The sequence below is a fragment of the Anoplopoma fimbria genome, chromosome 17 (genome assembly GCF_027596085.1).
Source record: "Anoplopoma fimbria isolate UVic2021 breed Golden Eagle Sablefish chromosome 17, Afim_UVic_2022, whole genome shotgun sequence".
NCBI classification, from domain to species: Eukaryota; Metazoa; Chordata; class Actinopteri; order Perciformes; family Anoplopomatidae; genus Anoplopoma; species Anoplopoma fimbria.
The window spans coordinates 22,501,475-22,604,866 of NC_072465.1; the positions used below are offsets into that span (position 1 = coordinate 22,501,475).

A 103,392-nucleotide genomic window follows, 5' to 3' on the forward strand; every position below is an offset into this window, starting at 1 on the left:
CAATAATTGCAACAGACTAATACGAATACAATAAGTGCTACAAACTAATACGAATAGGATAAGTGCTACAAACTACTACGAATACAATAAGTGCAGTAAACGAATACGAATACAATAAGTGCAACAAACTAATACGAATACAATAAGTGCAGTAAACGAATACGAATACAATATGTGCAGTAAACGAATACGAATACAATAAGTGCAGCGAACTGATACGAATACAATAAGTGCAGCGAACTGATACGAATACAATAAGTGCTACGAGGAAGGCTCAGGGTAGTACTTCATGAAGAGGTGAGTTTTCAGACTTCCATTTATCTCGACACTAGAAACACTCAACAACTAACACGTTCGCTTTAACAACTTTAGAAGCTGGTAATTCGTAAGTGATGTGAATTCTGCTGTATCACTGCTGGAAAGTGGCCAAAAAATGAATGCAGCTTTAAGTGTCTGATTATGTTTATAATTTTGTTAATTTATTTAACCCTCTTATTAAGGTAGTTCTTGATTTAAACAAATATATCAGCAGTATTCTATTCAGATAAAGGCTGCTTGTGTCTAAACATAGGCATCTTTGTTACATTCTAGTTTGAAGTCAGTTTGTTAAAGGTCAAACTCCTCAAAGAAAACAATGGAGGTGTATATCTTTTTTACTTGTTCTGATAAAATTTTGCCCAACTCTCTTTATGACATAACATAAGACTTACATGTCACTGTAGATGTATAGAAATGAACATGTGTAACGCACCATAAAGGGGAAAAAGAGATAAGAAGCAGGATGGACATTGACAACTGTAATATGCGTGTCTGCTAGTTTAAAAAGTGTCGACACAGAAGTGTGTGTGTGTGTGAGTGTGTGTGTGTGTGTGTGTGTGTGTGTGTGTGTGTGTGTGTGTGTGTGTGTGTGTGTGTGTGTGTGTGTGTGTGTGTGTGTGTGTGTGTGTGTGTGTGTGTGTGTGTGTGTGTGTGTGTGTGTGTGTGTGTGTGTGTGTGTGTGTGTGTGTGTGTGTGTGTGAGAATGTATGTGTGTGTGTGTGTGTGTGTGTGTGTATGTGTGTGAGAGAGAATGTGTGTGTGTGTGTGTGTGTGTGTGTGTGTGTGTGTGTGTGTGAGAGAGAATGTGTGTGTGTGTGTGTGTGTGAGAGAGAGATGTGTGTGTGTGTGTGTGTGTGTGTGTGTGTGTGTGTGTGTGTGTGTGTGTGTGTGTGTGTGTGTGTGTGTGTGTGTGTGTGTGTGTGTGTGTGTGTGTGTGTGTGTGTGTGTGTGTGTGTGTGTGTGTGAGAGAGAATGTGTGTGAATGTGTGTGTGTGTATATGAATGAGCATGCTCGAGTGCTGCACAGCTGTAGGACGGTCACAGCTGGTACGGTTGAATGCACTCTGCTGTGGGATCCTGGTCGCTAGAAAACGTACCGAGTCAAAACAGACATGAGCACACACACACACACACACACACACACACACACACACACACACACACACACACACACACACACACACACACACACACACACACAGATGGAGGAAACTGCAACCAGTCAGCCCTGCAGCTGATTTTCCATTGCGATGCTGCTGCTGCAGGCAGATAGGAGGAGTCCAGGATCGTGATCAGTTGAGGTGGGGTGGGGGGGGGGGGGGAGAGGAGGACCCCGGGCTTCCCCTCTCCTCTCCTCTCATCCCCTCTCTGTCCTCACCATGCCAGCATTCACCACACTAGAGGAGTGAGCACGCTACCTCTAACGAATACCCAGCGTCTGCCAGGAGAGGTGCCGCTCGTCCTCCTTGAACTCTACCAAAGCGTCTTCGTGACGCATCGGTGGAGAGAAGAAGGGAGGGCGGTGGCTGAGCCCGCTCGAGTTATTCACAGCTCTGCACATTTTCTTTTTTTTTTTCCTACCTCCTGCTCTGAGGGTATTTTTATGTGGTACAGTATTTGCCCTAAAACTGTAACTCAGTGCTGCCAAAAATAGAAACCACGAGACATATTGCCATTATTTATCTGGGTGCCGTTCATCCATCTGCCCTTCAGAGAACATTTAATGGCACTCTTGGGGCTATTCATAAAGTTCAGTCTTCTGCATCAAGACTCAGTGCTCATGGCTTTCAGCTAGAGAACAGAAAGCCTGTCGGACAGATAGCATATACCCGCCCGCACCCAGAGGGGAGATGTAGCAAAGCTAACAATGAAACTAGTTTCATATAAGCAACATATGCTGGAAAACATGTCCCAAGTGTGGAACTGTAGAAGAACGAGGTAGAAAATAATTCTTCTACACACTAATTCATCTTTAACCGATGCAGCTGACTGCAGGGAACTGAAAAGTGCTTTGTCATCGTGCTGCAACTTTACCTGAAATATCCCAGCAGCACCAGAGATGCAGTGGGCGTGATGTCACCGCCCAGCCCCCCCCTCCCACCACTGCCCCTAGAGATGGTCTCCGTAGCAACCGAGCGAGGCTGAGCACAAGATTCACCCAGATACAGTGACAATGCTGACTTTGGGCGATTTCTGTGGTGCTTTCAGGCGTTTCCCAGTAGTCTGTTCACCTTGCTGTTGACGGACAAGATCAATATTGGAAGGAAAAAGTCTGATGTGTGTGTGTGTGTGTGTGTGAAGTTTAGGTGATGCGGCGGTGCGATGCTGGACACAGTGCAGCCCCGGTCGGCTCATCCCTCACAGAGAGCGGATGCCGGGTCCAGCAGCAGCAGCAGAGTTGACTGCAGTCCAGACTGCTACACGATGCTGAGGCAAATATTTTGGTTCCTGGAGTTCACTGGCAAATAAATAAACCTGAGTATTGCATCATCACAGAGACACAGTTGCTGTCACTGTGCATCCCACAAGTCCCATAATGTGCATCTGTGCTGCGGCAAAACAAACAAAGCCTCTTCTCTCTCAAATGTTGATGAGCAGATCTGACTGGTGCTTTTGACGCCACATCGTTTTTTTGGTGCAATTTCTAAAACAAGAAAAAAGGGAGCAAAACGAAGGATTTGCTCAAATATTCGGGGGGTGGAGCAATATGCTGCAATAAGTCACTGCTGCATGCAATGCATAAAGTCAGCTGCTTCCCTTTTTTTGTTGTTGACAGAGCCTCACTGTGCATCTTTAAAGCTCATTGTCAGTTTCAGATTTGTCCTCTCACCTTCATATCAAAGGTATCATGTTTCCAGTGACCTTGGTGTAACATTACCTGAAGTGTTCCTGTAGCAAGCACTTACCTTGACTTGAATTTCACCCGGTCATACAGACACATGGTGTGAGGCAGCAGAAGGGTATCCCTGCAGCAGTGACACTGACTCACTCACTGACTCACTCGCACTCCTTTAACATCAGGGTAGTTCACTAAATTCGAATGATGCCTCATGTGTTTTGTTTTTCTCCCCCCTCCCCTTTGTCATTTTGCAGCTGTTTGGTTAAAATGAAGAACCCGTAGAGTAAGGTGTGTGTGTTTTTCTTTCAGCAAAACGTTCCATTCTGTAGCTTTTGACGTGCAGATTAGCAGCATGTGTTTGCACAGACGCTGTTATTATAAGGAGAATGTCCACAGGTATAACGACTGGTATAACGCAGACCTGTGAGTGTAGATAATTAGCGCTTGCAGTGGGTGGGCGCAGACCTCTGTGAGCTGATCTGGGTAGAAGTGAGATGCAGCTTGGCAGTGTACCGCAGTGGGCCAGTGTCCTTGTGTCTCTCCTGGTGTCTGGCTCTTTTCCAGCATCTGCTCTCATCCTGCTGGGCCTCAATCTGACGAGCACGGCCCTCTCCTTTCCCTCCCTCTTTTTCCCCTCCTTCTCTTCCCTCTCTTTGTACAGTGAATGCTCTCTCTTCCCTATCCCTCCCCTTCTTTATCTCCATCGCTTCCTGTCTCCAGGGGCTCAGAGAAGGACAGAGCGAGCTGCATTTGCTATATATTTGTTTACCTGAGCCACTCTGCGTTATTTATTGCTGGGAGAAATTGTCAGACTATATAGGGATGGAATCAATTGTAGCATAAGACTCTCGTTTAATATGGTGAGGATTTGGATTTGGAAAATTCTCTAGTGAGGAGATATACACAGCTTAAATATTCTCAGTGTGTGCTTTGGAACCTGTGGCTGCTGCAATGCAGTGTCAAGGAGCAAAGAGGTGCAACAGACCTTAAAAAGAGAGTTCATAAAAAAAAAAAGAGCACTGCAGTTCAGAGGACTGAGGCAGAGCAGCGCTGACACAGTGCTTATCAGTTCAGATTTGAGAAGTTAAAGGATCTCAGGAATTCAGAGCATATCTATTGACTCTCAACGCTTTCGACGTGGAGACGGATGAGCCAGGGGGCTAGCAGCTAACAGTGCTAACAGCATAAACGGTGCACACAACAGCAACAGTGCTGACAGAGTCAACGGTGTTAATCAATTGTTTTCATTTCTAATACATTTCTCTCGTGTTGTTCTTTCACATAATGAAGACTATGAAAGTGTATGAAATAACCTACGTCTTATTCCAAGCGGGTCCCTGGTGTGTTCTGTATCTTGTAAGGGGTCCTTGGCTGATCAACCATAGAGAAACTCTGATATATAATGTCTGTATATATAATATTTCAGTTACTGTGGATTCTTTACTGTTCTTTACTGTTTCTTACTGTTTTTTTTATTGCTCATTTGCTTATTTATAATACTTATTTTGATCTTGTTTTTTGTTTTTCTTTCATTTACTATGTCTCTTGTTTGCACTATCCTGCTGCTGTAATCCTGTATAATTTATTAAGGATTATTTTACCTTATCTTATCTTCTATAAACACTAGTAATACTAAAAGTCTCTTGAATGTAAACTCATGTATAGTCTGACTGCACTAAAACTAGAGAGATTATCTACTGGTGGAAAGTTCAGATGGGACTGGTCAAGTAACTTTTTGTGAAATCATTGCATGTGTTTAGTTTTATGTTAAAAATGCCTCTTTTTTTATGTTAAAAATGCCTTTTAATTGTAAAATAATGAAACCGCAGCAGAGTGAAGAGACGACCTGCCGTCCAGCTGGTGGCTCAGTGATAATGACCCTTCAGCTCCTCAGTCCTCAGGTTAATTTTCTCTGCTCTCTGATTCTGCGCCAACACAGCATCTGATGGAGTCCTATAATCAATACCTCTTGGAAACAAATTCACTGTTGACACCCTCATCTGCCAACTTTCCACACTATCACCCATACTCATGTCCCCATATATGATAAAAAACACGCACAGCTTTTTCGAATGCTGGGACCCTTTCGCTTTTAATTAAAGCAGACCAGCTAATGCAAAGTGAACTGGGCTTTAGAGCCTGCATTAACAGTGTTTGTAACGGGGGCCCCCGGCTCATAAATAATGTCTGTGCTGTCATGAGGAGCTTGGGAAAGCCATTAAAAGATAGTGAGAGGCATCCGCTTTGTGTGGCGGCAGGCAGGCAGACGCACATGAAGGGACGCGGTGGGTGCCGTGGTGGTCTCAGGTCTGCCAGGAGTAACCTTGGCAAACGCCAGTCTCTCTCACACAAATCATCCGGGCTGGCCTCCACCCCCACCCCCGTTTCACCTCGTTCACCTCCTCCCCTTCACATCCGAGGGATTCCCGCTGACCTTTGGCTTCTCTGGAGGTCGCTTCGGGCCACGTCCCTTTTAACTCCCAGCCTCCTGTATTGACAGCAGGGCGAGGATTCACCATTGATCCGTTTGATCTTGGTTGTGAATAAAACACAGAGCACAATGATGGAGGTTTTGCTCTATTTTAGTCACCCTTCTATTTATTATTGATGCCTCTTGTTGCCATGGAAGGGAATAAAACCGCTGTAACAAGACAGAAAGTGAATTCATGTTGCGGCTTCTTGATATTCTAATAAGACACCTGAATGAGGGAGACGTCCCACTAAACATGCATTGTTTGTGGGACGATGCCAACGGACATTCTGAAGTATTTTCCAATTGAAACATCAGCAGCTTATGCTACTTGTTAATACAGTTCCTATACCTCAACCTTCTACGAGGTCTAATCCTGCTTAATAAACTACAACACATGCTTATTTGACTTTATTCGGCATTGAAACCAGCTGACCAACAGCAGTGCTGCTGAAGAATGCTGGAGATGTGTACCGCTTTAAACTGCCCACACTGCAGATAAGGTGTAAGGAGTGGTGCTGGAGGCTTCAGTGCGGATGGAGAGCGGCTTGTTGTTGTTTTTTTGCCCTTGCCTTCTCCATCACCGGCACATCTCTTGGTATGCACAGCAGTGCCCGAATGCAGGTTTGACTGTAACCTTTTAAACACCTGCTGACTGCTACAGAGATATATTTAACCCAGGAAAAAAAAAACTCACCTGCAGACCATGCATGACCAATAAAAGGCCCCTTTATATTCATATATGTGTGTGTGTGTGTGTGTGACCGGTGTTTTACGCACAGGGTTTTTTTGGCTCAGTGTTATTGCGTAATCTCGCAGCACCACGTTGGGCGGTTCTGTCATCCATGTCGTTCCCAGTCAGTGTCTGAAGACGTCGCTCTGCTCACCATGTCGGCTATTAGGAGACTCCCAGATCTGTGTCCGAGTCTTGATGATCCATTCATGTGGGCATGCCCAAAATAAGGAACACACATGTAAATTGGCTGGAGTGTTTGCAGATGTTTGTCCAGCCAATACTGACATGAAATAAAGGCACTCATTGTTGATGCACGTGTCCCTGAACGCGTCTAATTATTAAATCTTGGTTATTGTTTTTTAAAGCCCCTCTCCCTCCTCCTCGCCTCGCTTTTTCTCCCCTCTTCCCTCCCTTTGCAGATGTTTTGTCTCCTCGCACCTGATCGGGAGCGTTTACCTTTGCGGCTGTCTGCAGCCACAGCTCGTCACAGTCACGCTGGCGTGGAGGGGAACAGGCGGAGGCAAATATCATTCTGCTGATGCCAGCACCTTTCTTTGGTTACTTAGTAAGGGAAGCACCAGCACCTCCTTGATCGGTTCCCTCCTCCCTTTTTTTTTTTTTTTTTTTTTTTTTTTTTTTTTGTGTGTGTGTGTGTGTGTGTGTGTGTGTTTGCTTGCTTGCCAATCGCCATCCCACGACAGCCTGCCCGGAGGAGAGGAGTCTGGGAGGGGGAAAGCGAGGACACACCCGCACATACTGTATGTCGGTGTACACGGCGAGGATGCTGCAGATAACATGAGGTGAATATCATCGACTGCCCCACATTGGATTTTTTTTTTTACCCGCTCTGAAGACCTGATTTGTCGCAGCTGGTTATTCACCTTTACTGGTACCAGCGTCCAGCAGGAGCATCCACTCACACCAGATATGACAAAGATGCTTGCAGGTATGTTGAAGATTAACATAAAGCAGTTTATCATCTCTGATTTCGAATATATATATATATATATCTATATATATAGATATATATATATACATTGATTTGCACATCACTGGAAAAAGGTGATAATAGGCAGTAAGCATGCAGTTATAGGTTTTGTTGTATGCTTCATAAGGATTTTATTTCGTCAAACTGTGGTGCCACTCTGAGTGGAGATGATGCAGGCAAGAGATACAGTTTTTTTTTTTTTTTTTTTTTTTTTTTTTCTCTTGGAACCTATTTCCTTCTATGGATAAATTATTTATAGATGTTTTTGAATATTTCAGAGACGGGCACCATTTCATGACTAAAATGCTCCGACAAAAGTAAACTGAAGTCTTTTCGCATGAGGTGTGTGTTTGTTTGGTACAGCAGTAAATCTCAAAAGCGTCTCATACATTTGAGTTGGGACTGCAGTGGATTTCTATGATACTCTAGACAGGATGGTGTCTGTATGAACTCGGTGCCTGCTGCTGCATTGCCATATTCATGCATGGCTTCACTGCAAAAAAAAAAGGTAGTCCCATTCATTTAAGTGGATTCTGTCCATTGCAGCAGATCAGTGTAATTTACGAGTGTTGGGATGTTTTTATTTGCCAGTTAGACCCAGAGTTTACCTGCATTGAAGCAATTTATATGCAAGGCGGATGGCTTATTTGCATATTAATTTGCCCGAGTCAGGAGCAGGAGTGTCAGCCTCAAGTTTCCATGAGCTGATTCATTGCTGCATCGATTGCCTTCTCAGGACAGTATAACCTAACACAAGTCATATCAAATCTACTGGCGTTGTTTAAGAGGATGGCTTCATTTTCATCTATTTTCAGTTGTTAAAAGCAAATTCCTGACACACCCGGATTTAATGGCAGAAGTATTGAGTGCTGAATCATGTCTCCGGTTTACCTGACCTTGTTGTCTGTCTTTGCTTTGTCTGTCCTGCATGCAGTCAGATCCTAGGTGACATCCTGTGGCCGTCAGGTCTTTACGGTGTTGAGCCCCCTCCCTCTCCTGGCCCCTGCCTGCAGTTCTCCAGGCTGCAGGACCCCGACTCACTGAAAAGTGCAGGCCTCCCCCCCCCTGCAGAATGACTGTCGCCACCGGCGACCCCTCTGACGAAGCGGCTGCACACCCGGGGCAGGACTACGACCCGGAGGCCGACCATGAGTGTTGCGAGAGGGTGGTCATCAACATCTCAGGGCTGCGCTTTGAGACTCAACTCAAAACCCTCTCCCAGTTCCCAGAGACTCTGCTGGGGGACCCCAAAAAGAGGATGCGCTACTTTGACCCGCTGAGGAACGAGTACTTTTTCGACAGGAACAGACCCAGCTTCGACGCCATATTGTATTATTACCAATCAGGGGGCCGGCTAAGAAGGCCGGTCAACGTCACCCTTGACATTTTCTCAGAGGAGATTCGGTTCTACGAGCTGGGCGACGAGGCCATCGAGATATTCCGAGAAGACGAGGGTTTCATCAAGGAGGAGGAGCGGCCTCTTCCAGATAACGAGTTTCAGAGACAGGTGTGGCTGCTGTTTGAGTACCCAGAGAGCTCAGGTCCTGCTAGGATTATTGCCATAATCTCTGTCATGGTCATCCTGATATCTATTGTCAGTTTCTGCTTGGAGACCCTCCCCATTTTCCGGAACGACGATGACGATAAGCACAAGTTTCACTCGAAAATCTATTATCCTGAGACCAACACCACGGTCATCACCTACACGTCCACCTACTTCACCGACCCCTTCTTCATCCTGGAGACTCTCTGCATCATATGGTTCTCCTTTGAGTTTCTAGTGCGCTTCTTTGCCTGCCCCAGCAAAGCGGGCTTTTTTGGTAATATAATGAACATCATTGATATTGTCGCTATCATCCCTTACTTCATCACTCTTGGCACAGAGCTCGCAGAAAAGCCAGACGATGGTCAGGCGGGTCAACAAGCCATGTCTTTAGCCATTCTCAGGGTCATCCGCTTGGTGCGAGTGTTCAGAATTTTCAAGCTCTCCCGTCACTCTAAGGGGCTTCAGATTTTGGGCCAGACCCTGAAAGCCAGCATGAGAGAGCTGGGCCTGCTCATTTTCTTCCTCTTCATCGGGGTCATCCTTTTCTCGAGCGCCGTCTACTTCGCCGAAGCAGACGAGCCCGAGTCCCAGTTCGAAAGCATCCCGGATGCGTTCTGGTGGGCCGTGGTGTCCATGACAACAGTCGGCTATGGTGATATGGTCCCAACCACGATCGGTGGCAAGATCGTGGGCTCCCTCTGTGCCATCGCAGGTGTGCTGACCATTGCCTTGCCCGTGCCTGTCATTGTGTCCAACTTCAACTACTTCTACCACCGCGAGACCGAAGGCGAAGAGCAGGCGCAGTACCTGCAGGTCAATGTCCCCAAAACCGATTCGGCCGAGGAGCTGAAGAAAAGCCGGAGCGGCTCCACCGTTAGTAAATCAGACTATATGGAGATCCAGGAGGCGGTGAACAACAGCCGCGAGGACTTTCAGGAGGAGAACCTTAAGACGGCCAACTGCACGCTGGCCAACACAAACTATGTAAACATCACCAAAATGCTCACAGACGTGTAGTCTTCTGCTATTTTTCTTCCCCGTCACAGCGGGACATGTAGAGCTGAGCAACTGGACGGGACAGGCGTGTACAGCCTCCCACCCTCACGTGTGCTGGAAAAATCAAGGCAATAGAATTCAGAATGTTGATGATGATAGACAGTGAAAAAAATAATAATGCAAAGACCATCCGCTCACTCCTCGCTCATCCTGTCTTCCCTCCTCACATCTTGCTCTTAAAACTCCTGATAACTGTCAAACAGAGTGAAATTTCAAATTTTGCATTTCTGCATGGAGTTGGCTTTTTTTATGTGTGTGCGTGTGGCTGTTTAAAAAAAAAAAAAAAAAAAAAAAGAGTAACAATGCCTAAAAATTTCCTGCTAACAACAGTAGCTAATATTAGTGCACAAAAAGAAAAGAGAGAGAAACAAGGCAAGAAAAAAAAAAAAAAAAAAAAGTATTGCTTTCCATAAAAAAAAAAAAAAAAAAAAAAGCCACACAAGCCCTGCTTTCGTCCCTCGGCCCATCATTTCCCAAGGTATACTGCTCTGCCATGCGCTTTCTGAAGAGCCCTGCTTGTGCGCTACATATGCTGCTTCCCGGAGCCAATGAAACGAGAACTGTCTTACGCTATACCGTTTTAGAAATAAGAGGATGTGTGAGCATAAAGCCAGCTCCCTCCGGCTCTGATGTGGCCTGTGGGCGGCTTGTGACGAGGTTGGTGGTTTAGCACACCACGTTTATTTCAAGGATGAATGACAGCCGTCAGCTCTCAGCTTATGGTTCGACACCTTTTTTTTCCCAGCAGACATCAGTATCTGATGAATGACTGAGAATGGCCTTGACTTTTCACTGCTTTGGTCTTACTGTATGTATTGCAATGCAAGCTTTCCCCTCCATCCATTCACCCAAAACTGGTCTTACTGCAGAGCTTTGAGGACAACTTGAATGTTTCTTCTCGTTTTGTTTGTTTTTCACAGTTTCACACACACACACACACACACACACACACACACACACACACACACACACACACACACACACACACACACACACACACACACACACACAACACAGTACGTATTCAAATAGTAGGTTAACTGTGACTAAACTGATAGCCGGTAGGTAGATAGGTGCTGTTAATAGTAAACATAGTCAGTAGATAATTGCATGACATTTTTATCTGAATGAGAATTTCCACTTGCTTCTCGACTGCTACTTGCTTCATCACAACACTGTATATTTGTCTGTACACTGCCTTCTATACAAATCCACACTTTTGAAAAGGCTGCCTGCAGGTAGCTGTCACACGAACCTAAAGCTGTATGTTAGAGTATTTCTTAAGTAAAAAGTAAAAACCAGAAGGTTAAATCCCACCCAACAGGATGCGGCATCCTCGTCGATAATAACATTCCATGTAGAAGTCATTGCGTTCAGAAATCGCCAGGTCGCTGTAAACAGCTGGTCTGTGCTCTAGTGTAGGACATCAATCCCAGTTGCAGCTGTGATAGACTTGCAGTGCTGTCTTTTTCACAGGTTTGTCACACGATCACGTCCTCATGATCAAAAATAGCAACTTTTAAGGATTCGTGTATAGATCAATGCTTCCTTCCCCAAACTGCCTTTTTATCTGGGTTTACGCTAAACTCTTAGTGTTGCATGACCTCAAAAACATTCCTAGAAGCATGCATTTAAGATCAAAGAAGAAGCCACACAAAAAAAGTGTAATTAATACAGTAGGTATATTTATTAATAATATAAGACATATGTAAAAAGACGAGACGCATATACAGTACACGTAAACTTTTATCTGAGAATTGAAAAACTTAAAATAGCAATGTTTAAGAGAAAGCAAGAGCCTTTCCACAATGCGCAGATCATTTTGCCATGTTTATATTTCCAATGAAAATAATAATTGTTCCAAGTCCAGTTTCCAAGTTCTCCTGTTTCAGAGCCTGGTGAGAGTGCCGGAGACACTCTCTTACTAGCTAATTCAGAAGCATATTCTTTGCTTGTGGGTTTTCCAGCAAACCTGACACGCGTTTAGATACAAAACGTTTGCTTCACTCAGTATCAAAATGCCTTCTGTGAATTTATTGTTGAAAGGCAGGTCTGTGTCCAAAACGGTATCATCCCGTACCAGAGTAAGAGATTATTATTGGCGTTAAATTGTTCAGAATTGAAAAATGGAGCCTGGCTGTCCTCTAAGAAGTCTCATGATGCCAGAAGCTCAATCTGTCTTTTAAAAGTTGGCATCGAATGTGAACTAGGTTCTGATTCTAGGAATGTGTCCAGCCGAGATTCATCCACCGTTCGCTCAACACTGCCAAGCTAACAGTCAAAGGCAGTAACGTCAATACGGGAAGTGATAATGAGCAGCAGTGTAGCAGATATCGGCTAACCGATGGGGTGCTCTGACTTCTCTCCTGAGACTCTTGCCTTTCTTCATCTCTTCACGGAAGTCTTAGGTAATTAGAAAGGTGATGGATTGGTAGAAGGCCTGTAGCAAGAACTGTCTAAACGAAGTCTGTCATACCAGGATGTACATCTTTTATTCTTAGGGTTTCATTCTGCTCACTACGGTCTTTAACCTTCAGTAGCAAAATGTTTTGACGCCATCGCTGCCAATATGTGCTCAGGATGCCTCGTCCAGCTGCCTGACATGGGGCTTCTGACGTCGTCTCTCTGTCCGGATCTGTGTCTGATCTCATGAATGTTGAAAGGTCTGTGGAGCAGCTTTATTTGTTACTTTCCCGAGGGTAGCATAAAGGTGGATTGAGATGATAAAATGGTCCGTGACTCGAGGTAGGACCAGATGAAATAGTCATTTAGCAATATTCCCATAATCCTTTGGTGGAGGGGTCTGTGTGGAGAACAAAGATGTTTGTTTTTTGAAAAAGAATGAACCTCAATGGACCTCCACAGTCCAACCAAGATCTTGTTGATCATCAGTTGAGTATTGTTGTGGGCGTCTGGATGCACAGCTATGTAGGAGTGGTCTGTGCGTGTGTATGTTGGATTTGCGAGTGTGTGTGTGTGTGTGTGTGTGTGTGTGTGTGTGTGTGTGTGAGTGTGAGTGTGAGTGTGAGTGTGTATGGACGAGAAAGAGAGAGAACCGCTGAATGTCAGTGTCTTAGCCTGGTTGTACAGCTGCATTTATGAAACAGCCATTTGCATATATCTGTTTATGTGAGGGTAAAAAAAAACACTCAGTCTGACCAAAAATATTTGTCTATGCATGCAAATGCATTGTATCTTTTATTGTCTGCATTCCATTTGTTTTTTTATTTACATATATTATTGATAAATGTAACCGATACATGCAACATTTATCTGTTATGTTTGAAATTGGGCACGTCACTGTACCTCAGCCAAATTCATTGTAGCAACTCACGATGTCATTTCTGCTTAAAGCACAAAGACGAGTAGAATCATCCTCATCTGTAGACCTGCAGATTTAATCTGTGAAATGTTTTTATTCAGTGGGAAAAAAAAGTCCATTAAAAAGATGTTGCGGTGCTTTTGAAGGAGCATCACAGCCTCTAAAAAAATATATTTAAAAAATTAAAAAAATCATCTCTCACATGCTGAGGGACCCACCAGCAAATCCACTCCATGAGAAGGGCGCCCAACAGTGAAAACACTGAGAAATCTATGCAGAGTATGAGTACTCGCAGGTAGTTGAGAAGGTTTAAATACAGAATGTTTTATGTTTTATTCCGGCACCGATTACACATCGATCCCGAGAGCTGACGCCGCATTTTAAAACGAACCACAAGAGAGACACTTTGCAATATTCCGCCGCTGGACGTCAAACACTCACACGTTGGCTGAATGTGAATTAGAGCTTTCGGAACTTCTGTTTGTTTGAACTGCGATGTCAGCTCTTTCGAGACAACTCATACTTACAAAAAAGCTTATACATATGGGATACAAGATCAATATGCAATCTGTATGCATGTGTGTGTTTGAGGGAGAACGTTTTTTTTTTTTTTTTTTTTTTCTTCGTCTGACCCCCAGAGCCTGGTAGTGTGGCATCCACTGAAACAATATGTACAGTTGTTCACCCCCCCCCTCCCCTCCCCCATCCTCCCCCATATCATAGAGGCCTGAAAACATCCATCAACGTTGGTACAGTGGATAATGGATTTTCTTTCTATGAAATGAAATGTGAGAGAATAATGTAAATAATAACCAATGGATGATGGAGCAAAAACCATGTACTATATACTGTATGTGAAGTCTGGATTTAAAACGTAGTATTATCTGCACTTTACAAGACAAAAAGGACAATCTATGGACAAGAAAAAACATGTGAAATTAAAGATGCATATACTCCTTCCAAATGATCATAACCCTGAGAAAGTAATATCAATAATGAAGCCAATAACAATTCAACTGAAACGTTGTGGTCAGTGTGTTTATTGTGTGTCACCTTTCATTGCTTAAGTGATTTTCAGTGTGAGAATAACATGCGAGATGGGGTTTAACAAATGTTTCTGCAGCCTGCTTCACATTGTTCACAAAGGTATTTATTCAGCAAATGATTTGAGGATCTAATTTTAGCCGAAGAGCGTCTGCGCTGATGCAAAATGCCATGAATCGATCAGAGGCTCCTTTGTTGTTATTCTTAGGACGCCCATGCAGCGTCTTTGTAGCCACAGGCAGTGCAGAGGACATTTTCAAACGCCTCCTGGTATCTTCAGCTTCTTCCCCCCTTTAAGTGCACGGTGTATGCTCCCTGCAGTTTAAAAAGAGAGAGCAGGGTGTTCTATTAATAGCCTTTTTGTTGGAGAAAGAGAGGAGGAGGAGGAGGAGGAGGAGGAGGAGGATGAACGTGAGCAGAGGAGGAGACGGGGCTGAAAGGAGATGGCAGAGGAGGAGAAATTCTTTAAGAAATCCTTCACGGTTAACTTTTCATGGCAGAACAGGGCCAACATCATGTGTAGCAAGGCACAATAGGGGAAAAAAAGACATATGGGGGAATTTTTTTTATTTCTGTCGGATCTATAAATTCTGCAATAGCAAGATATTACAAGCAGATGTGTCATATGTCTCTGGTGATGTTCTGTTTTCCTCTTATGATTTTTTTTTTTTTTTTTTTCTTCCTCTCCTCACGGTCACATATACACCTGCACAGTTTTGCGAGGTAGCTGCCGTCATGTCATGTCCTGTGCTGCCTGCTATCTTTAGTCCGCTGGTGGTTTAACTACAGCTCTGCATCGCGAGCGGGAACACTTGAGGACTCGGCGCTGTAGCTACATCATCTCCGTTGTAGTCATTAGTCTCGCTTTGATCAGCCGATGCAGTGCAGCACTCTGCAGCTTCGCTCCGTGGAAAACAGGGCGAACTGGGAGAGGCAGGCGGGCCGGAGCAACCCGACCAAGAGCACTGCAGCCAGCGGGAACACAGGCCTGCTGCAGGTGGCCTATGATGCCCGTTGTTGTTGTTGTTAGGGAGGACTGTGGGTGTGTTGTTTGTCAGGAATGGTAGCATGCCCTCAGGAGCACGGTTGAGCAGTCATACAGGCCTAGCACTGAGCCTACCAGCCGGTAATTAGGAGCCGAGCGCTGTGGGACCTGCTGCTAATCCAACGGGGCTGCCCTGGCTCCGGACCACGCCTTGTTATTAGGAGGTGTTCAGATTTTAACACTCATTAACTCCTGCACCGATATCAGACACCAGTCATCACCCGAGGTGCCCTGCAGGCGGTCTGCTTAGTTGATTAGTTGCTTCTTTAGCAGACTGCAGTGACTGGGTCCTAGTTGTTTGGCTAGAAGTGAAGATTAAAATAATGGAGATGGATGTTCAGGTTTATGTGGATCCTTGTTTGTGCAGTGACGAGGAAAAATGAAGAAGAGAGCAACATTACTGCCCTCTAGAGGTGTTGGTGCAGAAAAGCCACAATGTGCATCAGTTTCTCAGACAGCATTGAGGTAGACTAACACAGGTTATATTTGATCAAGGGCACATTTAAATTGGGTCTTTACCAAAAGAAAATCCCAAAAAACTCAACTACCAGTAAAAGTCCTTACTTAAGTAAAAGTAAGTATTGGAGTATTGTCACAGAGTACTCCAAGTAACAATAGTAAAAGTACCCATTATGCAAATGCTCGCCACCTCTGAGTATATATGAATATTACATTACATTACAGTCATTTAGCAGATGCTTTTATCCAAAGCGACTTACAATAATATATTATTGTATACTATTGTATCAGATTGTCAATATGATGCATCACTGTGTAAGTAGCCTTTGTCTGTTGTAGCCGCCCAAGGTGGAGCAGGTTTTAACCACCTTCTATACAGTTCTGTAGTTAAGACGAGTGGTTCCAAACCAAGGGGTGGAGCCCCCTCTAAAGGGTCACTGATGTGTGATCTGATGATTAATGGGGGGATGAAGGAAGTTCTGCTGCACAAATCCATATTCATTTTTTTGTACATTTCTATAATCTTTGCTACTTTTGTGAACTACTTTATGAGTTTATCTCTTTGGGCTTCACACTTTTAAATAAAACAGAGAAGGTTAGAGGGGAAACAACTCATAGATATCTGAAAGGTGACAAGAGGCCCCCAACTAGACTTTTTTTTTTGTGTAAGGGGCCACAAGAAAAAGGTTGGGATTCACTGGATTAACCTGAAAAGTAAGTAAAAGCTGCAGATGTCAAATAAAAAAAGTAGGGTAAAAAAAAAAATCACTTTGTGTGGTAGAATTGCAGTAATGTAGAAGTGCATTGAAACATGCAATGTTTTACACAAGTATAGTACTTGAATTGCCTTCCACTGCCGCTTGAAATCAAAACAATCAGGATTTATTTAGCATAATCACTCACTGCAGGTTTTCATCGGTCTAATCAGTAATTGAATCTCTTCTGGTGGAGAGATAAGTAACAGTAGTGTTGGGTTTCCAGACACATGGGACACATGTGCACTCCTGCTCCCTCCAGAGTCATACGGAGGATCAATACACTCGTATAGTGTGATGGCCCCATTGAGAACACACACACACACACACACACACACACACACACACACACACACACACACACACACACACACACACACACACACACACACACACACACAATCTGTAGGTGATGAATGGGCTGGTTTAAGGTCATAGGGGATGGTGAACTTGTGAGAGCACAAATTGGACAGATGCTCATAAGCACACACAAAACCAGGAGACATGGAGTCATATGAACGACCAGACCAGGATGGAAAGTGGAGAAAATCCTCTTTTACATAATGACAAGGTGGGCTGAAAACAAAGCGGGGGAGAGGTCACAGGAAGCCCGGTGATTATCGGGCTTCAGGACTTCGATAAGCTTCACTACCAGGTGTCAATGTGTGGTGTTTGTGCGGTGAACGACGGCCTTCTGACCTGAGGTGTGGACGGATTGATAAACTCTGTGGGTCATCCCCGGGGTAGAAGATTAATCTCAGTAATGGAAGCGAGGTTTGGCAATCCTGTGTCATCTGAGGCGACGACATATGAAGTACAAATCAGGGGAGTTCATGTTTAGGAGCCCCAGAGCTGTTTGTGTTGCAAGGTTGGAGGGTTGGAGACATTTATGAATGAACGGACAACGACAGAGTGGAACGACAACAAACGCCTGTGGCTGTAAGGGTGGAGCAGGGTATTGATAAAACTCTGTTACTTGCTTTCTAATTTGCCGGGAGTGGCTTTGTTCATGGTGAATGACTCATATTTGGTTTGTGAAAAGCCCTTCTAGCTGGTGTTTATCCTCTTACAGCATTACTAAAATCCATTTTTTTAACAACTTGATACAGGAATAAGTAAAACATTTTTTGGAAATATGTACTTTCCCGTTGAGAGTAAGTTGACAATTATTAAATTAAGATTTAAATACCAAGGCACTCACAAGGACTTCCAATTGTGTCTTAACCAAGAACGCAGTGCCTATAAATGGCATAAAACACGACACACCACAAACAAAAAACATTCATAAATGGAGGCAATTCAGTGAATGTCCATGAAAGCTGAGAGGAGACGTGAAAGCCCCTAAAAGCCTTAAAGAAAACACTTTATGGTCATCAGCTCTCTATTGTATTCAAAATTACACAAATTAATGTGATGGCAAAAAGACACTTATCAAGTGTTAAATTACACTCGTTAATATTTGATCCCGATCAATTCTTGTTTACTTATTACCTTGAGGTGAAATCTGAATCCTTGCTGCTGGCTGCATCTGGTGGAGGCCATTTCAAACATCAGGGAAAGAATGTCAGAGGCTTTAAATATACTGAGAGTTAATATTTTATCAACCTCTCAGTCCCGGGGCCTCCCCCCTCTTACATCCCACTCACGACTCTAAGATTGTGCACAGAGAACAAACGGGAAATCTGTAAAGCCTCAACTGCATTTTGTTAAACTTCCCTTTCCACCTCTTCCTACCTCACATATGCTGGTTGTGTTGACAATAATTTAGCTTTTCTCTGCTTATCAGTTCAGTAATGCATGTTCCCTTTTCTAGAAAAAGTTGTCACGGCCGATATGAAACACTGTCTTATCAGAACAGTTACAACAGAGAGGAATCGTTTAGAGAAAATGAAATCCTGATGAAAGGAGGACATTGAAATGTGCTTGATAAGCAGTCCAATTTAAAATGACAAACAGAAAATTAGCTCAGCAGCAGAAGGAAGGTAGCGTCTCCTCGTGTGTGTGTTTGTGTGTAAGGGGGTGTTATGGTGAATGTGTCCCACTGGGCTCACAAAGCTTATTCATTATGTATGCAGTGATCTCTTGATGAAGAAGAGGGCCTCTTGCCTCAAAACAAAGCAACATCATCACTGTTTGGATGACACTGCTTGTGTTCCTTCGCCCAAATCCACAAAGATAGAAGACCAGCTGTGAGTGAATGAGTGTTTCGAATTCATTGTGGGCTTGTTTTTTGGAGGAAAACTTGCATCAGATGCCCTAGAAAGGCACACGCCTTAAAGGGGACATATCATGCTTATTTTCATGTTCATATATGTTATTTGGGGTTTCTACTAGAATATGTTAACATGCTTTAATGTTCAAAAAACATGTTCTTTTTCTCATACTGTCTGTCTGAATATACACCTGTATTCACCCTCTGTCTGAAACACTCCATTCTAGTGACTGTCTCTTTAAACCCCCCGAACCATTAATTTACTTCCTGGAGTTCAATTTAAAGATTCAAGATGCCGATGGTCATTCCGGTTATACAAGTACAAGCGTGTGAAATGCTTTCGCAGTGAGGCTTAATAAGAGAGAGGAGAAAAAACATAAATTTAAAAAGACATACAAAATATATGAACAACACACAACTTTAACCTATTGTACTTGCTGTAGCTGTACGCACCTACAGTTTTTCTGTGCTTTTAGCGACTATAATCTAAAATGTGGGTGTGTTCACACCTAAACACTACTAAATGATTAGTGATCACCTCACTACTCATTTATTGCATCATTTATTCCCAGAACACAATGAAATAAATAACATAAACATTTACCTTGCCAAAATTGACAAACTATGAAAAGACCATTTTTAGAAGTGAACAGGATTATCCGTCAAATTAATAAACATTTTTTAGTTACTTAGGGCAGCAGAACAAGCTGCATTGTAAAATAAACACTGACATATTATACATTCGTCAGGCTGATATTTTCAGCCTGACGAATGTTAGTCCAATCCTCCAGTTCCCTTTTAGCTCTATTTTTGTCTCCAACAACTCTTGAGGTAAACATCTGGCTCTTTAGCTGCTAAATGCCCCACTGTGTTCACCAGCTGGTTGCTAACTGTTGCCGATGGAAATTATGTTGTTGAGAGCGGAGAGTGAACCAAAACAGTAAAATTTTGAGGCCCTTAAACCTCTCACATTATACACAGTCATTTGACCCATTGTTGATATATGAAAATATTGATTAGTGCAGCTTAAACTGCAATACAGCTAAATAGTATCTGTGCTGCCTGACCCTTAAATAAAATAATAAAAAGGTGAACATCTGGATCATGATGTAAGAAATTGGAGCTGGTTGCCTCCTGACATAATGGGGTTCCTGGTCGGAGCGTTCATGTCAGGTGCAAGCAACAGGGAGGAGAGATAGTGAAGGAGGTTCAGCAGCTTGCCTTCATTTATTATTCATGTTTGATCAAAGAGAGTGACGCAGTAGAAACCCCCTGGAGGTGAACAAAGGACTTAAAGTGGCAATCCTTAACAATTCAGTCCTGGATGATTTAGGTTTTCTATTTGAGTAAAAACAAAGACATTGTGCTCAGAGTTTAGCAGTCTGGAGTCTTTGGGCTGCGTCCACAATATCATTCTAACATGCTATTTATCAGAAGTGTGTGCATATGTTTACAATGGAGGAAAACTGTAATACTGCATTGTTTTTTGCAGGAATGTTACAACAGACACCCAGTTTGTAATACTGCAAATGTATAAGTATTACAATACCTGTCAGTGGGTCATGGGCTAAATCACCATTGTGTTACCTGTTCCGATAGATAGTGACTCAACAGACATTTATTTAAAAGAAAATCTTTGAGATTGCCACTTTTAACAGAATGGATGAAATTATGTCGTGTCATGTATGTTCCTACTATTTCTACAAACCTCAAAGTATTATTTAAAACAACGGAAATAAGATATGTGTTGGGCAGTGATTCATACAGCAACACAGCAGGAATATGTCTGCTTATCAATGAACAACCATTAACCCATTTATTTTTTTACTAGACTGATACTTGAGTGTGTGAAAACCAACTCCATCACCTCTGCAATCTTAAAGATTTATAGCTTTTCTATTCTCCCAACCCATGCGGTCACAGAACCGCAACAATGGCCGACAATGTTCCACTGGATAAGGAGATACCCGGTGTTCAGGGTTGAATACAGAACCTGTCCGTCTGTCCCCAGTGACATGGCAGCAACCAGGGCTTTTTCAGCACCTTTTGAGACGCACATATGCCGGGATATCTGTTTCCTGCACATACCAACACATGGAGGCTACACAAGGCAACCAGAGACCTCACGAGTATTCAGCACAAGAAATATTTTATAAGCCAAGAAGAAATGCTGTTCCAGGAGAGTATACACGCAGCAGGGGATTGCATGATGGTTATTGTGTGGATTTTAGAGCTGCACTGTAGTGATGAGGCATATATTTGCCTCAAATAACAAGGGAATGTAAATTATCTTTATTATTATTATTCAGAATTACAACATTTGCAATTATTAGTTTACTATGTTCAATGTTTATTGAATAGTGGCGCATCAGCGTCGTCAACCACAAATTACACAAATAACACAAAATACTCCCGAGTAATGGTAACAATAGTTCTGCATTGAAATTGATTGCACATTTATTTTTAATCGCTTGTTTGCCCTGTATTGTTTTTGTCGTTAATTCTTCATTTATAGGAAGGTAGTTAGTGAGCACCGCTAACTACATTCATAAAAATAATGCATCTGTGCATAAGAGTGCAATAGACAACCTGTTCTGTTAATATATCTTCCGAAAAGTAACTCATACTTTTTGTTACTGAAGAACGCAAGTTACGTGACAAATAAATCAATGTTGACTTCTCGTTTCACATGGGGAACAAACAGCAGTTCCCTGGATCAAAGATTGTTGTTTGTTGGACCCATCTACCTCAACTCCCTCCTGGTTCATGATTACTCGGATGACTTACAAAATTATTTTGTGGGATATCTAAGAATTGCGTGTATTACTTTTTGTAGGTATAGCTAGAAATGCCGGATGAGACCAGTCTGCAATAGGCTATCACGCTTAGTCAGTGTTCACTTAGACGAAGATTCTAGAGTTGCTGCACTTAGGTGCAACGATGTTTCAAGCTGAATGCTAACATCAGCATGTTCTCATGATCAAAATGACAACGCTAACATTTATTTTTAAGCAGGTATAATGTTTACCATGATAACCATCTTAGTTTGGGGTGATGATGATGGTGCTGGATGAAAAGTCAGGGGAATATCATAATATATTTGCATAAATGTTGTTGGCAGCTACTTTGTCAGAACCTACAGTTTTGGACAAACTAAAATGTTGACCTGATGATGGTGCTGGATGAAAAGTCAGGGGAATATCATAGATATTATTATTTATATGGGGACATAAATGTCTGTACCAAATTTTGATGTTGTATAGTAGATGTTGAGATATTTCACTGGTTAAGTGAAAAGTTTGATCAGCTACTGGCAATACTTTGTTGTAATCCATGTAACATTTTTTGAGATTGCATCTGGATAAAAGTTTTGAAAATGTATATATATATTTTAGAACACATTTAAATCAGTTGACCACCAAATCAGATAAAAGTCACAATGGAGTAAAACACCGTGAAGCTCTGTGATGCCTCAACCCATAAACATGCCATTCTCATTGTTGCTTTTTGTCCATCACAACTGTCAAACCCCACTGACTTTCAACAAAGACTAAATGGACAGGAGAGAGGGCAGAGGGGTGAACACGCACACCTGAAAGCTGGCGTGTGACCAATGAATCCTACGTACCTGTGTGAAATATGATAGAGAGCCACGCGAGAGCACCTGGCAGGCAGACGGACACATTCAGGACTTTACTAGCGATGAGAAAAAGGAGCCGTGTGCTGCACAAACAGAAGTTTACTTCACTTTCTGGCACGTTCCACTGAAGGGGGGGGGGGGGGGGGGCAGAAGGACAAACGGACAAGTCAAGGGAACAGAGTTTCTATTCAGAGATGACAAAGAACTTGGAGGTTTTAAGTGACACCTACTGTCCTCATGTAAAGGTCGAGTGGATTGTGTTGCTGTTGATGCATTAGTACAGTATTTATAACAAAATAAAGGGCTCCAGTGTTTCCTGTGCAAAAAGCTAAAATAACACAATGTCAACAGGAAGGATTTGTTTATTTACATTTTACCCAGGCAGACCAAAACGATTGAGACCATGTTGTTCAAAACATCTGTCCTGTTTATGGAGTATTTAACTGTAACTCGGGTGCCTTCTGTTAAAACCTCTGACTTTAGAGAGATTTACAAATGCTCCTTAAGACTCTGCCGTTGCCTGTTTGGATATTTAATCTAAGAGGATCCACGAGTGAGTTAAGACAAGCTTTTTTCAGCGCCGGATAACAAGGTAAATTCAATTTGATGCTTTTTACAGTGTTAATAATGAATAAACACATTTTAATCAAATTTATTATATACAAATATATATGTCAACCTTGAATTTTAGACCGTTTTTAAATAGATGCCTTTAAATGTAAGCAGTAAAGCTATGCATGTTGTGATTATTTTTGTAGTCCCAGTAATAGTTGTTTAAGTATATAGTTGTTTTCATTATTATATTAGTTGCCAATTTATTGACCTAAACCTCTTGACCACTTTTGTTGTGGATTACATTTCACCGTTCAGCTGAGTCTTCCTTCATTTGGTCATCATAGTTGAATGTTTAAAAAAAGCAGCTGAGTTTATATCTGATGAATCTCACCTATAATTCCTCACTAACGTATTGTTTTGTACCTCACAACAGGCCATATGGGATCATGAGTAGGAGACTCTCTAACTCGGTCGGCTTTGGATGAGCTGGAAACGCCTGCAGCCATGGATCCTCCTTGTCCAACGGTGAGCAATGTTGATGTCAAAATAGTGGGTGGTGCATGGAATTCATCCTCGATGTGTTGTTGCTGAATGGAAGATAGTGCTTGTGATAGTGCTCTGAAGGAATCCACAGTGTGTCATAGCATCTGCTGGTCAACGCTTAAAGATGTTTTTGTGTTCTAACAGCAGAGGAAGTGCAGAAAAAAATGAATGGATGTTCTCAAAAGAAAGTGTTATTTAATCAGTGAGTTTAAACCATTAAGGATTGTGGTGTTAAACGTTGTGTCTGCTCTCTGATTGGTTTTCCTGTGAAATGCGGGTCCAAAGAGTCATCCAAGATTAGCACTTGTCTTTTGATTAGTGAGGCTCTGGAAACAATCCAGACATTTCAATTAAGTCTGTAGTATTTAGTCCACACTGTTCATCTATGAGGGTGATTCTCTCGGCTGATCTCCTGTGTTGCATAATCTCCTTAGTGGAGTAACAGTCCTCAGAGTCAGCTTCGGGGCAAATCCTCCGTCTAAACAATGAAGGGGGGACTGAAAAACTATTTTCAATAATTATTATTGCATCAAGAATGTAATGACAGACCGAATGACGTGCTTGTTACTTCACTTGGATGTCTGATCATCACTGTGCAGAATTACCTTTTATGCAGAATTTTTCTATTTATCTCCTGAAGAGGTAAAGTTCTCTGTGATCACCTTCTTTCTGCATTTTAGACGTGTAGAAATGAGCAGGACTTTGTGACATGACAACAGAGATGGGGACTGGGACTTGTGACTTGTGCTCAAGTCGCACTTAAGTCTCACACACAGAGACTTGACTTGGACTTGCAAAAAAATACTTGTTAATTATACTATACGGTTGTACTAGAACTGATGTTGAAAAACAAGTTACAGTTACTATTTCATGCATTATATATATGTTAGCAATATTTTCATGTTTCCCTGAGTAATGTTAGTCTATAGCCATATTTTTCAATATTGCATTGCACAAGACTGCTAAAAGTGATCATATACCAAACAACAAATCAATGCTAAAACTGTGTGCTCATAGATAAAGTAAAAAGACTTGACTCTAGCTCAAAGACTTGAAAAAAGGACTTGTGAGAATCTCTACTTCACAACTAGACTTGAAGTTGAACCTGGTCCAATAAGTCTTGAAACCTCCAGTGCCCATAGACAAAATGATATTTGAATATTTATTCAATGAGGGTGAAATAGTAGATGCAATTTTAAGAATTTCTAACTAGGTAATGATACTTTTAGTGAAAAAACAAACTATACATAAACAACAGAAACAATTTTTCATAGCAGAGTATTTTTTATTAACGATTTGTTATGTCGTAAACTTTGTTACCATAAGGCTGTAAATAAGGTTATTTACACTCATGTCATTATAGTGAACCATTCACAGTTCTCTACTGTATTAAGTTAAGTAATACATTGTTAAAGGACGTGTGAAACTCAGGAGGGCAGGGAAGGTTTTTAATGACCCTACAGAGTTTTCAGTTTGTCACGTGATTTTAGAGTTTCATTCTTCTTTCCAGGCAATTATTGTCTTTAATGATGGTGAAAGTGAAGAGAGGACAGGAAATGAGGAGAGATAGGAAGAAAGACATGCAACAAAGGTGAATATTAGTCGCAGAAACAGAAAGTGGTTGCTCTCTCTTCTGGCTGCCGGTGTTTAGGTGTTAGAATCTTGATCTGAATAAATCAATGTTTTTAATCCCTCTTAGATATTTTCATGGTTTTGGGATTTTTTTAAGGTGCCATGCAGGTTGTTATTAAGGATTAAATCTCTTACTTGATTATATTAGAAATATTTTCATAATTTAAAAAAAAAATTGTATTTCTGTTTAAGATTTTGTGGCATTTTTTGTGTTATCTTTCCATTCTAATTGAGGCTTTAAATTTTATACAAAACTCAGTGGGGATATTGCAGTTACATGGTCGGGCCACCAGGGGCGGCCCTGCAGTTGTTATTGTTTTTTTAATGTATTCTATTATAAGGACCATAAAGGAATGTCCAAAATAATTCAATAGAAAAGATAATCTATTGCAAACCCTTTTTATTTTAATGACACAATTATCAAAATAATTTCTTACATTAGTCTTTAAAGCTTCTTGTGACCCATCTAGATATCAAGTGAACCCACAAGTGATCCCCAGCCTGTGGTAGAGAAACCCCGATCTCTTGTTGACACTGAATCCAGATGAACTTTTGGCACTCTGAGGTTTCTGGTGAACACATGCTGGTGTTTTAAGCTGATGGGGGTTTTCTATACTGCAGCTCGTATGCCCTTGTGTGCTCTGACCCAACCTTGTATGTTATTTGCAATGAGGAGAACCTCTGCCGCAATATATAGGATTACTAGACTTGAATAACCAGCTGCCTTTACAACTGCTATAAGATTACCAGGCTGGAATATCTAATCCGTGCCACCTGACATGCACTTTGAAATCCTGTCATCCTTAATGGATGAGCATATGGGCTTTTGAGGTGGAATTACTTAGATCATGTGCACAAGATGAGGAGACCACATATTTTGTTACTTTGTCTTTAACAAAGACAAACAGAGAGTGAAGGGAAAACACATGCAGGAAACTGGATCAGAAAGTCAGAAAGTCAGACAAAACATCTGCACGCCGTACTGACAGCTGCCAGCATATTTAATCCAACAGAGCTCTTCATCTTCCATAACCAATCACTCGAACCAATAGCATTCACAGAGCAATATAGAGACACAAAAACTCAGGTGGTCGTGATCTGTATGACTGGACCAATCAGAGCAGAGCTGGATAATACTGTGTGATACTCTCATACAGGGGAATACAGAAATAAACATGAGGAAAATATGATCTATGTATACATCAAATCTAATATATATCAAAAATGATTTCAAGGTAATGTAATCTACTATCTACTAACTTCTATATGGAAAAATACATAGAGTAGATGATGATAAATTACTTGCCACAAAGGGTTTAAACAAAAGCAGGTAAAACATGGCAATGGTCCAAAATTTGAATTTATAACAACAAAATGTTTTCAAAAAACAAAAACGGAGTGATAATGTCCCTTTTAACATTCATGCCAATAAAGCAAATTGAATTGAATTGGAAGGATCACTTATGGAGAGTTCAAGCTCATTATTTAGCTGTCCGACCTTCAACTTTACTGTTTTAGTTTTGGCTTTCATAATGTCGTTTGAAGCTCTCTCACTGTACGTGCTACACAGGTAGCGACTAGCTGTTGAACAACGTGGAGCATTAAGCAGCTAAAGAACCAGATATTTCCTTTAGGAGTAAATGTAGACCAAAAACAGATTTTCTAGGTGGATAAAAAAACACATCTCCAAATGATAATGTTTCTCTGTTACTCCTTGGTGGTACACCTATGATAAAATCTGACGACGTTGTGTTCACAGCTTGTTTCCAAGTGGCCCAAAAAAAAAAAGAAACGTTTTTCAGGTTTAAGTTAAATTCTGATGTACTTTATTGGAGTGTTTCCATTTGATGTTCGTTTATACTACTACTCTGCTCCGTTTCATAAAGTAATTCACTTTTTACTCCACTACATTTATTTGAAAGCTTTAGAAACTAGTCTTACAGATTTACAGATTAGGAGTTACTGGTTCCTTTAAGACGCTGACAACGTAGTCGGAACGTTTCATGACCGGTGATCTTTGTTTCATGTCATCCCTCCTTTTCCTTCCCTCATTTCTTGAATAAATCGCTATTGACTAAAAGTAGATTAAAAACCCTGAAAACTAAAGTTTATTAGAAAACAAATGATACATTTTGATGGATTTTTGTAGATTAAACTAACCAAATAAAAAAGAAATAATGGCTCCAAAGATATTATATGTTTTGTTTAAGGGTTGACTTTAGAACGCTTTCAATTCACTTATGCATTCATTAGTTAGTTGGTTGGTTTAGTGCACATTCATCAACATTGCTGTAAATATGCCAGAACTGGCCAAAGGGCTACTTTTCTCATCTGTTGTCCCTAGACAGATGTTACAAATTCACGCTAAAAAACATATAAAATATCAGGGTTTAATAAGCATGCAGACTAATTCTAAAAAGAGAGGAGGATATTAATGTTATTAAAAAAAACATGCAAGACATTATACTGCATGTTCAGGTACTAAATAAACTATCTTAATACTTAATACTTACTTCGCTTCATTTAAGTCTTCACAGTGTTGAAGTTATAATTAGTTTTTCCTGAGTAAATATTCCTATCAGGCGTCCATGGCTCAAAGTCGAGCTCTGTAAAAGTGTGCAGGAGGTGTTTATACTGATGCAGCATCAGTATAGTTCACGCACAAGCACGCTGGTGGTGAAAATGCTTTGTCGACAAAGTCTGTTAACGAGTAAGGTGACAGTGTCATAGAGGCTGGTGCTGGACGCAGCGAGGGAGGGAGGGAGGGAGAGGAGGGATGGATGGATGGAGGGCTGCGTAGAAGGACAGAAGGAGGGACGTTATCCCTCCGTTACTCTGACAGGAGTCCGGAGACGAGTGACACTGCAGTAGCTGCAGTCCACCTCACCTCGTAGCTCGTATCTCACCCATTTACACACCCCTCTCCCTCTTTTACTGACACAAATCGTTTAGCAGGGGAATGGATCGATTGTTTACCCTCTGACTGCCTCGCAGAGTCCATGATCGCCCCCCTCGCTGTCCGTCTTCCTGTCTCTCTTTGCCTGTAGCAAATTCCATCATGAAGTGACGGGTCGTGTCTCAGCGGACTGCCTTCTCAATGACATGTCCAGGACATTGCAGGATCATAGAAGAAAAGGATCCATATATATATATTTATATGGATCATCTCGAGTCCGCTGAGTGATGTTTGTGTGTGCACATTGTTGAACGTCCCTGCGACCCTGAACTCTCTGTGTGCATGGGGCAAACCTGGATGTTTATCTCAGGTACAAACAAGTGAATTTTACATTCATTTAATGCACATGTGCGTGAGGACACATAATGAGACTGCTGGAGATGACGGTGTGTGTGTGTGTGTGTGATGATGTATGGCGAAGCGTAGACTGCGAAAGTCTTAAAACAGTCTCCTGTGACCTTGAAGCCCTGTGCCTGCAGTGTTGCTGCTCACGCCGCAATGTTACAGCAAACTCCAGGCTGCAGTGGGAGGAGAGTGAGACGAGGGAATGATCTGTGACTTCGGGCCACTGGTTCTCTATCAGGTAACACAATATTCAACCTATGATGCCAAATTGGCCGCCCTTCGGAAAAAGTGCAAGATTAACTTTGATTAAAGTTTGAGCTCCTCGAGAGAATACAGCAGGACTAAAAAAAAACCTTTCTGTAATTTGAATTGAACCTTTTAATTAGGCTCGTCACACTTTCTCAAAACCACAGAGACACTGTATTAATCTGACAAACCTTCAATAGCTGGCAGGCACAGACGTGCTGGAGTTGGCAGGGACAACAGAAATAAATTTAAAAAAAACACTCCTGCAGGGTTTTTCTTGGAAAGGGGCGTTTTTTTACTCTCAGCACTTACAAATCTATACTTTACACTTCTACTGGAAATGTGTGCCCAGAATAAATGACCTCAATGAAAACCTCAAGTATTTATCAATGATAATGATTTCAGTATAGTGCCTGATTCTTGTTTTTCCAAAGATGAACGGAGGCATGTGTTTTATGGATTTTATCCCAGGCATGCAAGGCTGATTTCTAAAAGAAAAGAAAAGCTTGATTGAGATTTCAGGTATGATTTGGAAAACATTTCATATGATATTGATGTGAATAAGACTTCACTTCAGCGTGTACCTCTGAGGATGTAAACAAGAGAAAGCTGAATCCCCTGGGCACATGTGCGCTGCTGCAGGTGCCGAGCGCTGTAACAGGGGAAGAATGCACTATAATCCCCAAGGTGAGGGTGGATTGGATGATCCCGCATGTGGCTGCTTACTCTGCAGGAAAGAGGGGGGAAAGAGTGGGTCCCACTCTCCCTTTCATCAAACAGTGATTGGCTCCTGCAGGGTAAATCTCCTATCAGGGAGCTTCCTATAACTCACTTACCCCACTGGCGGAGGAGGGAGAAGGAAGCCCGGGTGACCCCCACATTCAAAAATACAGTGAGTTTCCTTTCGTGTTTGTCTCTGTTTGTGTGTACGCTCACACGCACAAGTAAGTTTGTGAGTGTGTGTGGGTACCTCTGGCATCTCTGGTTTCGTATCGGGTGTTAAGTTACCCAATGGGAGCTTTAATAGGGCTAGAGGCATTCTCGATTGTGAGTCTGGATGAGGGAGAGATTGAAGGGAGGAAGCGGGGAAACAGAGCGGAGCTGCAAGGCAGAGTAGAGAGGGCACAACAACTCCTGCAGAGCCGGGGACTCTGGTGAGTGGTGCGGACATCTGCACACAGCTGGATTTAAACTTTACACGTACTTAAAGATGGATTTGCATGTAATTGCGGTTGATAAGAGAGGTGATGTGATGCCAGTGGGTGTTGAAATGCTGTGGGAGCTGGGGCTAACTTGTCGGGTGTAAAGATTTTAGTAGCAATTTAGCACCAAGAAGTTGCCTTTTAAAAAATAAAGGTGTTTTAAGATGCAGATCTGTTAGCACTTTTCTGCGTTCTGCGTCTTCAACTGTCCTTTGTCTTGGACTCAGTCACCTCTCTTTGCTGACACGGCACAATCAATAAGTATGTTTTTTGGATCAGCCGCATCACAACGTCCTTGGATAAGAAGATACAGTCCCTCCTACGTTATCAGCTACGATGTAAGTGGAAATAGAACCAGATGAGTCTCTCTGAGTGCGCAGGGCCCTCGGTGTCAAGTGGACACAGAGGTGGCAGCTTGAAAGCATGTGTCGGGATTTGGTTACCCGTCTCAACCACACAAAAGGAATGATAAACCGCTTCTCAAGGTGATGCTGACCGACTGCCCAAACGGGGCATATTTAGGTTTTGTTGAGTTTCTTCTTCCAGTCATAAGTGAAACCACAGATTTTTTTTAAACATGTTCAGTTTTGTAGCACATGATCAGCAATAACCAACACCCTGTGTAAGCGTTTTCACAACCAAACTTGCAGAGCTTGTGTTATCGTTTACCTCATTGGAGAGAATTGGGAGGGGAAAAAATAACTGTAGAAGCAAAGTATCAGATGGCAAGTTCCGTGCTGATGCAAACATGAGCTGTCAGAAAAATCTCTTAACCCACAAAATTGTATCGCACTATATAACAAAATATAACATAACAGCTTTTTCCCCCTCTTCTACAGATCACAAATAGGACTGACTCCAAACGTAGCGTACAGCTGCCTGAATGATAACCAGGAGGGAGACCCTGCCAGGATCTTCAGCTTGGCACTGGTTGAGGTTTCCCCTCTGGCTCCGGCGATCCAACCCGGCTGATAGACGGAGCTAGCGACAAGACAGCTGATGGAGGTACCGCTTGTTAATTTTGAGAACATGGACGATGTTGGCATCCACCTGGGAGACCCGAGTGACTCCGGGTACCCGACGTCACCCCCGTCAGAGGCCCCCGATCAGAACCTGTTAATGCACCGTCTGAGCTCTCCTCAGCAGTCACCACGCAGAGGACGACGTGGGCATCATTCTGCTCAAGAGGGGCTCTCGCCGTCCTCTCCTCCGACTCTTACCACGAAAGCGAACTCCAGCAGCGGCAGTTTGATCTCTAATCTCAAGCTCCTGATCAACAGCGAGTCTCCCACCGACAGCGTCTTCAGTAAGATGGCGAGGGATTGCTACGAGAATGAAGATTTGTTTGAGAAGCACTTTGTTGAAGAAAAAGACGAGAAAGTTGTCATCAATGTTTCAGGCCTGATGTTCGAGACCCAGCTCAGCACACTGAATAAGTTTCCAGAGACGCTGCTCGGTGACCCCATGAAAAGGATAACCTACTTCGACCCGATGAAGAACGAATACTTCTTCGACAGAAACCGCCCATCTTTCGATGGTGTTCTGTACTACTATCAGTCGGGGGGGAGAATCCGCAGACCGGCCAACGTTCCCTTAGATGTTTTTGCTAATGAAATAGTTTTCTACGAGCTGGGTCATGAAGCGATGGAGCAGTTCCGCGAAGACGAAGGGTTCATCAAAGAGCCGGAGGTCCTTTTGCCCACCAACGAACTCCAACGACAATTCTGGCTCCTGTTTGAATACCCAGAAAGCTCCAGTGCAGCCAAATCTGTCGCTCTGGTTTCTGTGTTCGTCATCGTCATTTCCATCGTCATCTTCTGCCTAGAGACTCTGCCAGAGTTCAGGGAGGACACTGACTTTCCCCCGGGTCCAACCCAACTCGTCAACGGGACCCAAGGCGGTTCTGCCCCTCATCCCGCCACTAAAGACGTGTTTGCGTATCTAACAGACCCCTTTTTCATCGTGGAGACTATTTGCATCATTTGGTTCTGCTTTGAAGTAGGTGTCCGCTTTGTGGTGTGCCCCAGCAAAAGGGATTTCTTCAATAACATCATGAACACCATTGACATCGTCTCCATAATTCCCTATTTTGTCACCCTTGGAACTGAGCTGGCTACGACCCCCGATGAGGATTTGAACTCCAGTCAGAACATGTCGCTGGCAATCCTAAGAATCATCCGTCTGGTGAGAGTTTTCAGAATTTTTAAGCTCTCCCGACACTCAAAAGGGCTTCAGATCTTGGGGCAGACCTTGAAAGCCAGTATGAGGGAACTGGGGCTCCTCATCTTCTTCCTTTTTATAGGAGTCATCCTTTTCTCAAGTGCCATCTACTTTGCAGAAGTGGATGAGCCCCAGACGCAGTTTGTCAGCATCCCTGACGGCTTCTGGTGGGCCGTGGTGACAATGACCACTGTGGGATACGGAGACATGTGCCCCATCACAATGGGAGGCAAAATGGTCGGCACCCTCTGTGCCATTGCTGGTGTCCTGACCATCGCCTTGCCCGTCCCCGTCATCGTCTCCAACTTTAACTACTTCTACCACCGTGAGACTGAGCAGGAGGAGAAACAGGTGATGGATGCAGCGGCGGAGGCTGCCCAGAAAATGTCAGCTGCAAACAAGTATGGGAGCACACCCTCTCTAAACAAAAGTAACGGCACATGGCAGAATGAGAAAAATGGCACACACTAGTGGAGAAAATAATTTATATGTATCAAAGGCATGAAAAACATATCCAGTAATGAGTTCATCTTTCTCACTGTTTTGTACTCCGAACAGGGCAGCATGTGTGTGTTTTATGACAGTATTAAAAGGCCCTGTGTGGTGAGACAGCTTTAACACAAGTTGTCTGTCTGCTTGTGGATGTGTCAAAGTGCAATTAACACAACTCAGCAACTACTCTTTCAGTTAACGCCGATGAGAAGAACTGTATAATTCTCATCTTTCATTCGGTGCAAGTTGGAGAAAAATATGATGGCTCATTTATGCTATAGACATTTCAAATGTAGACGTTTAGAGTAAACAAGTTGTAAGTTTTGACCAGAATTATCCTAGAGGGGTCTGTATAACAGAGAGGTTATCCCACAAAAGAAAAGAAAAGCTTACAGTTCGTCTTCCCTTCTTCATATTCAGCAAAACCTAGATAGAACTTGGCGTGATGTTCAAGGGCAGGCGAATGCGTCCTGTATAAGCCAAGAGGACATGAGCGCACACATTGTCTTATCAGCAAATCTATAATTGTGACTGATCAGCCAGAAGCACACTTCTCCATATGACACAGCGTAACAATATCTGTGCAAAAAGTAATTGGCAAGTTAGCACGTCTACTATGACTCTTGTAGCTGCAAATAAGATCCATTGTATTAGAGGTATGCAGTAGTTGCATGCAGCTTTTGAAATTACAAGTTATTTTTTTTATCTAATCTATTATTTGGCATTTTGCACCAGTATCACTTTTTGATATTAGCACAATGTGAATTTACCCTTTAAAAACCATATCATTGCACTGGAAGTTTATTTTCAAAATATCTCTTGAGCACTTTTGGAGCTTTACACCATCATCTGTTGGCAGGGAAAGATTGTTTCTCAAAGTGCATAGAAATTTGAGATGATATATATATATATATATATATATATATATACAGTACCAGTCAAAAGTGTGGACACACCTTCTCATTCAACTACTTTGAAGAATCTAAAATATAAAACATATTCTGGTTGGTTGAGCATTTGTTTGATTACCACATAATTCCATATGTGTTCCTTCATAGTTTGGATGTCTTCAATATTAATCTACAATGTAGAAAAAAATAAAAATAAAGAAAAAACATTGAATGAGAAGGTGTGTCCAAACTTTTGACTGGTACTATATATATATATGACAAAAAAAACACAACTTTGCACTGTATTGCATGGCATTGTGTGCCGAAAAAAGGTCTAACTCTTATTATAAGTAACTGAAGGTTTGACATAATCATCGTACCTAAATATATTCTAGTCTTTCATTCCTATAGAGATGATAAATATATTCCATGTGATAGGGAAAGCCAATACTTCAACTGGATTTGTGAAATGATGATAACAAGTGATGACTTTGTGTCTCTTAAGGAAATTGGTTCTATATATGCATGCCACATTTCGATCTTAAAAATGTACTGTATGTGAGTTTATTATAAATATAAATACTGCTTGTACAGAAATGGCAGTGGATGTAGTTGTAACACAATCAATGCCTTTCTAATAATCCTACAATATGCAATAATGATAACGTGTGGGTGGAAAAACAAATGTGTTTTTCACCTATGGAAAGTATAGTATAGCAATAACTGTTATTAATTAAAATGAAATGCAATAAGGTGACATCAGTTAGTTGGTAATCAGCACTTTACTCTGTTATGAAGCACTTAATATTTGAGGACTGTTACTGTACGTGTCAACATTGTACAGTATACAGTGTCATAATGTTTTATTTATCCTGTAAAGAGTGCCTTCCATTAAACATGTATCCTAACTGTGTGAAGTTCCCCTCTGATGATTGCTGTGATAAATTGGACTTGTGACATCAAGTGAATTTAAAGTCACTGTTTCTCTGTTCAACAATAACAGTGATGTATGGAGGTGTCAGTGTGCATGGCTGCAGGGTTGAATACTCATTATCACCTTGTGTTAGCTGTTAAAACGCCCTCTCACTGCTGGTTCTCAAGAATAATGATGGCATCTCACTCTAACTCTAACTCTGTTTTTTTGTCACTTTATACAAAAATTCTTCCCAAGTTAGTCCAACGTGTCACATCGCAAGAGTGAAAAAGAGCCCAGTTGGTGTTTGTGTGTGTATATATATTTCAACCATATATATATATATATATATATATATATATATATATATAATCTGGTGTCATGTTGTAGATGGCAGAATTGAGGAGCAGACGTTTTCTCGCTGTGTGTTTCTGTAACAAGCCCGTCATCTAATTAAGAAATGAGGAAAATACAACCCGGCCAGAAATACATGGGGAAGATAAAAAGGGATCACCAATCATGCAGAAAAGCAGGAGATGGAAAGTTTACATGTTGATTTTTTTGGTTTTGTTTTGTTGTTGTTGTTGGGGATATCGATCCAATTAGCATTTTCTTTCCGTTAGATGAGGAAATTCTTGTGTCGTGAGCTTGACAATGCCTTTGACTGGGATAGCTTCTAAAGCAAAAGCACTAAATTAAATATGCAGACCAAATGAATCATTTATAGGATTATCTATCTTGGCCTCCAAGGCTGGGGGATGGCGGTTTCATTTGATGCTTTACTGTCCCAAACAGTCCCATCGAGGACATATTACCGGAGAATATGCCGAGACATTGTCGTATTTTGATCTGGGCTCATTTTGTGGTTTTAGGATCTCTGAACTGATTCCTTCCTCAATGAGACGAAGCTGTAAAAGTGATTTCCTGGCTGTGTTTTTGCAATCTGCCCATAGGCCTGCTCGTCTTGTCGCTGGTTAACGCTCAGGTCAGCGGGCGGCCCTTTTCTGTAGCCCGAAGACGAGGCCTGATGGCATTTATCAGACAGGTAGCTGTGGCAAGGTCAAAGCTAATGCCAGGCTTGTCATTTATAATTCATCGGGTGTTCCACAAAGAGATCATATCCGTCCTTCCTTTGATAAAGACTCATTCCAAGAAATCCATTCAAAGACCGATGTGGGTGTCCAATCGCTGTGACCCAGGAGGCTGTACAATGCCACCCTTAATGGATCTAAAAATATCACCGATGCATGACTCCGTTCTTCGCTTTACTCTCCGAGTCACTGTTGCAAAAACAATGTATGGGTCTCACACGGAAGCTCAGGCAGCCAGAATCATATCACTAGATTGGGTTACTGTTTTGTCAGCAGACACGTTATGAGCCAATTTCAGACCTGCACAGACAGCAGGCCTGTTTACTGTCGTTCACGCCCTCCAGAGGGCAAAGTCAAAGTTGGAACTTGCAACTTGCGTTTGAATTAAATCCCTCTGAGGTCTCCTGTTTCCTCCAGTGTCGGTAACTCCTCCTGGATGCGGGACAGAGCGCACGGTGGCATCAGGCTCCATCACCGCCGCCGTGACCTTGCCATTACATTCTTGATGAAAGAGCGAACGCAGTGCTGCTTCGGAGCACAGAGGTGTAACGTTGAGTGCCAAAGCAATCCTCACGGGTTCAGTATTGATCAAAGTTCAGCAGAGCTCACCTACAGTATTACGTGAGCCATTGATTCTGTGCCCTGACTTTGCTGACCAAGAACATTCAGACATGGGTTTTGCATTACTGTTACAGCTTCTTTATTGACTGCAGGGCTAATTTGATGATATCGAAAAGCAAAAAGGATCTTCACCAAATTGGAAAGACTGCTTTATAAGAGGAGAGACTTGTATCTTTTGGCAGGAGATAAACTAAGCTTGTGAGTCACTCCATCTGCTCTCTGATCACTGGAAAGGGTGAAGCTCAGACAAGTCGACACACCTTGCTGGGGTTGATAAAAAAGAAAACGCTTCATGTTCGGGAAGTCATTCTGTTTTTTTACTTTTGGTTTCATTTGCTCCACCCATTGCTGGAAATCTCTGACATCACTGAGGCATCCAGCACGTCCTCCCATTTATTGCTGTTTTATAGTTCAAGATAACACATTAGTTTACAACTTGCAGGACACTTGATTTGTATATTACCATTTTATTTTATTTTATTTTATTGTTGGTCATTTGTGCTATTTATATACATTTATATAACACATATTTTGTTCCGCACTACTTGGATACATAACAGTTGCCTCTACCCTTTATCTTTATACGTCAATGTTTGTGGTCCTTGTTCCTAGCTGTTATTCTGTTTCTGTAGGTCAGATCTGTTGTATTGGCCCATGTACTTGGCAAATGAATCCGATTACAATTCTGAAAATATCTTGTCATATTATCTGTGTAATAGTTAAACAGTAATTCAGACTTCTTCCCCATTTATTCCTCAAATGGATAAGGCTGGCGACATTCTATATTTCTTGTATCGTCAACAAATCCCATATAAAGGCCCAAACCAACATTGAATGGATCCTACAAAATAACAAATATAATCCAGGCAGTTATTTTTGCCAGCAACATATAATTGGAAATGTAATTTTGAGGGATGTGGGGTTAGTATCTAACACCTTATTCCTCTGTGATACAGATGTTCTTTGTTGTCCAAAAGTACTAAAAGAAAAAAAGACCAGTCGGCCTCAATGTTCCTTCATTACACAGCCGCTGTAGATTATTTTTGATAGCACACACACCATCCACGACTGAAAATATTCAGAGAAATGTTCATTTCTCCCTATAGATCTAACATTTAGATGATGTCAGGGAATATAAAACCATGTGACACATTAACAGATTCTCTTTTATTCTCTCCTTTTAGTGACATAACAAGGAACTCCTGTGATCCTGATTGAGCGTTCCTGGCAGAAAATTTAATTATTCAAAAGACATTTTGGTCAGTTTTAATAATTCTCTATATTACATTTAATGACTCAAAGGAGCATTTGTGATGTCCAGCCATGATAATCAATATCATAACCAATTCAACATTAAGGGTTTACAGGTAACTCTTAATTTAGGGTGTATACATTAATGGAGCCACTGTATTCTCAAGTATCCGTCTGAATATGAATTGTTAGCTCAGTTCTGCTCTGTCTGGATGCACCAGCTCCCATCTATCATTTTAAGATTGGAGAGAGGAGTCATACGACAGAGAGGACGAGTAATGATTCAAGGAGATAATGATGTATGACAGGTAACTGCGCGCTGACTGCTCCGCTGCATTGCGTCAGCCCTGGAGGTCAATTGCCAGACTTTGTGGGACAAAACGTGAGTCCCACATTTGTCCTGCTTAACGCCCATGAAAAATGAACAAGGTGACCTGAGGTATCACCAGGGACCAGACAGGGTTGCCTTCAGGTGACCACAGTCTGCTCTTCACATTTGGGACGGACAAAAATCATTTTGCAGCGACTATTTGAGAGAGGAAAAAGTGAGTGTGAGTGAGGGTCATATAGCTGTAGTGAATTACAAAGATGAATCTGGATAATAATTACCTTAATTATTCTCACAAGGGAAAAGATTGCTGTACATAAACCAAAGCTTCCAGAATAAAGACATATTTATTCATTTAAATGTTAAGTAATAAACATTTTATTGTACTTACATTTCATGTCAACATGTATACAATTTCTGTAAAGGTTGATTTTAAATCTCAAAATCAACAAGCAAGAAAGCAACAAGAGAGCAAGGCGAGTAAATAAAGATTGTTTACTAAAAAAGTGCCAAATTCAATATTCAGAGCAATAATAGAGCTTTAAACAACTATTTGCAATATGTCAAGATAAAGTGGAGTAATGTCTACTAATCGTGTTTAGAGTTTTGAAAATGTATTTTCTTCACCAAGAGTACTATTTCATGTATTATATAGTACTGAATATTTATTGTACATGTCTGGAGTGCCTCACTGGGGGTAGCTAATGGCCGCCACTCCACACTTTGTGGGACAAAGTTTCCGCCTCAGACAGGGAAACGTTGTTAGCAGTTTACAATCCGTTTTATTCTCCAAGGAAAAGAGCACACAGAAAGCCGTCAGCTCAAGTGTCACGCAAATTCAGAGCATGTTGAGATAAAGTGGAGTAATGTCTACCTGTATGCTAGTACATGTTAGCTCACTGGGGGTAGCTAATGGCCGCCACTCCACACTCCGCTCAGACAGCGGAAACGTAATTTCCAGTACACAGAAAGGAGAGAACAGTATATGTGCTGTAAGTGTAATGCTTCACAGTGGATACAAAAAGTAAAAACACTAGACGCTGTTGGGGAAAGGCGAGGAGTGAGGTCTGATAAGAGGGCATTAACATTATTTTATTTCAAGATTAGTCCAAAATATTCAATTCTAGTTCAGAATTGGCCTTGCAGGAAGGATTTGGGCTGAATTAAACCAGTAGATGGCGTTCTTTTGCCATTTTCAACCATGAAAATTGATTTTTATAAGTTTGGTACGAAATGTCATTATTTCCAACGGTATTGATGTTTCATGAAATTATATCCATATCTTTTAGTATCGAGCTTTTAAAACGTGTTTTTTATTTTCTCATATTTTATACTTTCACTATTTGTTTTGTATGACAAATATGAATCTGTAAAGTAAAAAAAAATCAAAGTAGAGTGAAAAGTACAACATATTTAGCAGAGTAACTGAAAATACTCCAGTGAAATGTACTTTACAGAATACAATACACCCCTGCTTACAGAAGTGACATGTTTGATATATATATTGATTTTATGGGGACAGGATTGGATTTGTTGTTCCACAGAGACATCACTGTTTCACAGTGTTGAGCATGACACCTTGTGGCTTTATTGTGCTACTACACATAAGCAAACTGTTGGAAGATGTTCACTAATTTGTTTCTTATGTGTACATTTTTTTGCTTACATACAGGAAAAACATATTCTTTATTTCCTAGGGCAGTTTTATATTACATAAAAAAACAATGAGGACTTGGTCCAACTAAAGCTATCAAAGACCTGATTGAATGATCGTTACAAGTTACTTTATGTCAAAATTTTGCAATAAATGTGATAAAACAGTCATTTGTATCACAGTTATCGTATCATCAAATCTCTTCAAAGCACAACATAATAACGAGTATGTTAATTCATTTGAAAACCTGAGTTTCCCTAATGACAAAAAAAAGAATCAGCAATATGATGAAGAGATATTAAGGCAGACAGGGGTCACAAGAACACACTAATAATGATCACACAACTCTGCTGTTGTCTCTCTAGAAAGCGCAGCACAAACAGAAAGAAGCCGCTTTGTTAACTTTAAACAAAGCTGAGCGACGACCTGGTAATGTTTGCTTCAGGTTACAGAAAACGTCTCATGTTTCCAGTAAACAAGTCAGATAAGAGATCACTCATTGCTAGGAAAATAAAAGCTCAGGTTTTCCTCCTTTGCAAATAGTTTTACTCTGAGTGTTTACAGCCACTTCCTGTAAAGTCTTTGACAGCATTACAAGCCATCAACTGAACTAGGCCAAACCCATTTTATATCTGCAGCCTGTGGAAAAACCGTGCTATGACAACATTTTGGTAAATGAGGTGAAGTCATAAAAGCTTGATATGATAAGTAAGTTCACTGGCAGGTTGCTCTTGGTAAATGATTAATCAATTTATCCCTCTCTCTCTGTCTCTCTCTCTCTCTCTCTCTCTCTCAATCTCTCGCTGCAAATGTGGCGAAATCCATTATTTTTTTGTTGTTATAGTCTTGGCCTTTTTGCTGTTTTTTTGCTGTATTTTCTGACACTTTTTAAACTAAATGAATGTTATTGTTTTGAAATGAATCAATATTGTAGTGTTATTACAGCCTACTTTAACCTGTATATGTATAAACCTGACGATACATACAGGTAAGTCATTGTATCGCGAACTGTATTTTGTCTAAACACATTGATATAAATAGGGTTGAAAAGAATATTAGAAACGCCTCCCAGCATAATGCAACACTATTGAACTGAAGCATCTCAGTTGACCATGAAATTAAAACAGCAAAACAACATCATTCAACAAACAGCCTGAATCCATTCACAAACTAAAGGCCTATTCTAGTTCTTATTCTCCAAAAATACACCAACTCATGTGATAAGAGGTTGAAGTAACTATATTAAACACTGAACATTATGTCCAACATGGTCCCAAGATGTTAAAAGACATAAACAAATCATGAAATGTAAAACCAATACAGCTAATACAAAATATTAAAACACAAGCTCCTACTTCTGAAGGTTTTCTTTTTTTTGTCAACTTCATATTTAATGACAGACTATTCCTTAGTACAACACCAATAAAATAAAAATAAAGCCTCTGGCTACATTATATATATTATACTGAAGGCATTTTAAGTAGTATTCTGCTGTTTACTGTGTGTGTGTCTGCCATGCTCTTTTGTACTGTGTGTGCTTTTGGTGTAGTACTGCAAACCAATATCCCCCTGGGAAGATAATCAATGAATCAATAAATGTTCAATCTATTGACGACTGTTAACTAAACACAGATATTACGGAGCATTGATGATATTATATACAGCTTGTGTTGTTATGGCAAACTTTTAAATGCATTTAGGTACAGCTGCAACATTTAATTGATTAATTGTCAACTTTTAAATGAATTGCCAACTATTTTAGTAATCGATTAATCAGTTTGAATGATTTTTTTTTGTTTTTTTTTTAAATATAAGAATGTCAATATTCTCTGATTCGAGCTTCTTAAATGTGAATCTTTTCTGGTTTTGTTACTCCTCTATGAACTGAACATCTAAAACAAGATATTTGAGGATGACATCTTGCTGTTCACCACCATTTATTTACATTCAGATCAAACAACTTATCGATTAAGTGAAACAATCATTAGTTGCAGCCCTATATCTAGGTCATTCATCATGTCATCATGCTGACCAGCACCCCCCCCCCCCCCCCCCCCCCCCCCCATGTGGATATACTGTACATTTTTTTTTATTTGTATTCTTATTTTTTATTTTATTCTATTTTTATTTTTATTTTATTGTATAATATGTGTATTTATTATCTGTTTCTGTGTAGTTGAGCTGCTGCAACACTTGAATTTCCCCATGGGGATCAATAAAGGAATATAATAATATAATAATAATAATTCAAACAGCCTATACTAGCATTTAAAGACACAAAGCCAGCCACTAATAGGAAATGAGCTGTGCAGCTTTACACTTCCTGAAAAACGGGGAGAGAGGGGTGGGGAAGCTTTTACAGCAGAACTAAAGAGCTCCGGCGAAACCAAAAACAAAGTCAAAGAACATGACGTCCATGGCCACACGTTGGAAGGAGGAGTAGCTTTTATTTCCCATTTCCTACGACGATGACGCGCCGTTCCAGGTGAGGACAGGAGCACACAGACGTGTCGTGACATGGGCGGAGCAGGCAGGTATTCCGGAGAGTCCCCTCCCGAGAGCATAACCTCTGTGGAGCTCATGTGAAGGGATCTCTGCAGGTCGTTAGCCCATTCTACTGTGGATGAATGACATGAGGTGAGTGCATAGATACAAGAGCTTCTTTTCTTCAGTGACATTTAATGATTTCTTCAGTGACATTTGTCTCCTGTACTCTCGCTGTATAGTTCCTCCTATTTCCTCTGGTTTTGAAAGCATTTCTGCAGCTGCATCGTCTCTCTGGTCGATGTAATAAACAAGTTGTAAACAAGTATGTTCGCTGTAGATGTAGTTTTAAAGATGGAAGGATTAACGATCAATCCACGAGATTAGTTAGTCTTTTGTTTTTTTTTTTTTATAATTGCTTAATTATTTAAGTCATTTAAAAAAATAAAAAAAAAGAAGTTGTTCCAGCTCCTGTGATGATAAACTGAATACCTTTGGGGTTTTTTTTTCTTCTGTTGGTCAGACAAATAAGCTATTTGAATAAATCAACATGGGTTTAATGGATTTGTGGTGAGAGCTAGTCACTATTGTTTACGACCAAATGATTAAGAACAACACATTAATTGGCAAGTGAATTGATGATAAAAAAAAATAAGACTTAGATGCAACTACTGAAACTGATATGTTTGATTATCATTTAATCTGCTGATTATTTTAATGATTGTTTTTTATTATTTTATTCTTAACTAACTTATTTAATTATTAACTTGATTCTTTTTATTATTTGATTAGTAACTAATCTTATGGTCTATTTCATGTCAGAAAATAGTGAAAAATGCCCGAATTGGCATCTTTGAATCCCAAAGATATTCACTTTATTATTACATAAGACAGTAAAAGCGACAAAGCTATTTTTCTGCTGATCGACTTATTGAATGATCAACTTATTGTTTATACTTATAAGTATTTTCTGACTGAAAACTGAAAATGATGATGCACAACACCCTTGTTAACCTATTGTTTGTCTGATGTTTTCTCTTTCCTGTAGTCGTCCAACCATGGAAACACATACAAACACACACAGGCACAATAACAGCCAGCTGATTCATGTGCCGCACAAGGATACAATACGTCTCCTGGAGGTATATGTCAAGCGCAGCCTCAGCCTCAATGACGGGTCAATGGCCTACAGGAAGGCAGGGGGGGAACAAAAGTGGGTGACGATGCCAAAAAAGCAAAGACGACATTCCAGCGACCCTTCCCTTCACTTGGCCGATGGACCAAACGACGGGGAGATCACGAAATTTTTGCGTTTGAAACCCCCGCAGATCAGCCCGAGACACGTCCGGAGAAACCGGAGAAACCGGAGAAACCCATGAAAAAATCAAAGAAGAACAAGAAGCCCTCACTTTGGAAAAGCTTCCTGGGTATTTTCTCTCGGAAGGTGAACGAGGAGAAAGATGAAGAGCAGGCGAATCCATCGGAGGTACCAGAGGCCTCCTCAGTGGAAGAGGCCTCTGACACCGGGACCACCTGCCTGCCCACAATCACAGTCAATTCACAGAAAAAAAAGTCAACGAGATCTATTAGAAGAAGGTTCTCCAAAAGGCGGTCATCTCTGTCAAAACAAAAACTTTGTAAAGAGCTCAACCATGCTGACATCACTCGAGTGGAAGGTAAGTTTGATGATTTAACCTGATTGGATAAATGAAACTTATTTCTGTGGTATAACAAATTACATATGATTCACTTTTAAAATATCTGTATACCAGGAATAGTGGAAGTTCCATGCTGTTCCTGCAGAAGTGCATTTACAATAAACTGATTATTTGTTTGCAGCTGTCAGCGTGGAACCGACATACCATTACTACGAGAAGGTGTCAGAGGAACTGGAAAAAATAGTCCACGAGGTCCAAGTAAAAGAGGAAGTTCCACCTCTATCTGATGGTGAGAAACATTTTCACTTTCAATTTCAAGTTCTTTATCAAAGTATCATTTAGAAACACTTTTTAATATGACAGAAAATGTTGTGATAAAACAAAGCCATTCGGTTTAATGCACATCAGACAATAAACAGCATTTCTCTGATAAATGTAGTGTGTAATGTCGTGTGTCATTGTGTAATTTCTCTTGTCTGCGCATTTTAGTTCTGCATTTTATAATAACCAAAAGATGACATGATTTCCCATAACTTTATGAGCTTATTAATTAATATTCTTCTTGTTTTCTCTCAGAGGAAGTAATCGACAGGATCATTGCTTTGACAAAGAAGGAGGGTGATGCCATAGATTGCAAGGTTGGTATTCATTTCTGTTTTGAGTTTTGATGAAACTCTGTGTAGCGTTTAATAATTTGGGTATATTTACATGATAATTTGCCTTAAATGCTTCAGACAGAGTGGGTTCTATGTAATACGTTAATGTATGTATGAGTATTTTGGGGCTTCAGCTGTTTCTACAGAAAGCAAAAGCACTTCACTAAACCATAAACAGTGTCATAAAGTAATGATCATAAAAAGTACAAACTCCATGAAACAAGCACAACAGCAACCTGTGCTACTTAGTGAGTGACTTTGGTGTTTTCTGGTGCAGCAGCTCTTCCTGTTCTGATCTTAACCTCTGCATGAGTTAAAACATTCATCACCCTTTTGACAGAGGGAGGGTGTGAAACAGTGATAGTAGTCCAGAGAGTCACGAGGTCTGCTATCAAAACAAAGTACGTCATGTGACTTGCTTCGAATTTGACTTGATCAGACAAAACAGGCAATATGATGACACCACCTTGGGCTTAAGGAATTTGTGATTCTCAACTTTTTTAAAATGGTCATGAAAATAATCTGCAGATTTATTGATAAATGAAGAATATGTTTGGTCAGTCACCTGCTGGAATAATAGAAATATACAAATATATTACAGGCGATTTCATGGTGTGTTTGTCCTTTTACAGTGCGTGATCATTAGCAGTAAAACCCCCGATAGGTCAAAGTGTTCGGTATTTACTGACGGCCTTCCTTCTCCTCATCCCCTCCAGCTGAAGGACAACCCCGACCTGATCAACTTCTTCCAGGGGATGTCGTACTCGTCCTTCCAGAAGCTGGCCGATGCGTATCTGGAGACAGAAGGGTCGCCGATCCACGATCCTCCCGCCGTCCTGCCGACAGCACCTGAGCTGGTCAAGTTGGCCTTTACTCTCGACTTTACAGCCAGAATAATCGGGCTCTCCAAACAGAACATAGGTCACATCACCTGCCTGGGGAACCGTTATCTACTCGACCGATTTGAATACCAACAGGTGCTCTTTTTTTATATTTAAACCGCATAATGATTCAGCTTTTATAAGAAAAAAATGGTACAGCATAAAAACCTAAACGCTTTTCTTTTTCTTTTTCAGGCGTGTACAGATCATCCAGGGTCTGACGACGCCACATGCCCCTCCATGCCAGAGTGAGAGGGAACCATGTAACAACAACAAAAAAAAAGTAACTTGCTTCAAGTGAAGTGCTCAACTTTTCTCAGCACCACAGATGTGGTTCAGGATGTGTTGCAACCATGCATTTCTCCTTTTAAGAACACAAACACAACCTAACACAAATTTTAAGCTTGTATTCATTCGTATATACATTCGAATTTTTACCATTTTGTGATAGAAAAATTGTGTAATTCTGCTGCAATTTCCTGAAAAACCAGTTGGATGGCTTTGGTAGATTTGAATGTTTACTTTTCAAAGTGTTGACTGGGAGATCAATTTACGAAGAAGCACAGTCCCTTAAAACATGGACATATTTGAGTCTCTCAAAAAGCTGATTCTACAATGAAAATGAAGATGTGATGACTTTTTTTTTTTTTTACAAATCCAACATTGACTTCTATAAGGTTTGTACATTGATTTGTAGTGATACAAACAAGCCATGCAATAACCTTTGATGTATATAAGGTAGACACCTCTGTGCAATATTTGTTTTACATTTTTAGGATTTCAAAATAAGCAAATCTTTGTTTCTAATAGAAGCTACTCTGAAATGTGACACAATTCTGTTTGTTGATATGAATGCTGGCATTCATATTGCATACTCAAATAAAATATATTTAATTTAATGTTGAATTTTGCATTTTTTTGTCATCATGAAACCATATATCAATAACTGGCGTTGTTCTTCTGTAGTTATTGTCTCCACCAGGAGAATCATGTGATTACTCCTTTGTGTCCGTGAGTGAGTGAGTGAGTGAGTGAGTGCGCATCTCTGTGTCTGTCCACGGCTAATCTTGCATTCCGCTGAAGCAAATTGCATTAATATTTTGAGTGGCCAGTTATGGACCTCTCACTGTTGCAGTGACTCACACTTTCTCAAAACACTACTACTACTTTAGCGCCCACAGACACAGTGGGGGAAAACAGTCTGCTCACTTTTAGTGTTTTGTGTTAGTCGGTGTGTTTAGCTAACAGCTAGTAGAGTTCATCGCCACAGCAGAGTGTTGGTGAGTTTTATTTTGGGTTTTTTGGCAAGATCGTATTACATGTCTTATACGTCAACTTCGAGCCGATTGCTTGCAAACGTCACCGCTTGTGTTTGGAGTTTGAAAGACATTCGTTTTATGACGCCTTACAACCTAGGGCTGTATTCATTCAGTCACACAATACAGCAGTGCTCTTTGCAGACATACCTGGCAGAGGTCTGCATGCTACTGAGTGCACCTTTATACCAGAGAATCCACTCTCCCTACTCCACTAGAAGAGAAGATGACGTCTAATGAAATGAGTTATGTTAAACAGCTGGAGGCTAATTTTGCAGTTGCTTTTGGATGGGAGTATGTCTTAATACAGCTGTTGGTGTTGGTTGAGATGTGTATATATATAAACACACACACACACACACACACACACACACACACACACACACACACACACACACCTATACATTTGTATTGTTTTTTAAACACAGGACACACAATATGCAACCAAGTTTCGCTAGCAGCAGCATTTAAAAGGTCCACAAGTCAAAAAGGTTCGGAACTTCTGCCCTGTTCTATAGAGCACGGCTAGTTGTGAAAAGGAACCAACAAGACCTTGACTGCCTTGTAAAAACAAACTACTTCATTCCTGCAAGACTGAAATGAACAGGTCAGGGCAGTAACTGCTGCAACCGTATGCACAGTGTGGGTTGATCAGCTAAACATCAGACGTGTTTGTGCGTATTACATTTGTAGAGATTACTGACTAGATCTATAATTGTGCAGCAATGTACTTATGAGATGTGACAGTCTGTCAGTAACATGGTTGGAGCATGCAGTGATGACTCTCACCTGTGGAACAGGTTTCCCCTGCAGGCAAGAGGAGGCCTTCCAGAGCTAATGGGCTCACAAGGGATTCTTGTGTATTCGGAAGCACGGTGCTACGCAACACATGTTCTTGCATACTTCAGGGAAACAATGGTGGCAGAAGCGAATGGAGAAAAATATTAAAAGACTGCTCATTGGGCGGCTGTGGCACATGAGGTAGAGCGCTTGACCTGCAACCACAAGGTCAGTGGTTCGAACCCCTCTACAGGCAACATGCCGAGGTGTCCTTGAGCAAGACACCCAACCCCAAAATTGCTCCCCGGGCGCTTCATTGCAGCCCACTGCTCCTCCGGGATGGGTCAAATGCAGAGAACTGAATTTCCCCATTGTGGGACTAATAAAGGCTTAATTATTATTAATTATTATTGAACACAGTGGTCCTCCCGTCCTCATTCACTGCCATGTGAAAGGGAGTTTGTGTCAATGTGAAGTGTTCAATACATAATACATTCAAGTGTTTGTTTTTTTTCTTTAAGCTCAGAGTGGTTGCGTAACAGTAAAAGTGACGGCTTGACCTAAATTTAATACCTTGACTGTGACTGTCAGGTAAGACAAAAACAGGTGAACAGGTCGTGGAAAATTTATGGTAGCATTTCAGGATTACTCAACAGTGTTGACGAGTCCAGTGACTAAAACATATCTGCCATGCAATCAAAGTTAAAATGAAATAACAAAAGATCAATTGTGATGTGACTGATGACTCACATTCATACAGCACGTATCCAGAGTCCTGACTCTATCGTATCGGTGCAAATACTTTATCATTGGCCTATTTTTCAAAACAGACTGTTGGATCATAGAAGAGTTGTAATTAATAACATTAATGGTGGCCACCAGTTCTCTGTATCTGGACTTCAGCCATTACGAATTAAAAAGTATATTTTCAACGTGACAAACTCCTAATGGAGATTACATAAGTCCTTGCTTATTGAGGAACTTTACCAGCTCCTTGATGTCTTTAATTAGTCAAGAACCTTTTGACCATTACCTTACTAAAATCATTTAAACTCAAGTCTGTCTGTGTATGACATGGGGGAAAAAACAAAGCTACGAGTTGTTTGACCACACAATCAGTTTTCGTGAAAAAAACATCACTAAATTACACATGAAAAACAGTATTTTGTTTCTCTTATGATTTATGTAAACAGGCTTGTTTTTACTGCTGTTCACTAACAATACTAAATGTTTAAAAAAATTTAAGCCATTATAATACATTGACTGATGAATACATTAAATGACAAAACTGTAAAGTGGCAGCAGGTTTTTGAATTGTGGTTGGACCCTTTCAGTGTTGGATCATCACTGGAGCCATTATGTGGTTTTGACCAACAGCAGGACAGACTGACCACATGCAGGGTCCTGATTGCCTAATGATGACAGGTTGCACTGTCTGGACTATTTTTAACTGATGACAAACAACTTTCAACATCAAACCCTGAAAGCCAGACAATATATTTCTAGAACCGTTAATGTCTTTTGGAATAATAACAGTTGCACAGTCATCATTTGTGAGCGCTATTTCAAACCACTAATAGAGGACACAAAGACAATGTGATTAGTGTAAACCTTTTACGTTTTTATTGCTTTTTAAACACAGAGAACACTGATTAATCAAAGAGCCCGAAGCCCATATCTTCATCTGACTCTTCCGATTCCTCTTTCTTCTCTTCCTTTTTCTCTTCCGCTGGAAACGAGACAGACAAAGACAACAGTCAATACTACAGACAGACTTCAGGAAGAATATTTAGCAGCCCTTATGTCAAATATAGCCACATTTTGTTGTAGGACTGCCATTTGCAGTCAGAGTAATTTGCAAAGGCTATAAACATGCAATAATAAATGTTAATTCTCCTACAGAAACTGAAAACAGCTAAGCTAAGAATGAGGGGCGTGCACATACCAACAGCAGGCGCAGCCCCAGCTGCAGCGACCCCACCAGCAGCAGCTGCAGGAGCCGCAACAGCACCACCTGCTGGTACGGAGGCTAACTTAGAGAGGCCTGTGGACAAAGGAAAGAACATCTAATTATAGCACTCCTCCATGAACAAACATCTTGAAAGCTTCAATGCATGTTCACTAAGAGGTCCTTACCTGAGTTCATGACTTCATTGATGTTTTTCCCATTAAGTTCACTAATGACCTAAAGAGAAATGTAAGAGTCAACTTTAACCATGAGAATCTGTGGCAGTTTTTGTAATTGATTAAGGCGCTGTCAAATGTCATACCTTGTTTAGGCGTTCGTCATCGGCCTCAATTCCTACGCTGCCCAAGATGGCCTTGATGTCCTTGGAAGAGGGGCTGGTGTTTCCACCGAGCACAGCCAGGAGGTAAGCGGCCACGTAACGCATTCTGTAATGACAGACGAGACGCACAAAATGAACAATTTGTGTGTGTGACAGCAAAAGTTATGGAACTCTGACATCAAGTCTGAAAGAGTAAAAATAATAAAGACTACCCGCATCTCTACCTACAGGCTCGCACATGTTAAAACCTGCTGGAACTTTATCATTCATCCCAATAAAGTGAGTTAGAAAACACCACAAATAAAGACAAATGTATTTTACCTTCATCTTAAAAACAGCCAATTCCATAGTTTAGTGCAATGGTTCTCAACCTTTTTTCAGTGATGTACCCCCCCTGTGAAATACTTTTTTAGCCAAGTACCCCCTAACCAGCGCAAAGCATTTTTGGTTGAAAAAAAGATGCAATACACAGCGCTGTGCCATCAGTGTCTGATTTATTAAACTGTCAACACTGAAGATTGCATCGTTGCATTAAATTCAGTTTATGAACTTACAACTTACATACTTATATTTTATTGAATATTTATTAAATAACAATTTTTAAAGGATTTTTGAATGGATGCTAATTTTAAATATATTTTTTAAAAATCTCACGTACCCCCAGGGGTACACATACCCCCATTTGAGAACCACTGGTTTAGTGGATAAATTTTTTTTAAATAATTAAGCTGATGAGGAATCCCATCATCAATTAGGCCGCTGATTATTACCTCAATGGCTAGTTTGGAATATAAAATGCACAAAAATGTCCTAAAGCCCAGGTTGATGTATTCAGATTTAATAAATAATAATTAAGCCTTTATTAGTCCCACAATGGGGAAATTATTATTTATTTGTGTCAACAAAATAAGACACAAATTCTTACATTTGAAGACTAAAGAAAACAGTAATATTCACACTTAATGATTAATTTTTCACTTCAGATCCAACTGTATATAAATATCTTTATTCTAAAAAAAAGAAAACACCTTAATGTAGTATTAGCAGATACTCCTGATACAGTCCACTCTTGCACCACCTCTACTGTGATGAAATGCATGTTTATTTATAACTTAATGTCACAAACACGTGGTGTAATGTTACACATGTGAAGTGTACTCCCTGCATAGACCACCATGTGTTTTAGAGGACCAGAAGCAACATGGCGGCCAGGGCTCCTCTAACAACGCCATCTGTCCTCCATTCGTGACAGCAGCTTCTGGGCCCGCAGCACCACACATTTCACTCAATAAACCCCACCCTCTAGTACATGTTGCACCACAAACAACGTTAACATCAACTCGTTTACACACTGACATTTCAAAACGCTACATTTTTGGACTTACTTTAAGTCTAAACAGACACGAAACGTCGGTCACGCTAAGAAAATATCCGGAGAAGAGGACGAGGAGGGACCGGAAGTTACGTATGACTGTAACGTGATGATTTGATTGGTCCATTTAGACAGACGCTGACGTCAGCGTTTTGATCAACCAATGAACGAGTGTGAATACATGAGCTGCAGAAATGTACCCATTTACCCCTTTATTTAATAACACTGCACTTATTTGGTATTTTAATAACAACGCTCAACACTTTCTATAACAAAATAAATTGCGTTCTTACATTTTTTTTTTAATTATCATTTGTATTATTTTTTTTTGCATTATTGTTGTAAGTAATGCAATAAGATAATCTGCAATAGAGGACAAGCTGTACAACTTTATACCACTAGTGTGTATTTCAAGTGTGCAGTGGTTGATTAATTATTCAGATCCTTTAGTTGGTAACTACTGTGGTGCTGTAAAAATAATTTAAGTTTGGCACTGAACATAAGTCATAGTATGTAAGTATAATGAAGTAAATGTACTTAAAGTATTAATGTTAAAGTACTCAATGTGGATAAACTTAAAAGAAAACGACCAAAATAGTATATTATCATAATTTAATTAATGAATAAATAAAAGGAAAAGCAAATCCTGCACTTGTGAGAAGCTAAAACCATCAAATTTTCTAATTCTTTTCATTAAAAATGACTTCGACAATTGTCAAAATTGTTGCCTATCAATTTACTGTTAGCTTTTTAATTGGTGTAAGATATACCGTATGTCAACAGTTTATCTTGTAATTCTTTTATATTGACAGTACAATCTATGTCTGAAATGTGAGGCACTGTGTACTTCATTACCGTAGTGCCAGAAGTATTGATGTATTTAAAAGTGAAAGTGGCAACAACTCAATGTTGCCAAAATTCTTCATTCATAATATTGTTGAAGTACAAATGTAGTATTTCCGGTAAATTGTACTTTAAGTATCATAATAACTCACTAAGCAGCAGAAATAACCCTTTCAGAATGTTAAATTCTATTATAGGATTATTATTACTGATGCATTTTATAGCTTTTTGATGTAGTAGCTGGTCAAAATAGATGTTATAACAATTGGGTTGGATGATCTTCTCTGCATAATATGAGCTTATTCTTTGCAAATAATAATAAATAATAAGTAACTGGCTACTTGGTGTCAAACTAATGTAATGGAACAAAAACTACAATATGTGCCTCTAAAAAAGCTTTACAGTAGCAAATAATGGAAATACTTAAGTGACGTAGAACTACTACAAAACTGTGTAGAGGAGCCCAAATTAAACCTCTTGAAACATAATAGTTCCCCTGTAATTGTCCCGTAATTAGCTTTGAATGTGTGACTTTTTTGGGGAAACACACATGAAGTTTGAGCAGTTTGCAATGTTGCAATTCTTAAATTTGGTGTGTGCAGTATACTGTATGACAGAACAATGATTTAGTTGATTGCATTATTTATTTCCATTAATTCAACATCAAAACAGTTCAGAAATCATTATCAATACATTGCTGTATCTCTAGTTAAGATTAAGTTCTTATTCTTTATTGGGTATTTGTAATACCACAATGTAGAAAACATAATAACATGATTATACCATGAAGTGGTCACCCTCCATTCACAACCTACAATTCAAAAAGCTCCTCCTGTCTCTCCTGGGCGAAGAGCCAGTCCAACAGAAAGACCATCGAATCTGACACAAACTCTGCAATCTTATTCACGTTTGTCACATACCACATTTTAAAGCCAAATTCTCCCAGTAACATGATGAGAAAAATGACCAAGAACCCAAGGAAGATGCGGTCAATACAAAAGTTTGCCTTTTCTCTGAAGGTCCACTGCTCCCAAGGTAGCGCTTGCTGGGCTTCATAGTATTTACCAAAGTGTATCAGGGCCTTGTGTTCGCTATCCAGATCTTCCTCCGGATCCTCCAGGTCTTGGCCACCACCTGCTGCGTCTGCGTCAGCCATTTGATAGTAGTTCGGTGCTGCAAATTTCCCTCAGTTAATTGAGAATATCAAAAAGATAAAAGTATTGCTTTTGGAGATTAAAATACAGTTATATGAAGCTTCACAAATTCTGAATTTGCAGCTGTTTTTTTGGGATGAAGATGAAGGGTCTTACCTCAAAGTAGATTAGTTTATGATCAGATAAGATGCTCAAACAAAATTGAGTCTCTTTGCTTTTTTTGTTTCCACGGCTACACCATGCTTGTGCCCCTTCAGCATTCGACAGGCCACCAGCCACAGGAGTGTGTGTTGTGAAGTTGGTAGAGTCTGGTTGGTTATTCAGCACCTCCCTCACTAAGACGAGGGCTGGGGATTAGACCACACTCAGCAGTTTCAAATCCCTCATCAAGGATGAAGGCGACAGATGGTGACATACGTTTTGATATGACGCCAGCATGTTCTTGCATGAACGTCTCAGGTTGGCGCAGCATAAATACGAGAAAAATAAATATATCTGTGGGCCTCACTACCATATCCACACAAAACCCACATATCAAATGCTAAAAAAATGTACCCATTCGTATTCTAAACCAGATTCAGTTAAAAGCTTTTTTTTCTTCGTTAAGATCTGTGAGTGGAAGTAGTGTTACATGGACAGAAACCGGGCAAGAGTCAAACTGATGACAAAGCAGATCTGAGGCAGCTTCAGCAGAAGCTTTAGAGTTAAATCACTTCGGCATAAAGCTCTCTGGGTAATGTGCTCAAATGTCTGCCACAGCTATTGAAATATGCCTGAAACTAGATGAATTAGCTGAAGAGATCCTGTGATAAAGACTACTTTTCCAGATTGCTTATAATGTTGCCAGAGTTCTTTTCCATTTGGTTTAGTGACTTTATAGTTAATTTGCATTCCAGGCAGCGCCCTTCTACTTCTCTTTATATTGAATGGGTTTCTGTAAAACATAAAATATCAGAACACACTGTCCTCTCTATTGATTCTACCCAATAAATCTGACCCTTCGCTTTTGTTCGGATGACGACTCGAACATCCAGTGAAAGTTGTGCCAAGTCAAATCTCACATGCTAACACTCTGTCCGTAAATCCACCACTTGATTTGATTAAAACATCTAAACGTCTGTGTATCTGTGTGATGGATTGTCCTGATAAATAGTAGAGACATATATGGCGAATCCCAACGACTTTGGTGATCTCCTGACTTTTCTTCTAGCGCCAATAGCAGGTCAAAGTGTATTACTTATCCAGTGAATTATCTCTCTCTTCATAATAGGTTGATGTGAAATTTGATACAGAATGTCATGTTCCCCTCAGGATGACCTGTTATAATTTTAATTTTAATAAAATACTTTGGCCTATGATCAAATTCTTGCATAACGGATGTTGGTTAGTGCTAATTATCGAATGTCAGCATGCTAATACGCTAAACTAAGATGGTTAACATAATACCATAGACTCTATAAAATATGGATGAAGTCTCTTTTACGTCACATGTAGGTTTCTGAAGAGCCATTGTGTAGCTCAAAGTTGGATGCCGTGGACGTCGCCATCTTGTCATTGATGACACAGCCTAACTCTAAAAATGTGCAAAGTGGTGGATTGTGGGTGGAGTTAAGGCCGGTCCTGGTGACGCAGCAGAGTGGACAGCTAGCAGACAGCTAGCACCTAGCGTCCTTAGACGGCACCCACCTGTCCTTCAAAGCGGCCATGCTATTATTATGCAAATCTTTAAGCCTAATAACATGTTCATTTCTGCTGTTTAGTTTGACATTTTAACATGAGCTCGCTTTTGCAGCCAGCCTCAAGTGGCCTTTTGATAAACTGCAGTTATTGGCACTTCAGCGTTGCAGTATACCTGCTTAGCATCATCATGTTAGCATTTAGCTCAAAGCACCGTTGTACCTAAATACAGCCTCACAGAGATGCTGGCACATCTGTAGACTCTTAGTCTAGTTTAAAATGTGTTTGAATTGTTGTTGATGAAACATTAGCATAATAAATGAAGACGCTATGCATGTTCATTTTTGTGAATTTCCGAAGAGCTCTATGAACATGAAAGTTTGTTGCATCACTTATTATGTTGACATATTTATAATAATTCAATATGAATCAATCAAGGAAACCTTAAGTGAAAACAAATAATGCAAGTTAATTATAGTCTTCTCTTGATTGCAGGCAAATTTTCTTAAAATCAAACTGTGTCAATGAATTAATAATGGGCCAGATATGAACTTGTCCCATGACTCAAGGAAGTGCTTCGCTTTAGTGATCGTTAAAGAGTTGATATTCCCAATATCACATAATCACTTGAGTGTCATTGGTGCACCATCTCTCTGTAAACCACAGTGGCGCTTCAGTCCTTGTTACAGGTCTACGTCCACTTTCTTCGCCAGAGCCGGTGTGCTGATGGGACACGGGGTGGGCTCCGTGGATTTACATAACATGCAGCGTTGATTGATCTTGATCAGCGTGACACGGAACGGCTGTATCCTGAATGCATAAACCATTGGGTTGAGTGCTGAGTTCACGTGGGACATGAAAATGCCGAAGTACATGGCAAACTTTGGTATGGAACACTTTGGGCAGAAGAAGTCAATGCAGTTCATGATGTGTATTGGCAGCCAGCACACAGCAAAGAGAAAGACCACCAAGGCCAGAGATTTGGCCAGCTTCAGCTCCTTCCGATAGTACCTTTCTCCGTCACACGTGGCCTCAGCACGCTTATTGAGCTGCTTGCGGATCACCCTGAAGATCTCGGCGTACAGGCCGATCATTACGGACAGCGGCACCACCACCCAGCCGAAGAAATTGAAGTACACCATGTAGTCCATCCTCATGACAGCGGTGAATTCACAGACAATGACGCTGGAGCTGCTGAAGTTTCCTTGAGCATCGCGGTTATTCCATCCAATCATTGGAACCAATCCAGTGAGGAAGGAGAGGATCCAACACAGACAAACAGCCACATATGCCCTCCTCTGGGTCACTATGGTGCTGTACCTGAGCAGAGTTATGAGAACACAAGTGACTTAAACGGATACATACATACAGTCCTTCTACAGTAGTGTGTGTGTGTATATATATATATATATATATATATTTTTTTTTTTTTTTTTTTTTTAACACCCCAGTCCATAGCGTTAGGGTTTATAGATTATTGTCCGGAAGGATTTTTCTCAAGTGCCAGCTTTTGACATCAGCAAACAAAATGTAGTATGGGCCACTCCCAAAGTCGTTTGACAAACTGTGCCTTTGTCAGTTATTTAGGCAGGCAGGGACTTTTCATTTGCTTAAAAGCTTTTGATGTCTAGCCCATTGATTTGCATTAAACCAGACAAGGATCTATGGTACCAAGTCAGAGCTGTTACACACTTCCGCCAGATTGACTGTCTGATGCTAAAAGCACACATTTAGCTCCCTGATGCCAGAAGCAATTAAAAAAAAGAAACTGTTACGGCAAATTTAGATATAGAAGGATAAATCAATAAATTGAAGGCTTTTGTTGTCTAAAGAAGGAATTCAATTCAGCACTATGTTGATTCTGAGAGACATTTTTGTTATAGTGAGTAAAATAAGTAAATTGTACTTGTATGGCAGTGATATATGCTGTGTAATGAGGTATTAAAATAATTCTTGTGAAAACAGGCTTGTGAATAAATAACATTTGTGTCAGTAAAATATTTCCGAGGCAATTTTTATCATGAAAGCTGCAACATACTGGAAAAGGCAATCACAACCAGCCATGGGTAATACTGACATCCGCTTCCTATTTCTCTCAATTATGAATATTTTATTGTTTTAACCGTAAACAGACTGTCAACAATTACAGCAAATTGATACTGTAATACTTTTCTAACCAATGTCATCACCACAGTCATCATCCAAACACAATGTTAACCAAACTACTCTCTACTTTCTGTTACTGTGTTTAAATCCTGGGAAAATTATACAACTAGTTTTACAACAGTTCCTCACCTGGTGGGAATCTTGAGGCGCAGGTATCGGTCGATGGCGATAGCCAGCAGGGAAAGGATGGAGCTCTGGGTGATTATCAGCAACAGGCAGGACAGGAAGAGGCAGGTGTAGAACTGAGTGTTAAATCCCAGACTGATGATTATAGCCAGAGGGATGACCAAAACCCCCACAGCGATATCAGCCACGGCCAGGGACACAATGAAGCAGAAGGTGGTGTTGCGGAGATCCCGGTTCACACACACAGCCAGCACCACCAGCACATTCCCCACCACAGAGGCCAGGGCAATAGCTGTCTCAATGGAGATGTACAACATGTCCACATGTTCCCGAGGCGTGATACCAGGAGAAGAAGACATTTTTACGATTCACAGTTTACCTTGGCTCAGATTGTAAAGAAAACTCAAGATCGGTTGTTAAAACTTCTTGCCTCCACTTTGGCTTTTGTCATCTTCCATTGTGTTCTCTAGATGAAAGAAGTACTTTTTCTCTTTGCCATATTTGTACGATGCGAGTCCCTTGTGCTCCTGAAAAGATGTTTGACAATTTATCCTTAGCATGTTGTTCAAGCTTTAAGCCAGACGGGATACCAGCACATCATTCCTCCTCTACATCCTTACCGGCTCTCTCTACCTCTCTCTCTCTCTCACTACTCTATAAAACCGGTTCATAAAATCAAGGGGAGGGACTTTGCTTTCTGCAGTATCCTGCTGCAATAGTTCTGCTCACATTAAGCTTTTGTATGTGTGTGTGGTTTCTGAGAGGAGCTGTGGTCTCTACGTAATAACTGACAGGATGCATTTTGATAAGGGTGTTTATAATAAAAAAGCTCTCAGCTGAAGATTGATACGCACTAGAGCTGTTTGTATCTCATTACCTTTATTGCCAATAGCATGCAAGTTAGTCGATGAAAGTTCAGTGCCAGAAAAAAGATGTGCTTGAGAAATAGTCGAAATGTGATTCACAATGCAGTTTGGTTGAATGGGGACTTACTGACTTATTTTGTCACCTTTTGACATAGGCAAGGCTAGCTGTCTCCCCCTTTGCCCAGTCTTTATGCTTAGATAAGATAACCACTTGTTGGGTAGCCTTGTATTTGATGGACAGATATGAGAGCGGTATAAATCCTCTAATTTAACTCTAATCAACAACAAAAAAATTCTCAAAATGTCAAACCACTCATTTTAAATGTAAAGTATCTGTGTGTTTCATCACACTAACTACGGGCATTAATGCATGTGCTTAATAGCCTTTAAACATTTTATTGACTTTATGAAGGTTTATTTGCCCATCATGTGGGTTAATTAATTAGTTAGACTGATGACCTAAAGTACACTCATGTTCTAATGTAATTGTGCAACATCAATAAGAAAGACACATGGGTAAATTGGAGTTAATATGGCGATTAAGGTTCAAATTATTTTTTCAATCTACTAACATCAGCAAATTCATATTTCAATGTAGTAACATCTGCTGCAAAAACCTTAAATTCTTTCAGCATGTACGATCAGTTATGATGTTTGAATCTACACATTGAAGTGGTGTTTCTTTCATAAATGTTTAAGAGGCATTTCATTTCAATTGTGCATTTTTTTCTCTCAAACATTTCTATAACTGCGACACTGCAGAGTAAACTGCAGGTAGGAATTTGATCCAAATGTTCAATTACTTAAAAACGTGTCTGTCAGAGATTGAAAAGAATTTGGCAACAAGTATCACTGAGCAGGCAATCAATGAGATGGGCTTCAGTTGCTTAGGAAAGCAAATTCAATGTCTGCCAGTAAATATACGCAGTCTGATACAGTCCGACATTTTTTCATATAGAAAGCGATGACTCAGGATGCTCTTTTAGGACGTATGATCTCAGGCTCTGGTCTTAGTATTAGAGGGTTCATGGGCTGACACTGAATCAGTTTTATTGCGGCTCTTCATTCATTAGCTCCAGTGGCATGTATTATCACTTCTAATCTGAAGCCGCAATGGCTATAAATGTCAAACATACTGCTGTATCCAACATATTGGTTCAGCACTCAAAAACATTATACTGCATTTGATGCACTTATTGCATCCATTTCTTCATTGCAGTTTGTTTCTTTTCTTCCCCTCTTAGGTCGATCCAGTAATTAATTATCAATAATTTAAAAGTTCCCCTTTGTAGTCCTGTAGTAACATGTTAACAATGAAGGTAACATGACTGAGAAATGATGGTACTTTGTTCCACAAAGTATTGATAAAGTATTGGTAAATTATCGGCATAACCTTTTGATGTTGCTACAGATGAAACATGTAAATAGACACTATGTTTTAAGTAAACACAAAATAAGGGGTTGTTTTGGCCTGTAAAATAATAAGATGACATTAACCTTTTTGATATAAAGTGCCATTTCTTTATTGTTCCTCTTAATCACTTTGCCATTTCATCATTAAAGTTTACATTAAGTCTAATCATGACACCAAGACAAATTGAAATTTCCAACAGATCTGTAATTTTATTCCACCAATATAGGCAACGCGCAATATTTCAAAAAATAAATATATGAAAGCATTTAAAAAGAAGGCTGCCATCCTTATAAAAAAATTCACATCAGAGTTGAAATCATTACATTACATTACATTACAGTCATTTAGCAGATGCTTTTATCCAAAGCGACTTACAGGAAGTGTATTCAACATAGGTATTCAAGAGAACTACTAGTCACCAGAAGTCATAAGTGCATCTCCTTTCTTAAACAAGCACCTAAAAGCATAAACCAGAGCAAAAGTATAGCGCAGCAATGCGTGCCTCCACTTGGGTGTCACCGGGAGGAAATGACAAGACCAGCTGGGTGTCATCGGCATAACAATGGTAAGAGAAGTCATGCGAGCGAATAACAGAACCCAGAGATGTTGTGTAGAGCGAGAAGAGAAGGGGGCTCAGAACTGAACCTTGTGGAACCCCCGTAGTCAGCATGCGTGGTTCCGACACGGCCCCCCTCCATGTCACCTGATAGGATCGGCCTGTCAGGTAGGATGCAAACAGGGAGAGTGCAGAGCCTGAGACGCCCATCCCCTCGAGGGTGGAGAGGAGGATCTGGTGGTTCACCGTGTCAAACGCCGCTGACAGGTCCAGGAGAATCAGGACAGAGGAGAGAGAGTTCGCTCTCGCGGCGTGAAGCGACTCTGTCACTGTAAGGAGGGCCGTCTCTGACGAGTGACCCACCTTGAACCCGGACTGGTGGGGGTCCAAGAGGTTGTTCTGGTGGAGGTAGGAAGACAGTTGTTTAGAGACAGTGCGTTCAAGTGTTTTGGATAGAAAGGGTAGAAGAGAAACCGGTCTGAAGTTCTTGACATCAGAGGGGTCAAGTGATGGTTTTTTCAGAAGTCTTGAAAGCCGAGGGAAAGCATCCCGAGATGAGAGATGTGTTGATGAGGTGGGTGAGGAAAGGAAGGAGTTCAGTCGCAATAGACTGAAGAAGGGGGATCGGGTCAAGGGAGCACGTGGTGGGGCGGTTAGATGTAACAAGGTCGAGGACCTCGTTAGGGGAGAGGGGAGCAAAATAGGGTAAGATGGGGTGTGGAGAGGGAAGGGGGAGCTGAGGGGGAAGAGCTGAGAGGGTAGAGAGGGAGAGGGGGCTGAGAGAAGGAAGATCTGATATCGTTTACCTTCTTGTCAAAGAAGTTGGCGAAATCATCAGGGAGAAGGGAGGAAGTAGGAGGAGGGGGTGGGGGTTGGAGGAGTGAAGAGAAAGTTTCAAAGAGTTTTTTAGGATTGGAAGCAGAGGTTAGGATTTTAGAGCGGAAAAAAGCCGCTTTAGCAGTAGCTAGAGAGGAGGAAAAAGTGGAAAGGAGAGATTGGAAGTTAAGAAGGTCCTCCGGGAGTTTGCCTGTTCTCCATTTACGCTCAGCCGCTCTTAGGCTCCGTCTATCAGTACGCACTGAGTCCCACAGCCATGGGGCAGGAGGAGTTGGGCGTGCAGGCCTGGAGGTGAAGGGACAGAGGTTGTCCAAAGAGGAGGAAAGGGTGCAGAGGAGAAGATCAGTAGCAGTATCGGGGGATAGGAGAGAGAAGGATTCAGGGTCAGGGAGGGCAGAGGTAACGGAAGAGGAAAGATCAGCGGGGGAGAGGGAGCGGAGGTGACTACGGGTAGAAACCATGTGGGTAGGTGGAGGAAGTAAGGGGGGAGAGGAGATGGAGAGGGAGTAGGACATGAAGTAGTGGTCCGAGAGCTGGAGGGGAGTGACAGAGAGGTTAGCAGTAGAACAGTGTCTAGTGAAGATAAGATCCAGCTGGTTGCCGGCCTTGTGGGTAGGAGGAGAAGAGGAGTGGTAGAGGTCAAAGGAGGAGAGGAAGGAAAGCAGTGGTTCTAACTTATCAGTCTGGATGTTGAAGTCGCCAAGCATGATGAGTGCGGAGCCATCGTCATGGAAGTGCGAGACTAGTGTGTCAAGCTCCTCCAGGAACTCACCAAGAGGGCCTGGTGGGCGGTACACAACAGCAATGGTGAGCTTGACTGGATAAGTGACCATTTTGGGGAAATTAGCAGGTCAGTGCCACCACCTCGCCTCGCAGCTCTGGGAGTGTGAGAGAAGGAGTACACATCTGGCAGAGCTGCGGGTGTGGTGGTGTTTTCTGGTGTGATCCAGGTCTCAGTTAGAGCAAGAAAGTTGAGGGAGAGCAAGGATGCGTAGCCTGAGATGAACTCAGCGTTCGGCACTGCCGACTGGCAATTCCAAAGCCCCCCCGACACCACTTGTTCACCATGGGCTGAGAGAGTGGGATAGATGAGATTAGTGGGGTCACGGCACATGGGAGTGACCCACTGTCTACGTGACCACCGGACAGAGGAATGGACAGAAATAGGATGCAAACACATGGTAGTCAATATAAACAAATTACTGACCCGCAAGTACACGCTCGAGAAGTGATGCTTGAAGAAGTCGCCCTGTTGCCTTTGTTTGCCCTAGCCTTCGTTTGCCCGACGCTTCCAGCCACCAGCAGTGGTTAAGGACCTACCTACTGATTGCTCATTGTCTGCCAGGAGTGTAAGCCACTCCCCCTAGCAGTTAAGAGGACAATTGACCTATTGAAACTAGCAAATTATGAAAGCAAGAACAATATACTTAGTCTATCCTAGGAGAATCAAAAGTTCAGTATCCTGAGTTACACTGGAGTAAAGGTTTGTTTGGTCTGAGTATATATATCCTTGAGATGTGTAAGCCACTCCCCCTAGCAGTTAAGAGGACAATTGACCTATTGAAACTAAACCACACCTCTCAAAGCAGTTCCTGATTATAGCAACAGCACAAACAACAGAATCAGCAACAAACACTAACACTTTAAGCAGGCTTGGTACAGTTAAGAGCAAATTATGAAAGCAAGAACAATATACTTAGTCTATCCTAGCAGAATCAAGTAGTTCAGTATCCCTCCAGAAGTCAAATACACATTAACTCCATCAGCCTCCCAACAATCTCGTTCATCAGCAATAAACCTAACAAATTCTGCGAGGAAGGCAATCAGAGGCAGAGTAGGGCGGGTCTTCATAGAACGCGTCTGGGGAAACAAATCAATCAAACTAATGTTAATAACAGACCGCATAACTGCTAATGGCTGTGAAAGAGATAATTTGGCATGTGGATGAGAATACACTTTAACATTTACAAAAGAACTCTTGCAACCTTATTGCTAGGATGCCATTTGTAATACTACCGCGTGCCTACCCCTCCATTAGACAAATGCCATCATAGATTATCATATACATCATCTTTCTGGCACTGATCTTCTTCTAGTTGCACCACACCACAAAACATTATCTCCAAATAGCAGTAATGAATTTGATTATGGTCTTGCAGGGATCCGCTGGCGCATGTGCCAGTAGGATTACATGACAGTAGAGCGTCTATTACCGGTTCCGATAAACAAAATTATTCTCAACATCCTCACAGAGCATCCCAGTTTAATGCAGAATTAATTTCCCTCTGACATAAAGACTCCGCTGCTACGCTGTCACCCTTTGTGTGGATATTAATCGGTCAACCTCCAAAAGGATGTGAGTGTTCAAATTAATAAAATGATTGGAGCGCAATTAAAAATGAATCAGGGTTCAGCTTTGAATATTAAATGTACAGACCAGCTCCTTTTACAGCAGATAATGGCTCTAATGAGATGGGTGAGGGCGTTCTGCATGCGTAAATTTGTTTCGGGTCTCCCCTTTATTCTTTTGTTGGCGGATTTTTAACATTTTACCATTGCAATATTTTTAATCTATTTTCTCACATACATGATGTCAGACAGGAACTGAATTCTTTTTTTTAATTTATGTGTAACAAAGTATTATGTGTTGACCTTGATGTTTTCAGTGTGAATGTGGTCAAATTATCCATCAGGCTCAAGAGTGGTAGTTTCAAAACAAGGAGTTCCTAACACTGTGAGAAACTTCTATCAATAATTACAAAACTTCAAATTTCTTAGCAGCTATAGATGATTTAAAGGTTATTTTGTTAGCTGATGGGAATGCACATTTCACATTTGTTGTCAAGAAATTAGAAAGAAAGGGGGTGAATAAATATGCACACACAACTTTTCAGTTTTTTTATTTCTTGGAATTTCCTATTTCATTTAGACAATTTTTGAATATTTTTTGTAGGTCCATTACATAGATTCGTCCCAAAAACTATTTTGATTCCTGGTTGTCATGCAACAAAATAGGAAAAGCACAAAGGGGTTTAATGCATTTGCAAGACACTTTAACATAAGGGCTCTTATCATTCACATATCTATTGCAACAGTCTATAGTTGGATTTATTTTTTGTCAGACAAAACACAGCAATAAAAGTGAAACGCAGCCATATAATGACAAACAATTATAATTACATAAGCCTGCAACAAATCCAGTTGCATAGCTTACAGGCAAAGTATCTTCGGAGTGTCATCAAAACTTGTTAAAAAAAACAGGGCGACCATTGACTTCCTCAATGGTTTCACAATACTGAGATGAACGATAAATGGCACGGCACAGCACATTCAGACTCAGACACAAATTCAGACTCTGTTCACCATCAAACATCAGCCAGATAGGAAGCACAGATGGCTCAGATGACTATGGAACTAGTGATCTACACCTTGTTGGAAGTGCTCATCGCTGTTAGCTGCTGTCTTGGTAACGTGCTGGTCGTTTTGGCGCTTTGGACCAGTAAATGCCTTCGACAGCCGACCTTCTGCCTGATCGTCTCTCTGGCTGTGGCCGACCTCCTGGTTGGCTGCGTGGCCATACCACTGGCTGTGGTGGTGGACGGACGAATGAAGACTTCATTCCACGGCTGTCTCTTCATCAGCTGCGTGGTCATCCTGTTGACCCTCGTCTCAGTTTTGTGTCTCATGGCTATTGCAGTGGACCGCTTCTTCCGGGTGTATGTTCCTCTCAGGTAAGACTTTTACTGGTTTCTTAATTGTGCAGAGAAACGTGAAATAGTGCAGCTAAGTACGGCTTTATATCATCATCCTTTTTATTTTTTATTCGGTTTTATCTCAACCCTCATTTCTGACCCTTTTGCATGGCCTACACTGTAAAGGCACTGAATATCACAACAATAACTTTTTGATTGTTTTATATAGTTTGTTATTTCACTGTGCATTTTTGTTTTATCAATAATTTAGTGTTTTTTTCTGTTTAGGTACAAAAGGACAGTAACACAGAGGCATTCTTGGCTCGTGGTTGCAGCGTGTTGGGTCATTGCAATACCACTGAGTTTTGCTCCCATGCTTGGATGGTACAACCGTAAAACTTTGTCCAGTTCAGTCAACTCTACTATCGTCTGCCAGTTCATAGCTGTGATCCCCACGTCATACCTGGTTTACTTCAACTTCTTTCTTTGCACCCTCACACCTCTGTTGGTGATGACTGTGTTGTACGGCTACATTTTCTACACAATTCGAGGAAACCTTCGAGAGAAACCAGGCAACGGCTTCCAAAAGCAGTCTCAGAACTACCTGGAGAAAGAGAAACAGCTGGCGGGGTCTCTGGCTCTGGTCTTGGCTCTGTTTGTCCTGTCCTGGCTCCCTCTCCACATTATGAACTGCATTGTTTACTTTGGCGGGCCGAGTGATGTACCAGTAACAGCTTTCCATGTTGGCATCCTGCTTTCTCATGCTAACTCGGCTGTAAACCCAGTCGTGTATGCGTTCAAAATACAAAAGATCAAGACGGCGTACCTGAAGCTCTGGAGACAGTATATCGCATGTGGAGAAGAAAATCAAGGAACTCAGTCAAGCCAGTCGACAGACAACAATGTCAATAACAGTAACATGAACAGCTTGGCCGAAATATGAGTGAAGGAAGATTTCCTTGTTTGTCTGCCCTCTGTTCTGAAGGAGCAGGTTTGCTTGAATAGCATTATTAAACATTTAAACACATTAACACTGTGTAAACGTTTAACAAGGCAGTTACAGCATGCAAAGTGTATTGAAATCTAAGAGCTACCTTTTTAATTGATGAGGATGGCGTTCTGTGTATTAATACAGAAAACAAGTCTTCAGCCGTTTTCACTGAAAGTTCTGTTATGTTCAGGAATGGTTCTGTGTCTTGCATATGTGAGTGAGCGTGTGTGTGTAATCGTTGCGAAAATCTGTCTTGCAGAGAAAAAGTGCAACTTCCACTTACCTAAAAAGCTTTAGTTTAGTTTCAGATCACTGTTTTTTTTTTCTGTTTTTCTGCAAAGGAAGTAGACAAAACATTTCAGAACATTGCAGTCTAACACAACAACACCACAAAATACAGCCTAAAAGCGGACCAAAGAGTATAAAGTATAGCGTTATAATGAGATTTTCACCCGAGAGGAGTTAAATGAAAAAAGACACGAAAACCAGCAGCCTCAAATGCCTAAAATGGTGACACTTGTTCATGATTTTACAAGAACATTTATTTAATTCAAAGATGAATACAACTTTATCCTTGACGCGTAATTTATTTAATTATGCTGCCATTTGTCTGAAGTTCTTTTTTTCAGAAATGATGTTGAAGTTCCCCATTGTTTTTGCAGGTAGCCTACTCTATGTTAATGACATGTATTATTAGATCTTTATAGGTTTGCAGTTAGTTGTGTGATATCTAGCCCTTTTTTCATTTCCTCATTTTAAGGGAGGAATCATGACCAAAAAAACTATTCCTGAATCCAACAAGGACGATACATAGAGAGCTGCAGGGATGACGCAAGTTAGCATCGCCCTGCTTCCCTTGAGAAAAAGTCAATTGGATTTTCCCATTGGATTTTGTATTATTGCAGAAAATAAGCTCTGCTGCAAACACAACTTTATGATACTTACATGTTTTGCTCAGCAAGATGATCTTCATAAATGAAGACTACTTTAATGATTTTTGAAGCGTGAATGTATTGACAGACGTAGAAAAGCGAATGTTTGGCATGAGCGTGAGTATATTAAACAAAGCTGTAGATGCTGACTACTCTGCTTGATGACATATGTGGTTTCATTAAGCAACTTATTAACCACGGTGCACATTTCAAGCATCTACTACAGAAACCACCTCAAAAAGCCCTTTGACTTTGAGATGAGGGAACTGAAAGTGCTAAAAAGGCCAACTCATTTCTGGTTTTAAGATTCCTGCACCACTCTAATGTTTAAAATGTTCCAACTGGACGTGTTTGCGTTCATCGTAGCTTTACTCAAACATTCAGAAAAAAAAGCATTTTTTAACATTTAAATGACACATAATGCTTCCTGTGATTGGTTCAAATGGTTTTCAGACCAGAAATTTACTGCTCCAAAGTTCATTTGATAGTGATCCGAGACCACATTTTTGACGCAGACCAGAGAGCGGTTGTTTGGTTTGTGCTTGAGTCCGAGTCATGCAAACCGCACCAATGGGGAAATGCTTGAGGGATCGGTTCAGCCGGACCAAACAAAGCTGCATGATTGCAGCCTATGAATCTTCTGTATATACAGCTCTTTTTCTTCTGTACATACAGTATGTAATGAATCTGAAGTCATATTAAACTTGTAAATAAAGTTTAATGTTCATGAATACAGTCTTTCAGTGAGCATTTATTTGCCTGCCGTAAATAGTTTATGTATATATACAAGCCACTATTATCAGCCATCATATGTTAAAATGTATTTCTTTAGACTAGAGTACACTGGTGCACTTTCAAACACTCGGTGCAGCATGCAGCTAAATAAAAGTGTATTATTTTGAACATCTTAAACTACAATGTCTCATTTCTTATTTCTGCGGCACGTTTGACCCAACTGTTTAACAGCAATTAAACTGAATTTAATCTAATATCAATTCTTTAATCTGACTTTTTGCTAACTTTTACAAAGCCATACAGCTTGATAACTAACGTTTTAGACACTGAGGTTATAGAGGAATTCATTTTATAACCTTTACTCAAAGAATGTTGAACGCTTATGACATGTCCTTTTTCAGAAATCTATAAGTCACTGAACAACATCGTCATAATTCCCAACTGCCTTGTCAAATCAGCTGGGAATCGAGTTTAGTTTATGTCTTTATTCTTTGTTTATCTGACTTATAAACATCCCTTGCTGTCCAGTTACTAAGAAATTAAAATGTAAAACTTAATATAGTTCTACTCCCACACCTTTGTAGATTTTTTCTCAATAAATACATTTTTATTGATTTTTCATACAATTATATCAAGTACCCCCCCCCCGAACACACACACACACACACAGCATACAAATACAAAATTGCCATCATCAAATGCCATCATCATAATATGCATTAAAACTTAAATATTATTCTGTTTTTTGCAAAACACTTATGAGACAAATTACCAGCAGCACATAAATAACTGTAGGTCTTACTTACACAGGAGTCCTATGGAATACTTAAATCTTCTCTAAGACAAAACTTGGCAGTCCTTAAGTTAAAACTGACCCGCCCTTATATTTAGCAGTTTCTCCTAACTCCGCAAACTAGGAGCTACTTTCATAACAAGGATGTCTTGTAAATACTGTTGCAGATACACACAATAGAGTTCTCAAAGCTTCCTGTGTTTTTATTTTTTAATTTCCAGAGAGATTGTAGTCTTTGGCCACAAGATGGAGTCAGAATGGCTCCGACTCCACTCAGTCAGTGTGAGTGAGCTTCATTCTAAGCACTCATTGTACCTCTCAAGAAAGGTAATAGACTGTATAGTTATCCCCTGAGTAGGATTGACTCCATCCCACAAACTATACAACCTACTACCTCACCTTGCTAGGCTCAACTTCAGGCACCAATAAACAGCCTAAAAAAACTTCTTCAGTACATGTAGTTAGAATACACCAGTTCCATCAATGTGTCTCATAAGAATATATAGTCGTTGCTGAGTTCACAGTCTTCTCCCCAGAGGTGAGGGACAGATTATTGATTTTTTTAATAAGCATGCTTTTCATTGTTTCCTAAGAAAAATGACTACTACAACCTAAACCATAACATTAACAACAGTAACAACATAGTTACCGTAAACTATAAAACAAACTATTCAAAAACAAAATGACAGGTTATCTCTTAAATCTTCTTCACTCGTTTGTGAGTTCCTTTATTCACGGAGCCGCCGTAGTTCATGCAGAGCACATCTTCACAGCAGATCAGCCTGTCTCCTTAGGAAAGACAGTAGACTGTATAGTTATCTCAGAGGGAGGACAGGAACCCCACAACTATTCAATCTACTACCTCAGCCTTAAGGACAGATGCTTTTGCAGGAAGAAGTGGAAACTTGTCGGTCGAACTGTGAGACAAAAACAGAGAGAGATAAAGTGAGGTTTTAGATCGACTTGGGGCAAACAACGGTTGAATTATTATTTTTTTGTCTCTGTAGGGGCCAAGATGTGAAGCATGCCATCATCTCAGATTATGTTTAGTAGCAGCACTTCACAGAAGGAGGAGTTTTCTGTGACTTTTTGTAGTAAGCTACTGCAGCTGCATTCAGAATACTAGCATCCACACGAACATTGTTAAACAACATTATGCAGATGACACCCCCCCGCCATGAAATCATGTTGTCTGGGAACAGTTTTATCAGGAATTACCTTCTAGGAGCAATTTCCTCTCCAGACTCACCACTTTGAAGCCTGAGTTGTACAATCAAGGTTTAGTTAACCTGACTATCACCAGCCTGACAGCGCTACAGTGTTAATGTAAGTGTTATTCAGTATCTGACCACTTACATTGGTCTGTGTTTATATATTTGGCAAGTGTTAAAGAACTACAGGTGACAACTGGATTCTTAATGACCTAAACATTAACCACAAAATACTATTTGTCACCACGGAGTGCTTAGTTTCATGGAAACTGGCTTATAATGAAGGGCAGCTGTGTCAAGAACTAGTACCTATTTCACTCTTAAACTTGGCTTTCCAGATGCGCTTCCCAATAGACTGAAAAAGTAGCTCAGTTTAAGCATGTTTTTTTTTTTTCCCCAGTTCAGTCCCGTCTGTCTCAACAACCAGAGAGCAAAGGGAGAAAGATGGAAAATGGCAGAACCTCAGCCATTTTAGGGAGTCATTTGGCACCGGAACCCAACATCTGTGGTGCAACCTGTTAACTTCTGCGTCCTCCTTCCAATCCCTATCCATAGATTGTTTACCTCAAAATAAAAGGTAAGAGTGGCTGAAGGAATTGCTTGTTCATGAATTATTTTAGAGAGTTGATTGTTGCGGATTCACAGATGTTTGCGGTTGACGATTTTTGTTTTTGCTCGTTGTTTTAATAGAGCAGCAGCAGGTTTGACTACAGATTATTGCGCTTTTCGCTCAGTGTGAAAGCCACTTCAAGTCCATTGAAAAAAAAAAAAACTCTGCTGTGCCAGCTAGAGTCTGGGACACAAGCTGGGCAGAGCTGTCTGGGCCCAGACAGAGCCTCACTTTGGCCCAGACACTGTTATGGTAGACGACGATGGTCAACCCATGCAAAAGGGCTGGGACGCTTTGCATAAATTAGCATGTGAACCACGGTCGCTGAAAAGCGGCCTGGCAGTTCATTAACATTCTGAATTCCTCTTTGGCCTAATTAATGCCGACAGTGATTGAAATGTTTTGGCAGGCTGTGCGGCTGCGCTGCCAGGGCATGCTCATTTGAGCAGAATGAAAAAAGGCACTAGGGCATCAGAGAGGGGAGGCCTTAATTGAGATGTTGAATTAATTAGACGGTAAATGGTATCAAACTCGTCTAACTGGCTGGCCAACGCAGAGGGGAAGGAGTGAAGCGGGGAGTGGATTCAACTGTTTATACCAAAAAAAGTTGTGTGGACTTTTGATGGACCATAACTGTGTGGTTGATAACTTCTAGAATAATGTATTTGTTAAGATTTATACCTGCTTATCCATTTAAAGCAATTCAACCAATGAAAATAAATATTAGACTTATCAACACACACACAAGTTAAGTGTTTGCATTATTTCATTAAATTATAATCAGTCAGTCTGATTGAAGCATTCGTTCTTACCTTGAATGTTTCCATATATCCTGTTCGTGATTGTGCATTTAAATAAAAGCTGTACTAGAGGTAAACTCTAATTATTGTCTCCATTACGATCCACTTGGATGTGTTGATAGAACTATAGCAAACGCTTTTTTTTTTTTTTTTTTTTTACACCCGGAAGTGATGGTTTGACTTTCTCAGTATATCCGCAAGCTGCTGATGATAAGAAAATGGCTGCTCTGTTGCAGAGTAAACGAAGGAGTGATGTTATCAATCCAAGTAAGACTCACTCTGACCTTGTCAGCGATACGTTAACTGTTCTTTCACTGATGCTTCAGTGCAAAGAGCAACTCGTCTTAATGGCAAACGTTCAGCTTATCAAAGACATCCATGTTGTAAAATGCCCAGTTGGTGCAAAAAACTGAGAAATTAGCAGATGAAGGCACAAAAAAATATATACCCATTTCAAGTTGGCGTTGGTCCACGATGATCGGCGGAGTACGGAGGTCGACTGTAAGGGAAAAAAGACTGAGGTCTGATCTCTAGAGCGGCTCTCTCCAATATTTGGTGCCAAGAAAATGGGCATTGTCTGCGTGCCAAGCTGAATCTCAATGAGACAAAACAGGGGGTGATGCTGTGGATGCAGCATTGTAGAACCCACCACCAAAGGGGGGAGGAGAGTGTTGGCAGCCAAGCAATGAGATGATGCCATGTCAGAAAAGGGGGCTATGATACCACACAATAAGGTATGGTGGCATAGCTTGCTGCCAGATGCTCCGTGCAATGTGAGCTAGGTGTTCGCACGTCTAGAGAAAAGACCTTTGTTCTGAAAGCAGACTTTGTCCATATGTTGGGCGACTGGTTGTGTTTTGTACGAACCCGTGGTTTCAGTTGAATGTCATCATCTGTGATGCAGCCTGTTTAATAAACTCAGGTCAGCTGGGGTTTACCGCCATCTAGCAGGCCGACGTTTTTATTTAGAACCTCATTTACAAATTAACTGGACTTTCAATAAGGGGGTGTCGCAATGTACCGATATGACTATAACAGTGATTCATTTCAATATTGATACGCACTTGATAATATTATGTAAATAATCCGGCACCTCTTAATGATTTTGTTTCAGACCACAATGACGACGTTATGGTGGCAGATGTTGGGATTTTTTTTTTTCCTCAGTCGATATGGTTGGCTTTAAACTGTCCATTAGTGTAAATTGTTCTTTTAGCGCTTTTGTACAGTTATGATAACAGACTCTCTCTCCACCTCCTCACACTTGTATTTTGAGTATAATTAATTTGCTAGAAATGGGACAAAATGCCCAACATACAGAGTTAAAGAGGAAAATAACTGATGGTATTGTTTGCTTGTTTTCAAATCTTCTAAAGATATCGCGATAATACTGTTATTGTACATTTTATGTGGCCACACTGATCAATATCATGATAGCTCTAGTTTCAATGGACATAAATACCTGAGCTATAGTACTATATCTTTTCTTAAAAAAGTACACACATATTGAATGAACAGATTTTTTTCCTTTTTTACAAAAAAATTACTTCTTTGTATTTTTGTATCAAAATCAAATCATCTCTTCTTCCTTAGAAACAAAGTAATAAGTGTGCTAACGTAAATAAGCACTATCAAATAATATCATGACATTCATCCATCAGTAAATTTACAGTCCTCTGTAGCTTCTAATCGCATTCCATTTTAAGCTCGTCCACTTTCGAGCGGTCAAATCAAAGGCAAAATATTTGATTTAAATCCCTCTTGTAACCGTACAGCGCTCAAATATTCTGTTCACTGGGGGATACTCACAGTACAGAGGCTAAATACGCTCTAACTTCTGTTTCACTGGTATTTTCATTTGACGACCCTTTTGGGGGTCCAGACCCCAGGCTGGGAGCCACTGTACTATTCATTATCTGGTCCTAATTGGAAGGAAAATAGCCGCTTATATTCTGAGAGGATGTCATTAGATGGACTGGCTTTGGTTTTAGGGCCCCAGGTCAAACCCGTAGAGAATAAAATGTGTCTTTATAAATGGCATCTGGCTAGAAAACAAGTTAATTTTGTTATAAGATAACTTATAAGATAAGATAATCTTAAATAAGACAAAACCACATCTCAGTTAAACTGTCACAATATATACTACTTCCACTTCTACGTAATGCTTTTTAAATGAAGGGCAATGTGCAAACCAAAGGTTGGTGGGCCTTAGAAATACTTTTTTTTTTTATAATGGTGATGAAGGTTGAAAAATTAATAATACCAAAATTATTTTTAAATTAAGCATCTAAAATTGTTGGCGCAGTTTGTGTTATCGGACATAGTAACACAGAAACCATTGAAAACCAGGTATGTTGAAAATGCTTCATGACTGCATATGTTGTCTTCTGAAGTTGTTTATGATAGTATTGTACTGTGTGTACATTTAGCATCATACTATCTAAATTGCTACTAATATATAACTGCTAATTATTTGTTGTGATTATAACTTACTTCATTATATTCTGATCATACAATGTATCAGAAGGGCAATGCCACTATAATTTTTTTTAAGTATGTTCATGTTATGTTTTTAAGTGCTTTGGTGTTTTATTAGTGGTATATATGTTGTTTCGAGCTGGGGAAACACTCCTATCTCTGGGCGTGTGTGTCACATCCATATGCTGCTCAGTGAAGTACGACAGATGGATCTTTACTAGACACACAATGACTTTCGCAAGAGAGTGAAAAAAAAGTATTTGTAAGCACTTTTTATGGTTTGTTGGAGTCAAAGTTTGCAGCTTGATGTCAATACGAGTGCCTGAATGTTTGGACAACCTCAGGAGAGTGAGAGCGAAATTTAGTTGTCATACGTGGCTCCATGTTTTCATGGGGAAACGTGCCAATCCAATATTCCACACCATTAAAACAAATGCAGGGACACTGGTAGAACATCTGGACTTCCAGATGTTAATCTCAAGATGGAAATCTCGTGGCTTTTTGCTCAAAACTAGAGCAGTTTAAAAGTGCTAGTTTATGTAAAATTGCCGTAGTATAAAGAATCAGATCAAATGCTGTTTATGGTCCAATAATCTGTTTGCTAACAAACAGGAAGAGCTGAATGTGTGTATGCAGTATGACCTGATAAAAGCAACAACCCGAAAAAAAAGAAAAGAATGAGACTTTGATCCTGGTAACCACAGAGTCACTCTAAGCAAGCGAAGGAGGGAAACGCAAATAGCGGAGGATATGACTTTTCAAACAACATGTCATCGAGCAAGTTCATCTGAGGAGAACCTCGAGGGGGGGAGGGAATAAGTTAATTTTCTCTCTTGCTGCCAATCATCGTTGCGCCCTGCCCACTTTTTTCTTCTTCATTCACCCTTTGTGTACAACTGTCGTTATCACGACAGATTACAGTATGCAAACAAAACCTCACACAGCTGCACTCCGAGTAGCATGTTGCCAAAATGTTCACACAGTCATGTTCGCAATACGTTTGGTTCATAAAGGAGAGTATTTTTGTAAATGTACCTAGTTATTCAAATGTTCTCACAGATTTCTTGCGTGTTAAACACAAACCGATAAGTTTCGATCTAAAACCGAGACCCTGCAATCTTACAACGCAAGCATGTATAGAACAATGCTTGCCACAAGGGGATCTGGTTCATACTGGTTTGTGAACAGGTCCATCAAACCGCAGCGTTCAAGAACCCATCGGAAAATAATACGATTCGCCTGTATGCTATACGAAAAGCACATACTTTTTTAAGATGCTTATTCCACCTATGTCGGACACTTTTTAAAACATTTTTTGATAAAATAAATCACGGACAACAGCCACAATACAGCTGAAGGTTATTTTGCATTGCCTATGGTGCAGATTTCTCGCACCTTTGCGGCAACCATGCAAGACAGAAACCAGAATGTTTGGTAAAAAGGGTTAATGCCTTTTATCTCTGAGAATTTCCTGTTTGAAACTAAGAGGTAATTATCACTTTCGATGAGGGGGGAAATTTGTTTGTTCGAGCCTGTAGCGTCTTTGGGCTCCGACTTGCAGTAAATTATACTTACATGTTGCTTTTTTACTAGTCTTGTACTTTAAGAGGCAGTTACACAACCACTAAAATGTATTTTTATTCAGGGCATGTGTTTGATCGTTCAGAGCTGTGTGTAAACAGACTGCTCATTACGGTAACTTTATACAAGCTTTGGTCATTATTTCTTAATGCATTCAACCCAAGAAACAACATCGTTTTTAACTAAATCCCGGAATGTCTCGATCGAACAGAAACAGTGGAGATTTAGGCATTGTGTTCGATGCAAGCAAAGCAGACACGTGTACAGTATGGATGGTGACAGTGAAAGAAGTGTAAAAGTGCAAAAAGAAATGCATAAAGGGAGACTTCAGCACAAAGAGGAATATCAAGGCCGAAACAGAAGCAGAATCAAACATTTGAAATACCTGGAGGTGAGTTTTTTTTTGTACAGGTCAGGCTAGTGTTCAGCCGCAGAGATTAGGCCATGGTGGAGGCAGAAAAAAAAAAAAAAAAAAAAGGCGGATTAGAAAAGGAGACAAGAATGCATTTCCACATCCCTCTCTTTCGCCTGCAAGACGAGGGAAAGGCTGGGTAGTGTACCAGCGAGCAACCCCACTTGAACATGGGCTGGGGCTTGAGAGCCGTTTTTCTGGGCCATGCCCTCCTCTCTCCCTGCCCACTTTGGCCCTGCTGCCAAGAGGGAGAGACAGCGAGGAGAGAGGGAGGCAGGAAAAGAAATCATGAAGTCACAAAACTGTGCTTAGAACGGCCCTACTGAGAATAATCTGAAATCTGCAGGGATTGGTGTTTAAAAGTAGACTCGCGTTCTGAAGTTGACACAGTCAGCTCGCCACATAAAGGGGATCAGCCACACACGAGCTGTAGATTATGTGTCATCAAATAGAGATCCCACCTGACAGTAGGATTAGGAGCTGGGAGTGGGGAATGAGACAGGTACAGAAATGAGCCCAGGTAAAGAAATCAGAAGTGAATACTTACATGCTGTTTTGTAACAAAGCCAAATAGGTTTGACAGATTTATCCACAGTTGGCCAAACAACTCAGTGCCAGATATTCCCGAAGTACTTCAGAGCAAATGAGTTAAAGGCTTCTCTCAAAATTGTGCAGTAAAGCCTTTTGTCAGCAGTTGGCATCATTCCCAGGTAGTACATGCCTCATAGTTCCCATTTTCAGTAGTCACACCAAGACGTCTTTAGTTGTTCTGCACCTGCCTGAGTTTTTATTCTTTCCATTGAAAGGAACCACTGATTTAATTCTGACTGTTGCAGTGAAAGGAAACCAGTGTTTACTGTCAACATAGCAGACCAAACGAGTGGTCTAGGATGTTTACTGCAATACATCCTCAAGTAGCAAACTGTGTCATGGAGCTCTGAAGTGAAAATAAGGGCAGGGAATTCTTCTGGGGGTGAAAAGGAAATCCAAAGATAATTTTTCGCATGGACCATCAGCCAGAAATACGAAAAAAAGGCACTAAATGAATCCAATGTGGGAGTCCTGAACATTTACATTTTCAAATGTTTCCACGACCACAGAATGCCACAGACACTCATTAGTATCTTTCCTCAGGCATTATCCAAGACAGCTTCCTGTGTGACGTCACTAACTCCTCTTTTTTTTTTTTTTTAAAGCAATTATGTCCATACATATACTTTAAATCCTTTTCCCTTCCCGTGCAGTCTTCTTTACATGACATGTTCTGTGCATTTTCTTGAAGAACTAGTAGTTTAAAGTGCAACAAAGAAGCAAGCATGAATCGTTGTGCTGACATCTCAGGCAGCTCGAAGAAGAGAAGAGAGCAGAGGAGAGCAGAGGAGAGCAGAGGAGCTGCAAACAAATCTTAACTCTGTCTTTCTCTTCCTGCTCACGAACACCGAGCTTGTAAAAGTTTCAGCTGCAAGGATTTGGGTCAGCCTCTATTGGCACCATTTCAAAAGAGCACTGCCTGTTTCTGAAAAAAACGAAGGGGACAAGTCTGAGAGGGGAGCGTTGGCTCTTTGTACTCCCTCTCCTGCCACCCTCTTTCTCCCTCTCTCTCTCTCTCTCTCTCTCTCTCTCTCTCTCTCTCTGGGACTCAGGGCAGTGACCGCTCCCAGGACTTTTACTCTCTGCTCTCAGGGTAATGCCACCTCGTGCCAGCTCAGCCGTTGAGGCATCTGTTGGTCTGTTAGGTATCCGTGACAGTCTGGGTCGCTCTGGTGAGGCTGGTCTCAGTCACAAACACCCAGAGAATAGGAAATGCAAGCTACAGCACTATTTCCTGGATACTTTGTCCTCCATTTCAGATGTGTGTCGAGCTCTCACGAGGCTCAGCGCTGCTTGTGTTACAGTTCACACAAGGTTCTGGCTGCTTTGCTGTTCATTTCTGGCTCAGGGAATCTCATCTGACCTTCCACGTTGCTTCCTTCTAGACATTTCATAGCACTCAAAATGTGCTTTTTCTTTCTTCCGACATTTTTTTCCTTGCAAAAGTGCACAAAAATAGGTGCACAAAAGTAGGTTTATGTTCACGCAACCAAAGGTTTCACGTTTTATTTTACCCTCCCTAGTGTTATTCTCATGTTGCGGGGGTAAGCTCTGCCTCTTACTTTATTGCAAAGCCTCTCTGTGCAGGTGTCACAGGGAGGACACAGATCTCTGAGCGCTGTGCACCGCCAAGGCAGGCGAGACGCAGATCTGTGTGAAATAAAACTTGCCAACACATATGTTTTTCTCCCCCTAGTGTGCCTGGAAGTTAAATAATGACAGAACTGATGACAGTACAAACAGAAATCATGCTAAATGAAAGAGAGACCGTCTTTCCTCTCTGGTTCCTGCTCGACTAAAACTTTGACAAGGTTTTATACAACTGTTGTCTGTACTTCAGAAACACGCTGACCCTTCACACAGCTATCTACGCAATCGGAAGGGTGTAAAGAACACATGACCTATTGGAGGATGTGAAATGATAAGAAACAACTGCTCATTCTCAGAGGTCTTAGAAACACAGTTCTCAGTAAACATACAGTACAAGGTTACTAGTTACATGCAGGACACTGCCAAAAACACTACAATACTACCTGAAAACATTATCTTCCAGCTGTTTGATACATTATATAGTATCTAATATATAAATAGTCCATAAAGGCCCATTTATCACAAAAGTCTTCAGCTCATCAGTCACACCGTGTACATGCAGATATGTGCATTCACTCACATGTCTGCATGCATTTGAATCCATGTTGGTTTACTTTTGAGGATTGAGTTGCGTTTAATAGTCTCTATGGATAAGCACAAGTGTCTAAGGTCCATCCAGCTGAGAGCCGCCTTTCAATATTGCACCAATGTCAACTGGGGTGAACTGTCTTCAGTACGTCAGGGTTCTGCAGTGAGGTCGGCACCCCAACCAACGGGTCTTGACACACAGACCTCATCTCGTTTTCCATGCTTTGTGAGTGTGAATTATATTGCGATGTCATTTTTTTCTCCAATATTGTGCAACTCTTCTGTGCATTTTGAACATCGTTGTGTATTTCACTGGCCCTCCAATCTTTCTCTCTAATGGGTCAATAAAGGTAAGTAATGCGCTGTGTACAGCCATAATATGATCCCTTATAATGTTGCTGATAAGATTTTATTAACAAGGAACAAAGTGAGTGAAGGGATGTTCTCAATTTGTTCTTTATTAGATCTGGGACGTTGCTGCTCGAGCCTTCATGGGGAACTTTTGTTTCACTGTTGTCTCCTATCTTCTTACCAAGCCAACCGTTCGGTCCAGTTAAGACCACATGTGTACAAGTGAGGAGATAATTTATGGTTGAGAGGAATAGAAACTTGCTATCTTAGCCCCTGAGACAGCAGCCGAAAAATTTGAATACAGTTAACACAGTTGGAAACCAGGGGAGCCTTCAGGGGGACTGTAATCCCAAATATAAGAGGACTCGTTTATTATAAGCCTTTTGTTTATGTGCAGTTTTGATAAGACATTTCACTTGACAAGCTATACGGTGAAAGTATCATTGTTAACTTTTGTTTTTACCAAATTACAACCCAAAACTACACTGTATTAAATGGAGTTCTGAGGCCTTCAATGTTCAAATATATATGATTTTCTCCATGTCAAGTAGCCATGGAAAATGGCTCAGACATGCATGGTCCCCAGAAGACGTTGGTCTTGTCATCAAGAGTCACCAACAGGTTAAAATTCCCACTGGTTTACCAACTCAGTTTATCACAGAGTTCCTCTAAAACAAATGACTAAATCTCATCAGCCTATGTACTTTGAGATTAAGACTTACATTGCAGCATGCTGAAACAGTACGTCAACAAATTGACTTATCCATAAGGCATTCAAATTCATATTAACTCACTATAAAAATGCTATTAGAGCTATAGGAAAAAGGTTGGGTCTGGGGGCAGAGTGAGGTAGACAACATGTTTTAGTTTGAATAAAATGGTATGCAGTAGAAGAATTGGAAAGCTATTCCCGAGCTGCTCAGCGTTTCTGGTCGTCCAGCAGCCATCTTGGCTTTGAGAAATTTGTTTGCACTTACAATGGTTGGCCAGTGGATGGCAGTGTGTGTTATGATGCACTAGGGTCCACTGCGGTTGCTGATGGGCAATTGTGCCACCAAAACCCATGCATATGCAAGAAACAGGTTTTGAATAAATGTCCATTGTAGTGATAACAATACACATGGTTAATTACTAGCAAATAAATATTTACATTATGAACATTTCCATAATCTTAGCTGACGTTGACAAAGTAACGCTAATTAAAATTTAGCCAACTCTGACATGTCAGAGCTGACGAGTCTGAACCACTTTGATTCGGGCCTTTTCATTAACGCCACCTTCAGGCCCAGATGTTTACTGTTTTTGGCATAATCGTTAAAGGTGCAAGATGGAACATTGAAATCATTTCGATTGCCTCCCAATGCTTCTTAACATGTCAACAGGAAGCCAGGCTATAGGCTAACGGTGCTAACATCGCTAACAGTGTAATCTACGGCAAAAGTGCTGACAGAGCTAACAGTGCTACCTGAAGAGGGAACCGGAGGTTAGGTGCTACGCCGTCAGTCGGGACGGCGTAGCTATCAGCTATCAATGTAGCAGCTAACCCTGCTACATTAATATTCAGAATGTTCAATACAGCTCCTTTAAGAATCTCAGAATAGTAAACCCGTCCCTCCATTTTTCAGGATGTGACCTTGTTGAAACAACAGTGTGAGATTAATTTTATCTAGCACCCATGAGACTTTTCTGAATAGCATCTTTCCATTTAATAATGAATGGACGATACCTCCTGCCATTGTCTTCTTTTGTACCCTTCCACCTCCCTCGAACAATCCCTCCACTGGGGATAGACTCATTTAACCCAGACTTTCCGGTTTCGTCCTCATTGTTTGTCCTTCCTGAGATATCGGCCCACTCCGAGTTGATGATTCACTTGGCTCTAAATTGCCACAGGGTTCACGTCCTCAACAGCGTGCTGTTTCAGCACTCAACCCATGGGTGAACTAAAATATCATCATCATACCGGCCCCTTTCTCAAGCACAGGCCACGCAACTGAAAGCTTTACCTTTTATGTATTTTACATAATTCCCCCTGGCTTAGTGTTTGTACAACTGCTTTGAATGGTCCCCGTCCCACCATAACTTTGATAAATTTGTTTTCATTTCATTCAGGCTTGTTGTTACAGTTGTTGGTGCAGTAAGAGCTGGTTTTACGGTCTCTCTGGTGAACTCCTGCTGCTTCTCGTTGCTTCAGCAATGTTTACCATCTTGCTCGCTGTAATAAAACACATCTGACACAAACTGGATCGCAAAGGCAATGTATGGTGAGAAACACACTGCAGTTTCTGTCTCTTTAAGATCTCGATGGCTTCTCCGCTGCTCCCTTGAGGTCGCTGGCCTTCCTTAGGCCGCCTGCCAACTGCCATGTTACTGTCAAGCATTTGCAGAAATGCCAGCAAAGCCATTAGTCTAGACCCTTTTCAACAGTCAGCGGGCTGGACAGTGTGAGCAGCACAGTGATGTGGAGAAACACAAGACCTGGCCTTATAAAACTACAAAACACATTATTTTTCCTTCTTTATTTCCTATCACATGTGTTGTTGTTCACTTCGGCTGTGATTACTCTTCTCCCATCTCCTCTTGTGAGCTCTGAGGCTGCAACAAGCCAGGCTGAGATAGAGTTTGAGGTTTTAGTGAACCACCTTTATGACAGAAAACTATGTTTTCTATACTGTTTTTAAATATTACTGTTGAAGTTTAGCCAGTCATGTACCTCCACGTGCCCCCTGGTGTCTCACAGTGGCTTATTGCATTATATTTTTGTCTCTTGAGGCACAGCAGCATCTGGTGGTTGACTGAGGAAATCACACTTTTACATCATCCTGTCCTACACTCTACTGATGTACACTTGAAATACAAGACAGTGAAGAGAACTTTTGCATTTCACTTTTCTGCCTGAACTTTCCCATTCTCTCTGGAATCCAAACGACCTTTAGCCATTAGCCACATTTAATTTCAAGGAAAATTGTGCATCGTGCACTTTTATCCCTTTAAAGTTAGTTTTAGTTTTATTTACACACCTAAATTAAACCTTTACCGTTTTTATTTAACTAGAATTTGTTTCACTTTCCCCCAGTCTTTCTCTTTCTTGGGAACCCCCACAGAAATGCTCACAGATGGTGAGTACCTGATTACAGTAATCCCAGTTGAAGGGTCGGGCATCCCGGTTGTGTGGTCGCTGGGGGGAACCTGTAGCTTTGTTAAAAAGCCTCTTAAAAGTCAGGTCATGTGACCCCCTCTGTGGGCTACAGGGCGTCCATGGAGCCTTGTGGACATTCTCAAGCTGGATGGAGACAATCACACTGCTGTCAAGAAAAAACAAAACATAATTGGTGAGAGATTGTATTCATGCATGTTTTTTATGTTCATACTAATACATGCAGGTTTAAATGCAGTGGTTTGTACTGTCTGACGTTCTGTTTCTTGTGTTTGCTCATAAAAACATAAATCTGGATGGGCTGTAACATCTATACAGCTATCAGCCATGCCGCTCCATAATCACATCGTGAAAGAGGCCTGGACGCAAGACAGGTATGTCAACATTACCACACAACAACACAGAACTTTGCAAATGTATGTGTAGTCTAAGCATTTTTTATATGAGGCCATCTAAGTGTTGGATATTCTCCTCATATTACTCCTACCTGAAGCCATGCGACTTTCTGAATGGTTATTACTGCTTTACCACACCCACTTTCCGCCAGTACTAGCCAAGAAGTGCTAAACCAATAAGAGTCACGGGAAAGCTTTACTTTGTTGTCAGGCAGACCTGTTTTAGAAAAATAATCAGCATCTTTTTTTTTTTTTGCAATTGACGAATTGTTTTTAAGTAAATAGGCCTAAAGTTCACATATTCCAGCCTCTTTATGAAGAAAATATTTGCTGGTTTCTTTGTCTTTTATAGAATGAAATTAGATATTATTGCTATATATAACAGCTATGTTACTGATATCATTACATTTCATTACTCACATGCACATTTAATATTTTTTTTGCCTCAGGATTCAAGAGCTTGAGGATTCTGCGCCAGCCCCCGAGCAACAAGACCATGTAAATCTTTAGTTTAAAGTAAAAAAATATACAATTCTATCTATTGGAACTTGAAACAGTGAAAAAATATGTTAGACTTTAGCTCCAGATACTGCTGGCAGTCTGACATGAGTATCCCAGATGCACACATGAGTTATTGATCTGTGGATAGTGGACATGCATGATAAACAAGTCTTCTCCCTCCTCCTGAGCCTTTGTTGGTTTGTCCCGTTGACGTGTTTCTACAGAGCAGATGGCTTTACACATAAATCCTATTAACAACTTTCTGCTGATGGAGACTCAGTGAGTACAGGGCTTTCTTACTCTTTCATTATCTCCGCTGAGAAGCCTGCTTTTTTAATTTTCTAACCTACAAAGAGAAGCAGTGGTAGAGCTGAAGTCAGAGGCCTCGCTATGTCTGCAGAGAAGGTAAAAGGAGGAGTTGTGGTTTTATGGATTTTTCTTTTTATTGACTTTCTAATAGGATGTGATTAGATGTATAATGAAATTACATTATGTTTAGAGAAAGAGCCATGGGATAAATGGTACTTTTAATAAGGGACAAATAACACTTTAAATTTTTCCATACAAGAATATTTATCTTTTTTATTTATTTCCATATTTACAGTTGGACTAACCGTGAAAAATTCATCAATTCATCCATGAGTGTGTTTAGTTTGTGATGTACGTAGCATGCCTCAGTCTTTTATATCTGAAACAGAGATATTAAGAGTAATAATTATGTTGACAATATCTGACCCACATCCTGCTGCATGTACAAAGGGCATGGGAAGTATTTCATCAGCGTAAGATCCAACAGAGACAATATTCAGAAATCATCTTTCTAGGCAGCCACAGCATAGACCGCTTTCATATCTGATGTTAAGTTGACCTCTATTGAAGAAGTCCAAGTTTATTAAGCTGAGAAATGCATCCTCAAAAGCATGCATGAGGGATTTGAAGGCGCTCAGTAATCCAGCTACCCCCTATAGTGCTACTGTAGTGACGGCCATGTTGAATGCAACTGCATTTTCTTTTTTATTGCCTGTACTCTCTTTACTTTTACTATAACCACATCTATTGTACAAAGTGTACAGCACTTTTTTAGCTACTAGTCAAGCAAGTCTTGCATCATCAAACTGGGTTAAAATATTGGTCCCTTTTTATTCAATATTCAAGGGGCTTATTGAATCATTATTGTATAAATGTGTTAATTCAATCCTCTCAGTGAATTGAAATAACTAGGGAACCTCATGTATCAGCTTGTCCAGGATTTTACAAAACTCTGCTTTTATTAAAGTAATAACCAATCATTTGAAAGTGCTGTGGCAATTGTTTTCATATGATTTGATTTTTAAGTTTTGAGTACAGCGGACAGAAATGAACAAAAACTTTGTTTTTTTTAAGTTGTCTTTAAAGGATTCTACAAAAAATGATCGATGCTCAATAGCTTCTTTGGGTAGAGTGAAACAATGACATTTGACAACTTTACCACAACAGTTCATTACGATGTGACAAGTACCAAATCTGCTGCCATAACTGTGAGTTGTGGATTGTCTGAGAACACAAATAGACCTTCATGGATGCAGGATCTACGCCTAATAGGATTACCTTTACCGTCTCTGCTGGACGCAATCACACTGACCTCCTTCTCTGTGTCTCTGCTCAGTGACACATTGTTCCTGTCCCTGGTCTTCAGACTTCTCACGCTTAGGAAATGGTTTCTTTATTCTAACATTGATGCATTAGATTATTATATGGTATATAAAAATCCTTATATAAATGTAGATATACCAAGATTCAGGGGTTTGAGCACCCGTTAGACTTTACCTTAAGCTTGTGTCTAGAAGGCCAAGATGAAAGCTTATATTGCATGCGATGAAGAAACGAGAGCAAACTGATTTTAATTGACATTTAGACAGAATGTGCACAAAATACAGTTTATTTTAGAAACAGAATAACAGAAAGATCTCTTTGAAAGATTCAATAGATACATTTTCTGACTCTCCTTATATTTTTCTCAGTGGTTAACTCATTTATTCATTCATTCATATATCTTCCTCTCCGGCTGCACCTCATATATTTATTTCATGAAGTGATTGACCTGCCAATTTGTGTCCTCTAAAATGTGTGATGTAAAGTGTGTTTGTGATTCACTGTGAGCGTGATGGATTTGTTTTCTTAGAACTCAGGAGGAGGCTTAAGTAACTTGTAACTTGTTTTTTGCATGTGTTACGAAACTGTGTTATCTAAGATAGTACTTATTCTAGAAAATGCAGGTTTAGGTGCATCATTGTACCTCCGTACATGTTCCTATTACTACATTCGCTGTGACGGTATGACTGTCTTACTGCCATGATTTGAGTATATTCTTTATCAAATTCAATGTGAACCATTGGACTAAAAAACAAAACACGTTATACTAGAACAACAATATAAATAGCTGTAGAAGTTGTAACAATACAACTCTTCTTCTCTTTCCTTTCTGCCCCTCGCTTCCCTGCACATCTGTCTTTGAAATGGTGAGTTATTATTATTAAGATCTTTAAGTGGCTCTATTTTGAGTGATTATTCCAAGAAATAGATTTTGTTTCCCAGTTTTTATTTTGTCTCCAGTCCTTGTAATCTTTTCTCTGCTCTATTGTCCTTCTTCCATTAGCCTCTAATCTTTTTTTTTTTTTCACAGGAAATCTTTAGAAGGTAAAAAAGAAGAAAGAGGAGACAAATGGCACAACAGAAGTCAAGACGATTGCAAAAGAAGCCAAGCCCAAAAAAACAAAGACTAAGAAAAATGAAGATGTATCTGACGAGGACAGTCCTGCCATCCAAAGTGAGGAACTTTAAAGAGATTATGATAGTTTAAGATAACAGATAACAAAGTCTCTATCTCTACTCTGATACTACCCCATTGGTTAAACTGTTTCCTTATCAACATTATAGATGGAAAGAAGGTGAAGAAAAAGAAACCAGAAAAAGAGAAAGAAGAACCAGAAAAGGACAAAGAAAAAGAGAAAGAACCAAAAAAGAAAACCAAAAGTGCTCCAAAAAAGAAGAAAGGTACGACATGTGAAACTTGTAAGACAATTAATCAAATATATTTTGGGAATGAAAATACTACTGAATATGTTTTCCAGGTTCAGGCTCAGATAACGACAACGACGATGACAATGATGAAGGCACCCCCAAAAAAAAGACGAAGAAAAAGACAACAAAGGACAGCTCTCCATCTGCAACTTCTGCCAAAGAAAAGAAAACTAAATCTAAAGGTATGGCAGGAAGCAGGAAAACTGTTTTGCAAAGGCATTAATAGCGTGATCTAAACAAGAGTTATGGGACCAGACTAATGTTGTTAAGAGGATTAAATGATTTCATGGTGTAATGGTGAGAGAGTGGAAACACTGACTCTGTAGCAGAGGCAACAAAACACGAAAATCAAGTGATTAGTTCGCCCTTAAGCGATCAGCTAGAGAAAATGACGTTAAAACGGTCAAATCCTGACAATCTTTTTAATTTCACTACTCTGCTTTAGTTAACAATGGAAGTCTTTGGCCAGACTCCTGTGGCCTTCTGTAGCATTTTTACTCTGCAGGAGATCTGGAGAAAATGATGATAGACGCTTGAAGGTTTTTCCAAATTGTTGAAAACACTCTCAATTACTAAAACCGTAATTAAAAAAAACCCTGATTAGCCAACAAACTTCGCTTTTGTGAGAAGTAATTGAGGACTGTGAATGTCACAGTGAACCATGAGTCTTCTTTTTTTGTTTGTTTTTTAGGACTAAAATGAAAGAGAGATGTAAAGCTTTTGTTTTCTTACACTTTAGTGTCAGTTGGAGTTGAAGATGAATTAACGTTTTGCTACATACAGAGGCTGTTATGTATGTCACAAAAGCATTTATTAAGCTCTTTAGGATAAATTGAAATTAAATTAATTAAAGACATTCTTGCTCCCCAGAGGATGAGTTCTTCTGACCCTGGTGATCCCTGATCGTTCCTGTAGCTTCACCATGAGGTTCATACTTGTGGTTTAATATCAATGTTTCCCATCAGGGTGAATTGTGATAACGTTGGTGATTGTTCATTTTATCCAATACTTTGGTTTATGACAAAATATCTTCCAAACTGATAACACAGCTGTTCATTGTGTTTAGTGCTAATTAGCAAATGTTAGCATTCTAACACAAACAAACTGAGATGGTGAACATTAGCATTTAGCTCAAAGCACTGCAGTGCCTCAGGCTGTAACTTCTGGGTCAGAAAAGTGGAGCCAATGCGAAGTGCTACAATGAACCGATTATCAGTGCAGAGATACAACTTGTTTATCACTTTAACACTGAATCACTACATGATAGAGCCCAGAGTGTTGCTGCTCTGTTCTTTTACTTTGTTTTGGATGGTCTCCAGAGCTTTTGCCTCTGAGCTGAACTTAACCTTCCTCCACCTCAGCTGCCAGTCATTTCAGGAATACCTGCTCCAACTTGAGCTTGTGGCTCTTTGCTCCTTTTGGAAAGTAAAAGAAAGCCAGGTGCACTTTCTGAACCATGAAAATGGGTTTAACTACATCAGAAGCCTAGCCAGTTTAATATGTTTTTCTTAGTAAGTCTCTTTTACAATAGTATGACTAAGTATGACTAGTTAACATTTAGACTAAACCAGTCAAGGCTATTTTTACCAGTGACTTAACATATTTTGAGAAATTACTACGATGCTCAAGTGCTTAGCTAAGCAGATATTTAACAACATGTCTTTAATTCCTTTAGTCCCTTTATCCCAAAACGACATACAGTCACTACTTTGAGCATTGATCAAGTCAAGATATGAGTTCATGTTTGGGCAGATTCGTCCTTGAGGAACAGGTTTAAAGAGGGTTGACAGCATCGTCAGTGTAATCGAGGTTTTGAGGACATGAGCGAGGAATTTGGCATCCTTTCCCTACATATCTTCCAAGTTAAGTGCTCTCAGTTTTTTTGTCTTGTGCATGTAAATACAGAGTGATAGCAGAGCAAATATCTGCAGGTGATGTCAGTCTACCTTCCTGTGTGCTTCATCTGCTTTCCCCTCGGTTTCAAACAATATGACCCAAACTTAAACCTCGCAGTCCGATGTGGGCAGGTCCTGGTCAAGTTTGAATCCCTCTCACGTTCTCAGAATTTGATAAAAAAGCTGGAAGAAACAGGGAGAGCAAATTTCAACCTGAGCACACACTAAATGCTGCTCTTACAAATCTGTCCCGGTATCAAATCCTTGCTTGCTGGTCGATTACAGTTTTGTTTTTCTACTGTCTGATACACAAAGGAATGAGATTCGCCTTCAAAAAAATATATGTTAAATTCCTCGGTGTGTGCTCACAAAATTCTCCATGTTTGGTATCAGATTCAAGGACAGATAACATTTTTAAAATTCTCACTTTTCAGAGGACAAAGATTCTGATGGAAAAGAAAAAAAGTCCAAGTCGAAGGAGAAAGACAAGAAGAAAGAACCAGCTTCAATGTTCCAGATAAACGGAGACAAAGAGTCAAAAAGCAAGAAGAAAGGTGATTTTTGATAAACGGTCACAGCTCAAAACTATTTTGGTTTTACCCTTCTGTTTGACCTCATTTATTGTAAATGAAACCTCCCATCCTAGCGGACAATAAACTGTGTTGTTATTGCCAACAAGAGTTCTCACAGATTTATGAAAAATGTATTTTTGCACGTCTCCCGAGCAGCTGCCAAATCAGAAAGTGAGGAAAGCGAAGAGGAGACAAAGTCGACCAAATCAAAGAAGAAATCGTCTGGCGGCTCAACATCCATGTTCCAAACATCAGGAGACAAGGACAAAGACAAAGACAAGAAGACAAAGAAGAAAGGCGTGTTTACTAGTACATAAATCCTCCTTTTGAGTCACTGATAAGTATCTAACTATCTTTGTTGTATATTTCAGCAAAGGCAGATGAAAGTGATGATTCTGACTCAGAAAAAGAAGAAAAATCAAAGAAGAAAAAAGGCAAAGGGAAGAAGAAAAAGGTATCGCAAATCTCACAACTCACCTTTAAATTAAAAAGAGACATTCTAGTCATTAAGTGACAACATTATTCTTCAGTGTGACAGAGTGAACTTGAACTTCTTATTGCTTCTTGACCAGGAGAGATCTCCATCTCCTGAGATTGAGTTTGACAACTTGGAGAAGTTCGTGATGGAGCCGGCTCCGCAGGGCGTGACCATTAAATGCAGAGTGACACGAGATCAGAGAGGGATGGACAAGAGCCTCTACCCGACGTATTACCTTCACCTCGACAACACAAAGAAGGTCAGTCCTTGTGTGTACATTCAGTGATTTGTATACTCTACATCCCTTCCTTAACTTACTTGTCTTTTTTTCTTGTCTTTGTAGACATTCCTGTTGGCTGGCAGGAAAAGAAAGAAATGCGCCACTTCAAATTACCTCATCTCCATTGATGCCACAGATTTATCGAGAGGGGGAGAGAATTTTGTTGGAAAGCTGAGGTACAATGCAAAAAATGAATGAACCATACCAAATGTGTAAGGACTCTTTACCTGTGAGTTTCCAATTGTTTATTTTATTGTCTAGGTCCAATTTAATGGGGACCAAGTTCACGGTATTTGACAACGCTCTGAACCCAGAGAGAGCTCTCCCAGATATGTCTAATGCACGGCAAGAGTTAGCAGGCATCATCTATGTAAGTTGCTATACAGATAATCAGAAATGATTCACGTTAAATTAAATGAATACAGTTTAAGTGTATATTTGTTTTGACAAAATAAAAGTGGTAGAATTTTTAAGAAAAGAAAATTCTGATTTTACTTATTTCTGGATTCAGGAAACAAATGTTTTAGGGATGAAAGGACCCAGAAGGATGACGATTGTCATTCCAGGAATGGACAAGGACAACGAGCGAGTCCCCCTACGACCAAGAAATGTAAGAATTTAACTCTATTTTTATTGCTTTGAGTAGAACATAAAAACTGCAAAATGAACAGAATGACATACTGAACAGACCAGATCGCTAATATTTTGGTATTTATTTAAAAATGTGTTCAAGTAGGCATCTCAGACTGTGGATATATGTACTTCTTGTGTGCAAAACCATCAGATGACTCATTAGCAAAGTCAGGCATCCCAGAATCCCTTGCTGCTATGCAACATGTCAACAGATTGTATCCATATTGCTCACAGCTTGTTTTATGAAATGCTGTCTGTTTATTTTGAGAGCAACACAAGGCCAACATGTAAAGTACTAATATGCTTTGTCGTTTTTTTTCTGACTTATGTTTTGCCAATTCCTCGCAGGAATGTGACGGCTTGTTGATCAGGCACCAGAATAGAAGAATGGAAAATCTGATCGAGCTTCATAACAAGACGCCTGTGTGGAATGAAGACTCTGCATCCCATGTGCTCAACTTCAATGGCAGGGTCACCCAGGCCTCCATCAAGAACTTCCAGATCGTCCATAGCAAAGACTGTGAGTATCCACAGTTTATATCTATCTGTCATCACAACTAGATGTGAGTAGACTAAAATATTTAAAAGCAGTTTACTGACAAGTCACAGAACCTCACAAAGATTTAAAACCTTTTAAAATAACAAAGATTGATTAGGTGGATGTACTTCCTCTTTGGTTTTGTTTGGGAATGAGGAGATTTAAATCTATGAGTAACCCACGAAAAAACATTTCAATAACATTTTGATGTCTCTTAGATACAGACATGGGTCAAACATTTTAAGCCTGTTTATCACGGCACTATTTTTTTTTCTTTGTTTGCATAATGCTTTTAGATTTAGAAAGAAAAAAAAGAGAACTGGTTCACTTATGCATACCAAAAATAAGGTATTATGCCAAAAGGTTTTATTTAGAAATAACATCTTGTTTATTAGCAAATATGATCACAAAAAACTCTACATGAAATTTACTAACAACATAACTACACGCATAGAAATAAAGGTGCTAATTAGAACCCGTTAATGGTGCAATGGTTCCGCCCAGAACCCTCTTTGGGGTTCATTTGAAGGGTTAAGGGTTCATTTGAAGCAAATAGTTCTGGATATTATAACATTTCTAAGAATGTACTCACTTGGGTAATTTTAGAAGGAATTCTGGCCTAATTAAAATAATAAGTGACGGACTGAAGGCTTCCAGAAAAAGTAGTTTTTGCCATTAAACTAAATTTATGTAACAAGCATTGGACCTCTATGAGAGCTCACCTCGATATTACAGCACAAAGGATAATAAAAGAAAATGATGTGCTGGTGGATTATTGCATGGCTTTTGGGCTAGCAAGTCAGTTACTCTACCACTTTGGTCCAGACTGTAATTTCCCAACAACAATTGCTAGGATTGCCATGAAATTTAGTGAAGACATTCATGTTCCCCAGACGAGGTGGTTGGTTGGGTCAAACACGAGACTTTCATCCAGGAGACTGGTGTTTGTGTTCTGTGTGAAACCAAAATTAAAGCACTTATTTTAACCCAAGCCATGGTCTTTTACTAAATCTAACCAAATATTTTTTATTGACTTAACCTAAAAGTAATTGAGAGTGCAGTTTTGAAAAGCCAAAATCTCCACAAGCTGTTTAAATTTATGTAGAAATGTTGATGTCATTTTTTTGGGTTTGTTCAGAAAGGTCAGGATTCAACTTATCCATATTATGCAGAAATGGAAAATTATACAGTTTTATTCTTGGGTCTGAGTTTGTTTATATGTAAGCAGTGATGTGGTTAAGTACAGCCTCACAGAGCTGCTATCATGGCTGTGGACTCTTAGTCTTCTTACGTTCACTTGATACAATCGTAATATATTTTAATTTAAACAATTCATATTTAATATCTATTTACCCAACTATTTGAACAATTCCTTGCCTTTTTCAGTGGACTACATTGTGATGCAGTTTGGACGAATAGCTGACGACATTTTCACGCTGGACTTCAACTACCCGATGTGTGCCGTGCAGGCCTTTGCCATCGCACTCTCCAGCTTTGATGGCAAAATCGCCTGCGAATAATAGGAAGATTCCCAGTTGTGTTCTCACACTGAAACCAGTATGCAACACGCCCACATCACAACAACTCTTTGGACTCGCCCTTAACACTCCCTGTGATTGGCGGCGATAACGAATGACGGTTCCTTTAACGTGACAATACCTGCTGCTGCGCTTGGTCCCCTATTATCATCTGATCTTGCACAGCATGACACAGGAGAGTTCTGGTTTTTGGCTTGGTAATTCAGAGGAAACATCAGGATTTCTATGAATAATGAAAGACACACGTCATTTCAAAGGACCCCAGTGACTGGAGAGTAAAGGGTTTTTAAAGGGATGATGGTACACCTGGATTATGAAGTTTACTAACATCACTAAAATATGTTACACTGTGTTATGTTACTACTATACTCATTTTTTATAATCTCTTTTATAACATGTGACTGTGAAATGCAAGAACACCAAATATTAAGTCATGATGAGAATGTCTTGTTACTTTGAGGCGCAAATCTGATTTTATTCAAAGAGTCACACTAAGACATTAACAGTCTAAACAACACATTGCTTCTCTCACAGAATAACTAATAGCTTTAAAAGAATAAGGAAAAGTACTTTTATTTCTTCATGAATCATGTCTCATAACAGCTGCTCACAACAACTGTTCATTGTTCATCTTTTAGAGACATTGAAACATAAATTCCAGGTTTTAGGCATTGTTAGAGTGACATACATAGAAGTGGTATATTTAAGAATAGGAGTGTCTTTAGTTCTTATATCTGGTATAATGTGATATTTTGACAAAATAGAGAAGATGTCTCTGCTAGCTCAGATGATTTCAGCGAATGTAGGATTTTATATTATGTGTTTTTTCTTCCAACATTTTATATAATGTATTTATTTTTCTGAACACTGCCTTTGTTGCATTTCTAGGCTTATTGTAATAATATTATTTAAGAAAGCATGTGAACTTTGGAACTTGTATTTGTATTAAAGGGACAGTGTGTAGCATTTGTGAGGAACTATTGGCAGAGATAGAATATACTATGATTTGAATGAGCCGTTAATATCCTCTTACGGAGCAGGTCCTCCTCAACGAGCTGGTTGAAATGTTTCTACAGTAGCCCAAAACGGACAAACCAATCCCTGGCTCTAGATTACACGCTTGGCTAACGGGAGAAGTTTCATTTTGTTGCAATCTGCAAACCAACCACTAGATGGCACCGAATCTTACACACTGCACCTTTAACTGCGTTAGTTGTTAGTGTTTGTGGCTACCTGACAAGGGACTGCAGATGGAAATGAGCTTGCAGCCTAATCTGGTACATCTCTTCTCCTTGTATGAAATTGTTTTTGTACATGGTCAAATAAATGTATTCATTTAAACTAATTAATTTCCTTGAAGTCAGCATTCATTGTATACATACATGTTCTGTCAACCTTTTCTTATTGCACTTAGTAAGTTTTACAAAATGTTTAAATCTTACAATAATTTAAACTAGAGACCATCTTGCAATGGGATTACACCAGTCACATTGCCAAATCAGGCCAGGGCTCCTTTTCCACTTCCTACCCGCCTACTTTAGGCACCCTTGCTTGGACCACACACACCTTCGAACATGTCCTTCATTTTTATCTCAACTGCACACCTGTTAAGTGTCACAACTGCATCTAGCACGGTGATGCTATTGCTGTGACAATATCTGTCGACAGACGGGCACACAGAAATTAAAACACCTGGCAAAGTACTCAAAAACTCCTCAGCCGGTGTCTCAGTTGTCGTCTCTAGGACCACATTTACTGTATGTCTCATTCAGACTCACAATAAAACAATACCAATGTTGCTGTTGTAGCAGCTAATTGATGGATTTTAGGCTTCCAGCAGCCAAGCGGTTGAGAGGCGTACCATAATGTCCACAGTTTGAATCCAGCTAGAGACATTTGTTGCACTTCATCCCTATCGCTCTCTCGCTCCCCCTTCATGTCCTGTTTGTATCTCTACTGTTCCTTTTAAATAAAGACAAAAAATAATCTTAAACAAAAGAAAAACATGGATTTTGTAGACAGTCAGAGCTAAACGACAGAAAAATCACCCATAATTCCTGGATAAAGCCCTAAACTACACTGTAGGGTGTGTTCGTCTGTGGTAAACAATCTTCAAATTATGTTTTATGACAGTAGTGTGTCATCATTAATGAGCTGGAAGATAATCAGAAGGACTGCTTTTAGTTGCAGGGTTTGAGAGACACCCACGCTCTTCTGCAGTAGTTGTCTTACACGTTGAGAGGAGAGCTTCACTCAGGATGAAAAACCTGTTTGAGCCGAGGGCCCAGAGAGTACATGAGAGGTGTGTTTTCTGCCTGAACCTGCTCAGGCAGTTGTCCAAACTCGCAGATTAAACGAAGCCTGAAGCTGGCGGCTCTTCTGGACAGATGCTGCAAAGTGAGTTCTTCTTCCCTCATTGTCTTTTTATGTAACCAGCATTCCAGCTCAACAACTGCCAAGACTACTATTGTCATTTTGAGGAAGCTAACACATTCAGTGAATTTACTGTACGAGTGAGTCATTTTCACACCATCTGCACATACAGCAGCTCTGCTTTAGTGTCTCAGTGTTGGGTGAACATATAGCCAACTGTTCAAATGCTGCAACCATGCTGTTGACCAACAGAAGGAGCTGTTGCAGGATGGACATGTGTTCAAGGTTCTTAGTTTATATTGTCCACACTGATGAAGGCATTCTCATTCGTTAAAGATCCCCCTCCCCCCAAAAAAAATTGCCCTAAGAGAAGAAAAAGGAGCAGCACTTATCTCACAGTTTTTTATTTTAATTATTCAGTGAATCAGTTGTCTTATTTACATACAATGTATTTAAGTGTGGTACTTAAAAGAGCAGTCTGATAATATCTGTATTTATCCAACTGTATTTTTGATTTGCTATGTTAGGTGCATAATTATAACAGGCTTTACAAATACCAAAGCGAAATGACAATAAATAAAGTATTTTTCAGATTTATTCATATTAATAACCCTAAGGTGTACTCAGTATTGAGTCACACGTGCACAGTGCTGGAAAATATATTCAAGAAATGAGTAAAATACCTGTCATTACAAAGTACTTCATTAGAAAAGGTGAGTCACCTGTGTGACGAGTTATTCCTTTCAGAGTGTTTCATTATTAAAATAGTTCAGCAGTCAATGAAGTGTGTCGGTCTGACTACTACAAAGACTTTTGTTTTGACCAACAGCAAAGCACCAACTATTTATTTTTAACTAAAAATCATATAAATGAAATAGTATCTAACCCCGGATAACCTTAACATCTTGACCCTTTTTTTCCATTTAAGTAGCTTTGGAAAAAGAGTATTATTCCACACTTACTGACAGTGTCCAATTATATATTTTTCATCTATTTGTTCAAGAACTTAATTGTCTTGAACAAAACACATTTATCTGCTATCTTTAGTTACTTCAGATTCAGATAAGTTATACGAAATATAATCAACAAATGAATCATGATGAATTATTATAGATTAAACAGCAGTATATACATTTTAGACAAGCCCCCTCTTTTACCATTCTGCGTTATGACTTATTTAACTTTTGGTAGATTAAGTTTATTTTTATTCTAATATTATAGTCCTGAAGTGAAGTTCTGAATAAATGACGTTTACTTGTAACCGAGTACTTCTACATACATTAACTTCTACTTCAATAAAAGTGTAAAATCCATGATAGTACCAGTATTTAAAAAAAAAAAAACTGCTTATAGTGAGTCATTCTGCATTATGACTTATTTAACTTTTGGTACTTTAATTCTAATATTTTAGCCCTTAAGTGAAGTTCTGAATACATGACGTTTACTTGTAACCGAGTACTTCTACACACATTAACTTCTACTTCAATAAAAGTGTAAAATCCATGATAGTACCAGTATTTAAAAAAAAAAACTGCTTATAGTGAGTCATTCTGCGTTATGACTTATTTAACTTTTGGTAGATTAAGTTTATTTTTATTCTAATATTTTAGCCCTGAAGTGAAGTTCTGAATAAATGACGTTTACTTGTAACCAAGTACTTCTACACACATTAACTTCTACTTCAATAAAAGTGTAAAATCCATGATAGTACCAGTATTTAAAAAAAAAACAAGTCATTCTGCGTTATGACTTATTTAACTTTTGGTACTTTAATTCTAATATTTTAGCCCTTAAGTGAAGTTCTGAATACATGACGTTTACTTGTAACCGAGTACTTCTACACACATTAACTTCTGCTTCAATAAAAGTGTAAAATTCATGATAGTACCAGTATTTAAAAAAAACAGCTTATAGTGAGTCATTCTGCATTATGACTTATTTAACTTTTGGTAGATTAAGTTTATTTTTATTCTAATATTTTAGCCCTGAAGTGAAGTTCTGAATACATGACGTTTACTTGTAACCGAGTACTTCTACTTTAATTAAAGATCTGAGTACTTCAACACACATTAACTTCTGCTTCAATAAAAGTGCAAAATTCATGATAGTACCAGTATTAAAAAAAAAAAAAAAAAAACAGCTCATAGGTACTTCAGTTGATGCATTAAGTTTCAGGGATATAGTGTGTGTATTGAGAGGCCGGTTTCAGGGCAGGAAGCTGCAGCTCGGTCTGCAGGGTTTTGGTGGGCGTGGCCTGGAGGGAAGTCACTGCCCCCCAAGCTTGTTGATTGACGCGCACCAGTGGCTCCTCCTCTCCAGTCTTTTTTTCCTCCTCCTCCCTCCTCCTTCGTTTTCCAGTGTAGTGCGTTGATTTCATACCAAAGTCATACTTAACATTCCACTTATACTGTCAAACCTCTGAGAAATATTACGGAAAACAACAAGGCGCCAAATTACAATAAAACTAACTAAACTGACCATCTGCTGTCACTGAGAAGAAGAAAAGGACTGCCAGATATATATATATATATATATATATATATATATATATATATATATATATATATATATATATATATATATATATATATATATATAGTATAAAAAAAAAAAAAAAAAGGTAAGTTCTTCACTAATGTTCCTTCTCTCTCTGTTTGGAGCCTTTCTGCTGGGTGAGGTTTTTTTCCATGCCGCTCGTCTCGGTGAAGTTTTCAGATCATTGTCATTTTTTACATTTTTCCGCGGAGCTCCCTGCGTTGGGAGGGAAGAAAACATTTGCAGATTGAGAGTCTATTGTGTTTGACTTTCCCCAGTGTGCATGGATATCTTTGACAGGCTCTGTACAATCATATTTCCACCGGTAGCCCCGCTCATTGACACACACACACACACACACACACACACACACACACACACACACACACACACACACACACACACACACACACACACACACACACACACACACACACACACTATTACAAAACGAAACACAAAGCGTCCCTTTCTGACAGCAGAGGGGCCAATATGTTTGTTTTCTGTCTCGCTCAGCTCATATACCTGGATCAGCCGACACTTCCAGCCTTGTTCCTCAAGAGGAAATCCAACAGTTTTTACCTCCAGGATCAGAGAGAGGAGGAGAGAGACAAACAAAACAAACAAAAAAAAGGATTTGGAGGAATACACAACTTCAGTGTGGTTTGGACCTCTGCACCCCAAAAAGGTAAGACCAGTTCTGGATCTGTCAGCTTGGTTAAGTGAAGGGAAGCGCTCCTGTTCTGTCAGCAGCACACATGCATTTAGCAGACACAAAAAGAAAACAAATTTACTAAAAAAAATAAGTAAAAAAAAAAAAAAAAAAGTCTTGTGAAATAATCTGTTTCCAGGAAGATTTAGCTACTTGTACTTTCTTTTGAGTTTTTAATGTGATTTAATTGAATAAATACAACATTTGCATCTCTTTTAAGACAGACAATGTTTATCAAGACTAATTTAATGAATACACTATTTGTTTCTTTTATTATATAGTTTTAGAATAACTTCTTTAAACAGACTTTATTTATGGACACAGAACTCGGTAGTATAAAGTTAAAACCACAGAATATCAGCAGATTTATAAAAAGCACAAACAAATGACAAATATAGAGTGAAGCCAGTGTGTGACTGCACTGCTGCATACCCAAAATCATTTCTGGAACATCATGACTAGCTTGTCAATATTAAGAAATACCAAACCTCCTGTATTAGTTTAGGAGCTGATCACAAAAAAATCCAACGTGACAAAAAGTCAAACTTTAATTTTGAAGAAATTCTGAAGCCATTAGAAATAAGTGACAGACTCAAATATTTAACATTATATAAAAGTATTTGTGAGTGCTCGCCGAGAATTACACCTCCTTTGTATTGATAAATAGTATCTTGAGGTTTTTATAAATTCGTATAGCTTTTGTTGATCTATCTATCTATCTATCTATCTATCTATCTATCTATCTATCTATCTATCTATCTATCTATCTATCTATCTATCTATCTATCTATCTTTTCTTTTAACTTCTGTCTTTCGTGCCAACAAACAGAGCATGCGGTGATACTCTGCAAAGTCCTACTAAGTACATAATTCATAGGTGAGGATTTGAGATGCATGGATATGCGGGCTAATTGTATAATTATATGAGCGCCACCCCCGGCTACACCTGCTCTCAGCCTGTGTTGTTAGTTCAGGCTTGAGTAGACTTTTTTTAATTTTTTTTAACCAAGACAAATGGGGAAAAAAATATAAGAATAAAACGACATGCTGGTTTGTAAAGTCAAATGAGCTGCAGAGAGGTAAATCACTGCCCATCAACAGGTTTGACTAAACAACAGAATGCAGTCTGTCAGGTTCGTCATCGCAAGCAGAATAACCTGTTAACGTTTCTCTGCTGTCGGCCTCTTACTTTCTGCTTTTTTACTACAGCAGCATTCCTAAAAGCTGTGCAATGTAATATTTTCATTCCATATTTTATACATTTTTTAAATATTTATCCAAGTTTATGGGGGAAATAGTTCTCACAGGCTCATGGGTGTGAGTGTAAATACGAGGTCTTTGAACACAGGCAGTGTGCTGGAGATACAATCTCCTGATGCAACACTGATAAGAAAGGGTGATCAGTTGTCGTATTTTGTAAGTTTTCTTTTCCTGTTTGTCATGTTAGTTCACGGTTGAGAGGCAAAATCCACAGTTAGAGCTATACTTTCCATTAACATGTGGAAATGATGTTCTGAGACGAAACGACCAACCAGAACGACCAAACAAATGTGTCCTTGGTAAATGAGACACGCCAAGATACCCTAATAATAGATTTCTATGCTGATGGGTAAATCTGGAAAGGATTAAGCATTCTGCTGCTCCGACAGATTCCCCCTCATTGTTTTCATGCAGCATGAATGCATCAGGCCTCCCAATGTACAATGTGGTCTTTTTTTTTTTTTTTTTTTTTTTTTCTCTCCTTGAACGAACTTTATGTTCCTAAACTGTTGTGGATTTAGCATGAACGGCGTGTGAGAGTTAAATGCGAGGGGAAAGTTTTACAGCTTCACTCATGTCATGGAGGTCAATTAGATTACTCGGGTTAATATCCCCTTAAAGTGGCCGTTTTCTCTCTTATGACGACCCAGCTGTGTTCCTTGGGGCCGTTTGTCGGAAGGAAGAGCTAATGAGCATGTGCTCTCTTCATTGGGGGGGGGGGATATGCCATCCTCTGATGTTTATGCTTTTTAAAAGTTTAATCACAATCCTTAGGGACACTGTCGGTATTTCAAATCGTATGGTGTGCTCTGCCGATTCCCGGCCCTAAAGTGCATCTCTTTCTTTGCTCTGCAGAGTGTTTGCTCGGCTGCAGGCCTGTTGACCGTTTGTCAGCAAGCGGCTTCACCCGTTTGTGTTAAACCCACAGCAGGGCGGCTAATGAGCTTTTGCCCATTTGTGCAGACGTTGGCCGCTTTTTTAGCACCATCCCCAGAAGTGCTCGTCCAAATGGTGGACACTTGCCCCTCTGTCAACCCAGATCCGAACAAACACCACTTATGTCTGCGTGGCGAGCACATAGAGGGCCTCAGAGAAAAGCCTGCAGCTCTCAGCAGAAGGGCATTAATGGCAATCTGGAGGACAATATGCAGCCTGACGCTAACTAGCAGCATTTGGGTTAAAGATGTTGAGGAGCATGTTGTGTTTTGAGCTACTTATTACAGGGATACAACATAAACGCTGCACCAAGCCAAAAATATCTTTAAACATACACCAGTTACTTCACTCTTCACAACTGATCAACATTGTATTCACATTAATGCACTGCACATGTTGACATATCCTCCAAACCATGAGGTTTTTACCGATAAGCTCTCTGGCCTCCTATTCGGACCACTCAGGGGAGGAGCCGGGGAGTGGCCTAGAACAGTGTAGCCTTTGTATCGGTTGTCCCCAAGTTGCTAAACGTTTTAGTTGTTCTTTTTCTCTGGCGACCGACTGCTAGGAGTGATGTTCCGCGCAAATGTTCTCTAAAGAGGAAGAGCTCGGAAAAGAAATGTCTGTGTGGGTGTGTGTGTGTGTGTGTGTGCCAGCGTCTGTGGCTCCTCCAGCCTCCATTATAGATAACATGAGGCTGGCTGAGCACGTCTGGTGTTTCAGAGACGAGTGCGTTGTGGGTGTGTGTGTGTGTGTGTGTATGTGTCTGTGTGAGGCCTGTTTGTCACACTGGAGTTCCAGTGACCCAAGGGCACTCATGTGAAACCCCTTTAATCCCTCTGCTCAGAGTGTTTTGGGTCGGGGGGGATGATCTCCCTCTGCAGCATAGAGCTATTTGTTTTGCTCCTAATATAAAACAACACAGGTGTCCCAGTGATGTGATCCGGCCTTTATGAGCGCATGAAGATACAATTAAATGTGCAACCGAACAAGAAGTTTCCTCTCTCTGGATCCGATTTTTATGTCTAATCATAATTTTCCCTTGTGAAAGTCCCCTCTATACGTCCCTGATCAAAGCCGCGGCTGCTTTTAAAGCCTTGTTCCACCATTTATATGGTTGGATGACTTATTGGCTGGCGCATTCTACTGCAAAAGTTCTGCATGTCTTAAAGGTTTCACAGATTATGGCTTCAAACCGCTCCCCTCACCACAAAATGACCAATTCAGGCTAGAATGGCTTCTCCGCTGCTTTCTCTGGAAAATTTCCGATTAAAATGCTGATTCAGGCTGTTAGAAGAAGTAAAAAAAACAAAAAAAAAAAACAGAGAGAAGCATTCTGGCGCGCTTCACCCGTTTTGTGTCAGTCTTTCCCTCCTCAGCTGGATTTAGGCTTAACTCTCTGAAAGTGTGACAATCCAAAGGTAGACCACATAGGCAGCAGCGCCCGGCGTTCAGACTGAACAATGAATGAATGAATCGGGCCTTGTGTTCGTGCGCTGGCTCGACGTGTGGTACCCGTTCATCAGTGACTCATTTAGGAAACCAGTAACCTCGCTTTACCTCAGAGTGAGTTAGCCGGTTTCCACGCGGTGAGATTTGCTCAACAGAAAACAACAAATAAAAATCAGTTGCGGTAAGTTTCATAGCGTAAAATAAATGTCAAACTCAGATCGCTTACACACATCCTCATTCTTGCGTGCAAGACGGTTGCCTCCGAACATTATTGTTTTTCTTGGGCATGCAGCTGGTATCAAACTGCAAATGTTTGACTTGACAAGGCGGGCAGCATGTGGCGTGTGTTCATGTGTGTGGTAGTGTGTGTGTGTGCATTTGTCTCAACTTTTCCCTCTGCCTCACTTTCTGCCTTCTTGCCGTGTGAGCTGTTGGCCGGCCAGCCCTCATCTCACTCTCAGCTCTGATTGTTTCCTGAGTGCCGTGCCAGATAGGAAGTAGGAGGAAGTTATTGGAGGAGCTGGGGAGAATTTATTAGGGCCAAACACAGACACGGGAGGGAGAGGGGAGGAGTGGGGACTTTTTATTTTTTTTGGGGGGGTGAAGATTAGTCTGAAGAAGACATTGGCGGCAAACTTTGAGCAGACACTAAAGCCAGCTCATCACCTTTTAAATTTCCAAGGAACAGTGAGTTAAAAATTTGCTTTTTTTTGTTGCTGTAAATGCATCTGAGTTTGTATCTGTGAGTAAGTAGGAATAAGGCGGCGTCTCCAGTTCTTGTCGGAGTGCAGCTTTCCTGGCCTGGACCCCAAAATGTTTTCTTTATCTGTAATCTGACCCTAGAGAGCAGCTGCTCTTTCTGCCACCAAGTCCTGTTGTTTCCCCTGTCAAGAGTGTGTTGTGTGGCTGTCGCCATATGTGTGTGTTTGCGTGGGGGATGTCTCTCTGTGACATCTGTGAGCGCCCCTCAACCCTTAGACGTGTGGAGGAGTTTCAGGCTGTGGGTTTGTGGCTGCGTATAAAATGTGAAGTTTGGTGGAGGTGTGTTTAACTCTCAGCTAAGCAGGGGGGGGCTTTCTGCTGCCAGCATGGGTCTGTTCTCTGCCAACAAGTGTCCCGACTCCAGCAGCAGCCTAACAAAGGCTGCATTTCTTAAAGAAAAGGGACAAAACTTGTAGTGCATCGGTTGGCGAACAGACGTAGGTACAAAAAATTATGCCAGTAGGCATGTGATGGAAAGAAACACACAAACAGGCTCTATGGCTCGACAGTGGAAGAGACAGATTTGAAGGGAATCTGTTAACAATCTGCGACATGAGTCAGTAGTACTGAGTCATGGAAACGCGAGTGTTCAGAGATACGGACAAAGGAGGGAGGCTGATTTTGTGTTTGATATGAACAAAATTTCACCATGACACCAAGAAATAGCATAAAAGATTTGTCAAAACGAGTAACGGGAATGTTTTGTTTCTTAAATACTTTTCATTCTTAAAGCTGTCATAATCAGCATTTTTATATGTCAATGACTTTGTGTTACATTAGAGAACAAACAGGAGGATTATCACCGTAGCTTTGCTTTGAGCTCATCGCTTTGGCTCTATGCCCCGCAACTTTACTATTTTGCTTCAGTTTAAATCCTCTCATCAACGTTGTTTTTAGCAAAGACCTCTGATATACTCACTGTACGCGACCTGCTCAGCACCAAATAGCAGAAAGACAGTAAGCAACTCACTGGTAAACATGATGCAGCATTTAGCAGCTAAAGAGACAGATATTTCCCTGGTGAGTTGGTGGGGACCAAAACGGAGCTAAAAGTGGAGGGGAAAAGAATATTAATTGCAGGTTTAAATTGCCCAATTTTATCCTCTGATGAGTCCTCTGATTCTGAGGCTTTACAAAAAGGTAGAAAATTGAAAACTAACACCAGGACTTCAAGATATCTACAAGTCTACATTATCTGATCTCCAGAAAAAACAAATATTAACTATGTTAAATCAAATGTTATGTTAAATCATAACTGAGTAGACGTACAGTAGAACAAAGATAAGCTGCTCGATCACAGGTGACGCACTCAAAAGCCCCTGAGAGAACTTAACATCACTGCCGAGATGAGCAACATTAGCTCCCCAATGACTTTGTATCACTTTTCTGTTCAACACCAAGCACCAAATGGGACTCCATGCGTCTCCAGTCCGATGGACCAGGTGCATAAACACGGCGGCCTCGTTTAGTCGTTGTCATTTGGTGCTTCTGCTCCGTCCCACAATGCAAAAAAACCCCAGAAATTTTTACTGCACCAACTTTTTCTTCCGTTTGTTTGTTGACTTGCCTTTGGTTTTTACAGCATTTTTTAACGAGTAACATCAAAAAGATCATGTTCTTTTTAATGCAGGCTGCCTTGACATCATTAAAATACAAGTTTCTCTGACTGTTGTTTTGCCTAAGAGGAGAGGTCACTCAGTTGCTTTGAGAAATGGTAGTTGGAAGTTAAGAATCGCTTTGACAATTAACAATAATGTGAGAGCGAAATAAACCGCAGAAATAAACTTTTCGTCAAATACTGTGCAGATTCTGTTGTTTCTCGTCCTGCTGTCGTAGCTCAGTGTGCTCGCATGGCTCTCACAGTGGGATGTTTAGTCTCTGAATATATTCCTATGATCCATCCTGTTTGGTCATAAGCGTCGGGAGTTTGGACGAATCTTCCTTTCTCACCAGACGACTGGAGAAGCGATGTTGCCATCGGGCCATAAAAATCATGAGACATGACAGAGTAGTTTTGACTGACTGCTTAAGTAGAAACCCATCTGGTTGGTGCATCTGAGAGCACCAAGATGATCTCATGGTCGGTGGAAGATAAAATTGAGGAATGAAAATGTGGCAATGTGAAAAAAAAACATCTCTCTGAGTGAATAAGTGTTATTGTGTCGACTCCTGGATGTCATGCCGTCCGCTAGCTGTTGCTGAAACACACAGTCTCTGTTTGATTTCCTCCCTGTTTGTAAGGGATTTCCTACACTCTGTGGCACCTTTTAACAAATGCCTGCGATCCTGTTTTAGTAAATACCGACCGCTTTCCTTCATGTGACCCGGCAGCCTCAGAGTGACTCAGTAGAATTACTGGAATTCATTGGGACATTTTAACCGCACACAATCCCGTCTATAGGAAGAAAAAAAAGGGGAAACTGAGTGCGGTGCCTTTAACTCTGGTCGGTTCGTGGATGGAGTCGGAGCGGAGATAAGCCGATTGCTGAAAACAGACTGCAATGTGATCGCCTGGTT

At 40.3% G+C, this 103,392-nt stretch overlaps 7 protein-coding genes and 1 long non-coding RNA gene across 9 annotated transcripts; 6 read left to right on the forward strand and 2 right to left on the reverse strand.

Annotated features, from left to right (window-relative positions):
• Window positions 1-8,423: 8,423 nt before the first annotated feature.
• On the forward strand, window positions 8,424-9,914 carry LOC129105799 (potassium voltage-gated channel subfamily A member 2). Its single transcript, XM_054616997.1, has one exon. The coding sequence runs from the start codon at window positions 8,424-8,426 to the stop codon at window positions 9,912-9,914; it is 1,491 nt and encodes a 496-aa protein (XP_054472972.1).
• A 20,994-nt stretch (window positions 9,915-30,908) lies between these two features.
• Window positions 30,909-32,600, forward strand: LOC129105789 (potassium voltage-gated channel subfamily A member 10). Its single transcript, XM_054616984.1, has one exon. The coding sequence runs from the start codon at window positions 30,909-30,911 to the stop codon at window positions 32,598-32,600; it is 1,692 nt and encodes a 563-aa protein (XP_054472959.1).
• Window positions 32,601-41,725: 9,125 nt separating this feature from the next.
• Window positions 41,726-45,915, forward strand: LOC129106165 (uncharacterized). The gene is made up of 6 exons (XM_054617509.1): window positions 41,726-42,006; window positions 42,902-43,529; window positions 43,693-43,800; window positions 44,088-44,149; window positions 44,884-45,144; window positions 45,244-45,915. Exons 2-6 carry the CDS (start codon window positions 43,229-43,231, stop codon window positions 45,298-45,300), a joined length of 789 nt encoding a protein of 262 aa, XP_054473484.1. The 5' UTR covers window positions 41,726-42,006; window positions 42,902-43,228; the 3' UTR covers window positions 45,301-45,915.
• A 2,829-nt stretch (window positions 45,916-48,744) lies between these two features.
• Window positions 48,745-50,923, reverse strand: rplp2 (ribosomal protein, large P2). The gene is made up of 5 exons (XM_054617024.1): window positions 50,818-50,923; window positions 49,415-49,538; window positions 49,281-49,329; window positions 49,090-49,188; window positions 48,745-48,873 (listed from the first exon to the last, which is right to left on the reverse strand). Exons 2-5 carry the CDS (start codon window positions 49,535-49,537, stop codon window positions 48,797-48,799), a joined length of 348 nt encoding a protein of 115 aa, XP_054472999.1. The 5' UTR covers window position 49,538; window positions 50,818-50,923; the 3' UTR covers window positions 48,745-48,796.
• Window positions 50,924-55,161: 4,238 nt separating this feature from the next.
• On the reverse strand, window positions 55,162-58,721 carry LOC129106212 (adenosine receptor A1). 2 transcript variants are annotated; one of them, XM_054617569.1, is made up of 3 exons: window positions 58,703-58,721; window positions 56,774-57,095; window positions 55,162-55,798 (listed from the first exon to the last, which is right to left on the reverse strand). In XM_054617569.1, exons 1-3 carry the CDS (start codon window positions 58,719-58,721, stop codon window positions 55,162-55,164), a joined length of 978 nt encoding a protein of 325 aa, XP_054473544.1. The 2 variants fall into 2 exon arrangements, with proteins under 2 accessions (XP_054473544.1, XP_054473543.1); XM_054617568.1 differs by lacking the exon at window positions 58,703-58,721 and having other exon boundaries at window positions 56,774-57,129.
• A 4,683-nt stretch (window positions 58,722-63,404) lies between these two features.
• Window positions 63,405-66,473, forward strand: LOC129105644 (adenosine receptor A1-like). Its single transcript, XM_054616787.1, has 2 exons — window positions 63,405-64,174; window positions 64,424-66,473. Exons 1-2 carry the CDS (start codon window positions 63,837-63,839, stop codon window positions 65,076-65,078), a joined length of 993 nt encoding a protein of 330 aa, XP_054472762.1. The 5' UTR covers window positions 63,405-63,836; the 3' UTR covers window positions 65,079-66,473.
• Window positions 66,474-81,045: 14,572 nt separating this feature from the next.
• On the forward strand, window positions 81,046-81,913 carry LOC129106462 (uncharacterized). Its single transcript, XR_008531837.1, has 3 exons — window positions 81,046-81,130; window positions 81,274-81,329; window positions 81,800-81,913. It is a non-coding gene; the product is annotated as an uncharacterized LOC129106462 (long non-coding RNA).
• Window positions 81,914-87,285: 5,372 nt separating this feature from the next.
• Window positions 87,286-90,883, forward strand: LOC129106266 (tubby-related protein 1-like). Its single transcript, XM_054617646.1, has 9 exons — window positions 87,286-87,360; window positions 87,535-87,675; window positions 87,750-87,832; window positions 87,951-88,115; window positions 88,200-88,312; window positions 88,398-88,506; window positions 88,648-88,746; window positions 89,118-89,289; window positions 90,694-90,883. The coding sequence occupies exons 1-9, from the start codon at window positions 87,315-87,317 to the stop codon at window positions 90,825-90,827; spliced, it is 1,062 nt and encodes a 353-aa protein (XP_054473621.1). The 5' UTR covers window positions 87,286-87,314; the 3' UTR covers window positions 90,828-90,883.
• Window positions 90,884-103,392: the final 12,509 nt, after the last annotated feature.

Bases quoted from the DNA above. Each gene is read 5' to 3' on its own strand.
- LOC129105789 (XM_054616984.1), top strand. From the start codon at position 30,909: ATGGAGGTACCGCTTGTTAATTTTGAGAACATGGACGATGTTGGCATC.
- LOC129105644 (XM_054616787.1), top strand. From the start codon at position 63,837: ATGGCTCAGATGACTATGGAACTAGTGATCTACACCTTGTTGGAAGTG. The intron at 64,175-64,423 runs GTAAGACTTTTA...TTTTCTGTTTAG, and splicing joins CGGGTGTATGTTCCTCTCAG to GTACAAAAGGACAGTAACAC.
- LOC129106266 (XM_054617646.1), top strand. From the start codon at position 87,315: ATGTTCCAGATAAACGGAGACAAAGAGTCAAAAAGCAAGAAGAAAG. The intron at 87,676-87,749 runs GCGTGTTTACTA...TGTATATTTCAG, and splicing joins CAAGAAGACAAAGAAGAAAG to CAAAGGCAGATGAAAGTGAT. The intron at 88,313-88,397 runs GTACAATGCAAA...TTTATTGTCTAG, and splicing joins AATTTTGTTGGAAAGCTGAG to GTCCAATTTAATGGGGACCA.
- LOC129106165 (XM_054617509.1), top strand. From the start codon at position 43,229: ATGAAAAAATCAAAGAAGAACAAGAAGCCCTCACTTTGGAAAAGCTTC. The intron at 43,801-44,087 runs GTGAGAAACATT...GTTTTCTCTCAG, and splicing joins AGTTCCACCTCTATCTGATG to AGGAAGTAATCGACAGGATC. The intron at 44,150-44,883 runs GTTGGTATTCAT...CATCCCCTCCAG, and splicing joins GTGATGCCATAGATTGCAAG to CTGAAGGACAACCCCGACCT.
- LOC129106212 (XM_054617568.1), bottom strand. From the start codon at position 57,129: ATGTCTTCTTCTCCTGGTATCACGCCTCGGGAACATGTGGACATGTTG. The intron at 55,799-56,773 runs GTGAGGAACTGT...AACTCTGCTCAG, and splicing joins CGCCTCAAGATTCCCACCAG to GTACAGCACCATAGTGACCC.
- rplp2 (XM_054617024.1), bottom strand. From the start codon at position 49,537: ATGCGTTACGTGGCCGCTTACCTCCTGGCTGTGCTCGGTGGAAACACC. The intron at 49,189-49,280 runs GTAAGGACCTCT...CTTTGTCCACAG, and splicing joins CAATGAAGTCATGAACTCAG to GCCTCTCTAAGTTAGCCTCC. The intron at 48,874-49,089 runs GTATGTGCACGC...TCTCGTTTCCAG, and splicing joins TGGGGCTGCGCCTGCTGTTG to CGGAAGAGAAAAAGGAAGAG.
- LOC129105799 (XM_054616997.1), top strand. From the start codon at position 8,424: ATGACTGTCGCCACCGGCGACCCCTCTGACGAAGCGGCTGCACACCCG.